General features: G+C 42.9%; 3 protein-coding genes and 1 pseudogene across 18 annotated transcripts in view; 2 read left to right on the top strand and 2 right to left on the bottom strand.

The window, feature by feature from the left end:
• Positions 1–4,890: 4,890 nt before the first annotated feature.
• On the bottom strand, positions 4,891–24,799 carry gpx7 (glutathione peroxidase 7). Its single transcript, XM_089001505.1, has 3 exons — positions 24,572–24,799; positions 11,547–11,808; positions 4,891–5,709 (listed from the first exon to the last, which is right to left on the bottom strand). Exons 1-3 carry the CDS (start codon positions 24,782–24,784, stop codon positions 5,546–5,548), a joined length of 639 nt encoding a protein of 212 aa, XP_088857631.1. The 5' UTR covers positions 24,785–24,799; the 3' UTR covers positions 4,891–5,545.
• LOC148895364 (general transcription factor II-I repeat domain-containing protein 2A pseudogene) lies at positions 21,686–22,629 on the top strand (annotated as a pseudogene).
• Positions 24,800–29,261: 4,462 nt separating the features above from the next.
• tut4 (terminal uridylyl transferase 4) lies at positions 29,262–107,929 on the top strand. 14 transcript variants are annotated; one of them, XM_089000517.1, is made up of 31 exons: positions 29,280–29,382; positions 34,425–34,712; positions 34,797–34,948; positions 36,053–36,169; positions 36,282–36,459; positions 44,582–44,670; positions 49,877–49,928; positions 50,285–50,354; positions 64,654–64,842; positions 67,195–67,321; positions 67,563–67,682; positions 73,240–73,434; positions 73,541–73,715; positions 73,791–74,320; positions 74,452–74,602; positions 77,268–77,354; positions 82,461–82,564; positions 82,655–82,712; positions 88,948–89,051; positions 89,130–89,219; positions 93,674–93,787; positions 93,880–93,957; positions 94,090–94,273; positions 94,357–94,404; positions 94,636–94,718; positions 95,607–95,722; positions 96,846–97,000; positions 100,958–101,052; positions 102,511–103,057; positions 105,594–105,743; positions 107,544–107,929. In XM_089000517.1, exons 3-31 carry the CDS (start codon positions 34,862–34,864, stop codon positions 107,636–107,638), a joined length of 4,188 nt encoding a protein of 1,395 aa, XP_088856643.1. In that variant the 5' UTR covers positions 29,280–29,382; positions 34,425–34,712; positions 34,797–34,861; the 3' UTR covers positions 107,639–107,929. The 14 variants fall into 14 exon arrangements, 13 of the variants coding, with proteins under 13 accessions (XP_088856644.1, XP_088856642.1, XP_088856645.1 ...); XM_089000518.1 differs by lacking the exon at positions 34,425–34,712 and having other exon boundaries at positions 29,262–29,382; positions 102,532–103,057; XM_089000516.1 differs by lacking the exon at positions 34,425–34,712 and having other exon boundaries at positions 29,262–29,382.
• A 7,953-nt stretch (positions 107,930–115,882) lies between these two features.
• Positions 115,883–140,464, bottom strand: part of LOC148895361 (uncharacterized) — a 24,860-nt gene continuing 278 nt past the window's right edge. For 2 of the 3 annotated variants that reach the window (XM_089000530.1, XM_089000531.1), the window contains exons 2-10: positions 138,561–140,100; positions 136,287–136,395; positions 136,059–136,206; positions 134,713–134,760; positions 134,552–134,629; positions 132,079–132,216; positions 131,247–131,330; positions 119,896–119,946; positions 115,883–119,694 (exon numbers count right to left, since the gene is read on the bottom strand). In XM_089000530.1, the coding sequence (XP_088856656.1) occupies positions 119,584–119,694; positions 119,896–119,946; positions 131,247–131,330; positions 132,079–132,216; positions 134,552–134,629; positions 134,713–134,760; positions 136,059–136,206; positions 136,287–136,395; positions 138,561–139,866 (2,073 nt within the window). In that variant the 5' untranslated portion in view covers positions 139,867–140,100 and the 3' untranslated portion in view covers positions 115,883–119,583. Of the gene's footprint in view, positions 119,695–119,895; positions 119,947–131,221; positions 131,331–132,078; positions 132,217–134,551; positions 134,630–134,712; positions 134,761–136,058; positions 136,207–136,286; positions 136,396–138,560; positions 140,101–140,464 lie in introns of all 3 variants that reach the window. The other variant, XR_016115520.1, reaches the window with a different exon arrangement.

The raw sequence follows: 140,464 nt of genomic DNA, 5'->3' as shown, positions 1-140,464 counted from the left end.
GGAATTATATGAATTTGTTTGTAAAAAATTTCCCTAAATTGAAAATGCGTAGTATTAAGGCAAATTTCCAATAATTGGCAGATGTGGTCCGGTTTAAGTTTGGTTCTCTCATGCAGAGAAGAGTCCGCCAGCAGTCTCGTCCTCACCACTGAGACTGCTGCTGGGGTAGGGACAGATGTAAAGAGAGCAGTCACATCATAAGATGCCAGTATTTCCTCGGGCTCCAATTTGAGGTCTTTGATACTCTCTACGAACCCTGCGTTGTTCTCTACGTGATGTTTTGTGTTACCAACCAACGGAGCTAAGATAGTTTTTAAATATTTGGCTACATTGTATGTACATTGTAAAGAGGACAGTGCGCTAAAAACAGAAGTCTTTAGGAAAGCCAAGCACACTGACCAATACTTACTTTTTGAATCTAACCACCCGCTACAACACAAACTAGGAGTTATCAGAACCCTCCAGCATAGGACAACTAATACCTACAAGCGTCGAAGGTAGAGAAAAGGAATCAAAATATGTCAGGAGAGCACTCACTATCTGTGGTTACCCTCAGTGGTCTTTTAACAAATGTCAAAAGAAAAGAATAGGGAATGAAACCAAAAATTCTGAAGATACTAAAAGGAGAGGACTATAAGTACCTTACATTGCAGGGATTTCTGAAAAACTACGAGTCCTTTGGCAACACAAAATTCCGATTTATTTCAAACCGATAAACACTTGAAGGCAAAAAAATAGTGCATCCAAAAGATAGGTCGCCAAATGAAAAACAAAGTAATGTAGTTTATTCAATACATTGTAAGAATGAAAATTGTAAGGAGCAGTAGACTCAAAAAAAGACTATCAACATTGCAGGGATAATACAAGTGGGCCTCAATCTGCAGTACATATGCACCTAAAAGCTAGCAACCACTCATTTGACGACAATGAGGTTAACATCTTAGCAAAAGAAAATAGATGGTTTGAAAGGGAAGTAAAATAAGCTATATTCATAAAACAGCAAAACCCTTCACTAAATCGCCATGGTGGGGTGAGGTTCACTTTGGATCATTCCTACAACCGACTTCTTAGGCAACATAGGCTTAGTTATGCTGATGAGGTGATACCAGGTCAAATGGGACAATCAGGCCAGTCGTAGACCCATACTCAGGCAGGACAATGGAAGTAATCAGTCAGGACAATAGAAGTAATCAGTATAGCCGCAGGGAGTAGTCCTCTGCTCCACCCAACCTGAGAGCAGGGACCAATCATAGCAGAGCCTGGCACCACGTCTGGACAGTAGGGATATATATAGGGCCAAAACTACCAGCTCAAGTTTTTAGTTCGCTGACGAAGCCTCTGGGATAAGAAACGAAACGTCCGACACCTTCAAAAAAAGTACAGATGACGGCTGAGGAAACCTTCTCATCGACTACATAAACACATAAACATTCAATGCAGCGTAAGAAACCTTAGACGATCTTCTTTCATCAGAAAAGAAGTTCATTTTGACCTTACTTGGTTGTAGCGTTTTCTGCATTGAAAGTGTGGGTGGCTGTACAAAAGGTGAATGCTGCCCTCTGATGGGAGGGGAAAACATTGCCAGAGGTCTGCCCGAAGCTTCAAACACACCCCACGTAAGAAAAAACAAAAGCCGAACAAATTTGGGAATGGCGCTCCACGTCATGCTTTTCAATTCCGAATAAATTTGGAAATGGCAGTGAATGATTTGTCTGATCCCTCTTGCAACTATTTAAATAGTTGCGAGAATAGTTTGCTCAAAAAGAGCAAAGTTAGAAATGACAGCGTCCCCAATAGCACCATTTTTGTCTCCTGCTCAAAGGAAGGATTCGCAAATCCACACTTTCAGACACAATGCTGTATGTATTTGGCATATTATAATAGACCGCAATACAGTATCTTTCTACAATTCGTTCGACAATTTGGAGTGGTAACGAGGGACAATTAAGTTGCGTTGGAAGTTGATGCAGAAAAATAAACATTTGACTTTACAAACCTTTGGACAAGTTGTGTCCATAATTTGTAAAATCACTTCAAATGACTTCTACTGAGTGCATTTTACAAAGATTCCATCGCATATAGCTATATTTTACATTTTAAGACTTGCGCTGAATATTCATGAAGTCTTGTTTTTGAGTTGATGACGATGCCTGAAGTGACGTTACATTTGGAACGCCCCTGACTGAGAAAGCGACACACAATGCATCTTGGGTACTTTTTTTCGTCTGGAAACACGCGAAATTAGAAGGAAAACTAAGTAAATAACGCGATGGTGAGTCGTTGTGTGTCGCAGCCAATTGCGTTAACACGCATAAAGAATGTGTAAGTTTACACAAATTCCCAGCAGACAAATCAGCCATTTCCAAAGGAGGTTGTGCGCCATATTGTGCATTTTCTGTGCGCTACATTGGAGTCCAGACAGCTGGAATTGATAGGGAAGGGCTTTTTTAATCGATTGGAAACATTTATGCTTTCCTCTTCAGAACTATTTGAATCATATTCATAACTGGATGAGTAACAAGAAAGCTTTGTTGTATTATTTTGATCGTTCGCCCTTGGTTCATTGCTTCGATGGGTGTTGATGGATGAGGATGGTTAAATCATCAGGGAGCCAGGTGGAGAACAGAAAGTTGATTTAATCTTGGAGAGCGCGAAGGCATCGCGGTGTCGCCTGAAGGAGAGAGCATGGCGGAGAGACTAACTAGAAGGGAGAGCATTTTATACGACGCGCCGTGTGTGACGCGAAAGGATGTGACCTAATGTAAATGCGACATCATGTCAAGGAAGGCAGGATGTGACGTATCAGGAAGTCCAAAATGTAAACAAAGATTAGCGAGCGATGTTTAGAGATGTTTGTATGGCGAATTACCCCAACAGCTTCTTCTCCGAATCTGAACTCTCTGAAGCCATTGTTTTGATTCTGGAGCAAGGCAGTGTGTGACCAATAGTGACGTCATGAACAAGGGGGCGGGACTTTCTGAGTCTGCCCAGTTCCGAGCTCATTTTGTGGCAGTTTTGGGACACATGAAGTCGTTTTTATTGGTGTTTTGAAATTGCACACGCAGGCTGATAAAAATATCAGCCTGCTTGTTTTGGGTATTTTAGATACTAGAAAACATTTTTCTGAGTTAGTCAGTTAGGAAACAAAAAAATGATGTTGGTTGTCCTTTAAGGCAATAGACGTCTTAAACACGATAGCAGTCGTTAGGCAATAGCACCCCCGACTGGAACCACGGCAGGCTACGCTATTTTCCCGTAGCCTCAACCTACACGTACACAACCAAACAAACACGACATTCAGCGCTAAATATAGTTTTACCCCTCGGGATTGAGGGGTTTAGTTCTCCATGTTAATCAGACCTAAGCAAATGTCCAGAGCACAAAAGACAAGGTGTCTTTCTTTGCCACCCATTTTTATTGGTGTTTTGCATTTGACTAAAAATATCAGCCTGCGTGTTTTGGGTGTTTAAGACGCTATAAAACGTTTTTCTGATGTCAGTTAGGAAACCAAAAAATGGTGTCGGTTGTTAATGGTTAATGCCTGCTAAGAATTTTCTTTAAACGTAGCAAATCCTTAAATCTACACAAAACATAATAGTCTACACGTGTAGCATTTCACTGAAATATGCTTTTTCTCAACACATTAAAAATAAGCCAGAAGGGTAAGATAGCCTGCAATCAGTTGCAAAATGAATTGCCCACCACTGATCAATGGTTTTCATAAGTACGAATGTGAGTATTTTGAGTATAAATGCTTCTATGCTATGTTGTCTTCAAAAACTTTTCCTGTCTTTGATTTAGATCTGTTATCTTTAAAAAATTATACAAATAGGCTTTGAGAAAAATTTGGAAGAAAACTCTCTCACACATGCACACGCACAAGCAAGATATGGGTTTCAGCTGTCGTTATATTTTGCTATTTTGCTGCTATACACATAAAGTGCACATGCTGATCACATAAAATTAATATAAATACATGAATAAGGACAAACATTGATCAATCATAGGTAGGTATATAAATCAATATGTATTGTATTGTAGGAATTAAGTGCTTTATTTATTTATTAAGATAAAGCATCTTAAAGGACTTTGAAGTTCTGGTTGTGATGCAATATAGGGAAAGAGATGGTTATATATATATATATATATATATATATATATATATATATATATATATATATATATATATATATATATATATATATATATATATATATATATATATATATATATATATATATATGACTGGAAGATAAGGAATCTTAAAGGACTTTGAAGTTCTATTTGTGATGTAATGTCGGGAAAGAGATGCCCATTTCACAGTAAGATCAAAGCATTGTCATCAAATGGTGAGTATAGTTTTTGCTTTTTTGAATGTTGCTGTGCCAATGACCATTTTGTGTTTGGGAGCCTTTTACTGAGCGAGTTCCTTGTTCTGTAGTCACAAAGGGACTTAAGTATTCTTGTACCGGTCCCAAGCCCGGATAAATACAGAGGGTTGTGTAAGGAAAGGCATCCGACGTAAAAGCTTGGCAAAAACAAACATGCGGATCAAACCTCTGAAGATGGACGACACTGATTCGCTGTGGCGAACCTTTGAAAGGAAAAGCCGAAAGAAAAAGAAGAAGAGGAATGTTTGTCAATATGTATACTATGCGATTGACTGCTTACCTGTCCTGGGTGTGCCAGCTGGGATAGGCCAAATGGTGTGGATAATGGAAATATGTTCATTTGTTGTAAAATCGCTATAAAGATCAGGATATATTGTATGACCTGTATTATATAGTACAGGGGTGTCAAACATACAGCCCGAGGGCCGTAACCAGCCCCCAAGGAGGTTTGATCAGGCCCGCAGGATAATTTAAAAGTGAAAAAAATGCAACAACGACGTGGAATTGATATTTTTAATGATGTGCAATTCAAGAATTGTCCACTGGAGGGCAGAGTAGTACTGTTTTGATCGACATAGAAGAAAACAGCCTGTTTTTTTTCAACCGCGGTCTTTTTTTTCAACCACGGTTTCAACACCCTCATTAGCCAAACAGAGAAAAGTAGATACGGAGTGTAGAATTTTCAATGAAAAATACAGAGATACTTGGGAAACATTTGTGCTTGGTGTGTAAGTTTCGGTATTGAAGGAATGATATTTGGTTATTCATAGCATGTATAGTGTAATTTTAATGGTCCGACCCACTTGACATCTCCTGATACCATATGTGGCCCACAATGTGAAATGAGCTTGACACCGCTGTTATCATAGAAGGTTTTCAATGCTGTTATTTGCTATGGCAAGTTCTGTAGCCAATCCTGATAAACGTGCAATGTTGGGCCTGCCATTGATTAAATACCTACTTTGGGTGAGTGATTGGACTGGTCAGATTTTGACTTGATATTCATGAATGGGGGAAAAAAACTCAGACTGTATAAAATAAATAAAAGCAACAGTTATGAAAGCAAGTTTATTCCGAAAATCCAAATTCTTATGAATATACACATGCGGATGAGTGGAGTCCACGGGTGAGAAGGTGTAGGTCGATGGTCGATATTACAACTCTTCTTTCTTCTTTATGATTATCTGCCGCACCATATCAGCCACTTTTGGACGTAATTCTTCAACAGAAACCTTTGGCCCCCATGCATCCACCACTTTTCCATCGACATCGATAAGGTATTTCCAGAAATTCCAATCAGGCTCCTTACCAGAGGATTCTGTACGGAAATAAATTAGAATATTTACTTTTTTTAAGTGTTACACAGTTTTGTTTATTGAGTTCATACATGGTCATGGTAAATCACACTTGAAATTCCCACTGTGGTGGGGCTTTTCGGTTCCAAACATTTCTAGACAGTTTCAATTCCAATACTTCCAATAATTTTTCATCCAAACCATTGACTGGCAGACACTTGTGCTTTCTTTCTAAATAAAATTTATTATTATTATTATTATTATTATTATTATTATTATTATTATTATTATTAGTTAGCTAGCTAACTTTCTATTTGAGTTATTCCGGGTTGAGTGAAGGCTGACTCGCGTTGATATCTATTAGCTATCTGCTCGCCTGCAGAAAAAATATCCTGTGATTGTAAAGTGTCCTTGAGAGTTTTGAAAGGCGCTTATAAATGAAATGTATTATTATGATTATCTATTCGCACGTTAGGTAACTTTCTATCTATTTGAGTTATTCCGGGTTGAGTGAACGCTGGCGCATGTAGCTGCCACTGCTCACCCACAGAAAAAAACGTATCCTGTGGCTGTAAATGTCATGATCTGGTTGGCGACCAACGGGGGGGGCCCCGGCTGCAGCCTCGCAGGTGCTGGTCGTTTTAATCACTGACACTTAAAAGGACACCCGGCACGACCATCCGGGGTCGGTTCATTGTTTGCTGCTTGTTTGTTGCATGCATTGTGTATGCGTTTGTTTAACCTTGGCGGACTTTTACACTTGGTTTTCTTTTGATACTTTGTATTTTTCCGTTCAGATGATTTTGATGTTTTACATTTTGTTCCTGCTGACCTTTATTTTAATACAATTTGTCAAACAACCTCCTGCTCCCTCCTGCCTGCTTTTTGGGATCCGCATCCGCCATCACCACCTTGCAAAACGTGACAGTAAAGTGACCTTGAGAGTTTTGAAAGGCACTTATAAATGAAATTTATTATTATTATTATTATTATTATTATTATTATCACTTGCTGCAGAATGGGAGGGGTAGGAATAAGCTGGTGCTTTTGGGCACAAGCTTGTGGTTTCCCTTGCGCAGAAGGATGTAGGTGCGACCACTCGTGATGTGCCCGACTGTGCCGAGGTCCAGAGTAGTGATGTGTCATTTGCGAACGAGCCGGTTCTTAGCACCGGATCGCTGAAGTGAACAAAGGGAGCCGGAAATGGGAACCGACTTTTTTTTTCTTCTATTCCCCGCCCCCAGTCTTCGGTTAAAGCTGCACGTGATTGGTCAAGATCAGTGGTAGAGGAGGCAGGGGAGAATTACAGACACACACAGCAATGAGGAGAAGGGGGAGGGGTTAGAGAAACTATTAAAAATTTCAAAGTAGGGACCTGTCTGCTGGATTTTTTTGAGTTCAATGAAAGACACAATTCTGAAAACTTAGCAGACGAGCTGGTACTGCAGGACGAATGCACTGTTTTGGAGCCATTTCAGCAGGTCATTGGAGATCAGTGTCGACAGGTACAGTGGACAAATGTTATCACATTATGCTGTTATTACTCAATTACTGCATTATCAATGTTACTAGTTGGTATTACAGCATTACTTATATGAAAAGCAAATTGTCAATAATCATATGTGAAAAAAATTGGACACTTGTACTGTAAATATGGGTTGATGCAATACAGCTACATATATCAATATGCCTTTCTTGATCCTTGCACTATGTACAGTTTTTTTATAAAACGGTTTTGCACACTTACAATATACAGTTGACATTTTTTGTTTTTGTATGCTTAGAATATCTTGTTTTTCTATACTTTCACCTCCCCACCCCATCCCCTTTTAAATTGCTGCTGTGGACTGCAAATTTCCCCATTGTGGGACGAATAAAGGTTTTCTGATCTGAAATTAGTGACAGCTGATCATCAGACCAGAGTAACCACAGGGAACGTGAAAGTTAGTACAGTGGTACCTCGGTTCTTGAACGCCTCACTGTTCAAACAAATCGGTGTTCGAACAAAATATTTGAGATATTCTTGCTTCGGCGTTCAAACATCAATCGGTGTTCGATCGCCAATACGACGCGTTGAGTGCGTACGCGAGGGTGGGGTGCTGAGTGGCGCATGGGTTGTCGCGAGCGGACATGCTGCGTTTTGCTCTATCGTTTAATATAGGTGTACGAAGAGTTTTAGCTGCTAATCATGCCTCCAAAGAAAGTAAGTGCTGCTTAGAGTGACAAAAGAAAAGTAGTGCGTACAACTATTGCATTTAAGAAAGAAATAATCGCAAAATATGAAGGAGGTGTGCGAGTGTCTGATCTGGCGAGGGAATACAGCATGGCGAAATCTACGATCAGTACGATATTAAAGAATAAGGAGGCTGTGAAATCTAGTGATGTGAGTGTAGGAGTAAGAGCAAGTGTCATTGGATAGATATTTTAAGAGAAAAGAACATCCTGTAGCCGAGTCATCCGTAGCTGTCACGTTCCGAGCGAGAGTGACGGCAGCTGACTCGTTGGAACGTAGTGGAATGTTTGGGATCCCAAAGCAGACACGTACTAACTAAGCAGGATGTTTATTCACAAATCAAAGAAAACACAGCGAGTAAGAAGGCAGGGGTGATCCGACCCGCTTACTACGCCAAAAAGCAAATGGCACACGAGGGTGCAAAATTACGCAATCCCGGAAGATGACATACATTTATGGGACGTGGGGAAAATACCTCGGACCGGATACACTCGCGCATCCAAGGAAGAGTCCAGGTAGGGTGGCGAGTTGAGTCAATCATCCGGCATTGGCGAGGTGATCGCGCACCGTATAAATGCCCCGTGTTCGTGATTAGAGAATGACAGTGGGTGGAGAACGGCTGGGAGAGGCAGACCCCCCCCTCCCCCCCTCCCCGCTGTCAACTCGCAAGTGACAGGAGCAAAGAGGTGGTTTCGGTGTTATAAAAAAAAAAAAAAAAAAAAAAAAAAAATCGCTTTTCGAACAGGGTCCTGGAACGAATTATGGTCGAGAACCGAGGTACCACTGTATATGCTATTTAGAAATATGCAAAAATATATAAAGCTGTTGGGTAAAATTCATTTATCTTCGTCTGGTTCGGACTTCGTCGAGTTTCTTGATGAAATGCCAGTTGAGTCGATAGTTGGTACACAGCAAAAACTACTTCATTCAGTAACAATCGTGAGAAACATCTCTAGTTGGAGCTGGACAAAAGAAGAACCAACGCCTGCAGGCTGGTTTAAAGAATACCGCGACAGTCTGTTGACCAATCAGTTGCGGACAAGTCGATCTTCCGTCCAATCGGCTACGAACAACTCAGTGTTGGGAGGGCCTTAGACTGAATTTGCCTGTTGCAACAACTACTGAACTAATATGCTTGATAATGCTATGTAAACTAAATTAAACATGCAATAATCATAACATGTACTAAGTTAAACATGAGATAACATAATATGTTTGCTAATCTAAGCATGAAATAACGTAATATGTATACTAATGTGCATAAGCACTCTATCACTGTAGGGAGATCACATCATTTCGAAGCATCCCACATACTGAATAACACAATGCGCATCCAAGTGAAAGAGTGATGCTACAAGGAGAAGAGATAAAGAAGGTAGAGGATTTTAAGTACTTGGGGTCAACTGTCCAGAGCAATGGAGAGTTTGGAAAAGGGGTGAACTGCTGGAGAAAAATGTCAAGTGTGGTGTGTGATAGAAGGGTTTCAGGTAGGATCAAAGGAAAAGTGTATAAAACGGTGGTGAGACCAGCCATGATGTTTGGACTAGAGACAGTGCCACTGAAGAAAAGACAGGAAGCAGAGCTGGAAGTAGCAGAGATGAAGAGGTTGAGGTTTACTATGGGAGTGACCAGGTTGGATAGGATCAGGAATGAGTACATTAGAGGGACAACTCATAGAGGCTTTGGAGACAAAGTCAGAGAGGCCAGACTGAGATGGTTTGGACATGTCCAGAGGAGACTATATCGGGAGAAGGATGCTGAGCCATGAACAGCCAGGCAGGAGACCGAAAGGAAGACCAAAGAGGAGGTTTATGGAAGTTGTCAAAGAGGACATGAAGGAGGCTGGTGTGAGAGAAGCGGATGCACAAAACCGGGTTGATTCACTGTGGCAACCCCTGAAGGGAAAAGACGAAAGGAAAAGAAGATGAAGATCCCCACTTTAGTCTCAAGCGTGACAACAACTAGGGTTTTCCAGATTTTATGGTGAGCTGCACACCACGGTCGAACGCAACTGAAATGGACTATCAAACATAAATAAATACAGTGATACCTCAGCTTACAAACGCCTCGGCTAACAAGCTTTTCGGCTTATGAATATTACATTCACGAGAATTTAATCTTGGCATATGAACTATTTTTTGGGATACACACGGAGCGCCACAATGAGGGATGTGTCGTTTGCGAACGAGCCCGTTCTCCTAACAAGGAAATGGCAGTGGACTTTTTTTTGTCTTCTATTCCCCGCCCTGTCTTCGGTTAAAGCCGCACGTGATTGGTTAAGAACGCAGCAGTGAAGGGGGAGGGGGGGTTACAGAAACACAGAGCTGCAAATAAAAATTGATAGGCAGACGACAGAGAGAGTGAGAACATGGATAGAAAACACTGTGAAATGAGGACTTGTTTCAACTTTGATATTTCAAAGGCAGAGTGCAGCCCGCAAGGTTATAATTCCCATCAATCAGGCTCCACAAATAAGCCGCACAAGCCATCTGTACACTTGATGCAAAAAGCTATCAACCCAGCTAAACAGAACACAATTGATGAGGAACTAGGTAAAATTATCGCAGAGAAAGCACGGCAGCTTCACTCGGTTATCGTGAAGACGCAAGCTGGAAGTTCGTCATTCATTGATGATTTCAAGGCTAGCCACAGACGGTTCGAGAACTTTAAACGTTGTACAGGTATAGTGTACCCGTCATAGTGTCATTCGTCATAGTGAGGCAGCCAGTTCTGACGATGAAGCTGCCAAAGCTTACAAGGAATCATTCCTCAAGATAGTGGAAGAAGGCGGCTACGTTCCTCATCAAGTGTTTAATGCTGATGAAACTTGCCACTCCATTCCATCAAGCCATCGACCATCACAAAGGTAAATAAAACGATTTTATTATACAGTACAGTTTACTTATTTAATTACAATACCATAGCATAATTTATTATACATGAAATAAGGTACAGTAAAGTCTCGTTATATCGATATTCAAGGGAGTCCGAAAAAATATCGATATAACCGGGACTATCGATATATCCGACCCCATTTGCATGTAATTTTCTCCGTGCGTGCATAGAAATAGTATCGATATAACCGGGACTATCGATATATCCGATATCGATATAACGAGACTTTACTGTATATTTTGTGTAGTTTTAAGGCTCAGAAAATTAAAAAGTAAAAAATTATGTTTTATGGGGACCTGGGAACTATCCACTCTCTCTCTCTGCCGTCTGCCTGTCTCTTTAATGTTTAAACCACCTCCCCTCACTGCTGCATTCTTGACCAATCACATGGTTTTAACCGACGACTGGGGGCGGAGAATAGAGGACCAAAACAAGCCGGCTGCCATTTTCTTGTTAGGAGAACAGGCTCGTTTGCGAAGGACACATCACTCATTGTGGCAACTCCATGTGTATCCCAAAAAATAGTTTGTATGCCAAGGTAAAATTTTCATAAATTGAACATTCGTCAACCGAAAAGTTCGAAAGTCAAAGGGTTCGTAAACCGAGGTATCACTGTACCTACATTTGCAGCCCATATTAAGCTGACATTTAAACGTTTCCCAACAGTTCACATATTTTCCCACTGTAATTCAATGCAGACCCAATGCGTGTTCAATATCACATAGAACTCACCAACAAGGTACTTGTAGATGTTGTTAGCTCCTGTTCCTACAACAGCAATTTTGCTAAAAATGGGAAAGGAGGCACCATAGACGCGACGTACAAAGCTGTCAATCTCTTTGTCACTCCCGGGTTCCTGCTGTCCAAATTGGTTGCAGGGGAATGCCAGGACATTGAAGTGATATGGCCCAAAATCCCTTTGCAGTTTCTGAAGGCCTTTGTAGTGTTCCTCGGTGAAACCGCATTCACTGGCCACGTTCACCACCAGGGACACCTGAAGGAGCACAAAAGATGATCTTTTGAAAAAAGTTATGCAATGTAGCCAGCCCTTTTTATGTCATTTTTTGACACAATTTTTGAGGGAAAACTGCTTTTCTTTCTAATTAATTGAGTATTTTATTGCCTCAATCCAAGAGTTATATTTTCCTCACGATGCTGCATAAAACAAGAAACAAATGACTAATTTCAAATGGTCCATGACAAAAGGTGGGTCCTGTTATCAATGTTTTTTTTAATCAAGTATTGCAGTTATTCGATTTCACATTGGAAAGATACCAGGTTAAATTCCCGCTCCGGCCTTCCTGTGTGGAGTATGCATGTTCTCACCGTGCTTTGCGTGAATTCCAAAAACCTGCATGGCAGGCTGATTGACCAATATAACTTGCCCCTCGACGTAAGTCAGAATCCGAATCAGGAAGCCTTTAATAGTCCTACAATGGGGAAATTTTCAACCTACAGCAGCAAAATTGAAAGAGGTGGAGGGGTGAAAAGATAAAAAAGAAGTACAGGTAATATCCGCCTTACGACCAAGTTCCATTCCGACCAAACGGGCGTAAGTCGAAATGGTCGTAAGTCGTAATCCATTCAAAAATGTTAATAGAGACCCGGAGGCTAAATGACTTGTGTCCTCCAAGAGCCAAATTGCTGTGCGAGAGTGAGATGCTGGCTGGCTGGCCAAAATTGTTGTACGCGTTGCCGGGCTGCTAGCGTGTTGCGGGGCCAGGCGTAGAATTATAATTTAAAAAATAAGGTCTTGCGGTCATGGTTGTAAGTACGGGTGGTTGTAAGTCGGATGTTACCTGTATTAATGTCGCATATTAATATAAGTAAGAGTAACAGTAAGAGTTTTCAACCGGAAAATATTATACAACCTCACCAGTACTGATCTAATAATGATAAATAATAATAATACATTATCTTTTAAGCGCCTTTCAAAGTTCTCAAGGACACTAATGACACTGACGATGATAATTATGACAAGCCCATTTAACGTCAAACAGCTAGACTGGTTTTAGACAATAATTGCAGTGCTGTATTTCAGTTGCTAGTACTGTACATACGTACATATGCACCTAAAAGCTAGCAACCACTCATTTGATGACAATGAGGTTAAAATCTTAGCGAAAGAAAATAGATGGTAGTCCTCTTCGCCCCCCAACCTGAGAGCAGGGACCAATCATAGCAGAGTCCGGCACCGCCACGTCTGGACAGTAGGGATATATATAGCGGGCCGAAACTACCAGCAAGACTTTAGTTCGCTGAAGAAGCATCTTGGATAAGAAGCGAAACGTCCGAAACCTTCAAAAAAAGTACAGATGACGGCTGAAGAAAGCTTTTCATCCACTGAATCGAGGAGTCATGAATTCAGAAAATAGAAAAGCCGAATGACTCTTAGGTTTTGTACATGGTTCTAGCTTGATTGTTTTACAATAATATAAAGATATAATATAATATAAAGATAATAATCATTATCATAATAATGTTACATTACATTTATAAGTTCCTTTCAAAACTCTCAAGGCCACTTTACAGTCACAGTATCATTTTTTCTGTGGGTGAGCAGCGGCAGCGCCAGTGTTCACTCAACCCAGATGTAACTCAAATAGATAGAAAGCTAGCTAGCTAGCCAATAGATAGCTAACAGATAGCTAGGTAGCAAATATATAGCATATAGATAGCAAATAGATAGATAGCTAGGTAGCTAGCTAGATAGCTGGATAAACAAAAAGAAGTGAAGTGAAGGTTTCTTCAGCCGTCATCTGCACCCCCCTTTTCTCAGCATGACGTCGACCGATGACAGCGTGAGTGGATCTATCCCACACACATGTTGATTGCATGTGCATCTTCACAACCTAGCTCACCAACCTTCCTTGTCTCTTATCACGTCATCGATATTTCATCACGTGTTTTCCTAGATCAATGTTATGTCTACTATGCATGTTCATTTCTGCGTCTGGAGAGGGTTGCAGAGTGAGAGCGATGCACAGAGACAGAGCTCACCGCGCATGCGCACGTTATGCTTTTATCAATCCGATATGATAAAGGATTACTTTTGCTGGTTTGCCGTGACAATACTAGCGATCGGCATCAGCATTGTCATTGGCTAGCAGCAGTTGAGACTAACTGCGTTTGAGCAAACATTGTCTTTGTAAGATTGGTTCACATTGTCCGCCGTATAAAAGTTGTAGTACGCCGTACATTATTTGAAATGCTAAAATAAACTATAAAATACAGGGAAAACGTCTTAATTGACAGGTATGAATTGGATTTGTTCTGCATTGGATGCACCGTTCAGAGAAGAGAACATCCCCTTTCTGGGATCATTTTGAGCAGACCTCTGCTAAAAGGGTACACATTACAATAACCAGTGCGAATATATAATGTCAACTACTGTGACAACAAGGTCTATCACTGGTTTTAATATACATTATTCCAGTGGCGGTTCGTGCATTTCACACCTAGGCCTTCAGTGAAGTCCTGCTTAGTCCGACTTGAACAAATATCCCTCGTAATACCATAATTTATGACATCGATGAGAAGGTTTCTTCAGCCGTCATCTGTACAAAAGTGAAGGTTTCGGACGTTTCGCCTCCTATCCAAGAGGCTTCGTCAGCGAACTAAAGTCTGACTGGTCGTATCGGCCCCATTTATATATCCCTAATGTCCAGACATGGTGGCGCCGGACACAGCTATGATAGGTCCCTACTCTCAGGTTGGGGGGGCAGGGGAACCCCTCCCTGTGGCCCCACTGATTGTTCCTACATTCCTGACTAACGACTGTAAAATTGTAAAGAGCAGTACATTGGGGAGACTCAACAAATTCTCAAAAAAAGACTTTATCAACATCGCAGGGATAATACTAGTGGGCCTCAATCGGCAGTACATTTGCACCTAAAAGCTAGCAACCACTCATTTGACGACAATGAGGTTAAAATCTTAGCGAAAGGACATAGATGGTTTGAAAGGGGGGTAAAAGAAGCGATTCTTATAAAACAACAAAATCCTTCATTAAACCGGTCTGGTGGGGTGAGGTTCAATTTGGATCGTTCATACAATAGTCTGCTTAGGCAAAACAGGTTAGGCAACTTTCGCAATGCTGATGAGGGTCGTTATGCTGATGAGGTGATACCGGGGGGAGTGGGGGTAATAGGCCAGTCGTTAGTCAGGAATGTAGGAACAATCAGTGGGGCCACAGGGAGGGGTTCCCCTGCCCCCCCAACCTGAGAGTAGGGAGCTATCATAGCTGTGTCCGGCGCCACCATGTCTGGACATTAGGGATATATAAATGGGGCCGATACGACCAGTCAGACTTTAGTTCGCTGACGAAGCCTCTTGGATAGGAGGCGAAACGTCCGAAACCTTCACTTTTGTACAGATGACGGCTGAAGAAACCTTCTCATCGATGGACCACTCCTGTACGACTGAGAGCTTACACAGACATAATTTATGACACAACGGCTGGAGATATCATTTACAAAAGCACACGCACGCAGTACTGGGCGTGGCATCACCTTAATCGTCTACAACACAGGCATTTTTCCGGAGCAGTTACACATCAATAAATCTGCATCAGCAATTAGAACTTGTCACTATACGTGATACTGCAAACACTTAAAAATAAAAGGAAATTTATAATCATTTGTCCACAAAGTTTTATTAAGTCCACTAAGAATATGCAATCTTTAACAAGATTTTACGCTAAATTACAAAATGTCAGTTTAATATAAGAAAAACAACAAAACGAACTATTTGTTGAAAATAAAAGTAAACAAATATTTTTCATTTGTTCTTAAGAATAGGCCTACATGCGACAGCGAGTTGTGCTCTCCTTCAGCCATTGTGAGTTAAAAAAGCGAGTAGATATACTTGGTTTTTCTGCTAAAGTTTCCGGGTCTGATCTGTTGTAGCTTGGTTGATTTGCATAGCGCTGCCTCCGCTGAGGGCTGAGGTAAAGTGAGTATCCAATCACAGGACGCGTACATGTCATGTTCAACGCGAGGCCCTCCAGCTGGCCTTACTGTGCCAACTCGTGATCTGATTGGCTATCGCAACTATATATCAACTACATGTGCCCATTCATGTACAGCGCACAGACGCCCTCACTGTTGATTCTGAAGGCGTCGGTCAGATTTCATACAGCCTGGCGACACAAGCTAGCTGAATTCTGATTGGATTAAAAACTCTGACCTAAAACTACAACACTGAAAGGAGCATAACCAAATGGATATAACATCAAGAAAACAGTATGTAGAACAATTATATAATATATTTAGAAAAAATACTTTTTTAATGAAATTGACTTTTATTATAATTATGATAATGATGTCTGATTATGTTAAGCTAGCAGAGAAGGCCTTGCTGGCTCTGACGGCCCACCACTGCATTATTCTACTTGCTGATGTTTTAAAATGTGTGTCATGTTCCTTGTTTGCGGTCAATGTCTAAAGTAAAGCATTATTCTTTCAAGAGACATACACACATTCATTTACATCACAACTCCCTGCCTTTTATCACTGTCTGTAATCTTCTTTTCCTTTCGGCTTTTCCCCTCAGGGGTCGCCACAGCGAATCAATGTCCTCCATCTATCCCGGTTTTGTGCATCCTCTTCCCTCACACCAGCTACCTTCATGTCCTCCTTGACCACATCCATAAACCTCCTCTTGGGTCTTCCTCTCGGTCTCCTGCCTGGCAGTTCAAGGCTCAGCATCCTTTTCCCGATATAGTCGCTCTCTCTTCTCAGGACATGTCCAAACCATCTCAGTCTGGCCTCTGACTTTCTCTCCAACGCCTCTAATATGAGTTGTCCCTCTAATGTACTCATTCCTGATCCTATCCAACCGGGTCACTCCCAAAGAAAACCTCAACATCTTCAGCTCTGCTACCTCCAGCTCTGCTTCCTGTCTTTTCTTCAGTGGCACTGTCTCCAGTCCAAACATCATGGCTGGTCTCACCACTGTTTTATACACTTTTCCTTTCATCCTAGCTGAAACCCTTCTATCGCACATCACACCTGACATTTTTCTCCAGCCGCTCCAGCCTGCCTGGACACGCTTCTTCACCTCTTTTCCACACTCTCCATTGCTCTTGACAGTTGACCCCAAGTACTTAAAATCCTCCACCTTCTTTATCTCTTCCCCCTGTAGCATCACTCTTGCACTTGGATCCCTCTCATTCACACACATATATTCCGTCTTGCTGCGACTGATCTTCATTCCTCTCCTTTCCAGGGCATATCTCCACATCTCTAGTTTTTCCGCCACCTGTTCCCTGTTCTCGCCACAGATCACAATGTCATCTGCAAACATTATGGTCCAAGGAGATTCTTGTCTAACATCGTCTGTCAGCCTGTCCATCACCATAGCAAACAAGAAGGGGCTCAGAGCTGACCCCTGGTGGAGCCCCACCTCCACCTTGAATTCCTCAGTCATACCGCCAGCGCACCTCACAACTGTCTTACAGTCATGATACATGTCTTGCACCGCTCTGACATACTTTTCCGTCACTCCAGACTTCCTCATGCAATGCCACAGCTCTTCTCTGGGCACCCTGTCATACATTTTCTCCAGATCTACAACGACACAATGCAATTCCTTCTGACCTTCTCTGTACTTCTCTATCAGCATTCTTAAAGCAAACACTGCATCTGTCATACTCTTTTTTGGCATGAAGCCATACTGCTGCTCACAAATGTTCACTTCTGCTCTTAGTCTTGCTTCAACTACTCTTTCCCAGGGTTTCATTGTATGGCTCATCAACTTTATTCCTCTGTAGTTAGTACAACTCTGCACATCTCCTTTGTTCTTAAAAATGGGCACGAGTACACTTTGTCTCCATTCTTCAGGCATCTGTTCACCATCTAAGATATTGTTGAATAACCCGGTCAGGAACACCACCGCCACCTCTCCAAGACACTTCCATACCTCGATTGGTAAATCATCAGGCCCGAGTGCCTTTCCCCCCTTCATCCTCTTCAGCGCCCTCCTCACTTCATCCTTGCTAATGCTTGCTATGTCTTGGTCCACAACATTCACGTCTTCTACTCTTTGTTCCTTCTCATTTTCCTCATTCATCAATTCTTCAAAGTACTCTTTCCATCTTGCCATCACACTACTGGCACCTGTTAATACATTGCCATCTCTATCCTTAATCACCCGAACCTGCTGCAGGTCCTTACCGTCTTTGTCTCTCTGTCTCGCCAGTCTGTAAAAATCAGTCTCACCTTCCTTGCTGTCTAGCCGAGCATACAAGTCATCATAGGCCTCCTGTTTGGCCTTTGCCACCTTTACTTTAACCGTGCGCTGCATCTCCTTGTACTGCTGTCTACTCTCGTCCGTCCTGTCAGTGTCCCACGTCTTCTTTGCTAACCTCTTTCTCTGTATACACTCCTGCACCTCCCCATTCCACCACCAAGTCTCCTTATCTACCTTTCTTCCACTCGATACACCAAGTACTTTCCGACCTGTGTCTCTGATTATGTTCGCTGTAGTTTGCCAGTCACCTGGAAGGACCTCTTGCCCACCCAGTGCTTGTCTTACCTCCTTCCTAAATGTCATGCAACACTCTTCCTTTTTCAACTTCCACCATTTTGTCCTCACTTCAGCCTTTGGTTTCTTCATCTTCCTCACTGCCAGCGTCATCCTACACACCACCAACCTATGCTGTCTGGCTACACTCTCACCAACCACTACTTTGCAGTCACTGATTTCCTTTAGATGGCGCCGTTGACACAAAATGTAGTCTACCTGTGTACTTCTGCCTCCACTCTTGTAGGTCACCCTATGTTCCTGTCTCTTCTGAAAGAAAGTATTCACAATAGCCATTTGCATTCTCTTAGCAAAGTCAACCACCATCTGTCCTTCAGCGTTCCTCATCTGGAGTCCAAACCTACCCATCACCTCCTCATCATCACCAATTACAACCCTCTCACTTCTCGGGATGTTCTGTATGACTTCATCAAAGTCCAACCAAAATTCCTCCTTCGCCGCCAGCTCACATCCTACTTGTGGGGCATACCCACAAACAACATTGAACATCACACCTTCAATTTCTAGCTTCAGACTCATCATTCTATCTGATACTCTTTTTACTTCTAAGACATTCCTAACAAACTCCTCTTTTAAGATAACCCAACTCCATTTCTCTTTCTGTCTTCACCATTGGATTGGATATGCCTTTATTAGTCTCACAGTGGAGAAATTTACATTTCACAGCAGCAAAGTGATGAAAGGAATGAAAGTAGAAAAACAAAATACATGAGCTTCTGGAAAGGCAGCCACTCTCGCGGCGCCGTCTTGAAGTAAAAATAACAAATAATATGACAACACAAAGACACAGAGAGTCATTCATTCTTCAGGACTTGCTGTACCCTCTTTGTGAAGACATGATAGAACAACTTAAACCCTGACCCTAAGCTTCTAGCCTTGCTCCCTTTCCACCTGGTCTCCTGGACACACAGTATGTCTACCTTCCTTCTCTGCATCATGTCAACCAGCTCTCTACCTTTACCTGTCATTGTTCCTACATTCAAAGTTCCTGCCAGGACTTTCCAGCAGCAGCCTTGAATTGTTCCTTTTTTGTGGGTCTTTCTGCCTTCAGCCTCATCTTGAGCAAGTGAAATGCACGCTCAATCGGGCTGAGATCTGGAGACTGACTTGGCCCTCCTTCCTTTTCCTTTCGGTTTTTCCTTCAAGGGGTCGCCACAGCGAATTAGCGTCCTCCATCTTCAGAGGTTTGATTCACATGTTTGTTTTGGCCACACTTTTACGTCGGATGCCCTTCCTGACACAACCCTCTGTATTTATCCGGGCTTGGGACCGGCACAAAAAGACACTGGCTTGTGCCTCCTTGTGGCTACATTTATCACTGTCTGTAATGACATTTATTATCCACATGATGGCGGTGTAGAGCAAGTGAGGCCTGTTAATACATCACCTAAAATAATACTTTTTTTTCTAAGCACCTTTCAAAACGGTCAAGAACACTTTTAAAAAGTGAACAATTTTTTGGAAACATGGCACATCCGAACGACAAGCACCACTTGAAGGGGAGACATGCCGCATGACATGCGCTGCCTGAAGCAGAAACAAGGGGCGTCAGGCGCAGACGTGGACCACCAGGCACAGGTTGGAATTGGTGACCAGTATTTTGTACCTGCGGGTTCCATTTGATAGTCAGGTCATTATCTTACAAATATGTGGTGGTGGTGGAGGTGGACCCCAAAAAAGCAAGCAGAAGGGAGGAGCTGGGTATACCTGATAAATTGTATCAGCAAAAAGCTGTGAAAACTAAATCCTGAACAAAATCCTGAAAAGCAAAATCAGTCCAAAGTAACAAACGAAATCCATGGATGTAGCAAATAACTAACAGAAACAGCAACAGAAACAAATGACATAAACAAACAAGACAGGATCAAACAAACAATGACCTGACACAGAGAGGCTGTCGGAAGTATTTAAAGCAGAGAACTAATGAAACAACGGCCAATGGATGTGCAGATGGAGGCGGCGCTCTACATTGCCACCTGTTGGTCACAAACAGAACCATGACAGAGAGAGAGAGAGAGAGAGAGAGAGAGAGAGAGAGAGAGAGAGAGAGAGAGAGAGATAGTGATAGAGTGAGATAGAGAGATAGAGAGATAGAGATAGAGCTAGTGATAGAGCAGACCTGGGCAAATTACAGCCCGCGGGCCACATCCGGCCCTTTGTACGTCCCTGTCCGGCCCGCGTGAGGCCAATCATAAACGCCATAAATTAAACACAAAAATGATTTAACTTTTATTTTGAAAAGCGTTAGGTCATTACGTATGCACGACGTAGACTCTACGTCTTACGTGTATATATGCGAGAGTCTTACGTGTATATATGCGAGAGTCTTACGTGTATACACGGAAGTGAGTGAAGGCGATTCTGTTCGCCAGGTTACCCTCAAGGCTCAAGATGTCGGCACACCCCAAGAAAAGAAAAGTTGATAACGAATGCCGTATTTTCAACAAGACATGGACTGCCAAATATTTCTTTACAGAAATTAAAGGTAAAGCAGTGTGCTTAGTCTGTGGTACACAGGTTGCTGTGTTTAAAGAATATAATTTGAATCGCCACTACACGACCAAGCATCAGAATCAGAATCATCTTTATTGCCAAGTATGTAGAACACACAAGGAATTTGTTTCCGGTAGAACACGCTGCACTAGTATCGTTGTCAAAAAAAAACTGCTAAGTGGCACTATACAGTTCCATTTTGGCTACTGTTGAGAGAGTTCAAAGAGTTAATGGCTTGGGGGAAGAAGCTGTTTAAATGTCTGCTGGATTTGGTGCGCATGGATCGGTAACTCTTCCCTCGTGTAACTGAGTCGCGTAGGATCGCAAAAAACAAATGAAAATGACAAAACCAGGAACAATACTCAGGAGCGTGTCACCGAGGCTGCCATCCGCGGCGCCATCTTGGATCTTGGATCATGAAGATAAATACAGAAATCTGTCTGGTGAAGAGCGTGCAAGGGTGTCTGATGCATTGCTTGCAAAACTACAAACCCAACAAGGATGTTTCACTAAACTTCACACTCCCAGAGATGCAGCCATCAGGACAAGTTATGTCATTTCTCACAAAATCGCCAGAAAAAGTAGGGCATTTTCCGACGGAGAGTTTATTAAGAAGTGTTTATTGGACTCTGCTGCGCTGATGTGCCCAAAGAAAAAGGGACGTTTGAGAACGTTTCATTCTCTCAACGCACTGTAACGAGGCGGATTGAGGACATCGCGGGAAACTTAGAGCTTCAGCTGAAGAACAGAGCGGCCGACTTTGACTTTTTTTCTCTGGCTTTGGATGAGAGCTGCGATGTACGTGACACCGCCCAGTTGCTCATCTTCTTACGTAGGCTAACCGCAGACTTTCAAATCACGGAGGAGTTGGCAGCCATGCAGTCAAAAAGGGACAACCACTGGTAATGACTTGTTCAGAGAGGTAAATGCATGTATGGCCATGTTAGGACTGAAATGGGACAAGCTTGCAAGTGTGACAACAGATGGTTGTCCAAATCTAACTGGGAAAAATGTTGGACTTTTAAAGAGAATGCAGGATAAAGTGACAGGAATGAACCCTGATCAGAAATTGACATTTTTGCATTGTATCATACACCAGGAAGTGTTGTGTAAGACAGTGTTAAAAATGAAACATGTCGTTGATGCTGTCACTAAAATAGTTAATTTCATCAGAGCGAGAGCTTTAAATCACAGACAGTTTGTTGCTTTGTTGGAGGAAAATGAGGCTGAACATGGTGACATAAGCTATCACTGCACTGTTAGGTGGCTCAGCCTTGGCAAGGTTCTGAAAAGTGTCTGGGACCTGAGAGACCAGATTCAGGAGTTCTGTATTCAGAAAAGTCATGACGTCCCAGAACTTTCAGATAACGACTGGTTGGCAGACCTCGGATTCACTGTGGATGTGACTGCACTAATGAACGAACTAAATGTCAAAATGCAGAGCAAGAGCCTTTTTGTGCATGAGATGTACAGTGCAGTGAAGGCTTTCATGAGAAAACTGCAGCTTCTCTCAAGCCAAGTGAAGGTCAACATTCTGACCCACTTGCCAACACTTAAGGAAACCAAAAGATCAGGTGATCACCTCCAAAAGTACTCAACCACGTTAGAAGCATTGCATGCAGAGTTTTCAAGGAGATTTCAAGATTTCAAAACTCTTGATAGTGAAATGCACATGGTTTCTTCTCCCTTCAACTGCAGTGTGGATGATGCACCAAGTGAAGTTCAGATGGAACTCATTGATCTGCAGTCTGACACACTTCTGGCAGATCACTTCTAGTCAGTCTCACTGCTGGACTTTTACTCCGCCCTCAAAGAGAAGAATTTTCCACACCTGAGGAGGCATGCTCAGAGGATCCTAGTCCTCTTTGGATCTACCTATCAATGTGAACAGACATTCTCAGTTATGAAGTTCAACAAATCCAAACACAGATCCTCTATGACTAATGACCACCTCTCAGCTGTCCTTCGGATAGCCACTTCAGACATTCCGCCAGATTTCAATGCCCTTGTTCAAGCCCAGAACAGACTGGATTATTCTCACTGAAGAGGTAACATGAGGTGGAAAACATTACAAGTTATTGTTTGTGGAGATTAACAAATTACAAATAAATTGCACTGGTTCAATAATTGTTTTTCTCATTTAACCAATACACCACAATTTCACATAACCTAATATAAATATTTACAGAGTGCTTTATTCTTCTGATTATCAGTACCAGCTATTCAAAATATTTAATTTGAGAATTTACAATGAAAGAAATTTGGTGGCCCTCTGACACAATTCAGGTTTCTCATGCGGCCCCTGATAAAAATTAATTGCCCACCCCTGTGATAGAGTGAAGAAAAAGAGAGACAGAGACAGATATAGAGCTAGTGATAGAGCGAGAAGAGAGAGAGAGAGAGAGAGAGAGAGGGACATAGAGAGAGAGGGGGACATAGAGAGAGAGAGAGAGAGAGAGCGAGGAAAACGAGAGAGAGAGAGAGAGAGAGACAGAGAGAGGGACATAGAGAGAGAGAGCGAGGAAAACGAGAGAGAGAGAGAGAGAGAGAGAGAGAGAGAGAGAGAGAGAGAGAGAGAGGAAAACGATATATATATATCTCATCTCATCTCATTTTCCGTGCCACTTATTCCTCATTAGGGTCGCGGTGGTTGCTGGAGCCTATCTCAGCTGTCTTCGGGCACGAGGCGGGGGACACCCTGAATTGGTTGCCAGCCAATCGCAGGGCACACAATACAACAGTCACTCTCACACTCACACCTAGGGACAATTTGGAGTGGTCAATCTGCCTGCCATGCATGTTTTTGGAGTGTGGGAGGAAACCGGAGGACCCGGAGAAAACCCACGCGGGTCCGGGGAGAACATGCAAACTCCACACAGGGAGGCCGGACCGGGACGCGAACCGGCGACCTCTGCACTGTGAAGCCGGTGTGCTAACCACTCGACTACCGGGCCGCCCTATATATATATATATATATATATATATATATATATATATATATATATATAGAGAGAGAGAGAGAGAGAGAGAGAGAGAGAGAGAGAGAGAGAGAGAGAGAGAGAGAGAGAGAGAGAGCTAGTGAGCGAGGAGAGAGAGAGAGAGAGAGAGAGAGAGAGAGAGAGAGAGAGAGAGAGAGAGAGAGAGAGAGAGAGAGAGAGAGAGAGAGAGAGATATGATTGGGCTTGTTCAGAACAAGAAGCAATGTCTCTTTTCTCCATAATTGTCTAATCCCAAACAACACACAATCTGCAGCGAGGGATAGGCCACTTTGTGGTTTTTCGTGTCTTGCGGGTGGTCTCGGTCCCCATTAAATGCGAAAAGTGGGGTGATCACTATACCTTGCTTCAGATTGACTTTCCTGTACCTTGTTTTCCACTTACCCTTTCCCAACGCGTAACGTAAACGGGTGATAACCAAAGTGAACCCCAAGTCAAAGATTGTTGTTTATACATTCAAAAATATTTGGTCTTCAACTCGATAGATAATAACATTGCTGAATAAAGTTCAGAAACTATTGCATGCCAAATTGCCACGTAAGCCAACGGGCGTTATTGCCGCCTCTGGTCCGCACACGAACCAAATATCAAAGTGGAAACAAAAATTCCGTATGGTGATATATGGATATATGCAAGTCATAGTACTCGCGAAGTTTCATGCAGATTCTGTAGACAACAGGAATGTGACACGACACATGTCAGATGTAAAAGTCCAAAACTTACCGAGCCCCTGTATTTTTCAAGTGACACTAATTTCCCTCGACTGTTCACAACTTTGAAAGCATACAAGTCTGTGTTTTTGCTTGCTGCCAAGCTCAATAACGTTAGCAGCAGGACGAGAGTCGTGGAAAGCATCTTTCTTCTAGTTTGGGACCAGTGCCAACGACGATGTCTCGGTAGAAGATAGTCGCTCCGCAACCTTCCAGGCGGCATCATGATGGCCACGCCTTCGGGGATCCAAAGATATAAACTTAAATAGATCTCATCTTCCGCGGGTTGGTCTGTTGCTGAGATCGTACGTCCACCATGTTTAATGTGTCACATCTCATCTCAACTCAACTCAACCCTTAGCGGAATAAATGATGCGCACAGTCGCCTGTATGGCGGGTCAATCTTCATTTTCACCCAACATAGCAGTTAGCACATATACAGACTAGTGATGGGAATTCCGGCTCCTTTCAGAGAGCCGGTTTTTTTTTGGCTCGGCTCACTAAAAAGATCCGGCGCTCTCAAATGGCTCCTCAGTTGTTTTTTTGTGTTGCTTAAATTAATTAACTAAAAAAATCGTGGGAAATTACGTGAAAAACCAATTATCCATGAAAAATTACAATATATCATTTTTTTTAATTTATATGGCTTTATTTATATGTGCACAGAGCATCCACTAACTTTTATTTTCCCTGTGGTCACTCTGGTCTGATGCTCAGCTGTCACTAATTTGCTTTTCATATTAATAATACTATAATAGCAACTAGTAAAAATTACAATAATTGAATAATAATAACAGTATAATGTGAGAACATTCATCCACCTTGTCATACGCTCTTGCTTGAGCTTCATCTCATGCATGCCCATCTGTTGCTGGGTAGATTTGAGCTTCTGTGTGGCCGTTGTCCTCCTGTAGAAGAATCCACTATCCCCTTCACTTTGCCCACAGTCATCACCTTCAGAGCATCTCTTACAACCAGGTAAAGGACAACCGACGCCTCCGGACAGGTTGTGTCCATAATTTGTAAAATCACTTCAAATGACTGCTACTGAGCGTATTTTACAAAGATTGCACGGCATATAGCTATTTTACGTTTTAAGACTCACGCTGAATATTCAGGAAGTCTTGTTTTCGAATTGATGACAATGCCTGACGTGACATCACGTTTGAAACGCCCCCTGCTCAAGAAAGCGACACACAATGCATTTTGGGTACTTTGTTTGGTCTGAAAACTTCGTGTTGATCCGTGTTGATGGCAAAATTATAAGGAAAACACATAAATAACACGATGGTGAATCGTTGTGTGTTGCACCAAGACTACGATTTGATACTAGTTGAAACAAATTCCCAGCAGACAAATCAGCCCATTTCCAACAGAGCTTTGTGCCATCTTGTGCATTTTCTGGAACACTACATCGGAGTCCTGACGGCTCGAATTGATACGGGAGGACTTCTTTCATTGATTGCAAACATTTTGCCTTCCTCTTCAGAACTATTTGAATCATTAATAAATGGATGAGTAACAAGAAAGCATCTTCTCTGAATCTGAAGCCATTGTTTTGATTCTAGAGCAAGGCAAGACGTCCTGGCGTGACGTAACACACAAGGGGGCGGGACCTTCTGAAACTCGACATCTCCGAGGTCATTTTGAAGTAGTTTTGGGACACTTTAACTCATTTTTATTGGTGTTTTGCATTTGACTAAAAATATCAGCCTGCGTGTTTTGGGTATTTTAGATGCTACAAAACGCTTTTCTGATGTCAGTTAGGAAACAAAAAAAGGGTGTTGGTTGTCCTTTAAGGGTGTTGTCATGATCTGGTTGGCTACCAACGGGGGGCGCTGTCAGCCCTGCCTGCAGCCTCGCAGGTGCTGGTCGTTTTAATCACTGACACTTAAAAGGACACCCGGCACGACCATCCGGTGTCAGTTCATTGTTTGCTGCATGTTTGTTGCATGAATTGTGTATGCTGTGAATGTGTTTGTTTAACCTTGGAGGACTTTTACTTTTGGTCTTCTTTTGATACTTTGTATTTTTTCTGTTCAGATGATTTTGATGTTTTACATTTTGTTCTTGCTGACCTTTATTTTAATACAATTTGTCAAACAACCTCCTGCTCCCTCCTGCCTGCTTTTTGGGATCCGCACCCGTCATCACCTACTTGCAAACCATGACAGAATGAACCGACCAACCATCGGATCCCGCAGGTAAAACTGACGCGTCTCATTTCCACCCTGTGCCTAGCAATGCTACGTCCACGTTAGCCCACGCCTCGTCGAGTTTGAATTGCGTCACTCGACGAGCCGTAACGTCCACGTCAACGTCCGGCCGAGACCTTCTTCCAGGTGGCCGCCCAGGGTGGCACTGGGTGTCTGGCAGTGCACGCCCACGTCCAGCCACGGTGTAGTCGTGCATGACGAATTGAGTCTCATCCACGACGAGCCGTGCAACGTCCGCGTCAACGTCAGTCCGAGACCCCACTCACCGCTGGATCCCGGAGCGGCTCAGGACTGGTCTCGTTTCCCCGGTGCCGGGCAGTTCACGCCCACGTCCACGTCGGCGTCCGGCCGAGACCTGGTCCCGTACGGCCGTACGGGGTGCCATTCTGCGCCTGGCAGTTCGACGTCCACGTTGAGCCATGCGCCGTCGAGTGAACGTGCGAGAGGGATCGCACTCACGCCCACGACGATCCGTGCCGCGTCTTCGTCCACCCCAGGCCGAATCCCGTTCCCATCAGGCCGCCGCCCGTCGTATGCTGGAGAGGCAGCGGTTGCCGTCTCCACCATTGTTCCCTGGCGAGTAGAGCTTTTGGGAGACTGTTGGGACTTCTGGAAGCAGCCCCTTGAAGGGGGGGGGGGGGTACTGTCATGATCTTTCCGTTCAGATGATTTTGATGTTTCACATTTTGTTCCTGCTGACCTTTATTTTAATACAATTTGTCAAACAACCTCCTGCTCCCTCCCTCCTGCCTGCTTTTTGGGATCCGCACCCATCATCACCTACTTGCAAACCGTGACAGGTGTGCCCAAGACATGGGTGATGGGTACATTTCAGGGTTTGAATTGCTTTTGTGATGTTAGCTGCATTGTTGCTAACATAGCAAACCACTTTGTTTTCCACATCACACTCTTTGGCCACTTGGAGCAGGTCTTCTGCTAAGTTCTCAGAAATGTGTCTGTCACTGAACTCAAAACAATCCAGCAGACAGGTCCCCACTTTGAAAATTTCAATAAAGTGGCATGTAACTGACATGTAGGATGTTGTGATTCTAGGTGTCCAGCAGTCAGTTGTTAGACAAAGAGCTGTGGCTTTTTTTTTACCCGTTCTTGGACTGCAGCACGTTTCTTCTCGTACGTAATTTAAAACAGATTCTTAAGGATGCTGAGTCTTGAACTGTCAGGCAGGAGACCGAGACGAACAGCAAAGAGGACGCTTGTGGATGTGGTAAAAGAGGACATGAAGGCAGGTGGTGTGAGAGAAGAGGATGCACAATACAAGGTTAGATGGAGGACGCTGTTTCGCTGTGGTGACCCCTGAAGGGGAAGTGCACTTGCACACATTATTTCGTCCACCGCCTTGTAGACTTCAAATGCTGGTGTCAATTACTTTGAGAAAGCCAACCTTTATATTGGAAGAGAAAGGAAATACCATAGTGTATTTTTTTCCCGTTTTAGTATTATCCTCATCCATCAATCCCTTTTCTGATTCACGTATTGTCACAAGGATTGTAGGGTGTCCTATCCCAGCTGTTTTATTTATGGTGACATCGAATGGCCATTAATTGCTGCGGGCCACATTGTAGTTAAGAGTTTCCGCTCTGGGCCCGTTAGGAATTCGGAGCCATTGGAACGTTTAATCACCTCCACATATTACATATAACAAATTAATAACTAACTAGTTTTCAAATTTGAAGTAAAAAATAATGACTGAGTTTGTGGTTCACATGGGACAATTTAAAATTTTGGTTCGGCCTTTAGCAAGCATCATGGAATTTCACAAGTTTGATTTGCTTTCGCGGGTTGAAGAAAAATATGGGATGGGCCAGAGTTGGCCTTCACTTTGACACCTGTGATTTAGAGTGTTCTATTAACCTGCCATACATGTTTTTTGAATATGGTCAGAAACTGGGATACCTGGATACCACAGAAGCACGGGAATAGCATGCAAGCTCCACACACGAAGGTCAGAGCCGGAATCAAACCCTGCATCTCTGTACTGTGAGGCCGACACACTCAACAGTAAACCACCCAGTTATTCTCCTCAAATGTATGAACTGCTCTTTTTTAATTCCACCTCAGACTCTTTCGTATTAATGCGTGTGGGTGAAAATGCTTGGACAAGAGACAATACAGACAATCATCTGTGAATCTGCAAAACTAATTTTAGAATAGTTTAGTCTTAAATCACAAAATACCCACCTAAGGCCCTGTCCAAAACTCAACCTTGAGCCATTGATATTTCTATATTTAGCCTTTTACTTGATTTGTCAGATAAGGTTTTGGATACTGGGAATGCTGGAATTAAAAAACATTTTTGGGTGGGATGACATTTTGTACACGCACACACACAGACAAACACCCACACACGTGTAACAAAAAAAACGTTTACAACTGAGTTATAGGAAACCCCACATTATGGAGGATATGAACGCGTCATTGTACATGCCCCCCTTTTGCGTCACTACTGCTCCCACAATGCAGCGGTGTAATTTATGAACATTGCGTCAAGTGCTTCTGTAATGACCAGGCCGTGTGTTCGGCAAAACATGTTGAACAGAACCATGAAGGCAACAAAATAATAATCTTAAATCGTCTTTAGAGCTTCAAAGTAAGTTAATCCTTTTGTACATTTTTCTTACAGAGCAGAGCCGATAACTATGCCTTTGGAGGCTTGCTGTCCCACAACTGGGTGATGGTTTCACTTCCCGTTAGCTTGTCTTGTTCGTCACAAGGTTTTTTTTCCCTGCGTTTGTTGTTAGCTTTCCCAGACTACAAATCCCACAAACAGTGAGCTCAAACCATCTGTTATAAACCAAGGATCACTTTTTTTGCCGTAATATGTTTGTTCCGCACCCGAAGGTGTGACGTGTGATCGCTCGTGTTTACCTTTTGAAAGTTCTGCTAATTTAACCGCACACGTACGCACTTAGTCTTTTTTTTGCCAACCATGGCTCGTAAATAAACAGTTGAACTTATGGTCAATCTTATAAAGATCTAACCACAACTTGAGCTAACTTTTAAAAAATTCCAACGAACCGAAATAATGTAAATTTGTGTTTCACAGCATCAAAGTTGTTTGTTGTGCGTTTCGAAATGTATTTTTTACTGCTGTATTATTTTTTGTTGAGCATCATAGTATGATGATGACAACACTATATTTCATAGTGTTGTCCTGTGTTCCTACTTTAATTTATTGCTCCCTTGGCGCCACTGTGTCACTCAAAGAAATCTACACAGCGCAACAAGAGATTTACATAATTTCCAAGAACAATGTTCCCTGTGTGAAGTTTCCTCCTACATTCCCAAAACACACATGGCAGGCTGATTGAACACTCAAAATTGTCTATAGATGCGAGTGAGTGTGAATGGTTGTTTGTTTCTGTGTGCCCTGCAATTGGCTGGCAGCCGGTTCAGAGTGTCCCCGCCGACTGCCCAAACACAGCTGGTATAGTCTCCAGCACCCTCACGGCCCTAGTGAGGATAACGCGGCTCGGATAATGAATGAATGAACAAGGTCTTTGGGTGTTAATTACGATGAGGCATTTTTTAATTTGTTGTATCTGCAGTACACAGATTATATTTTTTTCAGTTTTACAATCTTATTTGAGCGGCAGAATAATATTACAGTGTAGACTCATTTGCTGCCATTATTCAGGAATTGAAAAGTGTGATGTGGTGCGCCATTCCCGAGTTTATTCGGGTTTTGCTTTTTTTCCGGGAGGGTGAATCTTGTTTGTGAAATTCAGAACACTAGGCAATGTATTTCCCTCCCACGAGGGGGCAACAGTTGAGCTTTCCTTAAAAGAAAAGCACCTTCTGATCGCCCCGTGAAGACCACGGGGGAGGCGGGCTTTCCTTCAGTGTTTGAATGAAGGATTGAGCGGAGATCATGGTGAAGTGTTTTAGTCACAATTACAAGCAGTGCACTGGCAGCATAGCTGCACAACTAATTAAGCATATCTGTCGGGCGACTCGGATCCGGATTCCTCCGATGAGTGTCTTCTGTCGGGCTCAACGAGCAGCCGGGATACTTCACCCGATCTGCGATAATCCAGCAGAACCAGGCCAGACCACCCACTTGGAAGTCCAGGTGTGCATTAATGTGTGTTAGTTTTATTTTGTTTGTCTCCTGTAATAATCTGTTATGGTTCAGATCAGTTTTGTTCAAAAAGCCCAGTTTGTCGAGTTATGTACTGTTATGTTCATCCTGTGACCAGGGATCCCAGACTTCCACTATTTAGCGAAATTCCGCTATTTTTTTCCGCCAAAGTGATATTTTCTATTTTCATATAAAAGTTCTTTTATTTCCGTATACAACCGCTAAAACATTTGTTTTGAAGGGTGATAGGATAATCAGAATGCGTAGTGCTTGAGTCAGCATGCTTTCGTGTGTTTTGGTCGATGTCAGTTGCTTCCGTTGACGATCGGGATCGCTCGGGAGTAGAATGCCGCAAGACTGTGCGCGGTGAAACGAGAAAACAAATATAGCAGCCCCCTTACCACGCTTTTCGCCAGTAAACTTGCGCGAAACATTGTCGCATTTTTGGCACTTGTATGTTTAATGTGTCAACAGTATAAACAGTGTAGTTTATATATATATATATATATTTTTTTTGTTTTGATGTAAGTTTACGTGCACGTGTTATGTGTGCTTGCTCGCTCGGGAGAGCACACGACTTTTCACGTTGTAAAGATGTTGTGGAAGAGAGATATCCGACACACGAGTGATAGTGGAACGGTGACGTCTCTGGATGGAGGGATAAAGAATTCATGGAATTAGGCATGCTTAGAAAAACAAGTCGACGGATGCCCGCTTTCAGATTTCATATTCAAACCTAAAAATCCGACCGGGGATAGCCCTTTGCAGTCTTTGCCATGGAAAAGTGATGAACTATGGTGGCAAAGATTGTCTGTCACTCAAACAGCATTATGAGGGAAGCAAACATGGAGAGAAAAAAAGATTGAGAAAGCAGAATTACAAACTTACCTGGTGAGCCATTCATATTCATAAGTTATTATTCTAATGAAGGAAATTATGATAGGACATGTTTATGACTGTTGACCTGGAGTATACCACGATTTTAATTATGATTTATAATACGAAACTAACTTACTTGAATAAGACCCGTTGGGGAATGACCAAAGTTTGTGAAAAACCTCTATCAACGTAATCAATGCTATTTGTATAATAATGTAGCAGATATTTAACATGCAATCTTGCATTCATAAATTTACGGCCCCCTTGACCCCTGGCTGATCTGTTTCAATTTGCTCTGTTGTAATTTCCCTTGGCTGGGATCCCTCTGTGACATAACACGTGATGCTATTGCTATGGATCAAGAGTACTTTTGATGCCTTGGATTGAATTGGATTTGCCTTTATTAGTCTCACAGAGGAGAAATTTACATTTCACAGCAGCAAAGTGATGAAAGGAATGAAAGTAGAAAAACAACATGCATTAGCTGCTGGAAAGTCAGCCAATCTCGCGGCGCTGTCTTGAAGTCAAAAGAAATATGACAGAACAAAGATAATATGACAAAACAAAGACACAGAGAGTCATTCATTCTTCAGGACTTGCTGAACCTACCTATTTGATGCTGTGAAATGAAAATGGTACAGTATGATGATGTTAGTAAATGTTTCTACAGAGCCTGGACCAAGTGGGGTATCCCCTCCGACTCCCACACAGAGTGCTAAAAGGCAGATGAAGAAGCATCAGCTGGTGCCCATCGCTCCTCCACCAAAGAAGGCACGACCAACCAGAGACTGTAGGGTCTGCACACAGCGGGGCTCCAAGAGTGAGACAAGACTTTATTGCAAGTCCTGATCAGTCCCCCTGCACCTTGGAGAGAGCTCCACCACACACTACTAAACTAAAAAGAACTATTGAACATACACGCACACACGCACAAATACACACACACACGCAAACACACACATACCTGTATGTAGCTTATGCACACACCTGTAAATAGTTCAAATAAATGGTCATATCTGTATTTTTTTTCTTTCTAATTTTTGTTCTGTGTTTCTGGTACTGATTCTGATGTCATAAATAAGTAAGTAAATGTAATGTAGTTTTGTCATCAAAAGTCATTATTTCTTTTGTTGTTTCATAGAAGTAAACAACTATTGACTTGTGTAAGGTATCACTCGAAGTTAAAAAAATATGGTTCATGATCACAGTTCTGCTTGAATTTGCTTCTCTGCAGATAAAGCTCATTTTCTCTGGTTCTTGGTCAAAATCAAGTGTTTTGAGGTGAACCACCTGATTTTGACAGCCAATATTTCCATAATCAAATAAGCTACAAATTATTTTTTTCTGATGAAAGAAGAGTCCAAGGTTTCTAACACTGGGTTTTGTTTTTTCTTACGTGTGGTGCGTTTGAAGCCTCGGTCAGACCTCTGGCAATGTTTTTCCCACCACGAGGGGCCAGCATTTACATTTTGTACACCCACCCACACTTTCAATGCAGATAACTCTACAATCAAGTAAGCTCGAAATAAACATTTTTTTCTGATGAAAGAAGAGAGTCTAAGGTTTCTTACTCTGCATTGAGTGTTTATGTAGTCCTAAAATTCAATATTCTGTGGGTCCTGCAATTTTAGTGAAAACGACAAAAAACCCTGGCACTGGAGTGGACACATTTTTGCACATGGTCTGGCAGTTAATGAGTTCATTAATTGTCACTCTAGTTGGAGACATTACCCACAATCGTGCTTATTTTAATAAAATGCAGAATGTTGAGGTTACCATGCAATTTACTTTACTCCCCACTTTTGCCCAGACTTTTGGTCGTCTACCTTCTGAGTTCTCCTTGTCATGGTGTTAAATTTACCAAAAAGACTAAGAGCATCACTTTCGGGATGGTTTATTCTCTGTATGTTGTAAAGCAGGGGTGTCAAAGGCATTTTTTGCCGCGGGCCACATTGTACTTATGGTTTCCTCTCGAGGGCCGTTATGAATTTGGGGAAGTCATTAGAATGTTTAATCCGATCCACATATTACATATAGAGCGCATAACAAATTAATGAATAACTAGTTTTCAAATCTGAAGTCAAGAATAATGACTGTTGTTATGGTTATGGAGGATTTTAGCAAGCATCATGGAATTTCACACGTTTGATTTGTTTTCACGGGCCAAAAAAAATGATGTGGCGGGCCGGATTTGGCCCCCGGGCCTTGACTTTGACACCTGTGTTGTAAAGTCAAACAAGCAAACGCATCCTAAAGTACCCAAGTCCTTACACAGTTTGGTGAAGGAAGCTGCACAGAGAGAATGCACTGTATCTTTCAAGTGCAACAAAGAAAACCCCCGTGCCTCAAAGGATGATGTCCGTTTAAAAGTACCAGGCAAAGATTCATTGGACACAGAAAAGAAATGGTCATCAAGGTTAAATATACTGACTGGAAGTACAGGTTTCAGTAAAAGAGGTAAATAAATGTTTCTTTGCTGAAATCCATAGACTGTTTTCTACAGACAGCGGCCGAGTTGCAAATAAAGAGACTAGATCTCGTCACCTTAGAAACCAATAATAGTTTAATCGAAGCTCCTGAAAATGACAAGTGTCACGGTGGGTTTTCAAGAATCACTATCAACTTTTACCTCTCATCTCATCTCATTTTCCGTACCGCTTATTCCTCATTAGGGTCGCGTGGGTTGCTGGAGCTATCTCAGCTGTCTTCAGGCACGAGGCGGGGGACACCCTGAATTGGTTGCCAGCCAATCGCAGGGCACACAAAGACAACAGTCACTCTCACACTCACACCTAGGGACAATTTGGAGTGGTCAATCTGCCTGCCATGCATGTTTTTGGAGTGTGGGAGGAAACCGGAGGACCCGGAGTAAACCCACGCGGGTCCGGGGAGAACATGCAAACTCCACAAAGGGAGGCCGGACTGGGACGCGAACCAGCGACCTCTGCACTGTGAAGCCGGTGTGCTAACCACTCGACTACCGGGCCGCCCAACTTTTACCTCTTTTTCACGAAATGCCTGCTAATAAATCTCTTGTTTTTTAGGATTGAAAGCTGCAGCACTGATGCATCATACTGTTTAGGGGTGCACATCAGTGCGGCCAGTTACAATGGAAGGACCCCTGACAGAGCAACAGCTTGGCCTCCGACAGGCAGAGGAACGTCTTTACAGAGATTATATTCACAGACTTTTAAAAGTATGGGTAAAATTAACCTGTTCATGATAATTCATTCACAAGACCCAATTTCATTGCTTAAAGGACAACCGACACCTCCGAACAAATTGCGTCCATAATTTGTAAAATCACTTCAAATGACTTCTACTGAGCACATTTTAGAAAGATTCCACCGCATATAGCTATATTTTACGTTTTAAGACTCGCGCTGAATATTCAGGAAGTCTTGTTTTCGAGTTGATGACGATTCCTGAAGTGACGTCACATTAGGAACGCCCCTGACCGACAAAGCGACACACAATGCATTTTGGGCACTTTTTTTCGTCTGAACACACTGTGTTGATCGCGAAATAAGAACGCAATGGTGAATCGTGTGTCTGGAGGTCATGGTCGTAGGTACGGCTGGTCGTAAGACGAGCCGGTCATATGTCGGATGTTACCTTTGCATACATGTAGCGCTTATGTAGCGCTTGAACAACAGCTGAAGCTTGAACAGAGCGCTAATATGTCGCACCAAGACGACCAATTGCGATAAAACGCATTAAGGTGTTGACACAAATTCCCAGCAGAGAAATCATCCCATTTCTAATGGAGGTTGTGCGCCATTTTGTGCATTTTCTGTGCGCTACATAGGAGTCCTGATGGCTCAAATTGATACAGAAGGACTTCTTTAATGGATTGCAAATATTTATGCTTTCATCTTCAGAACTATTTGAATCATATTCATAACTGGATGAGTAACAACAAATCATCTTCTCCAAATCTAAACTCTCTGAAGCCATTTTTGATTCTGGAGCAAGGCAGTGTGTGACCAATAGTGACATCACGAACAAGGGGGCGGGACTTTCTGAGTCTGCCCAGTTCCGAGCTCATTTTGTGGCAGTTTTGGGACACTTTAAGTCATTTTTATTGGTGTTTTGCATTTGACTAAAAATATCAGCCTGAGTGTTTTAGGTATTTTAGATGCTACAAAACGTTTTTATGATGTCAGTTACGAAACGAAAAATGGTGTCGGTTGTCCTTTAAGTGAAACCTGAATATTTTAAAATTGGTTGACTGAAATGGCAAACTGTTGTTATAAGGGAATATTTGCAGGTGGAATATTTAAAATTTCTGTTTTCGCAGCAATCCCCAGAATACCCGAAGTATCAATACATATGCAAGCTGTGTTCAGTTCATATTGAGCACATTCAAGCAGCACACAAACACATAAAGGAGAAGAGACACAAGAAGAACATAACGGTAGGTAAATGCAATATTTTGTATGTGTCCAAAAGATGAATTTTCTCTTCCACTGAAAATAGTTGTTTTCTGTTAGATTGGGTAAAAATCAGTTTTCTTGCTGCCATTTTAGGAAAAACTGGAGGAAAATGAACTCCGTGCCCTGCCACCCCCTAGTACCTTACAGTTAAGAGCCATCGACACAGCTGTTCTGGAAGCAGCCAGGCAGAATGGGATTTCAGAGGAGGACTTTGAGCATCGAAAGGCTGTGGTTATCAGGATGGAGGACATCATAAACAAATACCTCTCAGGTTGTATGTTAATTAAACAATTGAATGCAACCCCAAGTTAAAATATGAATCAAATGTATTGCCCAAGTATGTAAAACACACAAGGGACTTGTTTTCCCAGTTACAAGCCATCCAGAGGAACATAAACTGACAATGACCGACATGGCGAGACAGAACGACAAGACTGGTGGCTCACTGTTTCATGCCCTGATGCCTTAGTTGTTAAAAGAAAATACTGTAGTTGTGAAAAGCAAACAATAAGGAAGAAGTGGGAAGAAACTACACACTCCAAATATTCTCCTTAAATGAGAGCATTGTTTTAACCCAAGGAAATAAAACCTCAGCACATGCCGCATCCATTTTAAAATCGACTACACCAAATCGTGAAACTTAACAAAGAATGAATGGTGAGGATTATATAGTGGGGTGGGGGGGGGGGGGGTGTGAGATATTCGGTCAGACACCGGCTCGAACAAAGGAAGATTATCTTTTGCTGCCGGCAGGGGCCGTAGCCATTCATGACCGATTCCCAACTTCTTCAGCCCACTGCCAAGCTATTTATTGTGAGTACAGTAAAGTCTCGTTATATCGATATTCAAGGGAGTCCGAAAAAATATCGATATAACCGGGACTATCGATATATCGACCCTGTTTCCATATAATTTTATCCGTGCGTGCATAGAAATAGTATCGATATAACCGGGACTATCGATATATCCGATATCGATATAAAGAGACTTTACTGTATATGCAATTTTAAGTCATACATTAGTAAAACATAGTCTTCCTGATTTGAATATCACGCCCCTGGACGCCCCACCCCAGCTCTAACACAAATGTCTTTGACATCCCCGTTGTCAGACTCAGAAGCTGACACCCATTCTTCTGTAGCCGCCCCCACCCTCTGGAACGCTCTACCACAACTATACTCACCTCTAATCCTTCAAATCAGCGCGTAAAAACTCTCGTTCTGCCATGCTTTTTCCAATGTTTTAGTCTCTTTTACTCATGCTTCCTTTTAGATAGATCTATTTTGATGTCAATTATGTATGCTTGTCTTCAGGCGTACATTTTATTTTGCAGTTTAAGCTCTGGTAAAACCTCATTGAGTACAATGAAAAGCGCTTTAAAATTAAATGCATTATTATTTATTATTATCATTAATCTTTGAGTTTCTTGGTGTGGCAAATACGCCATCTCTGAGTTATTTCTTTTCTTTTTTTTGTTTTCCCTTTGCTCACATTGTAAAAATTTTCAAACAGACAATGTAGCCACTGTTTGGTCGGTTTTTTTCAAAACCATTTGCCTCCTGCTGTTGCACTTCTGATATGCATTCTGAATATCTGTTCGATTGGGTTCAATTGCATGCTGGTGTAGGTCAAAATTATGTCCCCGCCCGTTCTGAAAAAGAGCAGTAGAGGTCAAGCAATTTTTGTCAAAAACAACTAAATAAAGCACCTTAAAAATGTTCAGTTTGCACAAGGGCATTCTGCAAACCCCCAAAAATTATGCAATTGAAATTTTCCTTTCCATTTGGGATAGTAAAAAAATAAATTTGCCACCGAGTGGCTTCCAAACTGTTAACAGCTATTGTATGAAACTGATCGCTCATACAATAGCCTGCTTAGGCAACACAGGTTAGGCAACATTCATAATGCTGATGAGGTGATACCGGTGGGAGTGGGGCAAATAGGCCAGTCGTTAGTCAGGAATGTCGGGACAATCAGTGAGGCCACAGGGAGTGGTCCTCTGCTCCCCCCAACCTGAGAGTAGGGACCTATCATAGCTGTGTCCGGCGCCGCCATGTCTGGACATTAGGGAGATATAAGTAGGGCCGATACGACCAGTCACACTTTAGTTCGCTGACGAAGCCTCTTGGATAGAATCAGAATCAGAATCAGAATCATCTTTATTGCCAAGTATGTAGAACACACAAGGAATTTGTTTCCGGTAGAACACGCTGCACTAGTATCGTTGTCCAAAAAAAAAACTGCTAAGTGGCACTATACAGTTCCATTTTGGCTACTGTTGAAAGAGTTCAAAGAGTTAATGGCTTGGGGGAAGAAGCTGTTTAAATGTCTGCTGAATTTGGTGCGCATGGATCGGTAGCGCCTGCCTGAGGGGAGGAGCTGGAAAAGGTGGTGGGCAGGGTGCGGAGGGTCCAGTAGGATTTTCCGCGCCCTAGTTTGGATTCTTGCAGTGTGCAAGTCCTCGAGAGTGGGTAGGGCGGTGCCAATGATTTTTTTCCGCCGTCCTAACTGTCCGTTGAAGTCGGATTTTGTCCATTTTTGTGGCGGCCCCGAACCAAACGGTGATGGAAGAACACAGGATGGATTCGATGACAGCCGTGTAGAAATGTTGCAGCACCTCCTGTGGCAGGCCATGCTTCTTTAGCAGCCTCAGGAAGTACATTCTCTGTTGGGCCTTTTTCAGGATAGAGTTGGTGTTGACCTCCCACTTCATGTCCTGGGAGACTGTGATTCCCAGGAACTTGAAGGTCTCAACGGTTGACACCAGGCAGTTGGGTAGTGTGAGGGGTAGCTGTGGTGATGGATGTTTCCTGAAGTCCACCATCATCTCAACTGTCTTGAGCGTGTTCAGCTCCAGGTTGTGACGGCTGCACCAGAGCTCCAGCTGCTCCACTTGTTGTCGGTACGCAGACTCGTCGCCGTCTTTGATGAGACCGATGACCGTGGTGTCGTCTGCGAACTTTATGAATTTGACAGCTGGGTGCGTTGAGGTGCAGTCGTTCGTGTAGAGAGAGAAGAGCAATGGAGAGAGGACGCATCCCTGCGGGGCTCCAGTGCTCGTGGTTCGTGTTGTGGATGATATATTTCCCAGTCTGACCTGTTGTGTCCGTCCTGTCAGGAAGCTGAGGGTCCACTGGCAGATCGTGGGGGACACACCAAGCTGGAGAAGTTTGGGGATGAGGAGTTCTGGGATGATGGTATTGAACGCAGAGCTGTAGTCCACAAACAGGATCCTTGCGTAGGTTCCTGTGTTGTCAAGGTGGTCGAGGATGTGATGCAGTCCAATGTTGACTGCATCCTCCACAGACCTGTTTGCCCGGTAGGCAAACTGAAGAGGATCTAGCAGAGGTCCGGTGATGTTCTTTAGGTGGTTCAGCACCTAAAGACGCAGGGTGCTGGGTGCTGGTTTCTTTGGAACTGGGACGATAGTAGACTGTTTGAAGCAGGATGGGACTTCACACTGCTCCAGGGATCTGTTGAAGATTTGTGTGAAGACCGGAGCCAGCTGGTCAGCGCAGACTCTCAGGCAGGAGGGGGACACTCTGTCAGGTCCTGCAGCTTTCTTGATCTTTTGCTGCTTGAAGAGCCGTCTAACGTCCAGTTCGTGGATCTGTAGGGCAGAGGGCGGAGATACGGTAGTTTCTGGTAATGGTGGGCAGACCGGGGAAATGGTGGTGTCCTTTTCAAATCGGCAAAAGTATGTATTTAACTCATCAGCCATACCATTGTTGTACACTGCTTGGGGGGAAGGTAAACGATAATTTGTTATTGCTTTCAGGCCATTCCACACCGATGCAGAGTCGTTAGCGGAGAACTGTTTGTTAATCCTCTCCGCATAACTTTTCTTTGCGATGTTAATTTCCTTCGTCAGCCTGTTTCGGGCGAGTTTGTAAACTGCTCGATCACCGCTTTTAAATGCGGATTCTTTCTCTTTCCTAAGCTGCCTGAGTTTGGGAGTGAACCATGGCTTGTTGTTGTTGAATGAGCGGAAGGACTTTGTTGGTACACACATGTCCTCACAGAAACTGATGTATGATGTTACAGTGTCTGTGTATTCATCCAATGTGCCCGTTGAAGTTTCAAAGACGCTCCAATCAGTGCAGTCTAAGCATTCTTGTAGCGATAACTTTGCTTCATCTGTCCATGTTTTAACTGTCTTGACTACCGGTTATAGGAGGCGAAACGTCCGACACCTTCAAAACAAGTACAGATGACGGCTGAAGAAACCTTCTCATCGATTTATTGAGGCAGACCAAAATATAAAAGAAAATATGGCATTATAACATTTGATTATTTTTTTCAGTAGACTTGGACAAATTCAATCCTAGCCATTTTCTTTGTGATGTATTTGAGAGTATTCACATTCCTACCTGTAACCTTTAGTTGCTAGCACGAGGGAGAATTTCACTGTTTTGTTTTTGAGTGCCCTGAGATTGGCTGGGAACAGATGGGATAGGCTCCAGCACCCTAGAGAGGATTAAGTGATCCGAGAAAGTGAATATTTGATTTGTGAATCACCAAAGAATTACAAAATACAAATAGAGCATCAGGTCCTGAGAAAGTGCATAGATTAATTTATCAAAAACAGTAAGAACAATTTTCTGAGCAGTACAAACAGTGGACTTGCATGAGATCTTCTTTTCCTTTCGGCTTTTCCCTTCGGTCGCCATAGCGAATCAATGTCCTCTGTTGTCAGAGGTTTGATTCGCATGTTTGTTTTGGTCAAGCTTTTTTGTTGGATGCCCTTCCTGACACAACCCTCAGGTCCCGGGCTTGGGACCGGCATTAAAAGACACTGGCTACTGAACAAGCAATTCTTAGAACTAAATAAAGATGAACTTGCATCAGATAATGAACAATAAATAAAACTGACTCTGATATCACTTGTTGTAAGATAGTACTGAAGTACTCAATAATACTGTTCATCATGACAAACTAAAAGTGCTGAAATAAACAATCACTTCGATTAGTCTACCGAGGGCTTATCAACTTGCATTGTACTTGCGGTGTTCTTGAGCTTAGTTTGCTATGGCTAAATAGCTCATGCTTTCGGTGCTAACATGAGCTGTGGCTGCACTCACGACTGGGTGCTTTGCATTGATTTCGGAATCAGAATCAGAAAACCTTTATTCGTCCTACAATGGGGAAATTTGCAGTCCACAGCAGCAATTGAAAAGGGATGGGGTGGGGGGTGAAAGGATAGAAAACAAGATATTCTAAGCATAACAAAATAAAAATGTCAACTGTATACTGTGCAAATGTAAATGTGCAAAACCGTTTCATAAAAAAAAACTGTACATGGTGCAAGTAAAATTTTCAAGAAAGGCATATTGATATACAGTAAAGTCTCGTTATATCGATATCGGATATATCGATAGTCCCGGTTATATCGATACTATTTCTATGCACGCACGGAGAAAATTACATGCAAACAGGGTCGGATATATCGATAGTCCCGGTTATATCGATATTTTTTCGGACTCCCTTGAATATCGATATAACGAGACTTTACTGTATTGCATCAACCCATATATACAAGTGTCCCGTTTTTGTGTTTTTTTTTCACATGTGATCATTGAGAACTTTTTACTTTCGGCTTTTCCCATCAGGGTTGCCCATAGCGAATCAGTGTTCTCCATCTAACCCTGTTTTGTAACACCCTCTTCTCTCACACCAGCTACCTCACAATTGTCTTAGTTATCATACATGTTCTGCCCTGCTCTGACTTTCTTCTCTGTCACTCCGAACTTCCTCATGCAACACCACAGTTCTTCTCTGGGCACCCTGTCATACGCTTTCTCCAGATCTACAGACACAATGCTGTTCCTTCTCACCTTCTCTGTACCTCTCTATCAGCATCCTTACAGCAAACACTGCATATTTTGTACTCTTTTCTTTTGGCACGAAACCATACTGCTATTCACAAATGCTCACTTCTGCTCTTAGTCTAGTTTCAACTACGCTTTGCCATAGTTTCATTGTATGGCTCATCAACTTTATTCCTCTGTAGTTACTACATTACCTCCTCCTCATCTTTTTTTCCTGCGCCAACATGTTGATTGAAGTTTCCACCAATTACAACTTTCACACATAAAGGGATGTTCAGTTTGACTTCATCAAAGTCCAACCAAAATTTCTCCTTCTCCAACTCACAACCTACCGTATTTTTTGGATTATACGTCGCTCCGGATTATAGGTCGCACCAGCCAAAAAATGCATAATTAAGAAGAATAAAACATATATAGGTCGCACTGGAGGATAAGTCGCATTTTTGGGGAAAATTTATTTGTGATAGAGATTTCTGATAGAGAGGCGTTTGCGTTGCATGAAGCGGTAACACTAAGAAGGTCCTCCTGCAAAGCCGTTTATATTCATTCCCTTGGCAATGACCTGGGCATGGAGACGCAGCTGCACCGTTGACAAAACTCTCCCAGCAGCACGTTGTTCAAGCACCCATGCGTGAACTCGTTCCTCCAACTGCGGCCACCTAGCTTTTCGCCTGCGATTAGCTTTTTTTATTTTCTTCATTTCAGTAAGCGTAACCTCTGCTTTTCGCCGGTTCCTTACAAGTTTTTCGCTCACTCCAAACTTTCTTTCTGCTGCTCGATTGCCGTTTTTGGCTGCATATTTCACTGTCTGCAGCTTGTAAGCTGCAGAATATGACTTTCTTTTCGGTGCCATTTTTATTCAGCCCTTCTCAGTTGTGTTTATAAATAACAGGTGTTACAGAAAAATCTGTAACACCTGTTATAGAAATGTGTAGGCTACTGTCTCTGCGCTCACAGATTTTGACGGCTCACAGATGTTTCAACACCACAATATCAGCACAGGCCTGGAGCGCGCTCTTGCGGTTTAATGTGAAAATAACATGTGAAATGATATACAGTAATAAAAAAAAAGCATATATAAGTCGCTCCGATTTATAAGTCGCAGCCCCGACCAAACTGAAAAAAACTGCGATTTATAATCCGAAAAATACGGTACTTGTGGGGCATACCCACTAACATTGAATATCATTTATCATCAATCATGCCTGGGGGCGGTATAAAATTCATTGGAGGCCGTTACCACGCAAGGTTCCATATTGTTTCCCTGTGCTTGCTCTGAACAATTGTTCCTGACAACCAAATTTCCACTTTTCCGTGATTTATATTTTGTGTTTCTTTAAAGGCACAAAATGGCGACCTCCTGTGGCCATAGAGATTCCGGTCCTTCAAGAGCCATAACCAGCCTGTTTCAGATTCCTCTTTAGTCCAACACACCTGATTCAATTTATCAGATCACCTACTAGGTCTGTAGAAGCCCAGAACGCTCATGATCAATTGAATCTGATGTGTTGTAGTCGGGGAACTCTAAAACAGGCAAGAAATGTCTCTCGGGGAACCGGTGTTACCTACCCCTGCTTAAAGGACAACCGACGTCACTATTTTGTTTTTTAACTGACATCAGAATAACGTTTTATAGCATCTAAAATACCCAAAACACGCAGTATGATATTTTCGTCAAATGCAAAACACCAATAAAAATTACTTAGTGTCCAAAATCTGCAAAAAAATTGACCTGCGAATTGGGCATTTTCAGAAAGTCTCACCCCCAGTTCGTGACATCACGCCAAGACGTCTTGCATTGCTGGAGAATCAAAACAATGGCTTCAGATTCGGATAATATGCTTTCTTGTTACACATCCAGTTATAAATATGATTCAAGTAGTTCTGAAGAGGAAAGCATACATGTTTGCAATCGATTAAAGAATTTATTTGTGCCATTTTGAGGCAACATTGGGGGGAAATCTCTCACCCAAAAAAGAGGCACAAAATGGCGACCTCCTGTGGCCACCTCTGTTTCCACAGGCTGATAAATTCCTTATATGACGCTTGGACGCCCTCTTCTGGCGGCTTTTGTTTGCAACACGAGGTCCCCAGACCAAACAAGTACAGCAAAATACATTGACGTGATGGAAGGACCGCTACAATGAGTCTTTTTTTTTGTCAAGGGCGTTCCTTTAGTGAGGTCACGTACGGACTCGTCACCAACTCAAAATCAAGACTTCCTGAATATTCAGCGCGAGTCTTAAAATGTAAAACATAGCTGTATGCGGTGCAATCTTTGTAAAATATGCTCAGTACAAGTCATTTGAAGCCAGTTTACAAATTATGGACACAACTTGTCCGGAGACGTCGGTTGTCCTTTAAAAGACTTAATGTTGACAACCTTCAACAACTGAATAAACATACTCCAAGAATGATTCCTTAATTTTTCCCGGGGTTTGGAGTAGGATTCTACTCACAGCTGTTAAAAATCCCACACATACATTTCATGTCTGTTGCACACTGAAAAGTCCTATTCACTTTAATGTATTTTTAATTTACTGTATGTTCTCCTTTATTGTCCAGAATGCACTCTAAGTCTCTACGGTTCTTGCCTTACCCGATTTGCCTTCAAGACGAGTGACATCAACATTGATGTCATCCACCCATCCACAGTAAGTCGGTCAATTCTTGTCACAGCAACTCACACCTCTTAGTCAGAGATTCAGCAGCATAGCATATGTACAAAGAGTCATCCCCCCATCCGAAGGAGGGAAGCAACCCTCCTGTCTACCAGAGTAAATGCCTACCTACAGGCGAGTTGGGGGTGTTATGCGGCGAGTCAGCAGGCCCGGGGGGAAAAAGGATATCAAGTCCATTCGGACATATCCAGGAAGGAAATTTTGAGTTTTATTTATTTGAAGTCACAACAGATGACGGTTTTCAGCAGTGCACAGGTTACACTGCTCTCCATGCCATCCCTTCTCCCCCGCAGTGACTTCCTCATTCAGCAATAAGGTCCAAGTGGCAATTGGTCATTCCCAGATGGTTACAATCACATTTTTGTAAACAATTAGTGGTCACCTGACACGACTGTTTTGGATGGAGAGAAATGTGCACCTTTCTCCCATCCAAAATCCAGAAAAATGGTTAAACGTTTCTTTTGATATCATGGCAGGGGGCAATGAGTATGCCCACACATGCTCTATGCCTCTCACCGTGGGCAACTCCAGAGTGGAAGGGAGTCCACCCCCTCTCGAGAGGGCTGGTACCAGAACCAGGACTGTGTGTGGAACTTTAAACTCGCTCGTAGCCCAATAGTCAGGGATGTATCTGGGCCGCGACCTTGCGCCATTTACATTTTGACCGCCACAGGCGCAACTTCGGAACGCCACTGCGCCAGCAACTTTGCAAGTCTACTACAATTATCGCATACTGCTACGCAATCTACACCACATATGACATACTTCTAGCTAACAAAACAAATTTTGTTAAACAGCAATTGAAAGCTGTTTGTTTTCGTCACGCTGAGTGCATTTTACAAAGATTCCACCGCCTACAGCTATATTTTACGTTTTAAGACTCGCGCTGAATATTCAGGAGGTCTTGTTTTCGAGTTGATGACGATTTCTGAAGTTATGTCACATTAGGAACGCCTCTGACCGACAAAGCGACACAATGCATTTTGGGCACTTTTTTTTGTCTGAAAACACCGGGTTGATCGCGAAATTAGAAGGAAAACTACATAAATAACGCGATGGTGAATCGTTGTGTGTCGCTCCAAGACTAACAATTGCGGTAAAAAACATCAGAATCAGAATCATCTTTATTGCCAAGTATGTAGGACACACAAGGAATTTGTTTCCGGTAGAACACGCTGCACTAGTATCGTTGTCAAAAAATGACTGAAAAGTGACCTTGAGAGTTCTGAAAGGCGCTTATAAATGAAATGTATTATTATTATTATTAAAAAAACTGCTAAGTGGCACTATACAGTTCCATTTTGGCTACTGTTGAAAGAGTTCAAAGAGTTAATGGCTTGGGGGAAGAAGCTGTTTAAATGTCTGCTGGATTTGGTGCGCATGGATCTGTAGCGCCTGCCTGAGGGGAGTAGCTGGAAAAGGTGGTGGGCAGGGTGCGGAGGGTCCAGTAGGATTTTCCGCGCCCTAGTTTGGATTCTTGCAGTGTGCAAGTCCTCGAGAGTGGGTAGGGCGGTGCCAATGATTTTTTTCCGCCGTCCTAACTGTCCGTTGAAGTCGGATTTTGTCCATTTTTGTGGCGGCCCCGAACCAAACGGTGATGGAAGAACACAGGATGGATTCGATGACAGCCGTGTAGAAATGTTGCAGCACCTCCTGTGGCAGGCCATGCTTCTTTAGCAGCCTCAGGAAGTACATTCTCTGTTGGGCCTTTTTCAGGATAGAGTTGGTGTTGACCTCCCACTTCATGTCCTGGGAGACTGTGATTCCCAGGAACTTGAAGGTCTCAACGGTTGACACCAGGCAGTTGGGTAGTGTGAGGGGTAGCTGTGGTGATGGATGTTTCCTGAAGTCCACCATCATCTCAACTGTCTTGAGCGTGTTCAGCTCCAGGTTGTGACGGCTGCACCAGAGCTCCAGCTGCTCCACTTGTTGTCGGTACGCAGACTCGTCGCCGTCTTTGATGAGACCGATGACCGTGGTGTCGTCTGCGAACTTTATGAATTTGACAGCTGGGTGCGTTGAGGTGCAGTCGTTCGTGTAGAGAGAGAAGAGCAATGGAGAGAGGACGCATCCCTGCGGGGCTCCAGTGCTCGTGGTTCGTGTTGTGGATGATATATTTCCCAGTCTGACCTGTTGTGTCCGTCCTGTCAGGAAGCTGAGGGTCCACTGGCAGATCGTGGGGGACACACCAAGCTGGAGAAGTTTGGGGATGAGGAGTTCTGGGATGATGGTATTGAACGCAGAGCTGTAGTCCACAAACAGGATCCTTGCGTAGGTTCCTGTGTTGTCAAGGTGGTCGAGGATGTGGTGCAGTCCGATGTTGACTGCATCCTCCACAGACCTGTTTGCCCGGTAGGCAAACTGAAGAGGATCTAGCAGAGGTCCGGTGATGTTCTTTAGGTGGTTCAGCACGAGGCGTTCAAAGGACTTCATGACCACAGACGTCAGAGCGACAGGTCTATAGTCGTTCAATCCCGAGGGTGCTGGTTTCTTTGGAACTGGGACGATAGTAGACTGTTTGAAGCAGGATGGGACTTCACACTGCTCCAGGGATCTGTTGAAGATTTGTGTGAAGACCGGAGCCAGCTGGTCAGCGCAGACTCTCAGGCAGGAGGGGGACACTCTGTCAGGTCCTGCAGCTTTCTTGATCTTTTGCTGCTTGAAGAGCCGTCTAACGTCCAGTTCGTGGATCTGTAGGGCAGAGGGCGGAGATACGGTAGTTTCTGGTAATGGTGGGCAGACCGGAGAAATGGTGGTGTCCTTTTCAAATCGGCAAAAGTATGTATTTAACTCATCAGCCATACCATTGTTGTACACTGCTTGGGGGGAAGGTAAACGATAATTTGTTATTGCTTTCAGGCCATTCCACACCGATGCAGAGTCGTTAGCGGAGAACTGTTTGTTAAGCCTCTCCGCATAACTTTTCTTTGCGATGTTAATTTCCTTCGTCAGCCTGTTTCGGGCGAGTTTGTAAACTGCTCGATCGCCGCTTTTAAATGCGGATTCTTTCTCTTTCCTAAGCTGCCTGAGTTTGGGAGTGAACCATGGCTTGTTGTTGTTGAATGAGCGGAAGGACTTTGTTGGTACACACATGTCCTCACAGAAACTGATGTATGATGTTACAGTGTCTGTGTATTCATCCAATGTGCCCGTTGAAGTTTCAAAGACGCTCCAATCAGTGCAGTCTAAGCATTCTTGTAGCGATAACTTTGCTTCATCTGTCCATGTTTTAACTGTCTTGACTACCGGTTTTACACATTTGAGTTTCTGTTTGTATGTGGGAATTAAGTGGATTAAATAGTGGTCAGAAAGACCCAATGCTGCATGCGCAACAGACCGGTATGCGCCTTTGAGTGCTGTGTAACAATGATCTAGAATGTTTTCTCCTCTGGTGAAACAGTCAATATTCTGCTTATATTTGGGAAGTTCACGGTTCAAACGTGTTTGATTAAAATCGCCCAAAATGATCAGGGGTGATTCTGGATATTTTAGTTCGAGATGGTTTACATGGTCCGCTAGCGTTTGTATACACGCGTTAGCATTAGCTTGTGGCGCGATGTACACGGCAACGAGAATAAAGGAAGCGAACTCACGTGGCGAGTAGAATGGCTTGCAGTTGAGAGACAGCGATTCCAAACCAGGGCTGCAGTGTGCGTCGAGTATCGTGACATCGGTGCACCATTCTTCGTTGATGTAGAAGCATAGTCCACCGCCTTTGGATTTCCCCGATTGCTCCGTATCACGGTCGGCCCGAAGGAGACGGAATCCGGGTAGGTGTAGTGCGGAATCCGGGTGGCGGTCACTGAGCCAAGTCTCAGTGAAGCACAGCGCAGCAGAGCGGGCAAACGTTTTATTGGTCTTTGTGAGAAGCAGAAGTTCGTCCATCTTGTTTGGTAGTGAGCGTAGATTAGCGAGGTGGATCGATGGGAGCGGCGTTCGAAATCCACGCTGCCGAAGCTTGACGAGAACGCCGGCTCGCTTCCCCCTCCTACGCCGGCGTCTCAAAGCTCCGTACAGAGCTGCTACGCCGCTCGCGAGCAGCCCCGAAAAACCTTGTAGATTTTGGTGTGTCGGTGAAAATAGTCCAAGAGTGGATTCCCCAATGCTCAGTAACTCTTCCCTCGTGTAACTGAGTCGCGTAGGATCGCAAAAAACAAATGAAAATGACAAAACCAGGAACAATACTAGGGAGCGTGTCACCGAGGCTGCCATCCGCGGCGCCATCTTGGATCGAATATAGAACATAAAGAAGTTGTTAAGTTGACACAAATTCCCAGCAGACAAATCAGCCCATTTCCAACAGAGCTGGTGCGCCATCTTGTGCATTTTCTGGGACGCTACATTGGAGTCCAGATGGCCTGAATGGATACGGAAGGACTTCTTTAATCGATTGCAAATATTTATGCTTTCCTCTTCAGAACTATTTGAATCATATTCATAACTGAATGAGTAACAAGAAAGCATCTTCTCCCAATCTGAACTCTCTGAAGCCATTGTTTTGATTCTGGAACAAGGCATTTTGTGGAGGAGTATCTTGGCGTGACATCACGAAGAAGGGGGCGGGACTGAATCTTGCCATTTCCGAGTGCGTTTTGTGGCAGTTTTGGGTCACTTTAGTCATTTTTATTGGTGTTTTGCATTTGACTAAAAGTATCAGCTTGCGTGTTGTGGGTATTTTAGATGCTATAAAACGTTTTTCTGATGTCAGTTAGGTAACAAAAAAAATGGTGTCAGTAAGGATGTGCATATAAAATATTTCTATCAAATGCAGTCTGATGACGTTTTCCCCTCCGAATCTGTCATGGAGTTATTATTATTTTTATTGCATTCTCAATACATAATGTACAGTGGCCTGTTACTCGCTAAGCCTGAAGCAAATTAAAATCTTGCCTTCAATTAACCATTTTTGGAATGTGGGACTCAAAAACAGTTGGGATTTCTGACGTATAACAGTAGTTTTTCTTTTATCAAGTACAGCTAGCCAGCCACACAACCCCAGTGTTGAATGTACTTATCACTGGTATGCTAATGACACCATTGAATTATGTCAATGCAAGAGCTGCTTTGGATGTGTGTAACTTCAGTGACATTCTGCTTTGGCCTTTGTTTTCTGGGATGATACAATTCTGCAAGCATTCCAAGTCCTATACATCATATTTTGTAATGGTTTTGCATCTAGATGACACAACCGGAAGTCCTGATTCAAGTGCTTGACATCCTCAAAAACAGCAGTAAGTGTTATTCAAACTTCCCTTTAGTTCAAGCTTAATGTATGGTGAAATAAATTAGTCAACTTATCATGGCAATAGCTGTGAATATTTGTGTATGCATGCAGTGTATTATTTGTAATGAATTCAAATGCTTTTGTACAAAAAAAGCTATAATTGTGGGTTGTCCCTGCAAAATTCCTTTTTGGAATAAGAGTGCACAGTATAACTGCATTACTTAGGATCCATTGACACTCAATAGTGATCTTCATTCCAATAAGCTCTCATTAAATTTCTTTGGAAAGATGTGACTTGATTTCTGCTAGAATCTCATGTGGGATTGTGAGACTTAATTAACTTAATTAACGTCCTCTTTTTAGCTGAATTTTCAGAGGTTGTGTCAGACTTTCATGCCAAAGTCCCTGCCATCATCTGTCGTGATGTAATAAGGTCAGTGAAAGTTCCTTGTAGATTTGTCTCCTTATGTTTTTGCAACTACCAAGTAAATCATTTGTCTTTGCGAGGTGTGCTCACTTGCCAACCAACCATGTGATCCATCCATCCATTTTCCGATTTGCTTATTTTCGCAAGGTTCACAGGCATGATGGTGCCTGTGCCAGTTGTCTTTGGTCAGCAGGTGGGGTACACCCTGAACTGGTTGCCATCGAAACGCAGGGAAAAGTTTGAGGAACACTTACATCTAGGGACAATTTTTTGAGTGTTCAATCACCCTGCCATGCATGTTTTATGTGTGAGGAAATCAGAGTACCCCGGGGGAGAACATGCAAACTCCACTCAGGGAGACTGGAGCGGGATTTGAACCCATGGCCTCTGCACTGTTAAGTCAGCGTCCTAACCACCCGACTACTAGGCCGCCCTTGTTGTATTTCATTTTTATTTTGTAATTCTTTGGAAGTTAGAAAAACAAACATTCATCCATTCATTGTCCGGGCCGCTTCATCCTCACAGGACTCACGGGGGCGTGTTGGTATCTATCCCAGCTGTCTTCGGCCAGTAGGCAGGGTACACCCTGAACTGGTTGCTAGCCAATTGCAGGGCACTCGAAAACAAACAAAACACTGATATTTCCCCTCGTGGTCAAAACTAAAAGTTGAAGGTAGGACTTTGACTCCCCTCAAATACATAAGAAAGTAAATGGCTCATAGCGCAAAAAAAACATTCATTCATTCATTCATTTTCTTTCATCTTTTGACATGCCTCAATTGTAATTGTAATAATGTAATTAGTTTAAAATTATTTTTTTTTCCAAGTAAAATTTTTGATGAAATAAACAATCATGTTTATATGAAATAAACAAACAAAAATGGGTGGCGAGGGGGCTTTCCGTGGCAGGTCATTCCAGAGAGAGGGACCAGCAACCCAAACGGCTTGATTCCTTCTCAGTCTCCGTTTAGTTCTTGGTCCTTGTAATAATGTCTGGTCCACAGACTTGAGCACCGGGAAGGTGTGGAGTGGCGTATGAGCCCAAGGTCATTTCAAGATGTGAAAACAATATGATCTTGAAGATAACTCTAAAATGTATAGGGAACCATTGAAAGGATGCCAGAGTAGAAGTTATGTGCTCTGTTTTACGAGTACCAGTAAAGAGGTGAGCAGCAGACTTCTGGACCATCTGGACACACCTTATGGAGGACAACATAATAAAAACATGAATCATAACACAAAAAAGATCTTATCGCTGTTAATGTTTCAATTTGCCTTCAAAATAAGATACAATGCATGAAAAATACGACACACCATCGTATCCAGAGTGGGCTTTGCGCGTGGCAATCTCTTGTTGATATCTGTGTTTTAAATAGGACTCCTGATACAATTAATTATAGCCTTGTTTTTCTCAAAAGTCAGGGGTATTTTTTATCATTTTTTTCCTAATTTTACTAGCTCCCAGCTTAAATTTTGCAGTAATAATTTCATGTGACCAAGAAGTGTGCCTTGGCCTGCTTTAGGATTGACATTCTATAGACCAGGGGTGGGCAATTATTTTCCCCCGGGGGCCAAATGAGAAGCAGAAAATAATGTCTGGACAAAAAGTTTGACATTTACTCCAGTTATTATATTTCTACATTGAAATACTTAAATTGTATTGTTAACAGAAGAAGACTATGTGTTATTATTAGATTATGAGAGAGTGAGATTGTTTTACAAAAAAAAAAAAAGAATTTATTTAGTGAAAACAGATACGTTTGCTGTTACTGTTTACTGCAGTACTGTATGTACTGTTTTTCAGTCACATTACCACAATGATTGATTTTTAACTTAACTTGTGTCAGAGATGTTCGATCGGACACTGGACAAAAGCTCGAAAGATTGTCTTTTACTGCCAGCAGGAGACGCCACCATTCATGACAGACGCCTGAATTCTGCAGCCCTCTGCCAAGCTATTTATTGAGAGTATATGCAAATTAAAGTGGTACATTAGTAAAACATAGTTTTCTTGATTATAATACCACGCCCCCCTGGACGTTCTGAGCGCCAGCAGCTGTCAGCAATAAAAATATATTTTAATTGGTTGGCTTTTCTATGAACTGATAAATTTGTAACCTGGGTAATGAGCTCTTCCTGTGAGGGAGTTACAAGTCCTCCTGTGACGAAGGAGTTTCCCAAGTCCTAGATCTCCTAGATGAAGATGACAGTTTAACTGGGCTGTGTCAGTTTCACTCAGATTGACTGTGGCCATCTGCGCCTTGACTGTGGGCCCATTGTTTGGTTGGCCAGCTAATCATGGGACTTTTAAATATAATAACCTCTTATTCTCCACCAACTTGCTATTAAGATACCACAGTAATAAACAACTAACAACATTTTTATCAAACTGTCAAACAGTGTTCAGCGAGAGAAATCTAGCCTTTGTTGAGCTTTAACAAGGTCAGGTTGAATGTTTTAGGTGGAGATGTACATAAGATGTTCACCAGTCAGAGAGGACCTGTACCTGGAGTTGGTAAACTTCATTGCTGAGAATGTTTGTATAGTTATATCCAAACAGAACAAACATCTTCTGAGCATGTTTCCTCATATTTAGAAAATTCTCCTTATTGAGAGATGAATAGAACTCCAGCAGTGATGCTGACTTAAAGTGCTGTGCCAGTACTGTGTCTGACTGCAACATCGGTGGATTCATTATCTATACTGCATGCAAATGGGGAGAAAATCAGGTGTTTCTAAGTGTGTTTAAATGTTTTTAAAATCTTCAAAACGTCTTAAACTAATTGTACAGGTCTCCTAACCATGAGTACCTATAGAGGTGACTGGCTGACGATTTGATTTCTTTCAGGGTTTGCATGTGATTGAGAATTTTGTTCTCTACTTGATTTGACAGAAACTGCAACTTTATCATGAAAGCATTGACCAGATTATGCACGTCATGGACAGAGAGGCCCTTGCCTTGTAGTTTAGTGTCATTTCGTTAATCAGTGCAGTCACATCAACAGCAAATGCTAAATCTGCAACCCAGTCTACATCAAAGAACTGAGGGATGTTTTACCTTTCATCTCGCTAAATTCTCGAATCTCTGCTTTTAGGTCCCAAAACCTTTTTAAGACTTTGCCCTGGCTGAGCCAAATTACAGCTGTATGGTACCTGATGTCACCATGTTCACGATAATGCTCATGTAAAAGTGCAACAACAAATGGCCTGTGATTTAATGCCCATGCCCTGATAAATTTAACTGTCTTAGTTACAACAACAATACAGGGATGAGAATTCCACGCCGATCGGCGGATTTCCGACTTTCAGACCAAAATGACCAGATAAAACTAAATATGTAATGTATTCTTGCTTTTTCGCTGTTCATTTCCTGTTTCGGCTTGTATTGGCGGAAATCTCAATTTTTATCAGATGATCTTGATTTAGGGGCTGTTGATGTCGAAACAGGTAAGCGCTCCCTTTTGAATAAGCGGATGAGAAAATCAGGTGTTATGTCGGAGGAACGCTAGGAGACAACCTGTGGCAGTGTGACATATGCCACATCAGGTTGAATGGACCGAAGGATTCACTTTTGTGGAGAGGACAGGTTCTAATTTGATAGATTCTAATTTGCAATGAAACGATGAAACAGTCGAATGTCAGTGGCACTATGACAAGCCCCATGCGAACGTTAGTATCAATATACTACTGTGAGAGGCAGCAGAAAGCAAGCGTGCAGGCTAATGAGCAGTGTGCAGGCTAGCTAGCAGTAACCTTGCGTATGTACCCGGTAAATTGACAAATTGACTTTTATTCTGATGGTTTGCCTGGAAAAACATTGATATTAATGTTAGTATTATCACAGTTATTTTAAATAATACATTCTAACATTTTGGTGAAGTTTTATATATATATATATATATATATATATATATATATATATATATATATATATATATATATATATATATATATATATATCATCATCTCATTAGCCGTACCGCTTATTCCTCATTAGGGTCGCGGGGGTTGCTGGAGCGTATCTCAGCTGTCTTCGGGCACGAGGCGGGGGACACCCTGAATTTGTTGCCAGCCAATCGCAGGGCACACAAAGACGTACAACAGTCACTCTCACACTCACACCTACGGACAATTTGGAGTGGTCAATCTGCCTGCCATGCATGTTTTTTGGAATGTGGGAGGAAACCGGAGGACCTGGAGAAAACCCACGCGGGTCTGGGGAGAACATGCAAACTCCACACGACACGAACCGGCGACCTCTGCACTTTGAAGCCGGTGTGCTAACCACTCGACTACCGGGCCGCCCTATATATATATATAGGAGATGCCAGCGTGTCATCATTTCTTATGATCATGTGATCCTCACGTCAGCCATTTTGAATGCTTTTCGATTTACGACCATTTGACTTAGGACCGTTTTGTCGGAATGGAACCCGGTCGTAATTCGGATGTTACAGTATACTATATATATATATATATATATATATATATATATATATATATATATATATATATATATATATATATATATATATATATATATATATATATATATATACAGTAAAGTCTCGTTATATCGATATCGGTTATATCGATAGTACCGCTTATTACGATACTATTTCTATGAACGCAAGGAGAAAATTACATGCGCGCAGGGTCGGATATATCGATAGTCCCGGTTATATTGATATTTTTCGGACTCCCGAGAATATCGATATAACGAGACTTTACTGTATATATATATATATATATATATATATATATATATATATATATATATATATATATACATATATATACAGTAAAGTCTCGTTATATCGATATCGGATATATCGATAGTCCCGGTTATATCGATACTATTTCTATGCACACACGGAGAAAATTACATGCAAACAGGGTCGGCTATATCGATAGTCCCGGTTATATCGATATTTTTTCGGACTCCCTTGAATATCGATATAACGAGACTTTACTGTATATATATATATATATATATATATATATATATATATATATATATATATATATATATATATATATATAAACGGCCCAGTTAAATACAGAGGGTTGTGTCAGGAAGAGCATCCGATGTAAAAGCTTGGCATTCAAAAGCATTCAAAATGGCTGACGCAAGGATCACATGATCATAACAAATGACGACACGCTGGCGTCTCCTGTATGACAGGATAGTATATGATGTCAATCTGTTGTTTTTAAGCAACATATTCTACTATTCTATACCAAAATGTTGACTGTTCATTTTTTAATCTTTTAGTGTTATTTTAATCATTTCATATTTCGTATTCTCGATCTTTATGACTGTGTCGGCGCACACGTTTTCTGCTGACCCAAAAACGCACGGCTTCCCACGCATTCCAGATGTCCAAAAATCGCTCTCCCTGCTAACTGAGAAGCCAGAAGAGGTCACCTGTCTCAAAGAGGCGGCGGTGCCGACCGTGAGCCTGACGCGGCGTTTGCGTCGCAGCGATCCCACCCGCTCTGCCCTCCCTGCCCCCGATTGCTGTGCGAGTGAGATGCTGTCATGCTGGAGAAAATTGTCGTACTCGTTTGTTACGGAACAGTTATTTTGTATCATCATTTTGTGCAACGCGTCTCCGGCAAATAAACATCCTACTTGTTCGATATTGTCACGTTCGGATTGACAGCTGAGGGCGAGGCCACGCCTCCCCGCTTCCACCACTTCCTTCTTCAGGACTTCTTCTTCTTTTCCTTTCGGCTTTTCCCCTCAGGGGTCGCCACAGCGAATCAATGTCCTCCATCTATCCCGGTTTTGTGCATCCTCTTCTCTCACACCAGCTACCTTCATGTCCTCTTTGACCACATCCATAAATCAGAATCAGAATCATCTTTATTGCCAAGTATGTAGAACACACAAGGAATTTGTTTCCGGTAGAACACGCTGCACTAGTATCGTTGTCAAAAAAACTGCTAAGTGGCACTATACAGTTCCATTTTGGCTACTGTTGAAAGAGTTCAAAGAGTTAATGGCTTGGGGGAAGAAGCTGTTTAAATGTCTGCTGGATTTGGTGCTCTTCGGTCTTCCTCTCGGTCTCCTGCCTGGCGGTTCAAGGCTCAGCATCCTTCTCCCGATATAGTCACTCTCTCTCCTCTGGACATGTCCAAACCATCTCAGTCTGGCCTCTCTGACTTTCTCTCCAACGCCTCTCATATGAGTTGTCCCTCCAATGTACTCATTCCTGATCCTATCCAACCTGGTCACTCCAAGGAAAACCTCAACATCTTCTGCTCTGCTACCTCCAGCTCTGCTTCCTGTCTTTTCTTCAGTGGTACTGTCTCCAGTCCAAACATCATGGCTGGTCTGACCACGGTTTTATACACTTTTCCTTTCATCCTAGCTGAAACCCTTCTATCACACATCACACCTGACATTTTTCTCCAGCCGCTCCACCCTGCCTGGACACGCTTCTTCACCTCTTTACCACACTGTCCATTGCTCTGGACAGTTGACCCCAAGTACTTAAAATCCTCCACCTTCTTTATCTCTTCTCCCTGTAGCATCACTCTTGCACTTGGATCCCTCTCATTCACACACATATATTCCGTCTTGCTGCGACTGATCTTCATTCTTCTCCTTTCCAGGGCATATCTTCACACCTGTAGTTTCTCCGCCACCCTGTTCTCGCTACAGATCACAATGTCATCTGCAAACATCATGGTCCAAGGAGATTCTTGTCTAACATCGTCTGTCAGCCTGTCCATCACCATAGCAAACAAGAAGGGGCTCGGAGCTGACCCCCGGTGGAGTCCCACCTCCACCTTGAATTCCTCAGTCATACCGACAGCACACCTCACAACTGTCTTACAGTCATGATACATGTCTTGCACCGCTCTCACATACTTTTCCGTCACTCCAGACTTCCTCATGCAATGCCACAGCTCCTCTCTGGGCACCCTGTCATACGCTTTCTCCAGATCTACAAAGACACAATGCAATTCCTTCTGACCTTCTCTGTACTTCTCTATCAGCATTCTTAAAGCAAACATTGCAACTGTCATACTCTTTTTTTTGGCATGAAGCCATACTGCTGCTCACAAATGTTCACTTCTGCTCTTAGTCTAGCTTCAACTACTCTTTCCCAGAGTTTCATTGTATGGCTCATCAACTTTATTCCTCTGTGATTAGTACAACTCTGCACATCTCCTTTGTTCTTAAAAATGGGCACGAGTACACTTCGTCTCCATTCTTCAGGCATCTGTTCACCATCTAAGATCTTGTTGAATAACCCGGTCAGGAACAGTGACTGTACATTATATACACCAGCTAAACTGTAGAAATTTAGTTCATATACTAAACGTGTTTGAACGCTTTAATAGCGATATGCAGAGGGACAGCAATGTGGTCTCACTGCAGAGCAAGCCAACAGTGAGCATAGTGATTGCGCAATCCATGGTGGGGCTCAGCCGGCTGCTGCCTCACCGCTCGTCTCTACTTAGTATTTGTACGGTAAATGTGAAAATTCTGCGATTTTGAAAAAAAATCCAAAAACGGTGAAGATCCATGCGCACCAAATCCAGCAGACATTGAAACAGCTTCTTCCCCCAAGCCATTAACTCTTTGAACTCTTTGAACTCTTTCAACAGTAGCCAAAATGGAACTGTATAGTGCCACTTAGCAGTTTTTTTTTTTTTTTTACGACAATACTAGTGCAGCGTGTTCTACCGGAAACAAATTCCTTGTGTGTTCTACATACTTGGCAATAAAGATGATTCTGATTCTGATTCTGAAGTTAAATGGACAAGAACTTTAAATTACAAATCACTAAATACATATAACAGTTTAATTAATTTTTTTCCATGATGACAGGTGAGGCATTGCCTCACCTGCCTCCCCTGACTGCACGTCACTGTTGATCGTCTTAGCTGATGGGATACTTTCATTTGTCACTTTATCACTTTTTGTCCACATTTCATAATCTTACTCGATGTGATTGCACTTTATTCTAGGACAGTAAAAACAATAAAAGCATGTTCCCTGAGGTCAAACACGCCCCTCTTGACAGAGCCTCGTGCCCAGCGGGAGGTGCCCCACTATTTGAGAAGCACTGAGCTAACCTAACATGCTTGTGTGTGGCAACCTGAGTACCAATAACAAAAATAACGATAATAAACTTTTTTTTTTGCTTTGCGGAGAGATTACGATGAAATGTTCATAGGTGACCAATGCAAGAACAATTGAAATAGTTCTGAAAAGTATGTGTGAACCTTGTTTTTTGTCTTCCAAACCAAGTGTTATATAGGTGGTGGAAAGAGAGCTGCAGTTGTTGACCCTGTCCCAATCATTACTCCGGTCGCTGGAATGAAGAGAAATGCTTATAAACACTACCATTTTGCACTTGACCAAATGGCTAAACAACAGTCAAATGAGGTGGGAATCAGCAGGGAGGGATCAGCTGAGCCAGGCAATCTTATTCTGTAATTTCTGATTTCCACCATCATCCGCAATGTTAAATATGTATTGACAGTGTTGCATCTGTTTTTAAGTAATGTGCCAGCTGCTGCTGGCCCAGTGCTTCCCAATGGACATGCCCCACTAATAAACCCTGATGCAGTCAAAACAAAGTCTTTCCCAGAGTTTCATTGTATGGCTCATCAACTTTATTCCTCTGTAATTAGTACAACTCTGCACATCTCCTTTGTTCTTAAAAATGGGCACGAGTACACTTCGTCTCCATTCTTCAGGCATCTGTTCACCATCTAAGATCTTGTTGAATAACCCAGTCAAGAACACCACCGCTACCTCTCCAAGACACTTCCATACCTCGATTGGTAAATCATCAGGCCCAAGTGCCTTTCCCCCCTTCATCCCCTTCAGCGCCCTCCTCACTTCATCCTTGCTAATGCTTGCTACGTCTTGGTCCACAACAGTCACGTCTTCTACTCTTTGTTCCTTCTCATTTTCCTCATTCATCAATTCTTCAAAGTACTCTTTCCATCTTGCCATCACACTACTGGCACCTGTTAATACATTACCATCTCTATTCTTAATCACCCGAACCTGCTGCAGGTCCTTACCATCTTTGTCTCTCTGTCTCGCCAGCCTGTAAAGATCAGTCTCACCTTCCGTGCTGTCCAGCCGAGCATACAAGTCATCATAGGCCTCTTGTTTGGCCTTTGCCACCTTTACTTTAACCGTGCGCTGCATCTCCTTGTACTGCTGTCTACTCTCGTCCGTCCTCTGAGTGTCCCACTTCTTCTTTGCTAACCTCTTTCTCTGTATACACTCCTGCACCGCCCCATTCCACCACCAAGTCTCCTTATCTACCTTTCTTCCACTCGATACACCAAGTACTTTCCGACCTGTGTCTATGATTATGTTCGCTGTAGTTTGCCAGTCATCTGGGAGGACCTCTTGCCCACCCAGTGCTTGTCTTACCTCCTTCCTAAATGTCATGCAACACTTTTCCTTTTTCAACTTCCACCATTTTGTCCTCACTTCAGCCTTTGGTTTCGTCATTTTCCTCACTGCCAGCGTCATCCTACACACCACCAACCTATGCTGTCTGGCTACACTCTCACCAACCACTACTTTGCTGTCACTGATTTCCTTTAGATGGCGCCATTGACACAAAATGTAGTCTACCTGTGTACTTCTGTCTCCACTCTTATAGGTCACCCTATGTTCCAGTCTCTTCTGAAAGAAAGTATTCACAATAGCCATTTCCATTCTCTTAGCAAAGTCAACCACCATCTGTCCTTCAGCGTTCCTCATCTGGAGTCCAAACCTGCCCATCACCTCCTCATCATCTTTGTTTCCTGTGCCAACATGTCCATTGAAGTCTCCACCAATTATAACCCTCTCACTTCTCAGGATGTTCTGTTTGACTTCATCAAAGTCCTACCAAAATTTCTCCTCTGCCAGCTCACATCCTACTTGTGGGGCATACCCACAAACAGCATTGAACATCACGCCTTCAATTTCTAGCTTCAGACTCATCATTCTATCTGATACTTTTTTTTACTTCTAAGACATTCCTAACAAACTCCTCTTTTAAGATAACCCCAACTCCATTTCTCTTTCTGTCTTCACCATGATAGAACAACTTAAACCCTGACCCTAAGCTTCTAGCCCTGCTCCCTTTCCACCTTGTCTCCTGGACACACAGTATGTCTATTTTCCTTCTCTGCATCATGTCAACCAGCTCTCGACCTTTACCTGTCATTGTTCCTACATTCAAAGTTCCTACTCTTAGTTCTATACTCTTGGCGTTCCATTTCAATCTTTTCCTCCGGGCACACCTCCCTCCTCTCCTTCTTCGACCAACAGTAGTCCATTTTCCACTGGCACCCTGAAGGTCAACAGTACCAATGGCGGCCGTTGTTAACCCGGGCCTCGACCGATCCGGTATGGGATTCATAGGTTTGATTCGCATATTTGTTTTGGCAAAAACGTTTTACGTCGAATGCCCTTCCTGACACAACCCTCTGTATTTATCCGGGCTTGGGACCGGTACAATAAGACACTGGCTTGTGCCCCCTTGTGGCTACATTACTTCCTTCTTCAGGACAGCGGGTACGAAAACGGGACACTGTCAACTTGTATTTTTACTTTGTATTATCCTGGACTTTCTCGATCTTCATCGCAGCCCCTTCCCCCCATGCCCCCACATCCCATAATCCTTTCGGATTGTTCTCTTTATGCACCACCGTGTGCTAGTTGCTTCACACCAGTGTCAGGTTTCCCGTTGCCCCCCCAATCGACGTTTTTGGTATTCTTTATTTATCTCTGCGATGTCCTCCACACTTGTAGTCACCGTTCACCTGCACAGCGGGACTTTCTCAAATGCTTCTTTTTTTTCCTCCCGACATATTAGCGCTGCAGAGTGCACCAAGCACTGTTTCACAAACTCTCCCTCCGAAAATGGCTTTTACAGTTTTTAGTGATTTTATATCACAAAGCTGGACTTGGTTGTTGCATCCCGGGCTCTATGTAGCTTGGTAAAATAGCCTTGTTGTTTTTCTTGCTCCGCTGGCAAATCTTCAGCTAACAGCGCTCTTCCAGCCTCCGTCAGTTGTCCGTATATTTCTGCATGTTTCGTCTCGTAATGCTGACCCACGTTGTATTCCTTCAACACGGCGACTTGCTCACCACAAAGTAAAGCACTCAGACTTGTTTCAGTACTTGGACATCTGGACATCGACGTACACACACTGTAAACCGGTTTCAAAATAAAAGCACTGTTTTAGTCCACGCATGATGCACAATTTTGGAAGGATGTTTTATTTCCCGTGGCAGTCAGAGTGGGCCCGCAGGCCGTAAAATGCCCAGGTCTGCTCTAGATGGATGTAAGAAAGAATCCAGTAATTTTTCAAAATAAAACATTTGACAGATTCTGGTATGAGTAAGTTATTGATTTGTCCGGTACCAAATGAGCCATGGACTGGTCCCAGTCTGCGTCCTGGGATTGAGAAACCTCTATGTACAATACGTCTGTGTAAACTCTGTCGTACAGGAGTGGTCCATCAATGAACAGGTTTCTTCAGCCGTCATCTGTACTTCTTTGAAGGTGTCGGATGTTTCGCTTCTTATCGAGGCTTCGTCAGCGAACTAAAATTGTTTGCTGGTAGTTTCAACCCTATATATATATCCCTACTGTCCAGACGTGGCGGTGCCAGACTCTGCTTTGATTGGTCCCTGCTCTCAGGTTGGGGGGAGAAGAGGACTACTCCCTGCGGTTCCACTAATTACTACTATTGTCCTGACTGATTACTTCTATTGTCCTGCCTGAGTATGGGGGCTACGACTGGCCTAATTGCCCCATTTGCTCTGCTATCACCTCATCAGCATAACTAAGCCTATGTTGCCTAATAAGTCTGTTGTACGAACGATCCAAATTGAACCTCACCCCACCATGGCGATTTAGTGAAGGGTGTTGCTGTTTTATGAAAATACCTTCTTTTACTCTCCTTTCAAACTATTTCCTTTCACTAAGATTTTAACCTTATTGTAGTCAAATGAGTGGTTGCTAGCTTTTAGGTGCATATGTACTGCCGATTGAGTCCCACTAGTATTATCCCTGCGATGTTGATAGTCTTTTTTTTGAGAATTTGTTTAGTCTCCCCAATGTATTGCTCTTTAGTGTCACATCTCGTCGCCGTCCTGGGCGCGCCCCGCCCCTCCCATCACCTCCCTCCTTCACTCACCTGGGGTTCCACAGCTGATTGTCATTTACTCATTGTGCGTTCTGACTATATCTGCCGATCGCTTCTCTCAGTCATTGTCGGAGTATTTTCGGAAGTCACCCCCGCTACTACCTTGCTGTCAGGTTCGCTATTTGTTCCGTTGCCTTTACTCACATTCCCCAATTTATGATTTTGTTGTTTTGCATGCGTGTCTCAGTAAAAGACTTTATCCTGATCTCTGTCTCGCCGTTGCATTTCGTTCCCTCGCTACTCGAGCCCGGTTTCCTTGCCTCGAGTATACTACTCCGACCACCATGGATCCCGCCGGCGAAGACAGAATCATCGCCGCCCTAGCCATGCAAGCGGAGAGTGTGAGCCAGCTGGCCCAAGCCATTGAGGTAATACGCCATGTTACCGCCGCGCTCACTACCCCCGCCCCTCCCGTGGGCAGGCGAAAGATTCAGCTACCCCACCCCTCCCGCTATGCTGGCGAAACCGAACGATGCGCGCAATTCCTGATGCAATGCGCGCTCGTCTTCGAGCAACAACCTAAACCTACGATAGCGACGAGGTCAAGGTAGCGTTTATCACCAGCCTGCTCACGAGGATCGCTGAGACATGGGTGCTGGCCGTCAGGGAGTCCCGGCCGGAACTGTGCGCGTCGTACCCGGACTTTGTGGCAGAGCTTCGCCGGGTCTTCCATCATCCGGTGACGGAGGTCGAGGCCGTGGGGCGGCTCCACAGCTCTGTCCAGGGATCCCGCTCCGCGGCGGAGTACTCCGTCGCCTTCCGGATCCAGGCCGACGGCAGCCGGTACAACGACCCAGCACTGAGGGGGGTGTTTCGTCAAGGACTTAGCACCACACTCAGGGATGAGTGTGGTGCTAAGTCCTTGACCCGCGGACCACTACACCCAGCAGAGAGCATGTGCGGCGCCTGAAGGGATCCCCTGAACCCATGCAGATGGGAGGGGGTACAACCGCACCACCCCCGGGGCTCGTCGCACCCCAGGTCCCCAGCCTAAGACCTCCGGCCCCTGTAAGTCCCCGTCGAAACGGCGACCACTGGAGGCCAAGCCCACGGCCCCCGTTACGCGACTAGAGCTGGACGGTGACATCATCGGCCCATCCGGCCCCCAGACGTTGCGGGCGCTGGTGGACTCGGGGGCCGACGGGTGCTTCATCGACCCCCAGCTGGCTGACTCTCTGGGCTGTCAACTGATTGATCTCCTTCCCCCAAGGGAGATCCTTGATCTTGACGGTCGTCTTTTAGCTGAAGTCACCCACGTTACTGCCCCGCTTAAACTCAGGGTAGCGGGCAATCACGTGGAACACCGACAATTTTTAGTTATGCCCTCCCGGAACGTGCCATTGGTACTGGGCCTCCCTTAGCTCAGTACCCATGACCCGTCCATTTCCTGGGAGGGTCCCACCATTCAGAGCTGGAGCCCCTACTGCTACGCCAACTGCCTGCGGTCGGCGACGGCGGGGCGAGACCCCTCCCGCGGTAGCCCGCCCGAGGCCATCTGCCTCAAGGGCGTGCCGCAGTGCTACCACGACCAGCGGGAGGGGTTCAGCAAGGACCACGCCCAATCCCTGCCGCCTCACCGACCGTATGACTGTGCCATCGAACTGCAGTCAGGGGCTCCAATACCGGACTCCAGACTTTTTCACATCTCTCAAACTGAACGGGAAGCCCTGAGCACCTACATAGACTCCTCCCTGCCGGCGGGACTCATCCGCCCGTCACGTTCTCCGCTGGGCGCAGTGTTCTTCTTTATTGACAAGAAAGACGGATCCCTGCGCCCGTGTGTCGACTACAGGGGTCTGAACGACATCACCATACGCAATAAATACCCTCTCCCCCTCATGGACTCAGCCTTCGCGCCCCTTCAATCCGCTACTATTTTTTTCAAATTGGACCTCCGTAGCGCATACCACCTGGTCCGCATCCGTGAGGGGGATGAGTGGAATACAGCGTTCAAAACGCCATTAGGGCATTTTGAATACCTGGTGATGCCATTTGCACTCACGAACGCGCCCGCCGTCTTCCAAGATCTTATTAACGATGTGCTCAGGGACTTCCTCAATGTTTTTGTATTTGTTTACTTGGATGATATTCTTATTTTTTTCCCAATCCGCAGAGGAGCATCAGCAACACGTCCGTCGGGTCCTGGCGCGGCTCCTGCAAAACCGGTGTTACGTGAAGGCAGAGAAGTGCAAGTTCCATGTCCGCTCTCTGTCTTTTCTGGGGTTCGTCGTGGAGCAGGGGCAGCTCAGGGCCGACCCCGCAAAGACCAGAGCGGTGGTAGAATGGCCTACCCCAAAGATGCGTAAGCAGCTCTAACGGTTCCTGGAGTTTGCCAACTTCTACCGCCGCTTCATTCGCGGATATAGTCAGAAGGCACTCCCCCTCACTAATCTCACTTCCACCAAAGTCCCCTTTAGGTGGACGCCCGACGCCGAGGGGGCATTCAACCGCCTCCGACTTCCCTTCACAAACCCCCCCGTCCTGCGTCATCCCGACCCGGACCTCCCGTTCACAGTCGAGGTTGACGCATCTGAGTCCGGAGTGGGGGCCGTCCTGTCCCAGCGCTCTGCCTCTGACCAAACGCTACGCCCATGCGCCTTCTTCTCCCGCCGGCTCAGCCCCGCCGAAACCAGCTATGACGTCGGCAACCGGGAACTGCTGGCGGTCGTCCTGGCTCTGCAAGAATGGAGACACTGGCTTGAGGGAGCTAAACACCCATTCACCGTCTACACGGATCACAAGAACCTGGCGGCCATCCGGTCTGCCAAGAGACTTAACTCGCGACAGGCCCGATGGTCACTCTTCCTCACTCGTTTTAACTTTTCTCTCACCTACTGCCCAGGGTCGCAGAACACCAAGCCCGATGCCCTATCCCGCATTCATGAGCCGGCAGAAAGGGAGGAGGTCACCGCCAACATCCTGCCGGCCCAACGCATCCTGGGCGCCCTGCGGTGGGAGGTTGAGAGGAAAGTTCAGCAAGCCCTAGGGAGGGACACCATCCCCAGGGGCTGCCCCGCGGATCGCCTGTTTGTCCCCCCTCCTCTACGCATGGAGGTGCTCATCTGGGGACACACCTCCAAAATAGCCTGTCACCCGGGGGTCAACAGGGCGATCCAACTCATCGCTCAACGGTTCTGGTGGCCGGGGTTCAGGAGGGACATCACCCTTTTCGTCAAAGCCTGCCCGGCCTGCGCCCGTGGAAAAGCCTCTCACCAGCCCCCAGAAGGACTTCTCCAACCGCTACCAGTACCGTCCAGACCCTAGTCACACATCTCCGTCGACTTCGTTACAGGCCTCCCCCCCTCCCGAGGCAAGATGGTCGTCCTCACCGTAGTGGACCGATTCTCCAAGTCGGCCCACTTCGTCCCGTTAACCAGGTTGCCGTCCGCTGTTGAGACGGCCCAACTCCTGGTTAACCACGTCGTCCGTCTCCACGGGATTCCAACTGACATCGTGTCGGACCAGGGACCACAGTTCGTGTCCAAGGTATGGAAACGTTTCTGTCGGTCCCTCGGGGCGTCGGCGAGCCTGTCGTCTTGTTACCATCCCCAGACCAACGGACAGACGGAGAGGAAGAACCAGGATCTGGAGGCGGCCCTCCGGTGTGTGTGCCTCCACAACCCGGCGTTGTGGGCCCTCCACTTACCCTGGGTGGAGTACGCCCACAACTCCCTGGTCTCCACAGCCACAGGTCGGTCCCCGTTCATGTCCGCCTGTGGCTATCAGCCACCGCTGTTTCCCACCCAAGAGGGTCAGGTGGAAGTCCCGTCTATCAAACAACACCTCAGACGGGCCCACCGAGTCTGGAAGGAGACCAGGGCCGCCCTGTCACGCACGGCGACCCGGAAACAGCAGGTCGCGGACCGTCGCCGTCGAAAGGCAACCAGCTACCAGGTCGGGCAGGAGCTTTGGCTGTCCACGAGGGACCTGCGGCTGGCGGGGACTTCAGCCAAGCTGGGCCCACGCTTCACTGGTCCCTTCCCCATTGAGCCTATCCTCAGCCCGGTCTCGGTGAGGCTCCGACTGCCACCCACCATGCGGATCCATCCCGTATTCCACGTCTCCCTCCTCAAGCCAATGGAAACCAGCTCCTTAGCCCCCGGTTTCCTTGCCTCGAGTATCGTAACTTTTAAATTTTACAATGTATTGAATAAACTACATTACATGTACTTTGTTTTTCATTTGGCAGCCTATCTTTTGGATGCACTAATTTGCACTCTGTGTACAATGTTATAAAAAAAATTGTGTTGTCATCATCACGTTGCATTTATTCAACGCAATTCAGCTGATTACACAGCCTAGTACCATGTATACGAACGTAATTGTTGCTTATTTGCAAATTTCCCCATTGCGGGACGAATAAAGGTATTCTGATTCTGATTCTGATTATTTATGATACTTGTGCAGCTTGTACTACCGTAGACAAATTCCTTAGTGTGCTACATTCTTGACCAATAAAGATTGGTATGAGTCTGATTAAGGTAAATTGAAAATCATGTTAACCATTTAGAAAAATAAACAAAACATAAAAACATGTTTGTTTTTTTAACACAAAGACCTAAAGCTATAATTTCGGTAATTCAACGTTACTGGTACGTTAGACAAGTTAATCATAAAATCTGTTATACCGTATTTGTTTTTGTTCAATTTACAGTGGCTTGATATGCAAAGTTAGTGCAGGCAATGATGTTGCTTGTCTCACGACAAATCACATGGCGGCCTTGACTAAATTGGAACCCAGGTTGATTCCTCTGGTGCTGGCTTTCCGGTGCTGGGCAAGGGTGAGTAGATATAATGACGAAGCGGTCAAAGTAAAATTTTGACTACTGAAATCTTTGGTGTTATGTCAAGCCTAACTTATAAATTCTTCTGCTTAAAGTCTAAAAAATACAGTTCACTATAATTCTGTAATGCTTTAATTTGCTCATGTTATTTTAATGTTTTTTTGGGGCCAATGAAATGTTTTTTGTACACCCTAGTTTTTATTAAGGTGCTTGAAAAGTCATTGTCATTTATCTGCAGCTGTGTCACATTGACTGTCAAGCCGAGGGTGGAATCCCTTCTTATTCCTTCGCTCTCATGGTCATCTTCTTCTTGCAGCAGAGAAAAGAGCCAATCCTCCCCGTCTACCTGGGCCACTGGGTATGTTTTGTAAAGCATAACATATTGCCACTACAATCCTGTTAATTTGGGGGGAAAATGCAGTGTTCGGAACCAAGAGGGAGACGTAATCTCGATTGCAGCCAGAGTTCATCATAATTTTTTTTGCAGTCAGCTTATAACATATCTGCTCACGAGAACTGGAAATTGAATACCACGCTCCAGTTCAAGTCTGTCATCACAGTTTTGTGCACTATAGGTCAGGCCAGCCTCAATTTGAAGTGAAGTCAGACACTGCGACGAATGCTTCCAAGGGCCAATTTCAAAATCAAAGCTAAGTAAGGCATTATTATTAATGTACTTGTTACTATGCTTTTATTTTGAAGTTGACCCTTGTGCCAAGTTGCATCGTACTTCATGAACAATTGTGGTAGCTGTATTTACTTTTCTGTCTCCCACTAATTCTACGTTCAACTTGAAATGGTGGGTGTATGCATGCTGGAGACCTCACGGCAAGGCTGTTGTCTCTTTATTGCTGCACTGCAAAATACATGTATGTCTCAAAAGCAGTCCTTGTTACAACAAATAGTGGACTGGCTATGTTTGGCAAAGACAACTGTGCTAAGCTAACTGATCACCGGGTCCCATACTGCAAGTCACAGATAAGCAATTAACTTTTCAAATGGGCGGGGCCAAACAACTCAATTGTGTGGAATAGGATTTCAAGATTTCAGCAGTAATCAGATAGAACAAAAGAGGTAATCAAATTGGCTTCAGGGAGTGGTCTGCTGCTCTGCCAACTTTAGAGCAGGGACCTATCAGAGCAGAGGTCAGGCACCGCCACCTCTGTGGATTGGGGGGATGTATATCAGAATCAGAAAACCTTTGTTCGTCCCACAATGGGGAAATTTGCAGTCCACAGCAGCAATTTGAAAGGGGATTGGATAGGGGTGTGAACGGATAGAAAAACAAGATATTCTAAGCACAGTAAAAATATGTCAGCAGACTGAGATACACTGCATACTGTAAATGTGCAAAACCGTTTCATAAAAAAACTACATTGTGCAAGTATCAAGAAAAGGTATATTGATATATGTAGCTGTATTGCATTAACCCATATTTACAGTACAAGAGTCCATTTTTTTTCACATGTGATTATTGAGAATTGAGAAGCCTTTCAGCAGTCGGTAGGAACGAACGGCGGTACCTCTCCTTCTCGCAGCGCGGGTGTGATAGTCTCTGGCTGAAGGAGCTACCCAGTGCTGTCAGGGTGGGCAGGGGTGGGTGAGCGGAGCTGTCCATCATAGCTTTTAGTCCAGCGAGCTGCCCAGGACAGGACTGGCTCTCTTGACCAGGCGCTCCACTCTTTTCGTGTCCCGGGTGGTGAAGCTGCCTGACCAACAGACAATTCCATAGCTGGATAGCTGAAGCGACCACACAGTCATAGAAAGCCTTTAGGAGTGACCCCTGAACCCGAAAAGACCTCAGTTTCCTGGGTAGGAAGAGGCGACTATCCCTTTTTGATTAGGGCATCCGTGTGTGTGCAGTCCAGTCCAGTTTGTTGTTGAGAGTAACACCCAGGTACTTGTAGGAGGTCACCCCCTCAATGTCCGAACCCTGGATGTTCAACGATGCAGGTGACGATTGTTTCCTACAGAAATCCACAACCAGCTCCTTGGTTTTCCCAGTCTTGATCTGGAGGTGATTCTGCTGGCATCAGTCCACAAAGTCGTTTGTCAGTCCCCTGTACTCCCGATCGTCTCCCTCTGTAATGAGGCCGACAATAGCTGAGTCGCCAGAGAACTTCCGAAGGTGGCAGGTTGGGATGTTGTAATTGAAGTCCGAGGTGTCGAGGGTGAACAGGAATGGAGCCAGGACTGTCCCCTGCGGCGTTTCGGTCCTGTAGAGAAGCCTGTCCGACTTACTGTTTTTTACCCTCACGTACTGTGGCATGTTTGTGAGGTAATCTGTAATCCCAAATGTGAGGTTGTGGTCCACTCCGGCATGCCGCAGCTTGTCTTCCAGTAGAATGGGCTGGATGGTGTTGAAGGCACTGGAGTAATCGAAGAACGTGATCCTCACCGAGCTCCCAGCATTCTCCAGGTGCAGCAGCGCCAAGTGGAGGAGGTAGATGATGGCGTCCTCACCGATTCTGGGCTGGTAGGCAAACTGTAGCGGGTCCAGTGATCGCCAGCGGTCGCAGATGGGCGAGGACGAGTCTCTCCAGCGTCTTCATCAGGTGAGACATCAGCGCCACCGGTCTGTAGCTGTTGAGCTCCTTTGGGTTGGCAATCTTGGGCACTGGGTTCAGGTATGATGTTTTCCACAGTTGTTGAAATCTGCCCAGCTTCAGGCTCAGGTTGAACATGTGCTGGACAATGACACACAGCTGGTCGGAGCAGGTCTTGAGGAGTCGGGAATTGGTGTTGTCCGGAACAGCTGCCTTCCTCACTTTCATCCTCCTCAGTTGGTTCTTCACCTGCACAGTTGTGACAGACAGGCAGGAACCAGGATGCAGAGTGTGGCTGAGGGTGTAGCAACGGTTGGGAGGGCAGTTGTTCGTTGCGGGGGGCAGGGGCGGGAAGTCCACAGTGAGAGTTGGTGCAGGTGCAGCTACAGGTGGAGTTGACGGTGGGCCGAAGGCGACAGGTGTCTTGTCAAACCGATTGAAAAAGCGGTTGAGGTCATCTGACCAGTCCTTGTCTTTTTCATTCAATGTCACTGGGCTTTTGTGGCCTGAGATGTTTTTCAGGCCCTTCCAGACACCGGCGACATTGCTGGCTTGCAGCTGCTTCTCCATTTTTATCCTGTGGGCCTTCTTCCCTTCTCTGATCCTTCTCCTCAGTTGCATCAGCACGGTCTTCAGGTCCTATTTGTTGGCAGACACAAGAGTCATTTTCTTGTCCTTCAAGGGGACTTTTATGTTGAGATTAATCCATGGTTTGTTGTTGGAAAAACACAGCACAATCCTGGTGGGTACGGTATTTTGTTCACAAAAGTCTATGTAGTCCGTGATGGTGTCTGCCAGTGAAGCAATGTCCTCCCCGTGAATCTCAGTGAAGAGCTCCCACAGGTTGAGTCAAAGCAGTCCCGCAAAGCTTCTTCAGCCTCTGTGGACCATCTTTGCCTGTGCACCAGGGGTTTGTATGCAGGCTGGAGATACACCATATTGTGGTCTGTAATGGGTTGAAAGTGATCGTTCATCCCTGGTTCATGGCTTCTCCGGGTGTTGAAGGCAGAGGATGGTTAAATCAGTAGGGAGCCAGGTGTTAGACAGACTAAATTAGTTTAATCTTGTAGACAGCAGGGGCATCATGGGGTGTCAGCTGAGGAGGGACGGTAAGAAAGTAGAGCAAGAGAGACGGAACTGGGAGAGCATTTATAAGACAGACAGAGTGCGTTGCAATAGGATGTGACGTAATGGGATGTGGAATCATATAAAGGCAGGCAGGATGACGTATAAGGAAGTCCAAGACAAAAACAACGATGCAAAGAGATGTTTAAAGATGTTCGTATTGCGAATTACCCCAACAGTCTGCTCTTCCGAGAGGGGGGGGGCGGCGGTTTGTATGCATCCTTGGCATTTGAATAGAATAAGTCCAAGATGTTATTGTCTCTGGTGGCACAGGTTACATATTGTGTGAATGTTGGGAGGGAGGATTGCAGGAAAATGTCCCCTGAGATGATGAACAGGGCGTTGGGGGACTGGGTTTGCAGCTTGTTTAAAACAGTCATGAAGGCATAGGCCATTTGCCGTTGGGGGAATGTACGCCGTCACGGCTATGACGTGTGAGATTTCCTGCGGCAGATCATGCAGCCTTTACCTTCCATGCTCTCTCCAGCTCCTCTCTGAGCCTTTGATATTTCTCGAGTTTCTCATGTTCCTTCTTTCTGATGTTTCCATCACTCGGGACCGCTACATACACGACAACGGCTTTCCTTTGCCCTTTATCTATGAACACGATATCTGGTTGGTTGGCCGTTACCATCTTGTCAGTCTGTATCTGGAACTCCCACAGGATCTTTGCTTGGTCACTCGCTACCACCTGGAGAGGTGTTTCCCATTTTGACCTTGGGGTTTCCAGTCCATACTCCGCACAGATGTTTCTGTAGACTATACCAGCCACCTGGTTATGGCGCTCCATGCACCCTACACCCTCCCAGCATCCTACACCCTGCAGTTATGTGTTGGATTATCTCAGGTGCCTCTTTGCACAACCTACAACTTGGGTCTTGCCTGATGTGGTATATCCGTGCCACTATGGCTCTGGTGGTCAGGGCCTGCTCTTGAGCAGCCAGGTGCATCTTTCTGAATCAAGTCCAATTAACTGAATTTATCAGAGGTGGACTGCTATTCTTCTTTTCCTTTCGGCCACAGCGAATCAGTGTCCTCCATTTTTAGAGGTTCGATTCACATGTTTGTTTTGGCCGAACTTTTACGTTGGATGCCCTTCTTGAATGCCCGGATAAACGTGCGGCATTTATCCAGGCTTGGGACCGGCACAATAAGACACTGGCTTGTGTCCTTTAGTGGCTACAGAACAAGCAACTTTATTATGAACTTCATAAAGGCTCCCAAACACAAAATGGTTAGCATTCAAAGAAAACAAAACTATACTCACCAAATCTGCTGTCATTTAATGAACAATCATTTCATTATGGACTATTAAACTGTCGAATCATCTTGACGTGGATCAGTGGAATTAGGATGAACCATATCTCCTTTTTGAGCTACATGGCAAAGTTTCTGAATACTTATGTACAAGTGCAGAAATGCACAAATTTTTTAATTTTTTTATTTTTAATAAATTTACAAGAATCTTACCAAAACTTCTTTCATGTTGTCATCATGGGGGATTGGATTGGATTGGATTTGCCTTTATTAGTCTCGCAGTGGAGAAATTTACATTTCACAGCAGCAAAGTTAGGAAAGGAATGAAAGTAGAAAAACAAAATACATGAGCTGCTGGAAAGGCAGCCACTCTCCCGGCGCCGTGTTGAAGTCAAAAGAACAAAAAAAACTAAATAACAAATAACATGACAACACAAAGACACAGAGAGTCATTCATTCTGAAGCACTTTCTGTACCCTCTTTGTGACACAAAGCAGTTCCACATGAAAGAGGAGAGGATCAAAGCATCTCTTCATCAGTGGATCAGGGACATCATGGTGGAATGTGCACGTCGACTACAAGCTAAATGTTGATAGCAAACACGCAGCTCTAGCATCCATTGATGAAGAGATTGTCTCACATCTCCTCTCCCACATAATTCCGCTTCAATTCCAAGACGCGACAATTCCACATACGCATCGGCGCTCCTTCTTATCGCGGGCTCCTCAAGCCGTGTATCCATCCAGCTGCAGACTGTCCAACAGCACCGACCTTCCGCTGAACAAAGCGGGGCTGTGAAGATGCTGCCCATTACAGGCGCAAAAAAGCATAATGGCCCCTGTGGTGTCCAGCGATGACAGTCCAATGGCACAGACATTCCACCCATTCAAAAACAGTACTGGCATATTCATGCCATCTGACCGTAATGTGTCCCTTAGAGTTTTGAAAGGCCCTTATAAATGAAATATATTATGATGTTTTTTTCAGATTGATGGCTTTGATTTGAAACATGTGGATGAGTATCATCTGACAGGCATCCAGTCAGACATGTATGTGCAATGGGAGCACAGACAATCTAGCACCACAGATTGCCAGGTGGAGAATCAAAATGATGCTCGGGGGGAAGGCAGATCAAAACCAGAGCACAGTAAACCCCATAAAGGGCACATTTCACATGGCTTGGTAAGTCTTAATTTATTTGATAGTTGTGTTTTTTATTCATTGAAGTTTGGGGTCTTGTTATTTGTGCCAGCTGTAATTTTCCTTTTTTAATCGACCACCTTAAAAGGCCCGGCTGACTTTTGAATTGTGTGAAGATGTGTCACTGGGACAGTTATGGTTAGAACTTCTACGCTTCTACACTCTTGAGTTTGGATTAGAAGAATACATTATCAGCATCCGTTTAAAAGCGCTTCTGTCCCGGGAAACAAAGAACTGGCCTCGTCGCCGGCTTGCGATTGAAGGTAAGTGCTGAAGTCTGTGCATAAGTTTGTGGAAAAAAGCAAAAACTGACTAGTCTCTTATCTTTTTCCACAAAGATCCTTTTGCCTTGAAGAGGAATGTTGCACGAAGCTTGAACAGCCAAATGGTGTTTGAGTACATTCAGGAGCGGTTCCGCACAGCTTACAAATACTTTGCCCGCCCACAGAAAAAAGGCAGGATGGAGCAGAAAAGCAAGATGTCTGGGAAGCCCATGTTGCCCCGAGTTGAGAAGAAAGGGTCTGCATCAATGTGTGATAAGAAGACGGAGACTAATTTATCTAAGTTTGCAGATGAGAAAATTCAAATGACAATCCAACAATCAAATGATGATAATGAAATTATAAGCGACAATAAAGCTAGGTCGGATCCGTCCATAGAAAATGATAAGAGACTGCTTGATAGAAGCCTCATGGCTATGGCCCTCGGTGAGGAGAGCAAAGCCTCTGAACACTCTTCCTTTCCCACCAATGGTCTACTCCACAAAGAAGTACTGGAAGATGAGGAAAACAGTTTTTCTGAAAAAGGAGTCGAAACATCGGAAGAGCTTCACTATATCTTTGATAAGATGATTTTTACATGCGGGAAGGTAATATTGACACAGACCTTATTCACCTTTTGTGTTTTCCACAATGACTATTTGCAACCAATCTCAAAATTGATACATTTCTGTTTTTATCTCCCCCCGCCCTCTGAAAATTTCCCTTATATTTTCTTCAGCCACCAAATGTTGTGTGCAGTATTTGTAAACGAGATGGTCACCTGAAAGATGAATGTCCTGATGACTTTAAAAAGATCGAGTTGAAGCTCCTACCTCCAATGAACAGCCATTTCCGAGAGATCCTGGATGGGCTTTGCAAACTGTGCCACTGTGTGTATTCAGGGGTTTTCATTGAATTTTGTAAATTTGTCCCATTATCATGTCATTTTACTTAGTGCGTATTAACCCAAATGTAAATAGTCCATCAGGTTTTTGCCCCCATTTTAACTCCGAATGAAGGAAAACATTAATTTGAGACAAAAGATCACCACTTCAGCTTTTCCAGGTTTAAACTACTGCATCTGCATCCGATAAACCTTTATTCCTTCAAAATATTCAAGCATGCATTTTACAGGTATTTCTCTAGTTTCTCGTGTTCCTTCTTCTGATGTTTTCATCAATTGGGACCACCACAGCCACAATGGCTTTCTTCTTTTTATCTGTGACCGCGAGGTCTGGTTGGTTCGACATGACCATCTTGTTAGTCTGTATCTTGAAGTCATTCTCTACCACCTTGCTGGCTCCGTGTAGGCTTTCCTTGGCCGCATCTTACACCCTGCAGTTATGTGTTAGATTGTCTTAGGTAGTTAGGCCTCTTCGGCTCCCATGATAGACATTCTGTGAAGACATCATCTGTTGGAGCTTTCTCCTTGACATATTCATGGAGAATGGATGTGTCATCCTGGACAGTGGTTGTCACACTCACCAGTCCCCGGTCTCCTTCCTTACGGCGTGCGTAGAGTCTCAGGGTGCTGGATTTGGGATGGAACCCACCGTACATGGTTAAGAGCTATCGTGTCTTAACATCCATAATCTGAATCTCTCCATTTGGCCACCCTATTATTCACGAAGGGTATCTGATCACTGGCAGGGCATAGCTGTTAGTTGCTTGCTTGTTCTTACCATTGAGCTGGCTTCTTAGGACTTGCCTCACCCCCTGGAGGTATTTGGCCGTGACCGCTTTCCTTGTTGCCAGTTCGAGGTTGCCATTGGCTTGTGGTATACTGAGGTACTTGTAGCTCTTCTCAATGCCTGCTACTGTTCCTTCAGGAAGTGAGACCCCTTCAGTGTGGACTACCATGTTTCTCTTAGTCACCATCCGACTACATTTCTACCGCCCAGTTGACATTCCGATGTCATTGCTGTAGATCCTGGCTGTGTGGATCAGAACTGCAGAACAGCAGTGGGAAGAGTGCATCACCTTGGTATATGCCACATTTGATGGACCCAGTCTTCGGTTAAAGTCATGTAAAAATATATATATATATATATATATATATATATATATATATATATATATATATATATATATATATATATATATATATATAATCCTCGTCTCACCCCCCATGGGTGGTGTCTGTCCCCCATTTTAGCTCGGGTCCTCTACCAGAGGCCAGGAAGCTTGAGGGTTCTGCGCAGTATCCGTGCTGTTCCCAGCACTGCGCTTTTCTGGACCGAGATATCCGATGTTGTTCCCGGGATCTGTTGCAACCACTCGTCGAGTTTGGGGGTCACTGCCCCGAGTGCTCCGACCACCACAGGCACGACTGTCACCTTTACCTTCCAGGCTCTCTCCAGCTCCTCTCTGAGCCCTTGGTATATATATTGATAGTCCCGCTTATTACGATACTATTTCTATGCACGCAAGAAGAAAATTACATGCGCGCAGGGTCGGATATATCGATAGTCCCGGTTATATATATATATCTATCTATCAATATATATACCAATATATACCATATATATATATATATATATATATATTTATTCTCAGGATTAATCTATATATATATATACACACACACACGCACACACACACACACACACAAATCCTCAAGTGGTGTCTGGATTGAGGATTTTTGTGTGTATATATATCCGATGTCGCGGTCCCGAGTGATGGAAACATCAGAAAGAAGGAACATGAGAAACTCGAGAAATACCAAGGGCTCAGAGAGGAGCTGGAGAGAGCCTGGAAGGTAAAGGTGACAGTCGTGCCTCTGGTGGTCGGAGCACTCGGGGCAGTGAACCCCAAACTCGACGAGTGGTTGCAACAGATCCCCGGAACAACATTGGATATCTCGGTCCGAAAAAGCGCAGTGCTGGGAACAGCACGGATACTGCGCAGAACCCTCAAGCTTCCTGGCCTCTGGTAGCGGACCTGAGCTAAAATGGGGGACAGACACCACCCATGGATATATATATATATATATATATTTCCTGGCGTCTCCCCAAAATGTTCAGGTAAAAAAATCAGCTTAACATTGTTTCTTTTTTACCTCTTTAGATTGTTTAAATTGTGTAAAAAATTAAAGACACAGACTGACCAGTCTTATTCATCTGTTGAAAAGTTGACCTAATTTGGACATGAAAAGCTGCTTATTTGCGACGATATTGACCTGCCACGACATAACTGTTTGCCCACATACTCACAGTGATACTTGAACTGTGCCAGAAATTCCTCATTGACAAACAAATATTCTATACAGTACTTGATTCACTTATTCAGAGTGACTGTGATCGCTCTGTACACTTTCCAGTGTATACCCGTTCTTAACCCCCAATACCTTCTCAAGGATCAGTGGTATATAAAATGAATTTACGAGAATTGTTGTTTTGATGCATCAGATTCAATATATTGCTTGGGTTTACAATATAGTCAGCAATATATTATATATTACTCAAAATAAATCGAAGTACAATGACATCCACCCATTGTGAATAGTCTTCATACAACTGAATCACCAGGGTGATGGATGTTTTCCGTCTTTTATAGATGAGCTGGCACCCACACATGCTGAGCAGCAGAAGAGAGAGCAGATACTTGTCAGTCTGGAAAGGTTCATAAGGAAGGAGTACAATGGTACGAACAATGGCAACATGCTGAGATCATGCTTTTCAGGCTGGGGGTGGTCATGAATGCTGTGTTTAAAATGTTGTTTACCTTTTCATTGTACAAGACTATTTTTTCAGGGTGAGGTATTCTGGTTTTACAGTCAGGTATTGGGACATGGATACAGTTCTCATCTTTTTTGCTCTTAACATCATCTCAATGGATTTAAAATGAAATGAACAAGGTATTCTTGAACTGCAGACATTCGTCTTTAATTTCAGATTGCTTACATCCAAATCACATGAATGGTGTCAGAATTACAGCAGGTTGTAAAGGTTACTGTGGTGATACTGCAGTGTCCAGGCCAAACGCACACCATCACTGGCTGGTAGTCTGAGTATACAGTTAGGCCTGAAAATGTTTGGACAGACACACAATTTTCACAAGTTGGGCTCAATATGCAACCAGGTTGGACTTGATTTGAAATATCTTTTCCAGAACTTAAGTGCTGAGAGTAATGTTTAATTCAAGTGGTTGAAAGGAAAAATCTGACTGAAAATAAAGTAATTGTTTTCCAATTCTTTTTCCAAACACTCCACATTTTAGGGACTCAAATGTAATTGGACAATTAAGCGTAAGCTAAACAAAAACTTTTGTTGTCAATATTTTGTTACAAATCCCTTTGAAGCAATCACTGCCTCGAGTCAAGATCTCATAGACCACCAAATGCTGGCTTGCCTCCTCCTTGATGATTTGCCAGGACTTTCCAGCAGCAGCCTTGAATTGTTCCTTTTTTGTGGGTCTTTCTGCCTTCAGCCTCATCTTGAGCAAGTGAAATGCACGCTCAATTGGGCTGAGATCTGGAGACTGACTTGGCCCTCCTTCCTTTTCCTTTCGGTTTTTCCTTCAAGGGGTCGCCACAGCGAATTAGCGTCCTCCATCTTCAGAGGTTTGATTCACATGTTTGTTTTGGCCACACTTTTACGTCGGATGCCCTTCCTGACACAACCCTCTGTATTTATCCGGGCTTGGGACCGGCACAATAAGACACTGGCTTGTGTCCTCTTGTGGCTACATAACAAGCAACTCTATGAACTTAATAAAAATGAAGATCCTCCATAAAAGGCTCCCAAACATATAAACAGACGGGACTACGTTTGACGTCCCCAAAAAATCGCGGATGCCGCGCCGAAGCGCGATAACTTGGAGACTGACCTGGCCAATACAGAATATTCCACTTCTTCGCCTTAATAAACTCCTGGGTTGCTTTTGCTGTATACTTTGCGTCATTGTCCATCTGCACTGTGAAGCCCCGTCTTATTAATTGCAGCATTTGGCCGAATCTCTTTTAACCTCTTTAGATTGTTTAAAATGTGTAAAAATAAAAGACACAGACAGACCAGTCTGGTGCATCGGATTCAGGATGATACATGGGGTGCAGGTAGACTTCTAATGGACGGACTAACACGTCTTTCAGGGTCAGAATTTGAGATGATACACAGGACATTGACTGAGTAGTCTTATTTATCTGTTGAAAGTATATCCTAAAATGCAACCAGCTACCTTTATCTGCTGTAATGTCATGCCATCACATTGCCTCTGCCATGTTTAATATTAAATTAATTAATTGATGTTCCCTTTTTCTCCATACTTTCTTCTTCCCATCATTTTGTTCCAGGTTTACATTTCTCTCAATTGTTCATACAACAATTTTCCAGAACAGGGCTAGCTTGTTGAGGTGTTTTTTGGCAAAGTCAAGTGTGACCTGTCTATTTTGGGGACTGGTGAATGGCTTGCACGTAGTAGTGAAACCTCTGTATTTGCCTTCATTCATTCTTCTCTTTATTGTAGACTTAGATATTTCCTGGACAGTTTTCTTCACTTCAGTAGATGTTTTAAATAGATTTTTTTCTTGGCGATGGAGAGTGTTCAATGATCTTCCCTTGCTGTTATCTAGTGTGAACGTCCAGGCCTTTTTGAATTGCCAACCTCACCAGTGCATGCCTTTTTTCTTAGAATATACCAAACTGTTGATTTGGATTGGATTGACCTTTATTAGTCTCACAGTGGACAAATTCAGATTTCACAGCAGCAAAGTCATGAAAGGAAGATGAAAGGAATGAAAAAAGCAGAAAACAGAATACATAAAATGCTGGAAAGGCAGCCACTCTCGCGGCGCCATCTTGAAATCAAAACAACAACATCAACAACAAAATATGACAAGACAAAGACAATATGACAACACAAAGATAATCTCCAATCATTTCAACTAGCTCTCTTGGATTTATTCTTTTTTTGTCAAAGGCTCTTCTGCTTCACCTCCATTGAGAGGTCTTTTGAACATATGATGTATGGTCACAACAGCTTCCAAATGCATAACCACACGCCTCCAATCAACTCCAGACCTTTTCACTACTTAATTGATGACAGGTTAACAAGGGGGAGCATTCTGTGTCAATCACAGCCCTCTCGTCCAATAACTTTTGGTCCCCTGAAAAATGATTATACATTTTATTATAAAAATAAAGTCTCAAATTGCGACTGAGATTGTGCATTTAACGCTCATATTAATTATGGCATTTGTATTTGATGCTCTGCCAGACCTCTACTGCTGTATGTTTGTTTTTGGGGCATTTTCTCTTGAGTCAAATCTTACACAGGCATGATCATGCTTGGCCAGTCCTTAAAATTCTCCTTCCGTGCTTTTCAGAAGTGTGATTTGAGTCATTGTGATGTGACTTGTGATGTGATTTGAGTCATTGTCCATCTGGATTTTGAAACACCTTTTAGTGATCATACTGGTCCTTCTCAAAAAAATTAACATACAGCGAACAAATATGTATTTGAACGCCCTGCTAATCTGTTATTTCTCCCACTTAGAAATAATGTAGATGTCTGAAATTTTCATCGTAGGTGCATGTCCACTGTGAGAGCTATAAACTAAAAAGAAAAATCCAAAAACCACAATGCATGATTTTTAACAATTTATTTTTGTGAAATCATTGCAAATAAGTATTTAAACACCTGAGAAAATGAATGTTAATATTTGGTACAGTAGCCTTTGTTTGCTATTCAAATGTCTGGTCAAACATTTCCTGTAGTTTTTCACCAGCTTTGCACACACTGCAGGAGGGATCTTGACCTACTCCTCCACTCAGATCTTCTCTAGATCAGTCAGGTTTCTGAGCTGTCGCTGAGAAACATGGGGTTTGAGCTCCGTCGAAAGATTTTAGATTAGGTTCAGGTCTAGACTGGCTGGGCAATGCTAGAACCTTTATATGCTTCTTTCGGAGCCACTCTTTGGTTTTCCTGGTTGTGTACTTTGGGTCATTGTCATGTTGGAAGACCCAGCCACGACCCATCTTCAATGCTCTGACTGAGGGAAGGACGTTCTTACCCAAAATATCACAATATACTGTCCCAGTCATCCTCTCTTTAATGCAGTGCACTCGTCCTGTCCCCCCCCCCCCCCCCAAAAAAAAAAAACCCCCAAAGCATGATTCTACCACCCCCATGCTTCACAGTAGGGATGGTGTTCTTCGGAATCTACTCTTCATTCTTCTTCCTCCAAACACGCTTTGTGGAATTATGACCAAAAAGTTATATTTTGGTCTCATCTGACCACAAAACCTTCTCCCGTGACTCCTCTGTATCATCCAAATAGCCATATGCAAACTTAAGACGGGCCTTGACATGCTGGTTTAATAAGCAGGGGAACCTTCCGTGCCATGCATGATTTCAAATCATGATGTCTTAGTGTATTACCTACAGCAAGCTTGGAAATGGTGGTCCCAGCTCTTTTCAAGTCATTGAGCAACAGTTTCGGGTTGATTCCTCACCCTCCAACAGTAGTCCTTTTTCCCCAAGTTGCTTAGCGATTACTCCGTAGCCCTTCTGGAGGTTTACAATTGTCTCTCTGTTGTCTTTGGACCGCTCTTTGATCTTTGCCATGTTACAAGTTAAAGTCTTACTGATTGTATGGGGTGGACTGGTGTCTTTATGCAGCGAACGACCGCAAACAGGTGCATCTGATTCTGGATGATACATGGAGTGCAGGTGGACTTCTAATAGGCGGACTAACAGGTCTTTCAGGGTCAGAATTCTAGATGATACACAGGTTTACAAATACTTATCTTTTTCTTTTATTTATTATCAGAATCATCTTTATTGCCAAGTATGTAGAACACACAAGGAATTTGTTTCCGGTAGAACACGCTGCACTAGTATCGTCGTAAAAAAAAACTGCTAAGTGGCACTATACAGTTCCATTTTGGCTACTGTTGAAAGAGTTCAAAGAGTTCAAAGAGTTAATGGCTTGGGGGAAGAAGCTGTTTAAATGTCTGCTGGATTTGGTGCGCATGGATCGGTAGCGCCTGCCTGAGGGGAGTAGCTGGAAAAAGTGGTGGGCAGGGTGCGGAGGGTCCAGTAAGATTTTCCGCGCCCTAGTTTGGATTCTTGCAGTGTACAAGTCCTCGAGAGTGGGTAGTGCCAATGATTTTTTCCATCGTCCTAACTGTCCGTTGAAGTCGGATTTTGTCCATTTTTGTGGCGGCCCCGAACCAAACGGTGATGGAAGAACACAGGATGGATTCGATGACAGCCGTGTAGAAATGTTGCAGCACCTCCTGTGGCAGGCCATGCTTCTTTAGCAGCCTCAGGAAGTACATTCTCTGTTGGGCCTTTTTCAGGATAGAGTTATAAGTCAAAGTCAGCCTTTTCAAATATGCTAATATGCATAACATACAGCACAGATGAAATTAATGTCCTCTTGGACCCAGCGTGCAACGCACTTATAATGTGGCTAAAGAGAGAGAAAAAAGACTAATAAAAATCATGCGTTGTGATTTCGGGATTTTTCTTTTTAGTTTATCTCTCTCACAGTAGACATGCACCTACAATGAAATTTTCAGACCCCTCCATGGTTTCTAAGTGGGAGAAATGGCAAAATAGCTCAAATACTTATTTTCTTCACTGTAAGTAACTTTTCGGATAGTTCATTCAAAACCGAAACTTTTCATAAAGACAGAGCAGTTCATGGATTGGACATAATAATAGTTTGAGGAGTTCTACAAAATCACAGAAAAATACATTTGCTCCTTTGCAGCACAAATTGTTTTCATGCATGTGATCCTGCAGATAAAGCTCAACTATGTTTATTTGGATCCTCCAAGAATGGCTTCGGTTTCCATGACAGTGATCTTGACATTTGCATGACTCTAGAGGGTCACGAAACTGGAGAGGTAAGCATACATTTACCAAAGCATATTTCCATCGGTGGGATTAGAAATGTGTTTGTCTAACAATGGGACTGAATTGTATTGTTTGTACAGAAACTGAACTGCAAGGAGATCATTGAAGGCCTTGGTAAAGTCTTAAAGAAGCATGCAGGTGATACATATTTAATAATCAATCCTGCTGTTGCGTTACATACAAGTCATTAGCCAAATTCCAGCTATACTTTACTCAATATATGTGATCATCTCTGTCCCAACAGTTTAGCTTGTAAAATTCAGATCTGTGGAAGTTATGTGGTTAAAAAATCTGACAGATTTAAGGGTAGTTACATTTTCCACCCAGGGTCAGTTACCTATTTTTTTTTCCATTTATTTTCCGAACCGCTTTATCCTCACTCGAGTCACACAAAATTTTGAGTTTGTTATAAGGAAATCTGCCTACATTTGTGAGACACCAAGTGGGGGAATCATGCGACACACCTTTGCTGCCATTGACTATCGTAGCGCAGGCGTACCATTTTAAAATGCAACTCTCGGTCCACCAGGTAGCCTTTCTTTGCAAGTGTCATCGGTGAATTGCATGTGAAACTGTCTTTGACTGATTTTTACAATAATAAAAGCTATATCGCGACAGCACTAATTCCAAGGTACGATTGCAAACAGCTCAACGGCAACAATTTCCGGTGATGCTAACTAGTTAAAGGTGACATTTAATTTTTGAAAAGACTTTTTGTGAGAGTGAGACTGAAAGGATGATTTGGGTGGAGTGTGCATTAACACAAAAAAATATACATATACAGTGATACCTCAGCTTACGAACTTAATTGGTTCCCAGAAAGTGTGTGTAAGGCGGAAGGTTCGTCTGCCAAACATTTATTTCCCGTATAAAACCATTAAAAATGAGAATAATCCATTCACAGGTCCCCATAAAACGTAATTTTCTACTAAATAAGCCTTAAAACTACTATACCTTATTTTATGTATAATAAATGTGCTATTGTATTGTAATTGAAGAAATAAACTGTACCATATAATAAAGTTATTTTATTTACCTTTGTGATGGTCGATGTAGTTGCCTCTTGATGATATCCGAGTGAAGTTGCCGTGCTTTCTCAGCGATAATACCCTCACTCACACAGTCTCCTGCTAGCTGCTTTTCGTTAATCAACAGAAGTTTTTCAACTGCTTCTATTGCCTGAGACCGTTGCTTAGACAACAGAAACACCCTTAGCCGCACGTAGCAATGGTCGACTTAGCAAATGGCACCTCGTTCGTGTTTTTCGATGATCTTCTTCTTCTTCTGTTCGACCGTAATTTTCTTTTGTGTTCTATGTCATATTTATTATTATTATGTTTTATTGTTTTTATTGGGTGTTTTGAAAGGCGCTTGAAATAAAATGTATTATTATTTATTATTTGGCTTCACACTTTTTCTGTCCCATAATAGCAAATGTACTCCACTCGATAGCAAACCACGTCTGCGCTCACAGGTGATGGGGAAAACTAGTCCGCCAGTCACCGTGGCGCTGTTCGACCGTGTGGTTTTGTGTTCATCCGCCGAAAACTAGTCCGACAGCCACCGTAGCACTGTGTGGTTTGGGTCGTCCACCAAAAACTAGTTTGTATGCCAAGATTATATTCTCGCGAATTTAATGTTCATAAGGCGAAAAGTTTATGAGCTAAAGCGTTCGGATGCCGAGGTATCACTATATACAGTAAAGTCTTGTTATATCGATATCGGATATATCGATAGTCCCGGTTATATCGATACTATTTCTATGCACGCACGGAGAAAATTACATGCAAACAGGGTCGGATATATCGATAGTCCCGGTTATATCGATATTTTTTCGGACTCCCTTGAATATCGATATAACGAGACTTTACTGTATATATATATATATATATATACAGTGAGACCTCAACTTACAAACACCTTATCTTACAAACTTTTCGTCTTAAGAACCTCTAATTTAGGAGAATTAAACCTTATAATGAGCACTATTTTCATAATACACACCCACCACAGCTGGCGGAGTGATCTTTGGCGGAAGCACACGACCGAACAGCGCTCCAGCCGGCGCTACTTTGCACACCGCCTCTCAATGAATGCACACGTCGATCGCCTACTTGGAGCTTTTTGCTGATAATTTTACTATGATGGGACCGAAAAAAACCCCACCACAGGCTCGTGTTCAGCCCAAGAAGACACAAAATAAAATCACCGTCGCTGAGAAGGAGATAATTGAAAAACACGAACGAGGTGTGCGTTTGTATGATTTAGTGGCCAAGCACGGCTATGCTAAGTCAACCATTGCTCCCATTCTCCGGAACAGAGAAGCCATCAAAGGTGCGTCTGTTGCAAAAGGTGTTTCAGTGCTATCAAAGCGACGGTCTCGGGCAATCGAAGAAGTTGAAAAAAACTTTATTTTACAGCACAGTTTATTTCTTTAATTACAGTCCTCATGTAATGTGCCTCTCTTCGTGACTTTATGATACAATGCAGTGTATTTCTTTCATTACAATACAATAGCACATTTATTATACATAGAATAAGGTATGTTGTGTGTAGTTTTAAGGCTTATTTAGTTGAAAAGTATATTTTATGGAAACCCGGGAACGGATTATTCCCATTTTAATGGTTTCCTATGGGATTTTTTTTTTTAGATACACACTTTTCGCCTTACACACTCTGTCTGGGAACCAATTAAGTTCGTAAGTTGAGGTCTCACTGTATAGATAGATAGATAGATAGATAGATAGATAGATAGATAGATAGATAGATAGATAGATAGATAGATAGATAGATAGATAGATAGATAGATAGATAGATAGATAGATAGATAGATTCTATATATATATATATATATATATATATATATATATACCAGTTGCTGATGGATGGGACTCACCCAGGATGGCTAACCGAAGGGCGAACAATCCTGATCATGAAGGATTCCTCAAAGGGTGCAGTTCCTTCCAACTATCGGCCAATAACCTGTCTCTCCACAACATGGAAGCTCATGTCAGGCATCATTGCGGCTAAGATAAGTGGACACATGGATCAATACATGAGCAAAGCACAGAAAGGCATTGGTAGAGATACTAGAGGTGCCAAACATCAGCTGATGGTTGACAGAACAGTCACACAAGACTGCAGGTCCCGACATACCAACCTGTGCACAGCCTGGATTGATTACAAGAAAGCATATTACTCGATGCCACACACATGGATCACTCAATGCTTGGAGTTGTATAAGGTCAACAGGACTCTGAGAGCCTTTGTTGCAAACTCAATGAGGATGTGGAAAACCACACTTGAAGCCAATGGCAAGCCACTAACGCAAGTGTCGATCAAACGTGGCATATACCAAGGTGATGCACTCTCCCCACTGCTGTTCTGCATAGAACTGAACCCCCTCAGCCAGATAATCGCCAAGACAGGCTATGGATACCGCCTCAGAAATGGAGCTACGATCAGTCACCTCCTCTACATGGATGACATAAAGCTGTATGCTAAGAGCGAAACGACATAGACTCCCTGATCCACACAACCAGGATCTACAGCAGTGATATTGGAATGTCATTCGGGCTGGAGAAATGTAGTCGGATGGTGACTAAGTGGGGCAAGGTAGTCCACACTGAAGGGGTCTCACTCCCTGAAGGAACAATAGCAGACATTGAAAACAGCTACAAGTACCTTGGTATACCACAGGCCAATGGCAACCTCGAACTAGCAACAAGGAAAGCGGCTATGACCAAATACCTCCAGCGGGGGAGGCAAGTCCTCAGAAGCCAGCTCAATGGCAAGAACAAGACCCGGGCAATAAACAGCTATGCCCTCCAACGGATGATGTATTTAGAGAATGTCTCAGACAATGGGAAACAGAGAATGAGGTGCTGGAAGAGGGACAATCATGGGAGGAAAAGCCCCTACATGGGATGTACCACCGAACCACAACTGAAGTGGCTGATCTCAAGAAGTCCTATCGGTGTCTAGAGAGGGCTGGCCTAAAGGACAGCACAGAGGCACTCATTCTGGCTGCTCAAGAGAAGGCCCCGAACACCAGAGCCATAGAGGCAGGGATATACCACACCAGGCAAGACCCAAGGTGTAGGTTGTGCAAAAAGGCACCTGAGACAATCCAACACATAACTGCAGGGTGTAAGATGCTGGCAGGGAAAGCCTACATGGAGCCCCATAACCAGGTGGCTGGCATAGTTTACCGAAACATCTGTGCGGAGTATGGACTGGAAACCCCAAGGTCAAAATGGGAAACACCTCCCAAGGTAGTAGAGAATGACCGAGCAAAGCTCTTGTGGGACTTCCAGATACAGACTGACGAGATGGTAATGGCCAACCAACCAGATATCGTGGTCATAGATGAAGGGCAAAGGAAAGCCGTTGTCGTGGGTGTAGCGGTCCCGAGTGATGGTAACATCAGAAAAAAGGAACATGAGAAACTGGAGAAATACCAAGGGCTCAGAGAGGAGCTGGAGAGAGCCTGCATGGTAAAGGTGACAGTCGTGCCTGTGGTGGTCGGAGCACTCGGGGCAGTGACCCCCAAACTCGACGAGTGGTTGCAACAGATCCCGGGAACAACATCGGATATCTCGGTCAAGAAAAGCGCAGTTCTGGGAATAGCACGGATACTGCGCAGAACCCTCAAGCTTCCTGGCCTCTGGTAGAGGACCCAAGCTAAAATGGGGGACAGACACCACCCATGAGTGGTGAGACGAGGATTTGTTTTTATATAAAACCCATGCAGGCACAGGGTGTACATGCAAACTCCACACAGGAAGGTCAGAGCTGGAATTGAACCTCTGCACTGTGAAGTTGATGCGTTAACCACTCGACTACCTGTCTTTTTTTCCTCCCTAATTAAAATCAACACTTGAAAATTGCCTTATGTGCTATTTGTTTTTTCTGGGTGGAGTGACGATTTTGTGATATACCTGTACATTTGTTGTCACGAGGTGCGGGATGGCGGAGGTGCATCCCAAAAATGCAGGCAGCAGGGAGGAGCAAGGTTTGAGGAATTGTATTTTAAACAAAGAATACATAAATCCAGAGCTCAGACTTGACAAAAGCAAGCAAAGTGACAAACAACCATGCCTGACGCTAAAAACTAGCAGTGATCGAAACATGAGTGAGCACATGACCATGGACAAGAGCGAGAGCATGGGTAAAGCATGAGCTAAAGTGGAGACAAACACGAGCAAAACATGACAGGAGCAAACAATGATCCCACACTGAGTGTTCGTGCCAGGAGTCCTATTAAATGGCACTGATTACCAACACCTGTGCAGCTGCAGGACGGCCCCGACAGTACAATTCGTTGGTCGCAAACTGAAACGTGACATTTGTTTGATGATCTTAAAACACTACGTCGGGACTACAGTATTTTGAAAATTTCATTCATATGGGAGACAGAAACTTGAATCCTTCTCGTTCCCTCAGATACTAATCATCTGAACACCATGGGGTGCCATGGGGTGCAGGGCTTCCATACTCACTTCCATCCAACATCTGTAGTATTGATTCTCTTCGCACCTTCAAATCCCATCTGAAAACTAACCTATTTAAAATCATATTGTCTTTGTGCTGTCATATTATTTGTTTTTTTTTTTTTTTTGTTCTTTTGACTTCAAGACGGCGCCGCGAGAGTGGCTGCCTTTCCAGCAGCTCATGTATGTTGTTTTTCTACTTTCATTCCTTTCATCACTTTGCTGCTGTGAAATGTAAATTTCTCCACTGTGAGACTAATAAAGGCAAATCCAATCCAATCACATTCAGTAGATTAATCTCTTCTTTTATTCCTTATAATTTTATCTGTGGTTTTATTGTTCTTGTCTTTGTGCCTGTAAAGTTTCCTTCGAGAGTTCAGAAAGGTGCTTATAAATAAAATGTATTATTAATAACTGCACACAACTGCATGTTTTCCCATACTTCCCTAAAGTTCATAAAAATCCATTACAAATTGTACAATTATGTTTTTAATGGTCATTAATTTTGAGGAAAAGCTTTTAAAAAGCCTTTAAAAATCCTTTAAATAATGTGGCGTTCATTTCATTGGTTGATCATTTTCCCCACTCTTCCAATTAATTGTTTTGTCATAAAATGCGCATGTGCCCCGCCCCTCAAAGCCCGCTATCGAGCTACAAGATTTAGGTTCCCACTATGCTTTTCACACTGTCTTCGATCAGTCCCAATGATGAGCACTTGATCACTTTGGGTCATTTGGAAGTTGGATTTTGTGAACACCCCAGAAAGCTGATGTGTTGAAATATTTTAATTATTATTATTATAATTATTTTCATCCGTCACCAGTATCGTTCTTGTGACCTGTAATCTGACTTTGTGTTCTCTAATAATGTTCCAACATCAGGACTGAGGAACATCTTGCCTATTACAACAGCCAAAGTGCCTATTGTGAAGTTTGAACACAAGCAAAGTGGTTTGGAGGGAGACATCAGTCTCTACAATACTCTGGTGAGTGACAGAAGCCTAATCTTACACCATTATTTTTGGAGACACTGGTGCAACATTTGGGTCACAAATGTTTGGTAGGCTCAGCATAACACCAGAATGCTGGCTATGTATGCAGCCCTGGATCAGCGAGTGCAGTTCTTGGGATATATGATGAAGATCTTTGCAAAGGTATGTCAGAAATACAAAACAATGCACATTACAGGAAAAGTCAACCGTAATTAATTGTTTGAAAAACTACACTTGTTTGGAAAAACAACAGTTAAAACATAGTACTCTGATCAACTTTCCATTTCTAGAATAATTTCAAGATAATAAATCAACTACCACAGGAGGTGACCAGATTAGACACTGCGGTCCTCGTGTTTGATTGATATTTGACATTGTTTCTGGTACATGCATCATGTGCATCATGTGTTACCGCTGACCACTGACACCTGGACTCCAAAAATCCCAGCAGGCAAACCACTTTGACAGACTGGTTTGATGAAAAAGTGTACAGACACGCCCCGATTTACGAGCATTCGTGTTACGAACAACGGTACATGCGAACATTTTTGCAGGTATGTTGGAAATGTTGGGACAGAGATGCTGTAAATTAGATTTTGTATTGCGCGCCTTTTTCTGGAGGTCTCCACTGTGGTTCACGCATGCACACAGACACATCAGTCACTGACAAGAGTCTTGTCGCTTATCCAAGTTGCAGGAACAACAAATATCTTAACAACAAATCAACAAATAATATAACTTGACTTGTAGTTGATCTATTGGAATCAGAAATGGCTTATATGAAAGACAAAGGCCTCTAGATTATGCTCATTATACCAAAATAAAGTTTTGTATCAGTCATTGAGTTTTATGATTTAATTAGGACAGAAAGGTCAGATTTTGCTTGGACAAAAGCCTTGTCGCATACAAAAATAATGTAGAAATTATACATATATTTCATTTTGAATACGCAAATATGCTACAATAACGTCAGAACATAAAGTCTTGATGCCTTAGAAAAAGAATTAATATCGTGTATGGCTCCCGTGAGCTTGGAGAACTGCATCCATACGTCTCGGCAATGACTCAATTAACTTATTGATAAAGTTATCTGGAATGGCAAAGAAAGCAGTCTTGCAGGACTCCCAGAGTTCATCAAGATTCTTCGGTTTAGTCTTCCAAGCTTCTTTCTTCATCTTACCCCAGACATATAACCTTCATGTCTGGCGACTGGGCTGTCCAATCCTGGAGCCTTGACCTTCTTTGCTTTCAGGAACTTTGATGTGGAGGCTGAAGTATGAGAAGGAGCACCAACCTGCTGCAGAATTTGCCCTCTCTTGCGGTTTGGGATGTAATGGGCAGCAAGAACTTCTTGATACTTCAGGCTGTTGATGTTGCCATCCACTCTGCAGATCTTGCACACCCCCATACTGGATGTAACCCCAAACCATGATTTTTCCTCCACCAAACTTGACTGTTTTCTGGGTGAATCTTGGATCCTTGCGGGTCCCAACAGGTCCTTTGCAATATTTGCAGCGATTGGGATGCAGTTCAATGGACAATTCATCACAAAAATCTCGCCCTGACATCCCCGTTTTCTCCTCTTCAGCTCGTCCGGGATGTCTGGTTTGACGGTCGCTAGCCTGTTATTAGCTTGCCATGCTAGGAGCTGGTCTTGACTGTATTGATCCATGTGTCCACTTATCTTAGCTGCAATGATGCCTGATATGAGATTCAATGTTGTGGAGGGACAGGTTATAGGCCGATAGTTGGATGGTACTGCACCCATTGAGGGATCCTTCCTGGTCAGGATTGTTCACCCTTCGGTGCGCCATTCTGGGTAAGTCCCATCTATTAGCAACTGGTTAATTGGTACTGCTAGTGCTATGAGTTTCTTTAGCCAGTTGGTGAAGATCTGCCACGGGTCTGGTGCCATCCAGTTTTTCATATCTTTGACTCTTTCTTGTATGTCTGCCACTGTTATGGTAACTGGGTTCTGTTCAGGGCGGTTGCTGTGCTCCTCTTTCAGAGTCACCAGCCATTGTGTACTGCTGTGCGACCCCCTTCTCCCATATGTCTTTCCAGAATCTTTCAGTTTCCAGCCTTGCAGGGTCTGCTCTGCTATGAGAACCCTGCCATTGAGCGTACACTTGTTTGTGTTGCGAACAGTGTTTGTTTTGCGAACAGTCTGCCTCATTCTCTTTTATTTCTAGAACTCTGATTTTTCTGTGATAGAGTGATTCGAGCAGATACTCCTTTGTCACAAAAAAACATTCATGACGTTTGGTTTTTTAATGACTTTAAATATGGGTGAACTCTATGCTGTCATATCATTTTTTTTATTATTTTTTTTTTGTTATTTTGACTTCAAGACGGCGCCGCAAGAGTGGCTGCCTTTCCAGCAGCTCATGTATTTTGTTTTTCTACTTTCATTCCTTTCATCACTTTGCTGCTGTGAAATGTAAATTTCTCCACTGTGAGACTAATAAAGGCATATCCAATCCAATCCAATCCAGAAAAAAAGTGATCAAATTTGCTGGTTCAAAAATATACATACAGCAGCGCTAATATTTGGTAACATGTCCCATGGCCATTTTCACTTCAATTAGGCGATTTTTGGTCGCCATCCTCTTCCTTTCGCAAATTTGCTGCTGTGAAATGTAAATTTCTCCACTGTGAGACGAATAAAGGCACATCCAATCCACAAGCTTCTAGAAAGCTTCTGATTGCCTCTTGAGAGAATTGGAGCAGTTCAGTTAAATTTGATGGCTTTCTGACATGGACTTGTTTCTTCAGCATTGTCCACAAGTTCTCAATGGGGTTTAAGTCAGAACTTTGGGAAGGCCATTCGAAAACTTTAATTCTCGCCTTATTTGGCCATTCCATTACCACTTTTGATGTGTGTTTGGGCTCATTGGCCTGTTGGAACACCCAACTGCGCCCAAGACTCAATCTTTGGGCTGATTACTTTAGGTTATCTTGAAGAATTTGAAGGTAATCCTCCTTCATTATCCAATTTACTCTCTGTAAAGCACCAGTTCCTTTTGCAGCAAAACAGCCCCACAGCATAATACTACCACCGCCGTGCTTGACATGGTGTTCTTGGGATTAAAGTCATCACCTTTTCTCCTTCAAACATATTGCTGGGCATTGTGGCCAAACAGCTCGATTTTTGTTTCGTCTGACCACATAACTTACTTCCAGAAAGTCTTATCACCTGATTCAAAGATTAAAGATCGTTGAAATGCTGATTCGGAGCTGGTTGATGTGCTGATCACCTGAATCAGTTGTGTTGCGGCCGAAAGAGCTGAAAAACAAGCAGTGCAGTGGCCCTTCAGGCCCCGATTTGGACATGTCTGCTCTTATGCATGATAGCACAGATTCGACAGCTGAAACTAATGCAGTTTACAACTAACCTAGAGATACATGATATTGGTAGCGATTATCAAGAGTGTAACTGATATGTTTGAGCTGAACATAATGATTGTCAGATGTCCATGTCCATGGAAAAATGAATGCCTTGGGAGTTGTCTGTCAGAGAATGATCATGAGTGACGACATTCTGCTAAATACGTGTTTATAAAGTAGCCTCACCTTGAAATGGAATAAAAGTTTGAAAAAGTGGTGAATGTCACACAATATTTGTTGTTGAAATCACAAACACACACAGACACACGCACACACACACATATATTGTATATCTGTGTGAGTGTGTGTTTGCGTGTGTGTGTGCGTGTAGTTGTGTGTGTGTGTGTGTGTGTGTGTGTGTGTGTGTGTGTGTGTGTGTGTGTGTGTGTGTGTGTGTGTGTGTGTGTGTGTGTGTGTGTGTGTGTGTGTGCGTGTGTGTGTGTGTGCGTGTGTGCGTGTGTGTGTGTGTGTGTGTGTGTGTGTGTGTGTGTGTGTGTGTGTGTGTGTGTGTGCGTGTGCGTGCGTGTAACTGAAAAACATTTCGAAATATTTTGCTTTTACGGCTCTCTTGGTCAAAAAGGTTCCCGACCCCTGTCCTAGACTATGTGATTTCCGTCAAAAGGACATACAGGATGTCCTTATCACTGTGTCTTGCATGGAGCTGAGTATTGAACTGACCACCTTATGGCCAGATCCAACCTGCTCATGAGCATACAACCCACGAAAGGCTCCCAACAAAAGGCTCAACTACGCGGTATTTAACAGCCCCACCATCAAAGCCAACCATCAACATCTCCTTGCTGAAAACCTCGACAAGGTCCCCGAGCATCTGGTTGACTGGCAAGCTCTGCATCAGGCTATTCACAGCACAGCCTTGGACGTAGTTGGTTATTTTGGCCAAGTTTTTACGTCGGATGCCCTTCCTGATACAAGCCTCTGTATTTACCTGGGCTTGGGACGGCACAATAAGACACTGGCTTTTGCACCCTGTTAACTGTCATTTAAAAATGCTTCTCTATGCCCTCCAGAATATAATTCTTTCTCAGTAGGCTCGATGAATTGTCCATGAAATGCATTTTTTACAACAGGCCTATCCACTAGAAACGTGTGCCGCAGGCTATAACGCAAATCCTCGTGGACAGAAATTTTACTCTCCTCCCACGAAATGATGGTGACCTTTTTGTATTTCAATTTTGTTGCCTTGTCACAAATTAACTTTGTGCCCACAGCGCTGTGACATTGGAGATGCATCCAGAGGGAGTCTCTCATCCTATGCATATATACTGATGGTGCTTTACTTTCTGCAACAGAGGCAACCTCCAGTCATCCCAGTCCTGCAGGAGGTACACATTAAATGTATAGGGAATTTAAGGTGAAGATGACGGCTTAGCTTTATGGTTAAAAATTGCCAAACCTCTTGTTCATGTCTCTTTAGATTTTTGAAGGAACGAGTGTTCCACAGAGACTAGTAGATGGTTGGAATGCCTTCTTCTTCGATGACCTTGAAGATTTGGTGAGACTTGCCTTAGCTTTTGAGATTGGGGGTGGGGGGTATTCATTTTATCTTGCATTTTTTACTTGGGGAGGAACGTTAAAAAGTGTTCCCTTAAATATTCTGCGCCATTTGTTACTTCTGTACACACAGCGCATACGGCGCCATACCTCTCAGGTGGAGCTGAACACAGAATCTGTGGGTGAGCTGTGGTTGGGCCTTCTGCGGTTTTATACCGAAGAGTTTGACTTCAAAGAGCATGTCATCAGCATCCGCCAAAAGAAACGTCTCACTACCTTTGAAAAGCAGTGGACAAGCAAATGCATTGCAATCGAAGGTGCCCTTTTGAAAATGGTTGTTTAGCTGCTATAACATGCTTAAAATACTTGCTTTCACCTACTTGTCTTTTTTTAATCTTAGATCCTTTTGATTTGAGTCATAATCTTGGTGCTGGAGTTTCTCGCAAAAGTATGTATTTTCACCCCTTAATAAAACAATATTTCAAGATTGGCTTATGAAACCAGTACTTTAGGTCATTTTATGATGAACTCAATGAAGTTAATAATTTGCTTCTGATAAGCCTACCAAATTCCTTAAGGTGAATAACTACTCCTGAAAATCGATACATGTTAAAATATAGTTGCACAACCAAAAAGCATATTTTTTTCCTTCTCTTAAACCATCTGTTTTCTTCTACAGTGACAAACTTTATTATGAAGGCTTTCATAAATGGCCGAAAGCTGTTTGGAACTCCCTTCTATCCAGCCCCTGGTACTGAAGCGGTATGGCAAACTCTACAGTCTCCAACGCAGGGGTCTCCAAACTCAGTCCTCAAAGGCCGCTGTCCTGCCTGTTTTCCAGCTCTCCTAGGATCAACACCCCTGATTCAAATTTTCAAGATCATTCCAATGCTGCTTCAGAGCTGTTTGATGAGCTGATCACCCGAATCAAGTGTGTTGCAGCCTAGAGAGCTGGAAAACAAGCAGGGCAGTGGCCCTCCATGCCCCGAGTTTGACATGTTTGCTCTTTTATGCGTGATAGGACAGATACGGCAGATGAAAGTAATGCAGTTTACAACCAACCTAGTGATATTGATAGTGATTATCAAGAGTATAACTGATATGTTTGAGCTGAACAGTTATTGAACTACTGTCCACCGTAAAAGTAATATCTCAGGAGTTGTCTGTCAGAGAATGATCATGTGTGGCGACATTCTCTGACATTTTTGGAGTTCTGGTAAATATGTCTTTATAAAGTAGCCTTGGCTTGAAATGAAATAAAAATCTAAAAAAGTGGTGAATGTCACACAATATTTAGATGCTGCACCATGCAGCAGAGGTTTTGCCTTAGAGCTGTAGTGTCAAACTCAGTTCCTGGAGGGACATCGTCCTGCATGTTTTCCAAGTCTCCCTGTTGCAACACACCTGATTGAAATGGGCAGGTTGAATCTCAGCCTTTCGGAGAGCTTTCTGATTATCTGATCCTACCCTACCAGACCACTGTTGGTGTATGCATCGCTTGTTACTGGTTCGTTTTGTTGCTCTCGGACTAAAGCGCGTGACATCATTTCCTCCACTGCAAAATTGGTCCAATAGTTGCTAAATTTGTCAAGCAGTGACTGTGCATCCCTAAAATGAACCATTTGAATTGTTTCATTGTTCCTGCTACAGGACTACTTCTTTGATGCAAAAGTTCTAACAGATGGCGAGTTGGCACCAAATGACAGATGCTGCAGGATCTGTGGAAAGATTGGACACTACATGAAGGACTGTCACAAGAAACGCAGGTTGGATTTTGGCAATAAATCTCATTCACAAATGTAAATTACTTCTATAACTGCAAATTACATTGGCTAGAGGAGAGGAATTGGCTCCAATCCATGCAGGATTCCCTCAAGAAAATTTGCTAAGCCTGGTTGCAGGGAAACCAATCACATGACCATTTTAGTCGATGCTGTATGGGTAGCCTTGTCACGATCAGGATTTTTTTTTCAAACAATATCTCGATTGTGAAACAGTAACCACCAGTATCATTTATTTGATGTTGTTTTGAATACCCCACCGCTGTTCTGTATGGGCCCGAACCCCCTAAGCCAAGTAATCGGCCAGACAGGCGATGGCTCCCGCCTCAGAAATGGAGCTACGATCAGTCGCCTCTTCCACATGGATGACGTAAAGCTGTATAGTAAGAGCGAAAGGGACATTGAATTCTTGATCCAGACAACCAGGATCTACAGCAGTGAATTCGGGATGTCATCTGGGCTTGAGAAATAAGAAATGTAGTCGGATGGTGAATAAGAGAGCGAACTCCTCTCTGAGCCCTTGGTTTTTCTCTAGTTTCTCGGGTTCCTTCTTTCTGATCTTTCCATCACTTGGGACCGCGACATCCACTACAACGGTCAACACCAAGCATTCAGTGATCCATGTTTGTGGCATCGAGTCATAGGCTTTCTTGTGTGCACAGGTTGTCTGCGCGACTATTCTGTCAATCCACAGCTGATGTTTGGTGCCTCTGGTATATCTACCAATGCCTTTCTGTGCTTCGCTCGTGTATTGATCCATGTGTCCTCTTAGCCGCAATGATGCCTGACATGAACTTCCATGTTGTGGAGAGACACGTTATTGGCTGATAGTTGGATCGAACTGCACCCTTTGAAGGATCTTTCATGAGTAATTTGCATCCTCGGCACGGCAGCCAATCAGAAGCCTGCTTCGTGCTTCGGAGTAATTCATTCATTCATTCAATCATTCTCTCATTCTGGCATTTAATTTAGGAGTTATGTACCAACCACTCCTGCAAAAAATGAAATAAGTTCTATTTTCAGGAAGAGACAATGGACAAGCAGAATCTGGCCTGTGACCTCTCCCATGCAATTGAGTTGTAATTGAGTTTTTAATTTTTTTCATCAGAATGAAAAGGAAAGAACATGACAAAGATGAAGATGTAAAAGATGAAGAGCGGGAGCAAAAAGACAGGCGTTGTTTTCAGCGCAGGGACACGGGTCATGTCAGGAGAGACTGCCCAGAGTATCGCCATCTCAAGCAGAGAACGGCCTTGGCACCAGGTAAACATCGCCCTACACTACCCTCCATAGTTATGAACACTCCTGATTAAAATGTCTTCTTTAACTTCTAATACAGGGGTGCTCACACTTTTTCAGCATACGAGCTACTTATAAAAACAACCAAGTCAAAATGATCTACCCACGACAAAAATGCAAAACATTTTTTTTTCAAATGTTTTAAGGATTCTTTGTATGTACAATGTATGTTGATGTACCTTGCATAACTGAATAAGCCAATATTGCACAACACACATAATAACTACATGTACATAACATAATAAATAACTATTAACATTTTTTGTAATTACCTGAGTTTACTTTGATGACTTGCACTGAATTGAATCAGCCAGGGATGCATAGTCCGGACAGTAGCTGCTGACAGCCAGCCTCAAGCACATTTCCAAATGTTCATCATTCATGGTGGAACGGTATTTGGACTTAATGATCTTCATGTAGGAAAAGGCTGACTCACATAAATAAGTGGAGCCGAATAATGCAGTGAAGGAGGTAGCACATTTCCTCATGTTGGGGTACTTTTCCTGTGTGAGTAAGTTACAGAACTGTCCATGAGCACTGGACTTCAGCAGTGAGAACACTCACAATCTCCGATGTCTTTCCACATTTGCTGGGTTAAATCCTCACCCATGACTTCACAGCGTCGTGTAACTGTATGTCTTGACAGCTGCAGAGCTTTGATTGAAGATAATATCTCTGCCTTATTTTTAAAGTCTCTGAACAAGGAGTCAGCTGCTTCAACGAATGCTTCTTTTACCATCTCTCCGTCTTGGAAGGACTTATTGTTTTTAACGATGACGTGACTCACCCGGAACAATGCTTCGGTGGCGGCTTTCGCTTTTGAAGTACGTTGAGTGCAAAATGACTGCTGTCCGGACAACTGGGATTTTAGTTCGTCCACCGTTCTCTTTCTCAGCTGGCTTTTCGGCGGGAAGTCAATGTCGTATTTTCCATGAACAGTCCGAAAATGCCGCTCCACATTTTCCCATTCCGTATGAAAGTAATATATTTTACCCCCTTACTTGATCCAGGTTTCTCACTCATTTTGATCACCATATGTTTTAGCAAGGGCTTAAAATCTGAGGTAATTCGCTGACTAGCTTGTAAATTTTGCTGCGTTTAGCGCCGTTGTTTACGCTTGCACGGCGACCTAAAGGTAAAAATTCAGTTGTCATCTGAATGGTTACCCTGTATGTCAATCAAGTGACGGGACGTTTGATAGGCTGACAAATGTTTTTTTACCGTCACGCTGCGATCGACCAGTACTACCTCCGCGATCGACTGGTAGATCGTGATCGACGTAATGAGCACCCCTGTTCTAATACATCAAGGGTGTGAAAGTCATTTTTTGCTGCGGGCCACAGTGTAGTTATAGTTTCCTCTTGGGGGCCTTGAAGAATTTGGGGAAACCATTAGAATGTTTCATCTCTTCCACATATTACATACAGAACGCACAACAAATTAATGTTGCATACATGTGCTGCCATTTGTACTGCATAGTGCCAAAGCTCTCTCGGAAGCTTGGTTTCACCTAGCATACAATTTGTCTTTTCAAAAACAGTACGCCAGCCCCTCTCCGCTGTCCCGTTCTGGTGCGGCGAATAGGGAGCTGACATCTCATGTCTGATTTTGTTTTGCTTCATCAGTGTTTGGAAATCACTGCTTGTCTACTCTGTTCCTCCATCTGACCTCAAACGCTTCACTGTCCCATCGGGGGATGCATCTGCTACGAACGTTTCTGGCGCTATTACTGTGTCGCTTTTCTTCTTTAGAAAATGGCACCAGAGTGATCGTCAGTAAATGATATTGCATATTTATGACAATCAATAGATTTGGTGCGCATAGGGCCTGTAACGTCAGTGTGTATCAACTCTACAGGGTTCTTGGCTCTTGTATCAGGATTCCTACTTCTTTTCTGGGTGAACTTCCCCTAAATACACACCTCACACTCTTGCTCAGGTTTACATGCTTTAACCTTAATCTGCATGCCATCAACCAGTTTCTGCAATTTAAGAATATCATCGTAATTGCAGTGGCCTAATACCTCATGCCATTCCTGTATATCGCGACATGTATTACATTTGTCCTGAGGCTCATTCTCAGTATGTAAAGAGAACAACTTTCCATACACACGTATATCATATTTTTTCCCAACTTTTGTAATCAGTGCATCTTTGCCTTCTTTAAATACCACTATGGCTGCGTTGGTGGTCGCCTTCTTGACAGAGAAAATGTCCTGGGGTATGAAGGAATGTCTAAAACGTCTCTCAGCGTCACTTTATGTATTTGTCCTTGATGTCTATCAAAGACACCTCATCATTTCTCCTTTTCTGTATGACTCCGCTGCATTGTGTGCCATCCGCCAGCTCCACGCGGTGTCTTTCCGGTCTGAATGTGCTGTCGAAATCCTTGACCATGGGTCACGTCGGTGATGATATGCAAAGTGGCCACCGTGTCCATCAATCCTTTTCTCAGATGTCGCGACCCCTTCGAATTGTTCAAACAGTGAACAATAAGAATCACCAGAACGCCTGTGTGACAATCAAAAAGTTGTACACACACTCACATACACACTCACATACACACACACACGCACACACACACACACACACACACACACACACACACACACACACACACACACACACACACACACACACACACACAATGTATTGTAGCGACACTTGCGGGTTTTTTTTTGGCAGTCATGTGTTCAAGTGCTTAGCATGTGAGACTCACAGCGCTGAGGTCGTGGGTTCGAGACAGGCTACGGCATTCCTGTGGGGAGTCTGCATGTTCTCCGCATGCTTGCGTGGGTTTTTTTTTCGGGTACTTCGTTTTCCTCCCAAATTCCAAAAACATGCATGGCACCCTGGTTGAACACTAAATCAGTGGTGCTCAATACGTCGATCGGGATCTACCAGTCAATCTCCAAGGTACTAGTGGTAGATCGCTTTATAAGGTGATGGGACATTGTCATAAACTGACACGACACAAATAAGTAGTTGTATTAAGTTCATCCTGTCGACTTTATATCTAATTTAAAACAGATTATTTTCCTACAGACAGTGTTTTTTAGGTGTTCAATGACCTGAAATGTCAGGTAATTGAACACCTAAAAAACACTGTCTGTAAGAAAAGAATCTGTTTTAAATTACACAACTAAAGTTGAGTTGTTTGGAAAAAAACTTGACGTCCAATCAGCCATCCCTTCACTTGATTGATACACCGGACAACCAATCAGATAACATCTCATTATTAGAGCGTTGCAAAGTAACAAGCTAGTCGTTAGTTACATCATAATTCTTCACTCGTTTTTTTTCCTTAAAAATGAGTGGAGGAGCTGGACCAAGTAAGAGGAAAAACATTCATCAATTTCGTTCATCAATGGGAGGAGGACTTTTTTCACGATGACATTTTCAAACTTCGTTTATCTCATCTGCCAGTTATCAGAGTGAACTCAGGTAATTTGAAACAAATATCCATAGGTGTGTCCTGCAACATATGCGATTTATACATCAACATATGTTTTAAGAATCCTCAACATATTTATCAATAAATATAATGGGGAGATCATTTTGACTTAGTCATTTCAAAAGTAGCTTCCATGATGAAAATGTTTGAGCACCCCTGCTCTAAATTGTCCCTACAAGTAATTGTGAGCATGTATGGTTGTCCGGCTATGTTTGTCCTGTGAGTGGCTGGCAACCGGTTCAGGGTGTCCCCTGCTACTGCCTGATGACAGATGGTATGGGCTCCAGCAGCCCCTTCCACATCCGTGACCCTCGTGAGAATCAAGCCGATCGCTAAATGGTTGGATCGATAGTTTTAAGTGTTTGTACTTTTTATGTGCGCTCTTATTTTTCAAATAGGTGCTCAACAAAATCACCTTAGTACTGACATTAAATTCTAACAGCTATTCTGCACAATATTTTTCTTCAGCTACTCACATTGTGCGGTCTTTGGTGAATTCTCAGTCCATCAGTGGTTCAGAGGTAGCCCCAGACCCTGGAAGAGCCAGGCTGCCCTCGAAGAGTGTGAGTAGCAAGAAATTTTAACCTAATTTAAATAGTTGATTCATTCACATGGTTAACCACTGCACGCACACATAATAAATAGTCACTGTTGTCAACATCCTTAAAAAGACTAAATAAATACATCAACATTGAAGCAATCTGTTGAACAAAGAAATGTAACATTTTGGAACAAATCTTGCTTCGGTTCAAAAACCCAGCTTCATTTTGCAAACAGTCACTGCTTCCAAAACAAATATAATGATACCTTGGCTTACAAACTTAATTGGTTCCCAGACAGTGTGTAAGGTGAAATGTGTGTATCCCCAAAAAAAAATTCCTATAGGAAACCATTAAAATGAGAATAATCTGTTCCCAAGGTCCCCATAAAACACAATTTTCTACTTTCTAATTTTCTAAGCCTTAAAAGTACACAAAATATACCTTATTTTATGTATAATAAATGTGCTGTGGAATTATAATTAATGAAATAAACCGTACTATATAATAAAGTCATTTTATTTACCTTTGTGATGGTCATTGATGGCTTGATGGAATGGAGTGGCCGATTTCATCAGCATTAAACACTTGATAAGGAATGTAACCTTCTTTCACCATCTTAAGCAATAATCCCTTGCAGGTGCTTTCTCTGTGATAATTTTATCTAGTTCCTCATCAATTGTATTCTGTTTAGCTGGGTTGATAGCTTTTTGCATCAAGTGTATAGATGGCTTCTGCGGGTTGTTTGTGGAGCCTGATTGATGGGATATTCTAACCTTGCAGTCTACACTCTGCCTTTGAACTATCAAAGTTGAAACTCTCACTGTTGTCTGCCTGTCTCTTTAATGTTTAAACCACCTCCCCTCACTGCTGCGTTCTTGATCAATCACGTGGCTTTAACCGAAGACTGGGGACGGGGAATAGGACAAAAACAGTCGGCTGCCATTTTGTTGTTAGAAGAACGGGCTCGTTCGAGAACGACACCACTCATTGAGGCAGCTCCGTGTTCGAAAAAAGTTCGTATGCCAAGGTAAAGTTTGTATGCCAAGGTAATATTTTCATAAATTTAAAGTTCATGAACCGAAAAGTTTGTAAGCCAAGGAGTTCGTAAACCGAGGTATCACTGTACTTAATTTTGAAAAAGTGACATTTGTTGAATTGTGAATGAAAATTGTTTCCCAAATGTATTTAAAAAAAAAATCCAAGATTTTATTTATGAACAATTAATTTGATTTGATCATACCAAGTCACAAAGTGGCCACCCATTTGTATGGACACCAATGTATTTTCCACCAAATGCACGCTACTGTACCAACCCAAACAAGTGTGTGTGCTTGTGCTCTAATGTGAACTTGTTTTAAAGATTCCAAATTGAATGAGCAGTTGCTGTTTCAAATTTTACCTTCTTGAGTGTGTACGAACAGTATGCAAGTTATATTTGGTTATTTCCTCCCCTTCCCCGTTTCGTCTGACTGTCGCCAGACTCCACCTTATTCTCCACAGCCCACACCTGTGTCTCAAAGTTCCTCTCGGTCCTCCACTTCTCCCAAGCCCTCCCAAAACAAACCAATTTCTTATGGTCCCCAGAAGCAGCCTCCTCACCCCCAAATCCCACTTTCCATTTTCAACCTCACCTCGTCCCACCCTGGCCAGTATCAACTTGTAACCATGGCTGCCCAAGGGCCTCTTCCCTCCCACCATCACCAGTCACACCCATTGCAGGGAAAGCCTCACCACCCAGCTCAAATCGCTTCTCCCTCCTGGCCCATCCACAGACCTGTCCTTAGCACAAACACAACCACCGCCCACTCCCCACCAAACTTGAAATTGGCTCTTTGCTCAGCATCGGGAAGTGCTGTGAGCTCAGGGGTTAGCCCCAATGCCGTCAAACTTGATGATCCCAGTATCATTTTTGCAAGACCGACTGGAAGACCGCTGAGCATTGCCAGGCCAGGACGTGAAGGACACTGGCTCAACCATTTGGCGCAACATAGTTCACTTCTGGGAAATGGCACCCTGGTCAAGTCAGGTACTACTTACTGGTTTTTATTGGATTTTGTCAGAAAATTCCATGAGCAATCATAAAGATGCTAGAATGTTCACAATTTCTTAACTAGTGCTTGATAGATGAGATACACAATGGCAAGTGGTCCAATTTCATTTAATTGGTCTGAAATAAACGTCCATTTGAATCAGAGATGGCTTGATGTGTGCCTAAATGTATGAGTTGATGCTGGAAAACTAACCCTTAATTCATAACTATTACTAAATATGAATTCCATTCAAACGTTAAAATATATATATATGATCTATGATCAATGTAGCTATTTTTAGTCTCTCTTTTTAAAAATTCTAGGAATAACTTTAGTCAGCCGCATTTTCATTTCGGTGATTTTTTTTTCCAATTGCTTTTTACTTGTTAGCTTCTGTGGTGACTTCAGTTTGAGAATGTCCGTTCACTTGCCTCTACTTTCCCTCCCAACGTTGATAGAAGCCAATCAGATTTAGTAAACTGTGACAGCCAATCGGTATCCACTTCAGGGTCTGAGTAACCATTGTTGTACCCTCCAACAACTCAAGCAAAGTAAGCTTGTTGCACGAAAATTGATCTAATCAACATTTGAATACTTAATATTCAAGATTCAAATTTAGATGAATGCAATTTTGGAAAAAAAACAAACACCTTAAATATGACTGCAATTAATTGATTGTAATTCGCCATAACCTGCCAACTAAATGTATACGACTGTATCAAAGTCAAAAGTCAAAGTCAGCTTTATTGTCAAATATGCTAATATCCATGACATACAGCGCAGAGGAAATTACTGTCCTCTCGGACCCAGCGTGCAAGGCACTTATAATGTCTTTGATAAACATAATAAACATGAAAATGCCAATCTGCCCGGAGAGAGAGGAGCTGCTGCACGTTCACGTGCCGCCATCTTGGGGAAAAACAAAAATAACAACTAATATGACAACACAAAGACACAGAAAGTCATTCATTCTTCAGTACTTGCTGTACCCTCTTTGTTATATGAGCAGTTCTAGATGAAAGAGGAGAGGATCAAAGCATCCTTTTCAGCAGTGGATCATGGATGTCATGGTGGAATGTGCACGTCTACTGCAACCTAAATGTTAAAAGCAAACACGAAGCTGTAGCATCCATTGACGAAAACAGATTGTATTACATATTATTGTTATTATGAAAATGTGATGTGCTAGAGAAAAAAAAAATCAAGACAGATTTATCATCAACTCCACTACAAATACAGTGATACCTCAGTTTACGAACCCCTTGGCTTACAAACATGTTGGTTTATGAACGTTAAATTTATGAAAATTTTACATTGGCATACCAACTATTTTTCGGGATACACACAGAGCTGCCACAATGAGTGATGTGTCGTTCGCGAACGAGCCCGTTCTCCTAACAAGAAAATGACAGCCGGCTTGTTTTTGTCCTCTATTCCCCGCCCCCAGTCTTCGGTTAAAGCCACGTGATTGGTCAAGAACGCAGCAGTGAGGGGGGTTGAACATTAAACAGACAGGCAGACGACAGAGAGAGAGTGATAAAATGGATAGAAAACAGTGACATTTGGACTTGTTTCAACTTTGATAGTTCAAAAGCAGAGTGTAGACTGGCAGATTAAAATATCCCATCAATCAGGCTCCACAAATAACCCGCATAAGCCATCTGTACACTTGATGCAAAGAGCTATCAACCCAGCTAAACAGAACACAATTGATGAGAAACAAGGTAAAATTATCACAGCGAAAGCACCTCCAAGGGATTATTCCTCAAGATGGTGAAAGAAGAAAGCTACTTTCCTCATCAAGTGTTTAATGCTGATGAAAATGGTCACTCCATTCCATCAAGGTATCAATGACCATGACAATGGTAAATAAAACGACTTTATTATATAGTACAGTTTATTTCTTTAATTATAATACCATAGCACATTTAATATGCACAAATAAGGTATATTTTGTGTAGTGTTAAGGCTTAGAAAATTAGAAAGTAGAAAATAATGTTTTATGGGGACCTGGGAACGGATTATTGTAATTTTAATGGTTTCCTCTTGGAAAATAATTTTTGGGATACACACTTTTCGCCTGACACACTGTCTGGGAACCAATTAAGTTCGCGAGCCAAGGTATCACTGTATCAGTGTTTTACAATGCAATGTAAATGACTGAACAAACTTGAAACTTTTTTTTATTGACTGAACTCAACTTAACTGTATTTATCGGCACTTTCAAACAGCCATCTCTACATACCGAGTGCTGTACATGGAGCAACTATCACACACACACACACACACAGCAATAAAGCAATACACCAAACATAAGAAAGCACCAAGCAGTACAACTCAGACTAAGTCTGAGTTGTGCTGAGTGAAATGGTGAGTTTGAAAGATGGGCAGCGAGGGGCTTGCCAAATGTTCTTCTCTGAGCCTCCATTAAATTGTTGCTACATCCAATAATTTCTGGTCAACAGATCCCCCAAGCCAAAAGAGTCATAGAAAAATGATGGTGATGTATTATTTTATGCCTCTTCTTTCTAGAGTTGGGCCACCCATCCCAATTTATTGGGGTGAGCCAGGGTTCTCAAGTATGGGAGTACAATAAAGCACCCCAGTTTGCACTGTCACCTTCCTGCCCATACCGAATGCCCCAGAATTTTATCCAGCAGGGAAACAGTGGCTACCAGCCAGGTAAGTTATATGCTTACCGTATCAGGACAGTTTTAACAACTGAAGAGCAATTTTAGTTTTTACTATTCAAAAAACAACAAAAACAACACATGGAGGTTGCGTAGAATATGCCCAACTCATGCTTAGATAAGGAACAAAAAAACAAATTAACTTCCTACTCAGTCCGCTTATTATTTTATACAACTCATAACTCCCACAATTCCCGGACAAGTTGCGTCCATAATTTGTAAAATCACTTTAAATGACTTCTACTGAGCGCATTTTACAAGAATTCCACCGCATATGCTATATTTTACATTTTAAAGGACAACCGACGTCTCTGGACAAGTTGTGTCCATAATTTGTAAAATTGCTTCAAATGGCTTATACTGAGCGTATGTTACAAATATTCCACCGCATATAACTATTTTACGTTTTAAGACTCTCGCTGAATATTCCGGAAGTCTTGTTTTTGAGTTGGTGACGAGTCGTCACGTCACTGAAGGAACGCCCCTGACCGAGAAAGGACACATTGTAGTAGTCCTTTCGTTCACGTCAATGCATTTTGCGGTACTTTGTTTTGTCCGAAAACTTCGTGTTGATAAGTGTTGATGGCGAAAATTAGAAGGAAAACACATAAATAACGCAATGGTGAATCCTTGTGTGTTGTGACAAAAATGTTGAGCCCATTTCCACACGGAGCTTTGTCGCCATCTTCTGCCTTTTTTGGGTGCGACATTCCCCCTCCCACCTGATGCCTCAAAATGACACGGAATAAATTCTTTAATCGATTGCAAACATGTATGCTTTCCTCTTCAGAACTATTTGAATCATATTCATAACTGGATAAGTAACAAGAAAGTATGTTCTCCGAATCTGAAGCCATTGTTTTGATTCTCGAGCAAGGCAAGACGTCTTGGACAAGACACCACGAACGAAGGGGGCGGGACCTTCTGAAAACGTTTTTTTACGTCAATTAGGAAACAAAAAAGTGATGTCGGTTGTCCTTTAAGACTCGCGCTGAATATTCAGGAAGTCTTCTGTTCGAGTTGATCCTGATCCCCTAAATAACGTCACAGAGAGAATGCCCATGACCGAGGAAGCGACACAAAATGCAATTTGGGTACTTTGTTTGGTCTGAAAACATCGTGTTGCTCCGTGTTGATGGCGAAATTAGAAGGAAAACTACATAAATAATGCGATGGGGAATCGTTGTGTGTCGCAGCCAATTGCGGTAACACGCATAAAGGTGTAAGTTTGCACAAATTCCCAGCGGACAAATCAGCCCATTTCCAACGGAGCATGTGCACCATCTTGTGCATTTTCTGGGCGCTATATTGGAGTCCAGGCGGCTCGAATTGATACGGAAGGACTTCTTTCATCGATTTCAAACATTTATGCTTTCCTCTTCAGAACTATTTGAATCATATTCATAACTGGATGAGTAACAAGAAAGCATCTCCTCCGAATCTGAACTCTCTGAAGCCATTGTTTTGATTCTGGTGCAAGGCAGTTTGTGAAGGAGTATCCCGGCGTGACGTCACGAACAAGGGGGCGGGACTTTCTGAATCTCCCCAGTTCCAAGCTCATTTTGTGGCAGTTTTGGGACACTTTCAGTCATTTTTATTTGTGTTTTGCATTTGACTAAAAATATCAGACTGCGTGTTTTGGGTATTTTAGATGCTATAAAACGTTTTTCTGATGTCAGTTAGGAAACGAAAAAATGGTGTCAGTTGTCCTTTAAGCCATGTTATCATTAAATCTGTATACCCAAGTTTCTTATCTTGCCTCAGATCATAATTTGTCTTCATCTGTCTTCAGGCTCTGGAATGCATCCGAATCCAATCTTGCCCATGGTTCACCATGTCAGACACCCAGTAAATATGAATTTCATCCAGCAGAAAAAAATGAACTGATGTGTAAAAAAAAAAGGTTGATTGGCCAGTGACACAACAAAGAAAACGCATATACCACTTTTTTTCATGTACAATTTTTAAAAGAACTGTTTTATTTTTGTACAGTTTATGATGTAATTTTGTCTCATATTGATTTGTGATACAAATGTAAAGTATTTTAATTCCCCAATTTTTAGGGGCTCCGAAAGTGCTTTTATTTTCGGTATATAAGAGGGGGATAAGTACCTGCATTTTTATTAGCTTCTCTGTTTGCCAAGAGATTGCTTTGAATAAATATTTTATTTAAAATCATTTCATGATGTATCTTCAATAAAATTGTCCCAGATTAATGAGCATGAAAAGGGGCACAATAACTTCAGAAAAACTATTACACTGTGACTGTGATATGGTGTCCCTTGTTTGAGCAGTCCTTATCTTACACTGTGGTGGCTGACAGATGACCAATGTCATTGAATTGATCAATGGAAATGTGTTAACATTTAAATAGTGTCACGGTTTGCGAGGTGGTGATGGCAGATGTGGATCCCAAAAAGCAGGCAGGGGGGAGCAGCAGGTTGTGTTTGAGAAATTGTATTAAAATAAAGTGAACAGGAAGAAAATCTAAAACATCAAAGTCATTCAAACAGAAAAATACAAAGTATCAAATAAAGACCATGAGTAAAGGTTGCCAAGAAGAAACAAACACATGCACTGCATACAATGCATACACAAAGCATACAATGACCTGACGCCGAATGGTCGTGCCGGGAGTCCTTTTGACTGTCACTGATTGGGAACGACCAGCACCTGCGAGGCAGCAGGCAGGGCTGACAGCGCTACCCGTTGGTCGCCAATCCAAACGTGGCGGTCCGCCACTGATCGGAACGACCAGCACCTGTGCAGGTGCAGGCGGGGCCAACAACGCCACCCATAGGTCACCAACCAGTTCATGACAGTACCCCTCCTTCAAGGGACTGCTTCCAGAAGTCCCAACAGTCTCCCAAAAGGTCCAACTCGCCAGGAAACAATGGTGGAGACGGCAACTGTTGCCTCTCCAGCATATGATGGGCGGCGGCCTGATGGGAACGGGACTCGACCTGACGACGTGGACGCGGAACTGATCGTTGTGGGCATGAGTGCGATCCCTCTCGCACATTCACGTGACAACACATGGCTCAATGCGGACGTCGCACCGCCAGGCGCAGAGTGGCACCCCGGACGTCCGTATGGGAACAGGTCTCGGCCGGACGTTGACGTGGACGTGCAAGCGGCACCGCTTGTCGTGGACCTGAGTGTGACCCTTTTCACACACTCACGGGACGAAGCATCGGCTCGACATGGACGTGCACTGTCCGGCACAGGGTGGAAATGAGACCGGTCCGTTGTACCTGCGGTATGGTTGGTCGGGTCATTCTGTCACGGTTTACGAGGTGGTGATGGCAGATGTGGATCCCAAAAAGCAGGCAGGATGGAGCAGCAGGTTGTGTTTGAGAAATTGTAGTAAAATAAAGTCAACAGGAACAAAATCTAAAACATCAAAGTCATTCAAACAGAAAAATACAAAGTATCAAATAAAGACCAAGAGTAAAAGTCTGCCAAGAAGAAACAAACACATGCACAGCATACAATGCATACACAATGCATACAATGACCCGACGCCGAATGGTCGTGCCGGGAGTTCTTTTGACTGTCACTGATTGGGAATGACTAGCACCTGCGAGGCAACAGGCAGGGCTGACAGCGCTACCCGCTGGTCGCCAATCCAAATGTGGCAGTCCGCCACTGATCGGAACAACCAGCACCTGTGCAGGCGGGGCCAACAGCGCCACCCATTGGTCGCCAAACAGATCATGACAAATAGACATTCACATTTTATTTCAAAGTCAGCTTTATTGTCAAATATGCTAATATGCATGACATACAGCACAGATGAAGTTAATGTCCTCTCGGACCCAGCGTGCAAGGGCATGCAAGGCACTTATAACATGGCTAAAAAGACATACAATTGACAACAGACAATACATGTAATTTCTGAATGTAAAGTGAGGTAGTGTCGTCTGGAAAGTGAGGTAGTGACATTTGTAAAGTGAGGAAGTGACGTATATAAAGTGACGTAATGTAGTCGAATTATGTACCATACGTTCATCCTGCGACATCACAAGCGCACTTGTGATGCTCATGTTATGTCTCAAGCACGCGGTTGATGCCTTTTTAACCCTTTGATTCTGTTATATTAAAATACGGAAGAACATTAGGGCCAGGTTGAAATATATATATATTTTTAGAGATGGGGTACTATTCTGAGGAAAAAGTCTCAAATTTGCGAGTTTCAAACTCGCAAATTTGCTACATTTAAAGTCACAAATTTGCGAGATTCAAACTCACAAATTTGCTAGATTTAAACATAAAAAAAAAAACTTTCGCAGTTTGAGTTACATCATTCGGTCGTGCCGTGGGTTAGCGTTAGCAGCCTTGTGAGACGAGATAATTAGCAAAACAGAAGTGGGTACCTGTGGAGTTGCAGTTATGGCATAATTCATGTATGAAATGTCACTACTTTTGGCCGCGACCAAGTTCACGACACCGTCTCTTCAAACTGTGGATAGAAATCACAATATTGTGATTCTGTGCCAAGACTTGAAGGATCTTTTTGTTACTATATCCGATCTAAAACGAACAACTGATTAACTCGTCAATTTCAGCTCATAAACCAATTAAGTTCAATTAAGTTTAAGCCACAAAGTTCATAAGACAAGGTATCACTGTACATTGATACCTCAGGTCACAAACTTAATTGGTTCACAGAAAGTGTGTGTAAGGTGAAAAGTTCGTTTGCCAAACATTTATTTCCCATACGAAACCATTACAAATTAGAATAATCCGTTCCAGATCCCCATAAAACATAGTTTTCTACTAAATAAGCCTTGAAACGACACAAAACATTATTTTGTGTAGTTTTGTGCGCAGCTATTTATTGTGCATGTGCGACAGAGTGCAAGTCCACGCCGCACCAGTGTGCCGTTTGACGCCTTGATGCCCGATTTTAAAACATTTTTAATTTGAGCGTTAAAACGCTGTGACGACATCTACGCGCGGCAAATAGGAAAGCAGCCGGTGCTCGAGGCAGGAGCTCCCGACGCGGAGCAGGAAGCTCAGTTTCAGAATCACAATCAGAACACCTTTATTCTTTCCACAATGGGGAAATTTGCAGTCCACGGCAGCAATTTGAAAGGGGATGGGGTGGGGGGGGGGGGGGGTGAAAAGAAGAAAACAAGATATTTTAAGCATAACAAAATGAAAATGTCACTGTATACTGTGCAAATGTAAATGTGCAAAACCGTTTTATAAAAAACTGTACATAGTGCAAGTATCAAGAAAAGCTGCTGCCAAGTGATAAAAGGGGCACTGCCATCCGCTACACTTTTTGTTCATTTCTAAAAAACACAAACGGAAGGCAAATGGAGCAGACTCGATATGTGGCAGCCTCCATGTGTGGCAATCGTCCCACAATTGCGGCACAATTTTTCTACGAGTGCCGGAACTAGTGATGGGTAGATGAGGCATCCTGTATCGTTTTGACACAGTGACACACTGTATTGACACTGTGTTGCTGAATACTGACACTTGGTGGACTTGCAGGAAACATTTGACAGGGTCATCTGATCACGCTGATCTGTCGACACACATTCTAATCTTTGCAAGGTACGTAGTCCTGAAAATAAAGAGATCGATAAATAGATAAATACATAAATACATATAGAGATATATAGTTAAATAAATATAGAAATAAATGAATAAATACATTGGCGAATAGGTAAATGAATACATGCATATTTAAATAAAAAACTAAACATTTCATAGTACTTTTTTTAACCATTAAACGCCATAAACCAATAATGACGTTGAGAAGGTTTCTTCAGCCGTCATCTGTACTTGTTTTGAAGGTTTCAGACGTTTCGCCTCCTATCCAAGAGGCTTCGTCAGCGAACTAAAGTCTGACTGGTCGTATCGGCCCTATTTATATATCCCTAATGTCCAGACATGGCGGCGCCGGACACAGCTATGATAGGTCCCTACTCTCAGGTTGGGGGGAGCAGAGGACCACTCCCTGTGGCCCCACTGATTGTTCCTACATTCCTGACTGGCCTATTTGTTCCTACATTCCTGACTGGCCTATTTGCCCCACTCCCACCGGTATCACCTCATCAGCATTACGAATATTGCCAAACCTGTTTTGCCTAATGGCCCAATAATAACGTTCAAACATTTAACCTGGGCCGATTTACTCTTTTTTTAAATCACGTTATATTGAGCATTTAGAATATATTTGAATGTGTACTTAAATGTTAAATACAACCAAAACTTGATTTCCGTGCTGAAAAAGCAACACCCCCCGTCAACAAGTCCCCGTCCGACTGGTAACTAAGGAGATTACTTTTTTTACGTTACGAGAAAGCCTAATAATGCACTGCAACGTCATTATTCGGCGACGGAGAACAGAATCCAGAAAGGGGGGGAACGGTTGCTATTTATGACCAAACATTTAATACAATATGAAACTCCCGAAGTTGTAGTTTATAACTATTCTATAGTGAGTGTTTCGGTATATTTCTTTCAACGCAAAGACAACGTAATCCCCAAAAGGTTAACAATGACGTCATAAAGAACACGCCGGTTCTCATAGCAACAGTGGTTCCGGTAGTGGTCATGTGACTTTCTTAAAGCGGTACGCGGACCGACACAGGGTTTGCCCTGGAACCCCGGCTCACGCACCGACGCCTCAGTGTCGCTGGACCCATCACTACCCGGAACTGTCTGTTTTGTTTGCCGAAAAAGTGTGTTGCCAGTGTTGGCATTTAATGACGATGTGCTTACTTTGAGCCCAAAAATGTAGATTTGAACTTTTTAGTAAACCCTTTACGTTTGATGCGAATAACGCACCAAGCAATCTCCAAAAGGAGCTTCTTAGTCAAAATATGACTGTCGTTGCTGCGCGATTACCACCTTACTTACCCTGACACGCTGCCTGAACTCCGTGCCCAAGCCCAAGTGAGAAATACAGTAAAGTCTCTGTTGGGTTATTTTTTATCGTTCGCCCTTGGTTCATTGCTTCGACGGGTGTTGATGGAGATCGATGGTTAAATCATCAGGGAGCCAGGACTTGAACAGAAAGTTGATTTAATTTGGAGAGCACAGGCATTGTAGTGTCGCGGAGGAGGGAGCGCATGGCGAGAGAGAGAGATGAACGGGCTGCAGGAGTATTTATGCGGCACATAGTAATGACGCGTCAGGATGTGACGTAATAAAAATGCGACATCGTGTAAAGGAAGGCAGGATATGACATACGAGGAAGTTCAAAATGTAAACAAAGATTACAGAGCGATGTTTAGAGATGTTTGTATGGCGAATTACCCTAACAGTCTCGTTATATCGATATCGGTTATATCGATAGTCCCGCTTATTACGATACTATTTCTATGCACGCACGGAGAAAATTACATGCACGCAGGGTCGGATATATCGATATTTTTCGGACTCCCTAGAATATCGATATAACGAGACTTTACTGTATATTAAGGATTCTTGAAACTTATGTTGATGTACAGTATAACTGCATGTTGTGCAACATAACAATTATGTAATTTTTTTGCCATTAACTGCGTTCACTCTGATGACTGCCAGATGAGACAAACCCAGTGTGAAAATGACATCATTTAAAAAGTACTCCCATTCCATATGAAAGTGCTACTTTTTTTTTTCTTTCTTGGTTCTTCTCCCCCCACACATTTTTATACTCTATTTTAAATTTAAGAGGGACAAAAACGATCGAAAAATTAGGATGGCACTAACGAGTACCTTGTTAACTTTGCACCGCCCAGGGTGGATGTTTGAGCACGCACAGTGAACCGAATAATCAGATGTCATATGATTGGTTATCAGGTGTATCAATCAAGTGAAGGGATGGCTGATAGGCTGGCGTCAATTTTTTTCCAAAACAACTCAACTATTTGTATAGCATCAGTTCATGACAATATCATATCACCTTGTCATGCGATCTAACAAAAGATCACAATCAACGTATTGGTGTAGTGGTTAGTACTCATTGTGGCTGCAGCAAACCCGATTGGAATCCGGGTGAGAGCATTTTGAGTTCACAGCCCAAAAATGTTCTATGATTTTTTTTAAAATGCCCCTCTTCATGCTCACGGAAATCATTTTTGATGTTCACACCCTAAACCTTTTCTCTCAAATTGAAATAAAATTAACTTCATGGTCTCTGGAATCATTTTTTGATGTTGATGGCAACTTCCACGAAATCATGCCTTGCACACTGCAAGAATCCAAACTAGGGCGCGGAAAATCATACTGCACCCTGCCCACCACCTTTCCTTCGGGGAGGCTCTACCGATCCATGCGCACCAAATCCAGCAGACATTTAAACAGCTTCTTCCCCCAAGCCATTAACTCTTTGAACAGTAGCCCAAATGGAACTGTATAGTGCCTCTTTGCAATTTTTTGCTGATGATACTAGTGCAGCGTGTTCGACCGGAAACAAATTTCTTGTGTGTTCTACATACTTGGCAATAAGGATGATTCTGATAAACAGTGTGGAAAAACACGCGGTCCTTCTGTGACTGTCGAATACAACAGATACGAAGAAATTACTGATAATTGAAAGATATCATAGTCTTTTGCAAAGACTTGGTATGCTAAACTTCACTATGGTTACCAATGTGCACTTTTCTTGTCTCTGCTGTTTTTCTTACTGTGTAAGGACAACATATACCAGCAGCATGACACATTGGTTTGGCAAACCCATCCATCCATTTCCCAGACCCCTTAAATCTTGTTCGGGTCGCGCTGGAGCTTATCCCAGCTGTCTTCAGGCACTTGGCAGGGACACCCTGAATTGGTTGCCAGCCAATCGCAGGGCACACAGAGACAAACAACCGTCCGCGGTCACACTCCATGTGGGAGGAAACCGTAGGACCTGGAAAAAAACCCATGCGGACTTGGGGAGAACATGCAAACTTAACTCCACATAGGGAGCAAGCCAAACTCACAACCTCTGCACTGTAAAGTCGGCGTGCGTACCACTCGATATTGATGTAAATGATAAACTTTCTTTCTTGGTCACCAAATTTTATGCAGCATTTATTAACCTAATCAGGTGTTAAATAGTAGTTGGGCAATCTTCATCCCCATTGAGTTTTTACAAACCTGCCTGTAAAACATGGAGATATAATTGTCAATGCCTCACTTTTTTCAGCATGTTGTGTCTTTTGTTTTAAAAAAAGGACCTTCGTTACAATGAGTACATTTTATTATTCACTAATTCTCAAAGATATGAACTCAAGAGACAGAGGAGACGGGTAAAGTTGAGATATCAGTTCAGAAACAACCTTGGAAATGCAATGGAAACTGGAAAAAATATTTTGTTTATTACAGACTATTGATCTATCTACCAGACATTTTCATCAGCTTTAACCTCACAAGGGTTGCAGGGGGAGGGTGCTGGAGCCTATCCTAGCCATCTTCAAGCTGTTGGCGCGGCACCCCATGCAGTACATGATGACACAACCATTGGACGCCCACATTGTTATAATCTAATTTTTAGGGTCGATGTAATTATGTTTTGTGGCAATGGCAGCATACCGCTTTCCTTTTTCAAGCGGTCACAGTGAGAACCAATATACAGGGGCTGACAAAAGTCTTGTCGCGTATCCTGTAGGAACAACAAATAATAACTTGACTTGTCGTTCATTGGAATCAGAAATGGCTTATATGAAAGGCAAAATCCTCTAGATTATGCTTATTATACCAAAATAACGTTTTGTATCATTCATTGAGTTTTATTATTTAAGATTTTGCTTGGACAAAAATCTTGTTGCATACAAAAATAATGTGGAAATTATACATATATTTCATTTTGATACACAAATATGCTACAATAACGTCTGTGTAAGCTCTCAGTCATACAGGAGTGGTCCATCGATGAGAAGGTTTCTTCACATCAAGTGGTCCTCTGCTCCCCACAACCTGAGAGTAGGGACCTATCATAGCTGTGTTCGGCGCCGCCATATTCGGGATATATGTATAGGGCCGATACTACCAGTAAGACTATAGTTCGCTGACGAAGCCTCTTGGATTAGAAGCGAAACGTCCGACACCTTAAAAAAGTACAGATGACGGCTGAAGAAACCTTCTCATCGATGCTACAATAACGTCATCACATAAAGTCATGATGCCTTAGAAAAATAATTATCGTGTATGGCTCCCGTGAGCTTGGAGGATTGATGTATATTGATGCTAATGTTAGCATGGGGCTTGTCATAGTGTCACTGACATTTGACTGTTTCATCAATGGTATTGTTTCATTGCAAATTAGAATCTATCAAATTAGAACCTGTTCTCTCTACAAAGGCGAATCCTTTGCTCCATTCAAACTGATCTTTTTTTAATGCTTATTCGAGAGGGGGCGTTTACCTGTTTCGACATCAACGGCACCTAAGTCAAGATCATCTCCACTTTCATCTAGAACTGCTTCATGTAATAAAGAGGGTACAGAAGTGCTTAAGAATGAATGACTCTGTGGCTTTGTGTTGTCATATTGTCTTTGTGCGGTTATATTATTTGTTATTTAGTTTTTTTTTTTGTTATTCGAGAGTGGCTGCCTTTCCAGCAGCTCATGTATTTTGTTTTTCTACTTTCATTCCTTTCATCACTTTGCTGCTGTGAAATGTAAATTTCTCCACTGCGAGACTAATAAAGGAAATCCAAATCATCCAATCAAAATGGCACTTTCCGCCAACAGGCGTCAGTATCATCCAATCAAAATTGCGCTTCCCACCAACACAAGCCGAAAAAGGAAATGAACAGCGAAAAAGCGAGAATACATATTTAGTTTTATCTGGTCATTTTGGTCTGAAAAAGTCGGAAATCCGCCAATCGGCGGAAAATTCTCAGCCCTGAATTAATATCAATGCTGTTGCATTTTGATAATTAAATATCAAGATTCGGACACATCAGATGGAAACCAAGATCATGAGGACTAGAAAGGTGGTAGAACAGTTTAGAAAGTAGATGTCTAACTCTGGTCCTTGAGGGTCGTTGGTTGTTAGCTGAAACACATTGCAACTAGTTTGCACAGGGTAGCAAAATATGGATTCTTCCAGTACAAAAAGTATGATCAGCTAATGTTACAAACCTAGATGTATTGTTCAAACAAATATTTATTGTAATTGTGACCTTATGCATAATGTTTGCCATTAACCAAGAACCCCATGTAGCTTTGGTGCAAAAATATTAACACAAAGCAGTAACCAACGAAATGATAATAAACACTGATTATTGTCGTGAAGGTCAGATGACTGCTAAGATATATCATTGGTTACAAAAAAAATATTCATCAACTATGGTTGATTATTTATCTGAAAAAAGGGGTGGGGAAAACAGGTTCAACAATGAATCCAGTCACTGCATGTTATGTCAATGTCAACCATAACAATCATACAAGAGTGACATATAAAAAAGCATCAAGTAGGCAGCAGGCTTGGATTGAAAAAAAAGCAAAGATTCTCCTGTAGTGTTCAACAAAGCACACATTTCAAGAAGTGAAAGTATAGTCAGTCCACACAAGAGGCTACACTGGCAAAAGCAAGATGTGTGTGTTTGTGTGTGTTTGGGGAGGGCGGGGGGCGGGGTTTCACACAGGAACAAGAAATCGAGGTCCACTTGTTTCTCAGGCAAATGAAGTATTTTATAAGCCTGCACCAATGAGTCTTCACAGACATCTGAAAGTTTAACTTCTAGGCTAACACCTACAACTGTGGCCTTCACATCAGCATCTTTATCTGCAGATTAAACAATAACAATTGCTGTATATTAGTTCAAAAGGATGGACATGTGAATCTTTTGAAAATGAGGGTCAAGCTAGTTACACGAAACAATCCAGAAAATACTAGCAAGGGAAGTGCAGCCGGAATTTTAAAAAGATATTTGGTGTCACAAGTCAAAGATCTGACAGTGAAAGAAAAAAAACAAAGATTCTGATGTGGTATTTAACTCACTCAATCCAATTCCAGGACCCACAGAATATTGAGTTTTAGGACTACATAAACATTCAATGCAGCGCAATAAACCTTAGATTCTCTTCTTTCATCAGAAAAAGAGTTAATTCATAGGTTATATGGGTCTGGAGCTGGGATGTCAAACTCATTTCACATCGTGGGTCACATATGGCCTCGGTAGATGTCAAGTGGGCCGGACCATTAAAATGATATCATACATGCTATAAATAACCAAATATCATTCCTTCAATAACAAAACTTGTTGAAAACTCACAAAGTACAAATGCTTCCCACGCCTCTCTGTAAAAAATATGACATGGTTCATTTTTCATTGAAAATTCTACACTCATCTACTTTTCTCTGTTTGGATAATGACATTTTGGCTAATGAGGGTGGAAAAAAAAAGGCCGCTGTTTTCTTCTATGTTGATCGAAACAGGACCACTCAGCCATCTAGTGGGCAATCCTTGAATTGCACTTCATTTAAAATATCAGTTCCATGTCGTTTTTGCATTTTTTTCTACTTTTAAATCATCCTGCGGGCCTGATCAAACCTCCTTGGGGGCCGGTTCCGGCCCGCGGGCTGTATGTTTGACACCTCTGGTCTGGAGTAATAACAGGTGCAAGTGGGGCGGCTGTACAAACGACAAATGCTACCCCCTCGTGGAAGGGGAAAAAAACATTGCCAGAGGTCTTTATCGGCACCCCCTCCCCCCATCCACAAGAAAAACCAAAACAAATTCGGGAAAGGTGCTCCACGTAATATTTTCAATTCCCGAATTAATTCTGGAATGGCATGGAATGAGTTAATCAAAGCAAGCATTTAAAGAAATGAAAGTCGTGAGCCCACACGAAAGGATACAATAGACAATAAAGATTGAAGGGATGCCCAAGAATGAAAAATTGAGGTCCACTTGTTTCTCAATGGAGGGTAAATGAGGAAGTATTTATAAACCTGCATCAATGCATCAATACGAACACATGAAAGTTTAAAATCTAGGCTCACACCTACAACTGTGGCCTTAACATCAGCCGCTTTATCCGTTCATCTGAGAACAAGAAAATGGAAGGACATGTGAATCTTTTGAAAATCAGGCTTTTTAAAAATTAGCTAGTTGAACTAAATACCCCAGAAAACCCTAGAAACAAAAAATAAAGTGAGATTGGGGGTTGTGGGCAGTATTTTCAAAACAAATAATTTGGTGTCATAGAACAAAGACCTGACAGTGGGAAAAAAAACGCTATTTTGAGCCACAACCAAAACGCACATATACCTGGTATGACATGAAAAGTCACAATTGTTTCGGAAAAACAGGAAGGATACAGGGAAGGGCAGTACATTCACTTGTTATTCCAAACTCAAAGTATAAGCTTCAATATCCGTGCAAATATTAGCAGTCCAAGAAAGAAAATCCGACTTCCATCTTCAAGTTTTAGGTGAACAGTTGGTCCGCGGAATCACATTTCCTTTGATTTACATGTTCAAGATACAAAAACAGACAAACTGCTGCTATCAAAGTCCTGGGTAAAACACACATTTTAAACCGTTATGTTTAAAATGGCCACTCTGCTTGGTCCAAGAAATGCCTGCAGACGTCTAAGGAAGAAATGCTGTTTATCCAAAAGAGTGGGTGGTTTCATATCAACTGGCTATGTGAAATACAAAAAAAGAAAAGCAAGGTGAAACAAAGGACGTCCAGCATCAGTAGGAGGCCACGTCAGTAGTTCTTTCCAAGTCGTGCGAAGAAATTATTTCATTGGAAAACACATAGTCCAGTTGTTTGTCCTCCATATGAAACAGATGCTCAGTAAAATCAGATCCATCCAACAAGCTTGCAGACCTTTGCATGTAAAAAGCCAAGCAGTCTATGTTCTGATGAGGCCATAGTTTAGTCATTCAGGAGTTGAGGTGTCTATCACACAGCTCCTTATAGATCCGTTTGCGAATACGAGGCATGTCATCCTGACTGAACAACAGAGGCTTCTTCACCGAGAGACAACGGCAGTACTGACAGACACAAAGAGACAAGGAGACTGTCAATTGACCTGTGAAACTGAGTTAGGATATCAAACAGTGAAGACACCGGACACAAATTCAGATTTTATATTTGTTATTTGGCCAGGGCAGTTGACATGTAAGGCGATAAAATGATACAAAAAGGACTATGCACACATCTAAATGGAAAGCTAATCGTGAAAAATGTCTCACCTCCAGTACAAAAACACCACAGTCACTGTCGTTTTTCTGCTGAGGAATACCCTGAGGATTCAACATGTGCGAGTTAGTGCAAAGAAATACGAATGTGTTATCACGTGAGTGTCACGACGGTACATGCAGATAAAATGTTTGTTCATCAGACTTAGTTATGAACACAAACCGAGCTATGAAGAAACTACAATTACAAAATTACATCCGTGTCAGCTCTCAGTCGTACAGGAGTGGTCCATCAATGAGAAGGTTTCTTCAGCCGTCATCTGTACTTCTTTGAAGGTGTCGGACGTTTCGTTTCTTATCCCAGAGGCTTCGTCAGTGAAATAAAAACTTTAGCTGGTAGTTTTGGCCCTAAATATATCCCTACTGTCCAGGGTGGCCGTGCCAGACTCTGCTATAATTGGTCCCTGCAGAGGACTACTCCCTGCGGCTACACTGATTATTTCTATTGTCCTGAGTATGGATCTACGACTGGCCTGATTGCCCCATTTGATCCCCCCTGCCCGTCTCAGCATGATGGGTGACAGAGCCTTCAGCTGCTCGGCCCCCAAACTTGTCTGTGACTGTAAAGTGTCCTTGAGAGCTTTGAAAGGCACTTAAAATTTAATGTATTATTATTATTAATCATATACCTAGTAATATACCAAGTGTAAAGCCTGGTACATAAGCTCTCAACATGGGCATGAATGACAAACAGATCTGTGATTTTTGTCTTTTATTTGATTATTACCAGTCACACAAATGTGGTGCATAATTTTCTAAATCATTTGGATTGGATTAGATTTATTCTATTCATTCATCCATCTCCGCTTTATTGTCAAAAGGGCCGTGGGGGTCCCGCAGCCAATCTCTGCCATCTTCCTGCAGTAGGCGAAGTACACCTTAAACTGGTTAGCAGTCAATTACAGGGCACACAGAGACAAACTACCATTAGTGCTCACACTCACATCTAGTGATAATTTTGTGTGTTCAATTAGCCTACTATGAATGTTTTGGAAGATGGGAGGAAAGCGGAGGACCCGGAGAAAATCCATGCAGGGCCGTGGAGAATATGCAAACACCCCCAGGAAGGCAGGATCGAATCCAAAACCTCTGTGAGGTCGACGTGCCTGGACCACTGGGTCGCCCCAGATCTCATCTACAAAATTAAACATCCATCCACACATAGCCATGGGGTCCTGACTCCATGTCCACTCATGTCCACAGTTTTGGTGGTCAGCAAAAATGGGATGCAGAAATGAAGCAGAAGGAAAACCTCAAAGTCACTTTTGTCAAAAGCTAAAACTCAATTTTGAGTCAAAATTGGGTGTTCCAAGAGGATGATAAGCACAGGAGCGCTTGAAGATGTTAAGTTCCTGGGATAGCCTTAAAAAAAGCACGATCAACACTGATATTCACTGATATGTAACCAAACATTTTTTTCTGATGGATTTCTTTAAAATATCTGCAACTATGAATGCTCAAAATATGTTAGATCGTGTGTGATAATGTAATTTTTAATGTAATGTTTGTCTTCAATACATACATGCACGCGCAGGCACATGTCTTTTAGTACACTTCTTCATGTTACATGCCAGACAAGTTACCAGTAAATGCAGTAGATTCTACAAAGGTCAACCAGACCCAGCATTCATAATTGCCATGCTTCGAAGGCTGTGCAATTGGGAAAATACTGTAGTTTAAAGGGGTGTGTTAAAAAAGTAGCAGTTTGGCAACCAATCTCCGAGTTCGTCTATTTTGGGGAAGGAAAAAAAAACAATAAACCGGGTGTGAATCAAGTGCCACCTATTTAAGGATGATGAAGCATGTTCAACACAGGTTGCACATGCATTTGAGGAAATTGGATTTTTCAAGACACTGCTCTGATTGATTAAATCTTTGATTAAAAAGTTGAATGGAGAGGGAAGAACCTGTAAAGAGGTGCAAAAAAAATTGTTGGCTGTTCAGCCAAATTGATCTCCAATGCTATAAAATGGCTAGAAACAACAGAGACACATGGAAGAAAACGGAAGACAACTATTAAAATGGACCGGAGGATAACCAGAATGGCAAAGGCTCAGCCAATCATCTGCTCCAGGATGATCTAACACAGTCTGCAGTTACCTGTAAGTGTTGTGACAGTCAGAAGACATCTGTGTGAACCAAATTTATTTTCAAGAATCCCACGCAAAGTCCGTCTGTTACAAAAACGCATGTGCAGAAGAGGTTACAATTTGCCAAAGAACACATCAACCAGCCTAAAGAAAAATGGAGGAATATTTTGTGTACTGATGAAAGTAAAATTGTCCTTTTTGGGTCCAGGAGACGACTCCCAAACTTTGAATTCAAACCTCAGTACACATTGAAGACAGTGAAGCATGGTGGTGCAAGTATCATGGTCTGGGCATATTTCTCATACTCCGGTGTTGGGACCATTTATCACATACCAGGGATCATGGATATTGGATATATTGGATATTGGATATGCCTTTATTAGTCTCACAGTGGAGAAATTTACATTTCACAGCAGCAAAGTGATGAAAGGAATGAAAGTAGAAAAACAAAATACATGAGCTGCTGGAAAGGCAGCCACTCTCGCGGCGTCAAAAGAACAAAAAAAACTAAATAACAAATAATATGACAGCATAGAGACAATATGACAAAACAAAAACACAGAGAGACATTCATTCTTCAGGACTTGCTGTACCCTCTTTGTGATGACATGAAGCAGTTCTAGATGAAAGAGGAGAGGATCAAAGCGTCTTCCCACCAGTGGAAGCATGGCCTGCCACATGAGGTGCTGCAACATTTCTACACGGCTGTCATCGAATCCATCCTGTGTTCTTCCATCAGCGTTTGGTTCGGGGCCGCCACAAAAATGGACAAAATCCGACTTCAACGGACAGTTAGGACGGCGGAAAAAATCATTGGCACCGCCCTACCCACTCTCGAGGACTTGCACACTGCAAGAATCCAAACTAGGCTGCGGAAAATCCTACTGGACCCTTCGCACCCTGCCCACCACCTTTTCCAGCTACTGCCCTCAGGCAGGCGCTACCGATCCATGCGCACCAAATCCAGCAGACATTTAAACAGCTTCTTCTCCCAAGCCATTAACTCTTTGAAGTCTTTCAACAGTAGCCAAAATGGAACTGTATAGTGCCACTTAGCAGTTTTTTTTTACAACGATACTAGTGCAGCGTGTTCTACCGGAAACAAATTCCTTGTGTGTTCTACATACTTGGCAATAAAGATGATTCTGATTCTGATCAGGGACATCATGGTGGAATGTGCACGTCGACTACAAGCTAAATGTTGAAAGCAAACACGCAGCTGTAGCATCCATTGACGAAAAGAGATTGTCTCACATCTCCTGTTCCACATAAATCTGCTTCAATTCCAAGCCGCAACAGTTCCACATATGCATCGGCGCTCTGCGCTGACGCTCCTTTCTTCTTATCGCGGGTTCCTCAAGCCATGCATCCATCCAGCCTCAGACTGTCCAACAGCCTGACCTTTCCGCTAAACAAAGCGGGGCTGTGAAGATGCTGCCCATTACAGGCGCAAAAAAGCACAATGGCCACTTTGGTGTCCAGCGATGGCAGTCGAATGGCTCCGACATTCCTCCCATTCAAAAACAGTACTGGCATTTTCATGCTGCCGAAAAGGCGCAACCGCTCAGCACAGTCTCCTCCTTGATGAATGTCAAAAATGCTGAAAAACAATCTGTATCCGTTCCACATGATGCACAACAACACAAAGTGACAAAAGAAAGCACAAAACAAGACAAAAACAACCAAAAAAAGCAAGGCTCATGAGAGCACTTGCTGAGGCTGCCTACTTGGGCGCCATCTTAGACTCCTTTTTCAGTTTGTGTACACTGCATGTCAAGATACTTGGAGAGGTTATGATGCCTTATGCTGAAGAGGACATGCCCTTGAAATAGGGTGTTTCAACCAGACAATGACCCCAAACACAGCAGTAGACGAGCAAAGTTTTGGTTCCAAACCAATAAAATTAATGTTATGGAGTGGCCATCCAAATCCTCAGATCTCAATCCAATGGGAGAACTCGTGAAGCAAAATCATCCATCCATCCATTTTCTGCCGATTGTCCGAAGTTTGGTCGCAGCCCAGGAAGCCCAGACTTCTTCCAGCTCTTCCTGGCGGATTCCATGGCATTCCCAGGCCAGCTGGGTGAAATAGTCTCTCTCTGAGTCATCCCCGGCCGGGGTCTTTTGCCAGTGGGGTATGCCCGGAACACCTCACCAGGGAGCCACCTCATCTGGATCCTCTCTATGTGATCCATTCTGACCCTATCCCGGATGATCGAGCAACTTACCTTATCTCTAAGAGAGAGCCCGGAACCTGTGAAGAAAGCTCATCTCGGCCGCTTGTATCCGGGATCTCGTTCTTTCTGTCACGACCCATAGCGCATGACTATAGATGCGGTTTGGGACATAGATCGACCACAAAACCAAGAAATGTATATGAATTATGGAATGTTGTCAAGCAATCATGGAGTGAAATATTAACTGAAATAAAATAACTTTGGTCATACAACAAAAGATTCCTAATCCTACCTTTTTTTTTTGGAAATACAAAATAGATTTATGTTTGTAAGTTCAACAGCAGACACTACTATTTTTTGACACACCCCTTTGAACTATTTGCCCAATTTCACAGCCTTCGGAGCGTACCACGGTGCGTTATTAAAGTATGCAGTGACTTGAAAAAGCATTCATACCCATTGAAGCTTCCCACATTTTGTCACGTTGTGACCACAAACATAAATACAGTTTATTGGCATTTTATGTGAAAGACCGAAACAAAGCCGTTAAAAATTAATTGTGAGGTGGAAGGAAAATTATACATGACTTTAAAATTTAAAAAAAAAAAAAAAAAAAAACTTGATGGAACCACCTGCAATTACAGCTGCAAGTCTTTAGGGCTATGTCTCGACCAGCTTTGCACATCTAGAGGCTGGAATTTTTGCCCATTCTTTTTTGCAGAAAAGCTCAAGCTCAGCAAGATTAGTTGTAGAGCATTTGTGAAGAGCAGTTTTCAGATCTTGCCACAGATTCTTGATTGGATTTAGGTCTGGACTTTGACTGGGCCATTCCAACACAGGACTATGTTTTGTTTTAAACCATCCCATTGTAGCTCTGGCTTTATGTTTAGGTCATCGTCCTGCTGGAAGGTGAATCTCCGCCAGAGTCAGTGTTTTGCAGATTCCATCAGGTTATCTTCCAAGATTGCCCTGTGTTTGGCTCAATCTGTCTTCCCATCAACTCTGACCAGCTGTCCCTGCTGGAGAAAGGCAGCCTCACAACATGATGAAGAGTGATGTGCAGTGTTAGTTTTCTGTCACACATAACGTTTTGGACACTCTAGTGAAGAGTGGGGCGGAGCTGTCAACTGATCACCACCTGGTGGTGAGTAGGCTCCGTTAGTGGGGGAAGATGCCAGTCCGACCCGGAAGACCCAAACGTGTTGTGAGTGTTTGTTGGGAACGTCTGGCGGAATCCCCTGTCAGAAGGAGTTTCAACTCCCACCTCCGGCAGAACTTTACACATGTCCCGAGGGAGGTGAGGGACATTGAGTCCGAATGGACCGTGTTCCGTACCTCCCTTGCTGAGGCGGCAAATCAGAGTTGTGGCCGAAAGGTAGTTGGCGCCTGTCATGGCGGCAACCCCCGTACTCGCTGGTGGACACCAGTAGTAAGGGATGCCATAAAGCTGAAGGAGTCCTACCGCACCTATGTTCCAAAGAGGACGAACACCAGCCAAGCGGAATGCAGCCTCGGTGGTCGCTGAGGCAAAAACACAGGCATGGGAAGAGTTCGGTGAGGACATGGAAGCCGACTTCCGGGCCGCTTCGAGAAAATTCTGGTCCACCATCCGGCGTCTCAGGAGGGGAAAGCAGTGCACCACTAACACTGTGTACAGTGAGGATGGGGCGCTGCTGACCTCGACTTGAGCCGTCGTGAACCGGTGGGCAGAGTACTTCGAAGACCTCCTCAAGTCCACCAACACACCTTCCTTGGAGGAAGCAGTGTCTGGGGACTCCGAGGTGGGCTCTCCGATCTCTGTGGCTGAAGTCACCAAGGTGGTTAAAAAGCTCCTCGGTGACAAGGCCCCGGGGGTGGATGAGATCCGACCGGAGTTCCTATGGGCTCTGGATGTTGTGGGGCTGTCCTGCCCAACGTTGCGTGGTCATCGGGGAGAATGCCTCTGGATTGGCAGACCGGGGTGGTGGTCCCCCTTTTTAAAAAGGGTGTGTTCCAACTACAGAGGGATTACACTCCTCAGCCTCCCTGGAAAGGTCTATTCAGAGGTTCTAGAGGGGCGGGTCCATCGGAAAGTCGAGCCTCAGATTGAGGAAGACAGTGTGGTTTTCGTTCCGGCCGCGGAACAGTGGACCAGCTCTACACCCTTAGCAGGGTCCTCGAGGGTGCATGGAAATTCGCCCAACCACTTTTCATGTACTTTGTGGACTTGGAGAAAGCGTTTGACAGTGTCCCTCGTGGAGTTCTGTGGAGGTTGCTTCGGGAGTATGGGGTACAGGAGCGCCCTATACGACCGATGTCAGAGTCTGGTTCGCATTGCCGGCAATAAGTCGGAATCGTTTCCAGTGAGGGTTGGGCTCTGCCGAGGCTGCCCTTTGTCACCGATTCTGTTCATCACCTTTATGGACAGAATTTCTAGGCGCAGCCGAAGCGTTGAAGGTTTCCATGTTGGTGGCCTCAGTATAGCATCTCTGCTTTTTGCAGATGATGTGGTACTGTTGGGGCCTTCAAGTGGAGCTCTCCAACTCTCTCTTGAGCGTTTCGCAGCCGAATGTAAAGCGGCTGGGATGAGAATCAGCACCTCCAAATCTGAGACAATGGTTCTCAGTCGGAAAAGGGTGGAGTGCCCTCTCCGGGTCGGAGAGGAGATTTTGCCTCAAGTGGAGGAGTTCAAGTATCTGGGTGTCTTGTTCACAAATGAGGGTGGAAGGGAGCGAGAGGCCGACAGGCGGATCGATGCGGCGTCTGCTGTGATGCGGACTTTGTACCGATCTGTCGTGGTGAAGAAGGAGCTGAGCCAAAAAGCAAAGCTCTCAATCTACCGGTTGATCACGTCCCAACCCTCATTTATGGTCCCGAGCTATGGGTTGTGTCCGAAAGAACAAGATCCTGGATGCAGGCGGCCGAAATGAGCTTTCTCCGTTGGGTGTCCAGCCAGGTTTTCCCTGAGAGATAAGGTGAGAAGCTCAGTCATCCGGGAGGGGCTCGGGCATCTGATTAGTGTGCCCCCAGGACGCCTCCTTGGCGAGGTGTCCCGAGCATGCCCCACTGGCAGGAGACCCCGGGAACGACCCAGAACACGCTGCAGAGACTATGTCTCCCAGCTGGCATGAGAACGCCTCGGGATCCGCCAGGACGAGCTAGAAGAAGTGGCTGGGGAGAGGGAAGTCTAGGCTTCCCTACTAAAGCTGCTGCCCCCGCAAACCGACCCCGGATAAGCAGCAGAAGATGGATGGATGGACATAACGTTTTGAATTTGGGCTAAAAAGTTCCACTATGGTCGCATCTGACCAGAGCACCTTCTTCCACACGTTTGCTGTGTCTTCCACATGGTTGCAAATTTCCCCATTGCGGGACGAATAAAGGTATTCTGATTCTGATTCTGATTTCTGGCAAACTGCAAACGAGACTTCTTATGACTGTCTTTCAACTATGGCTTTCTTCTTGCCACTCTTCCATAATGGCCAGATTTGTGCAGTGCACGACTTATTGTTCTCACATGGACAGACTCCTTCACCTGAGTTGTGTGTTAATTGAATAATAACTTCGATGAAAAGGTATCTTGAGCCGCCACCTGTACTTCTTTGAGGGTGTCGGACGTTTCGCTTCTTAACCAAGATGCTTCTTCAGCTCAATTCAAAAACAAGACTTCCTAAATATTCAGCGCGAGTCTTACAATGTAAAATATAGCTATATGCGGTGGAATCTTTGTAAAATACGCTCAGTAGAAGTCATTTGAAGCGATTTTAGAAATTATGGACACAACTTGTCCGGAGGCGTCGGTTGTCCTTTAAGTCATTTTTATTGGTGTTTTGCGTCTGACTAAAAACAGCCTGCTTGTTTTGGGTATTTTAGATTCTATAAAACATTTTTCTGATGGCAGGTGTGAAACAAAAAAAAAGTTGTCGGTTGTCATTTCGTGGTCCAATGGCCTTCATGAAGAACCTTGAGTAACAATGCAGGTGATGCTCTTTTTTGTTAGACAGTCTGCCAATTGATCTTTTGTGCTTGACAAAGCACCTGTTGAACTCCTTTTGATTGAATCAGCTGTTTAATGGAACTGATTTCCAAATGCAACTTTTTTTCAGCAACAGATTTACCGTATTTTTCGGATTATAAATCGCAGTTTTTTTCATAGTTTGGTCAGGGGTGCGACTTATAAAATGGAGCGACTTATATGTGCTTTTTTTATTACTGTATATCATTTCACATGTTATTTTCACATTAAACCGCAAGTGCGCAGAGAAGAGGAAGTGGCGCCTTGTCGACCTGCCGAGTTGGGGGAGTTATTTAAAAGTGACACAGAGGATGAAGATTTCTTTGGATTTGGTGATTTGGAGTAAAACCTGATATTTTGGTAAACTTGTTAGCATGTTCTTTGTGCTAGAGTTATCCATCGGAGTTGCGTAGAGCGAGAGCTGCCGTGTTATGTTGGGAAAAAAAGAAGTGAAACGGAGTCTGATGTTCTCTATTTTATTTTAATTTAATTTATTTATTTTAAATTGCTTTTCAAGATGACATGTATGTTGTTTGGTGTTGGATTTTATCAAATAAATTTTTCCCAAAAATGCGACTTATCCTCCAGTGCGACCTATATGTTTTTTCTTCTTCTTAATTATGCATTTTTTGGCTGGTGCGACCTATAATCCGGAGCGACGTATAATCCAAAAAATACGGTAGTAGATTTTAATGTCTCCATGAGTGAATGATTATTGGTGAAACAAATGATCGGCACAGGTTGATTTGTACTACCTGCATATAGGTCAGAGAATAATGTTAATAGAAAAATGGCATTGTCAATTCCCTCAGACACCTGCAAATGTACTCCTAACAATTCTTATACTTTTCTTTGACTGCCACGAGATGGGAGAAAACTGTCTGCCTTCACCCATTAGAACATGGTGTTCTCTGATGGGTACCCCCATCAGGGAGATTAGCAAAAGACGCATCAGTAAATGCAAGCAGCTTTAGGCTATCATCTTTCCCACGGTGTCTAAAGCTCAACTCAACTGATTTGGTCTTTAGCTTAGACACAACTCTGTTTGCTTTGTGAATTGCTGGTATGTTAGCATATTTGAAATTTGCAGCAAGATTACTGGCATCTAACATGGCATTAGGTCATTCGGTCATGAGCATTTCTGCATCTGTTGGCGAGTCCTTTGTGAGCAATGTAACAATACACTTGTCAATTTTCGTTTGAGCATTCTCGGTTATTTTGACATTCTCATTTGTGTGTGGGCAGTCCTTCACCCAGTGAAACGTACTTCGGCATATTGCACAATTTGATCGCCGTCCATACTTGTCCAGAGGATTTGCACCGTTTGGAGTTTTCTGTCGAGGGTTGTTTTGCCAGCCACCGCTTTTTTTTGTCTTTGCTGCTCTGTACTATACACTGTTTCCTGGCTGATTCCCTCCTGTCCTTTTCTTCTTTTAGGGACAATGCATCAATCTTGCAAAATAAAGTGTCCATTCCCATGTCTTGATTTAGGTAATCTGCAGGAATGTCTATTGCCATCTCTCGTGCCCTACCTGAAAGCGCCAAAGCCACTGCGAGGACTTGCTTTTTCTTCTCCAAGTCGGTCCCCCCATGTTCAAATTCCGACCTCATTTTTCAAGCTTTCTGAGGTTTTTCCTTCTTCAAAAGGTGGAGTGACTCTGTAGTTGCTAACCACCCTCTGCCATCAGTGTTCACATGAATAATAACTCCACTTGTAAGAAGGTAGAGGAAAATTATTTCGCAACAGCACACATACACCAACTTTTCAACCACTCTGCTTTGCCCTCTCAAACCCCTGCTCTCATTTCCCCGTGTGAAGACACCACTGCCCTCTAGCCATGTGGCATGGTTACGGTCATCACTAAAAATAAAACAACAATGTGGATCTTTCCAGCTTCTCCCGAGTTATCGTGGGCGTCTTGGCTGATCAGTGCTCTCCTTGGTTGGCATGTAAGGTTAAGATTGGATTGGATGGATGGTTGGTTGCACTTAACTTGCTAACTGTTTACTGTAGCTTGCTGTCACTAATTCTATCATTCTGCAGCCGAGGAGTCGCAAGAAGAATATCTAATCACCAGCACCCTCTGTCATGAGGCAGGAGAAATGTGTGCCTCACCTATGCACACAGTTTTGATAAAAATAAAATACAATAAGCACTGTAGTACAGTGTTTATTATGTACAGTGACTGTCCATTATATACACCAGCTAAACTGTAGAAATTTAGCACATATACTAAAAGTGTTTGAACACTTTAATAGCGATATGCAGAGGGACAGCAATGTGGTCTCACTGCAGAGCAAGCCAGCACAGTTAGCATTGTCATTGCGCAATCCATGGTGAGGTTCAGCCGGCTGCTGCCTCACCGCTCGTCTCGACTTAGTATTTGAACGGTAAATATGAAAATTCAGCGATTTTGAAAAAAAATCCACAAATGGTGAAGTTAAATGGAAAAGAACTTTAAAGTACAAATCACTAAATAAATACAACTGTTTAATTTATTTTTTCATTTAATATTTCCATGATGACAGGTGAGGCACGGCCTCACCAGCCTCCCCTGACTGCACGTCACTGAAGGTTAGATTACACACTGGTGGACTCCATTTGATCAACAACTGATTATTCAGCAATCATCAGGCAACCTCTGTAGGCAACTGGTTGCACTCAGAGAAAAGGGGACTGAATACTTTTGCACACCACAATTTTCAGTTTTTTATTTCTAAAAAAATTATGTCGCATATAATTTTCCTTGTACTTCACAATTGTGAACCGCCTTGTGTTGGTCCTTCACATAAAATGACAATGAAATATATTTGTTTGTGGTCAGAACGTGAAAATGTGGGAAGGTTTGAGGGGGTATGAATACTTTTTCGAGCCACTAATTAAATTTTGAACCTGTTGGACGATGCCCAGCTATCTCTTACAAGCACAAATGAAACGCATGCACGCACAGACACGCACGCACACAGGCACACGCACGCACGCGCACACACGCGTGCACCCACGCGCACACACGCGTGCACGCACGCGCACGGTGTGAGTGTCAAGTTGACTTGACTTACAATTTAGCTTTTATTTACTTGTTACCTTGATGATCGCAATCTTCCAACCTTTCAGAAAATCTGTCTTTTTCTTCTCTTGTGCTTCAGATTGAAGGTACTTCATTATGTTCTAATAAAGGGCAATACAAAAAAAAACACATTTTCTCTTAAAGGGACAGTAAATGGGAAAAAAAATGAACAACATAATTTAATAGAATACCCATTATGTATATGAAAACCTGGTTTTGATTACATGTGACACAGTCATTCACCAACTTAACTACAGGGCCACGGTTTTTGTCATGTTAACTCAAATTGCAGGACCCACATAATATTGAGTTTTAGGACTAAACATTCAATGCTACATAAGAAACCTTAGACTGTATCCTTTCATCCGAAAAAAAAAAGTTAATTCCTCAGTTATATGGGTCTGGAGTTATCTGAGTTTGACATGGGGTCGGCTGTATAAAAGGGAAATGCTGCCTCCTTGTGGGAGGGAAAAACATGGCCAGAGATCTGACCAGCGCTTTATCGGCACACCCCAGTCCCTCCTGCAAGAAAAATCAAAACCTGAACAAATTCGGGGAATGGCGCACCACGTCATGCTTTTCAATTTACTAATAAATTCGGGAATGGCAGTGAATGAGTTAATATTGAATAAGTACCAGTTCACGGGCAACTGCTTAGTTTGCAACTGATGTCGAGCTCCAAATCAACAGGCTATAATGTTCGGAATTTATTTTATAGGTTATTCAATCAATATATTTCCGATATTTTTCTTTCGGAAACAAGTTCTGCCTGTATAATAGAATTATCAAATTAAGAATTACAAATTATCTTGTCACTAATGTTTCAAATGAAGATAACTTGTCACTCACATCTGCAGTGTGTCGGAAGACAATGCCTTGGCTGTCGAAGTAATTGATGGTCTTAGTTGCCATGGTCACAGTGACAAGAGACCAGTGGATTTCTAAGTGGATGGGAATGAGCAGGAGCCACTTGGAGAACAAATCCACCTGAAATTGTGAAACGGAATTAAACAAAAAATACACACAGATATTCAGGGATGCATCTGGGAAATTAAAAAAAGGACTTTTACGCCGGGCGTACGATTTATAGAACGTCTCCGCCCGGGTGGCCATCAACTGTCAAGAAAAAACAAAATTCAAATCAACCGTTTGCTTTACTCTGATTTCAAAATCTTCGTTCAGTTTGGAAATTTCGGAATTTCTGTTCGTTTAGCAATTTGCATATGGAACGGAGTCATGCACTATCGTTCCGGTCGGGATTGCTTTCAGTGCTGCATTTACAGTTTCCATGAGACTTTCAGATGGTACTTCGCATAGCCGTTGTAATCGGTTTCTTGGTTTTCATTCATGATCTTATCTCTTAGGTCAGTTGCTGCTTCGCTCAGCATTTCATTCATTGGGGCTGGCTTCCCAATCTCATCATTCATGTGTCTTGCCTCCCAATCTCTGGTCTAACCTCTTCCTCTGCCTGGGGCCATTCACCTCGGAATTTGTGTTGTACCTCATCAATCTCAAGTTGTGATAGCAATTGCCGTTTGTGGAACACTGAGCTACATGTTGTTTCGTGGTCAACCGTGACTGTGGGTTTCGAAGTAACCATTCAGCCCCCATTCTCCGCATGTAACTCCCCTGACTAGGGTTGCTTGAGTAGTAGCACTCCAACAGAACCATGTTATCGCATCTCGTCCATTATCCGCTTTTTTTTTCCATCAAGGTGCTGTGGTTCCCCAGCACCTGACGCAGATCTTGTTTGGCCGGGCGACGTCTGAGCCGGCATATCATTTGATTTATTGTCTCTCATCATTGTATGAGGTAGGCAATAGCGTGAAGGGTCTTGCCCAAGGACCGACACTGGATGATGTTTTGTGCTCATTTTCTCTGCCCCATTTTCTCCCATATGCCAAACCAATGCCATATCAACTGAGCTATACAGCCGAATACAGTAAAGTCTCGTTATATCGATATTCTCGGGAGTTGGAAAAAATGTCGATTTAACCGGACTATCGATATATCCGATCCTGCGCCGAACTGCATCAACAAAAGCCGCCAAAAGAAGGCAGCCAAGCGCCACATAAGAAACGGAGCTGGCCATGAGCTCCCATTTTGTGCCTCTTTTTTTTGGGGGGGTGAAAGATGTTCCCCCAACGTTGCCTCAAAATGGCACATATAATTCTTTAATGATTGCAAACATGTATGCTTTCATCTTCAGAACTACAGTGTATTTGAATCATATTCATAACTGGATGTGTAACAAGAAAGCATATTATCCGAATCTGAAGCCATTGTTTGGATTCACAAGCAATGCAAGACGTCTTGGCGTGAAGTCATTTTTATTGGTGTTTTGCATTTAAATAAAAAGTGACATCGGTTGTCCTTTATAATAATAATAATAATACATTTCATTTATAAGCGCCTTTCAAAACTCTCAAGGACACTTTACAGTCATTTTTTTTCTGCGGGTTTTAATACACAGTATGGAATGTTAATAATTTTTTAAATCATCACGCTTCAGCAGACAAAAAAAGAAACATTGTTGCAAAAACAATTGCATTCATATACAGTAGTACAGTGAGGCATGTACATAACACAACAGGGAAACTGCAACGCTTACATCTTACTGTACAGTAAAGTCTCGTTATATCGCACGCACGAAGAAAATTACATGCAAACAGGGTCGGATATATCGATAGTCCCGGTTATATCGATATTTTTTCGGACTCCCTTGAATATCGATATAACGAGACAACGAGACTTTACTGTATTATGTATACAATTTAAAAAAGTCACCAATCTTCTTCTGCTTCCCATTTTTACCTTTTAACACAAACACTTCAATCTCTTCTGCTACACACAAGCTAGCGTCTGAAAATGAAAATGGCTCTGCTACACGGGTGCTGGTCACGTAACAAACTCACGTGACCAAGTCGACCAATGGCGCGATATGAACAGCAAAATGGCCGGCGGGGGATGAAAAGGAGCACCGTAATAACTGGATTATCGTAATAACCGGGTATCGTACTAAACGGTACTAATTATACATAAAAAGACTAGAAATGTGCAAGGGAAATGAAAATAGTATCGTACTATTGATATAACCGATATCGATATAACGAGACTTTACTGTATATGTAAATACAGTGTATGCATGTGCCCCCGCTCCATCCCTGCCTTTTTTTCCAGACTTTTTTTCTCATTTGTCATTCTCATCTCTGAGAAGCCTGCATCGAATAACTTTGTGCTTCCGGTTGCATTTGCATATTATTACTGGCAGTGTTTAAATCCTACCCCCCCCCCCTTCTGGTGAATGCATGAGTGTACTTACTTTTTTGGTCCATCTTTTTACACCGTCATAACCCTTGGCATCCAATTGTTTGTGGAAGAAACTATTGAAAAAATGAACCTACAAGGAGAAATGAAACATCATTAATTTGACCAAAATAACTTTTGCAATTTCTACATTTGACATTTACAAACATGACTTACACTGTGATGGGTTGCTTCCATAATCAGGTCTCCATACGTATTAATAATCTGAACACAATTACACAAAAAAGCAGTGTAAAAGTTGGGATAACTGACTCTATGTCGTACATTACTCCCTGTAAATTCATTGTTTGGTATTCATGAATCTGCCTCTTAACAAATTGCTTTTATAAACCTACTTGGTGTTGAATGTGGTATGCTGGTGTCAATTTTGGAGTGAGTGAGGTGTTTAATTTCTTCACAAGAAGGCTTTGCCACCATGTTGTATCACCTTCAAAATGTGACTTGTCAGTCCAGTCAACAGTCATATCCACATCAAGAAGTCATCGCATGGCAGTAATTTACAATTATATTTTAGCTCCTTGTGCCTAACCCATTTTGGTTGATTCATTTGTACTGGTCAGTATTCATATTTAAGGCAAAAGAAAGATTCTCCTCGCACATTACAACAAAATTGGCATTTTACTACAAGCCTGTTGATAGCCACCCTATTGATTTTAATAATGTCCATACAAACTAAATAAAATACAGGATAACTAGCAAACCAAAAATGCAAACAAACGTGCCTATGACATTGCACATCGTTCATAAGACAGATGTAACCCACTGACAAAATGTCTCACAGGTAAGCGTGCAATGGAGTCTGGAAAATGTGACCTAAGGAGCACTCATTGTCCTTGTGATGGACCGGTGATGGTATGTTGACAACATTTACACAACACAAACAAGCACAGTATAATGGGTGACACGGCATATCTGCCTCACAATGCAAATAATAATAATAATAATAATAATAATAATAATAATAATACATTTCATTCATAAGCGCCTTTGACTGTTCAGGGTTTAACCATGGCTGTGGCCTTCCTGTGTGAAGTTGTCCTCATGCCTGTGCGGGATTTCTCCGGGTATTCTGTTTTCCTTCCACATTCCAAAAACATGCGTGTCAAGTTAATGGAACGGAATCAGAGGTCACCAATCTTTTTGCAACACAGCTATTTATTTATAAACCTACTTGGTGTTGAATGTGGTATCTTGGTGTCAATTTTGGAGTGAGGTGTTTAATTTCTAAATGCTTGGCACCATGCTTCCATGTTGTTTTGATATGCGACCCTTGCATAAGTCACATGATCTCGTGCAACATGACAAATCATTACAATTTATGGGAAATGTGTATTAAAAGGATCCATTTATGAATTAAGCAATGTTGGTTATGAAAAGCCTCCTTTCTTTTTTTGTCTTTTACAAAACCATGCCTATCTTCCACTGAGTGAATATTTTGAGAACTCCGACCTCTAATGTGTTTTGTGTTGGTATGGCGTATCGCCCGATCAACTTTCACCTACCTGGTCATTTATCCAGTTCTGGTCCTCCAGGGTGCCAAGGTCTTCCAGGCTCAACGTATGTTTGTTATAGACGACCATGAAGCCAGCTACAGGTGCAGAGGCTAGTGCTGCCTTATATCGCATCATCTCGCGTTGAATGTTTAGTCCACTAAAACATAAAATTTCATATGGTGAGCATAGTGCACGACTGCAAAAAAACATAAAAATGCTGTGAGTACACGCACTGACAGTTGACTGAAGTTGTCGCAGTTGCAGTTCATCTTCAGATACTCCCGGACATCGGTAACACTGAGGGGAATGAAACTACCGTACTTTATGTAGAAGCTCTCCAAAAAGTCTGAAATATTGACAGCAGTGTTACAACATAAAAAATAAACAACAAAACTGCATTAAAAAGTATGAAGTACCATAATTTCTGCACCATAAGGGGCACCAAAAAGTCTTCAATTTTCTTAATAGTTAACAACGCACCTTGATTATGGTCATCACGGTATAACATCGACGCAAAAATGGCTCCATGCTGGAAGCATGCTTACCTACTGTATTTTCTGCACTATAAGGCGCGCCTAAAAGGCCTACATTTTTTTCAAAATCTCACCATGCGCTTTTAATCCAGTGCACCTTGTAAATGGAAAAAGTTTTTAAATATGACATTCATTGAAGGTGTGCCTTTATAATTTGAATATGAAGTTTAAATATACAGGTACAGTATGTCATTCATTTAAGTTGCGCTTTATAATCTAGTGCACTTTATATATGGAAAACGTTTTAATATATGCCATTCATTGAAGGTGCGCCTTCTAATAAGGTGCTCTTTATAGTCCGGAAAATCCGTTAATAACACACACTTAATTACTGTATTTTCCAGTGTATAAGGCACATCAGATTAGAAGGCGCACCTCCAAAATGTTATGTTTCTACTTTATCCATATATATAAAGCGCACCGGATTATAAGGCGCACCTTCAATGAATGAAAAAAGGTTTTCCACATATAATATATAAATATACCAGTTTTCCAAATATAAGGCACACCATATTATAAGGTGCTACAATAGAGGCTTGGGTTACGCACAACTTCTTTTACAGGAGGAAATTGAGTCGTGGCTGCTGACAGTAGCTGCAAGACCTGTTGTGGCTCAATATTATATCACATATAAGGCGCACCAGCGTATAAGGCGCAGTCACCTTTTGAAGGAAATCAAGGCTTTTGGGTGTGCCTTATAGACAGGAAAATAGAGTAATACTTTTCACAGTCTCAGCAAATATCAGTGCATACTTGTCCGTCTCCGTACCTTCTCCTCTTCCTTTTGACTACCTCCAAAAAATGTAAATTAACAATTACTTCAAAAAAAGCTATGAAATTTGAACTAATACATCAAAACAGAAAATCAACAACTAAATACTACAGCCCCCCGCTCTGTTGGTATTTTCTTGAGAGTATCTCCAACAGAACTATTAGATGTCATTAAAATGTAGGTGATTGGACTGTTTCAAAAGTGAATTTAGTTCGTGATTTCCATGCTGGATTTTCTGTTTTGATGTATTATAACATTTTTGTCGTTTCATTGGAGTAATTGTTAATTTGCGTGTTGAATGGAAGGAGCGTAGGTTCATCTAATCTAGTGGATGCATTGTAAATTGCGTCCAATACGTCTGTGAAAAAAAAAAATACTGAAATGGCCATTCACTGAAGACGCGTCTCACAATCCAGTGCGTTTTTTAGTGTGGAAAGTACGGTTCAACTTGATTGTCAAATGAAAATCACACAGGTGAATTACACTAAAGTACTTTTGGTGGTACAGTACATATTCATTATCATTACTATATCAGAATCAGAATCACCTTTATTGCCAAGTATGTAGAACACACACTAGTATCATCAGCAAAAAAAATTGCAAAGAGGCACTATACAATTCTATTTGGGCTACTGTTCAAAGAGTTAATGGCTTGGGGGAGGAAGCTGTTTAAATGTCTGCTGGATTTGGTGTGTTGACTAATTGATATGATAAAACACCGTTGTAAGGAGACCATCCATGTTCTTGTTAATTTATATAAGGCAGGAGTGTCAAACTCAATCCTTTTGTTGTTGTTTTTTTACCTGGAGAGTCGTGACAACAGTGAAATCGAATAAACGTTGAATCATAACATCATATTATTACTTGTCCACCCAAAAATTGGATTACTCATTTTGAAATCATTCAACCATTTGTTTGTCGTTTGTGCAGTTGTTGTGCAAGTCAATGTAAACGAGAAAAAAAAAGTGCAAAATTTGAATGTTGTTTACCACATATGATCATTTGACATTTCGATACAGACTTTAGCAATGATTGTGGCAGTTGGGGCACATTGTTTGCTTTTGTGGGCCTAAGAACATAATGTCATTCCTTGAGTTTAGCATCTATGATATCAGGGATTTCTAAATTAAAAAATGTAATGATGAATGGATTATAATATACCTGAATGTAAAGAAGACAGTGTATGATCCAAAACACAAATCTTACCATGGACTAGATGAATAAGTCTCTCCAAGATATCGCTTTGCACTTCTCCATCCATGTCTTGTCTATCTGTTTCTTCTGACATATCATTTCCCTCGTTCTCCCAAGTTCCAATGTTACAATACAAGCGGTGATCTCTGAGTGGGCAGCAATGCTGCGTGCCACATACCGTGATAGCATAACGCTGCGAAGAAGAAATTGTTTGATTTGCACTGTCCATTTCCATGGCTGTGGATCTAAGATGTTTGTCTGTAGGAGATGTGCCATTTCCAATGGACAGAGTCAGTGAAAGACAACGAGATGACAAATCTTTTCTGTCAGAATCAACTGCTACATGCATTTCTGCGTCATGGGCCTGAGGACTTCCTGGCCTTGAAGGAGAAGTTGATACTTCCGATGAGCAAAGTGTTCCGTTTCCTGGTTGACTAACAATGCTTTTGTCCTCAAGTGTCTCAGTTTCAGTTTCTGCGTCGGACAAACTCAGTGATTCTCCATTTTCAATCTGCGATGTATCTGTTATACAGTTCATATGCTCCCGACGACAAACCAACTCTGACAGAGTCGGTGCATTTTTAGAACTGTCAGTAGTGTCATTTTCAACCGATTTAACTCCAACGATCGCTTCCCCTTGCGGAGCCAGCATACCTGGGATTATGGTTTCTGGGAAAGTCATCTGGCCATTGTTCAAGACGTTGCCATCAAGCAGAGAGATATAGTCATGTGAGGGAGGAGTTGACACTGACTGGTTACTTGACATGTTCAAACCTTCATGCACGTTATTTTCATTCTCAGCTTCTGTGAACCCATCCCCCGTCAGGTCAAAGTCAGTACTTCTCATAAGCTCATCATCACTTTTTCGTTGTGGGATGCCGAGGATGTTCCTACCGGTGCCCCTTCCTCTGCCTCGCCTCCTTGCCCGCCATTTGCCTGAGGCTCTGACATCTTGTCCCCTTCTATTGGGGCCGCAACAGTCACAGGTCTTGGGAGTCCTCTTTCTGCCTGATGTGCGGCCATTGGCTGTACTTTGAATTGCGGTTGACTGCGTAGAGGACCAGTCCGATGCAGGACCTGAGTTAACTTTAGGTGCTATTTTAGGTGTTATAACTAGTGACTCAGTTTCTGCAAGAGTATGAAGAGTGGGCTGGGATACATCAGAAATGGAAGAAACATTGCAGTTAAGGAGTGACTGGTTACAAGTATCTGTCAGAGGCAGCACTGGAGGTGCTGCTTGCTCAGGAGGTGCTGCGTCTGGTATATTAGGTGTAACAGTTGTTGTTTTCATTGGGGAAGCAGAATTGCTGTAAACCATGACGTACTCCTTTGGTAATTTAACCCCATCCCAGACTCTTCAAACAGTGATCTACTCTTCTGTATTCCTCTTATTATCCATGTGATGTGTACTTTTTGTTTTTCTTTTGTTGTCACGTCCTCTCTTTAAAACTGGCTTCAATCAGGCAAAGTTTGTGTGCTGTGGTGGTGTTGACCGTGGCTCAGTTACAGTTATGTCATGTACTTCAGGTCACGATTACTTCGCTGCTGACTCCTACAGAGGAAAGAAAGAACGTTCCAAAAGTGAGCAATCTTACTACGATAGTATTGCAACCTTACATACAGCATTCAGAACATTTTTAAGGACGACTGTGTAGATAATGTATTCATTAAACAACATCATTTTTGAGCTTATCCAACAAAATCAAATGACTAGTGACAATTAAGTGAATTCGATCAGGTTCTTAATTTAATCTAAGTATTTTACTTTGTTAAGCGTAACTAGAATCCCGTCATAGCGCCTGCTAATATGAAACCGTGGAGGGTTTTTGTCAAACTAAAAGGACTACGTAATGTCGGTTATTGTATATCTATCTATATATCTTTTACAAATGAAAACATCTGTACGCTGTGCAAGT

The sequence above is a fragment of the Hippocampus bargibanti genome, linkage group LG07 (genome assembly GCF_051943395.1).
Source record: "Hippocampus bargibanti isolate YZ-2025 linkage group LG07, ASM5194339v1, whole genome shotgun sequence".
NCBI classification, from domain to species: Eukaryota; Metazoa; Chordata; class Actinopteri; order Syngnathiformes; family Syngnathidae; genus Hippocampus; species Hippocampus bargibanti.
The sequence above is the reverse complement of the archived record's forward strand: the minus strand, read 5'-3'. Positions and strand labels throughout refer to the sequence as shown.

What these genes read in the sequence shown, in the direction of transcription:
- gpx7 (XM_089001505.1), bottom strand. Translation starts at nt 24,784, where the DNA reads ATGATGCCGCCTGGAAGGTTGCGGAGCGACTATCTTCTACCGAGACAT. An exon ending in TTGAAAAATACAGGGGCTCG is followed by an intron (nt 11,809 to 24,571) that starts GTAAGTTTTGGA and finishes GTGCTCCTTCAG; the next exon opens with GTGTCCCTGGTGGTGAACGT. An exon ending in CATCTACAAGTACCTTGTTG is followed by an intron (nt 5,710 to 11,546) that starts GTGAGTTCTATG and finishes ATTTCCGTACAG; the next exon opens with AATCCTCTGGTAAGGAGCCT.
- tut4 (XM_089000516.1), top strand. Translation starts at nt 34,862, where the DNA reads ATGGAAGGACCCCTGACAGAGCAACAGCTTGGCCTCCGACAGGCAGAG. An exon ending in TGCTGGAGTTTCTCGCAAAA is followed by an intron (nt 94,405 to 94,635) that starts GTATGTATTTTC and finishes TTTCTTCTACAG; the next exon opens with TGACAAACTTTATTATGAAG. An exon ending in GACTGTCACAAGAAACGCAG is followed by an intron (nt 95,723 to 96,845) that starts GTTGGATTTTGG and finishes TTTTTTCATCAG; the next exon opens with AATGAAAAGGAAAGAACATG.